Consider the following 144,179-nt stretch of genomic DNA (forward strand, 5'->3'; position numbering starts at 1 on the left):
TACCATGAGAGAGAAGGGATTAGTTTACATTACATTAGTTTACAAAATTGTGTATGAAAGTGAAAGGCATAACTCAGCTAATTCAGAGAAAGTCTATTTTCATAGTCTGAAACAGCTGGTCCTAGACTAGGGGATGGATTGGAATGCATTTGTGCCAGAAACAAGATGCTTCAGGATAGCTTGGCTGCTGTACAGATGAGGAAATACAAAATAAATATATTAATGATTACCATGAGAGAGAAGGGATTTGTTTACACCCTGATCAGATTGCTGTGAACCCTGTAAAGCGCCAAATAGCAAAATAGTTCTACAGCAGAAGGGTATTTTGAGAATCAAAAAACAGTGGTGTAAACAAGGACCCTAAAGAAAACGCTGAAGGTTGTATATGACAAGAGGGTTTTGGTAAAAGACTTAAAACACTGCCTTATGGCTTTTAAGATGCATGTGCATTGGAAACATCCATTTCCAGCCATTCTAGTCAGGTCTAGCAACTGTGGGAAAACGTATTTTATAAAAAATGTGTTTTTTCTCATGCCTAAGAATATTGTTTAGTGATACAGCTGTTGGCAGCCTTTGTACAAAGAACTTCCATGTAAATAGCTGCACATCAGGTTCATCGAAGGTCTTTCTGAAATCTTTAATGATGACCAGTTGGTTCCCCCAAATAAAGTGAACTTTGTCATATTGGATGATCCGATGATCTCTGCTTCTAACAGTGCGGAAATTGGCGACGTCTTTACAAAATATGCATACCATCATACTCCAAGTATTTTTCTCACCACACAGAATATCTTCTGCCAGGGGAAAACCAATCACACAATCACCCTAAATGCCAAAATATATGATGTTGTTCAAAAACCCCAGGGATAAACCTACAGGTTGTAATGCTGACCTGTCAGATGTACCCAGGAAACAGTAAATTTTTATGGAGAGTTTCCAGGATATAACTACCAAGCCTTATGGTAACCTATGGTGGATTTATGTGCAATCACACCAGAGGCTTCCAGACTAAGAATGGGGCTGTTTCCCCCTGACTGGCCTACAGTATATATTATGAAAAAGCCACATCCCTTTACAAAAGGAGGTGACTTAAACATCTAGTCTCCCAATTGTAACTGTGGCCACCCCAGGACAACATGTCTAAATGCGTTAAGAGAAATCTGCCCACTTTAAAACTGTTGATCAAGGCTCCCCCCCCCCTGCCAGAGACACCTCATTCTGCCAAGCCCCAGGGGGCATTCTGTCTCATGCTTCATGTGACCTAATTTCTGTCATCTCAGAAATCACGCTCAATACTTTAAAAGGCAACAGCCCTCTATTTGCCTGGCAAATATCGGTGCTGAGGAAAAAGAGGGCATTCACCAAGAGCAATAAATGGTAAAAAGAAAGAAGCACCTGGTGAAGCAGTGTTTTGCTACTAAGTTTTGCTATTCTGCTAATAACTGGTCTTTTAACTAGCCGGTAACTGAGTATGCTGAAAAAATGTACCTTGCCTAGCCATCAACTAGTTCAGCTCAAGGTACCTGCTCCAAGAGAGGAAAACATCAGAGCCTCAGCCATATATTTATTAGATGCTGAAACGCAGAGTATTCTTCAGAGGCAAGACTCATCCCAGGTTGAGAAGACTAAATATACTGCACCACTTCAAAAATACCTGGCCCATGTAAAACAGGGATGCTGAGAAAGGAAAACTCAGCTTGTTACTGCAACACCTGATGGCATCTTTCATGAGGTCCTGGACAGCCTTTCTGCCAGATTTAAGAGCAATGCGCGGCTGCAATGAAGCACAAAGGTATTTCATCCTGGGATGAAAAGGCGCTTTTGTTTACAAAAGGAAGACTGTCTCTGGTTCCAATATGCTGGACTTGGTGAAGGGGATCACCCAAATTCATTTTCTGCCTACCAAGTGCACCCCTAAAGAATGGGATTTTTTTCTGAAGGTCCTGGCTGAACTAAATGTTCCATCCACAGTCGTCAAGAGTTGTAACGTGCTGACCCTTTTAAGTTTCTGACTGGGTTTGTTGAGGTTATAGTTATTCTGCCCCAGCTGATGTAAAGTTGTAATTGTTGAAGAGAGGAACATGGTCGGCTGATTTGGTTGGGACATAAAAGATAAGGGAAGAAAGGAAATTCACACATTAGCTAGGAGGATGATCTGTCTTTAAGTTGGGACTTGCAGGTGAAAATGTGCTTCTCTTATATTATTTTAAACTTTCTGTGAATTAGTAAAATGGGAAACATTTTGTAACCCTTGTTGGCTCTTTCTTCATTTGTATGAAGGAACCAAGCACTCCCCACCCCATCCAGCCCTTCTCTCCCTTCCTTGTGAAAAGGAGCTTAAAGGCCAGTAACCCGGGAGATGGGTCTAAGACCATCACAGGAATCCTACCACCAAGGACATTTTGGATCCAGGCCCTATAACAGATGCCTTGGGGGGCCCCACCCCATCCAGGAGATCTTCTAAAAAGATCAGAGAGGATTATGGCAATTTGAAGTAGCCTCCCTCATTCATATGGCACAGGTCAGCACCTGGACATTTGAGACAGCTCAAAGACAGATGCATTGATTAGTTTGATTGGATGGAAGACCAGCCATCATTCATTTTTAACACAATTCTTGCCTGTTTTACACATACCGTTGGAGAACAGTTGGGGTATGGTGGTTAGGCTTCACTGTCTGCTAGGCTCCATTGTCAATCATTTACAGCCCAATCCTATCCCTATCTACTTAGAAGTAAGTTCCAGTATATTCAATGAGACTTACTCCCTGGAAAGTGTGTATAGGATTGCAGACTTAAATGGATTTCCACAAAGCACCACTTTGCAATCAGTACTTAACTACAAACAAGTTTTGCAGTACTGTACTTGACTACCTAGCAAATGTTACAAAATCAGAAAGGGGGAGAATAGTGCAATAAACTGGAAAATAGATGAGAAAGTTTGGCTAGGCTTGAGGGACATGATTCTAGGAAAAGGAGCATACACAACAGGGGAGGGAGAAGTGGACTGAAAGTGGGGGAAGGATATTTTAGTGCCAAGTGGGAGACAATCCAATCTTTTAGAAAAAGTAGCATACAGGTGCAGAATAAGCCAATGAGTGTATACTCAGAAGCAAGTCCCATTCTGTCCTATCTGATTTATTATTAAGTATACATGAGATCCTCAGAGTAATTTATCAAGTAGTGGCATTATAGAGATGAAGGGTGAGTTGAATTCTGAACACAGTAATCTACAGATGCTCAGAAAGATCTTGCCACCTATAGCCTGCTTTCACCCATGCTGTCTTCTGCAATTTTTCAATGGCCTCAGTCCTGCCTGCAAGCCCTTCTGATTGGAGTGCAGGTCTTCAGCTGTGCTTGCTGTAGCCAGGATAGATGCTGCCCTCAAGTCAATACATCAGTTTCACACCCACTAATGGGCAGCACTCACTGCAATAGCCATATTTTGAAAGAGACTCAATTGCATTTGACCCTGAATCCTTCAAGGCAACCTGGTATTTTTGCACTAAGCACAGCCTAGACCAGTACAGTTTGCAGACTCTCAAAGGCCAGCAACAGCCATCTTCTCTTCCCCCAATCAACTTTTAATGGGCTCAAAAGCTAATTTTGCATCTTGTTACTGGCAAGGACACAGCATGCAGGACTTGCAGGACTAGACCAGTTAATTTTTTTATGCTCAGACTGCCCTGAATTTGTTGCTACCCTCTTCTTTTCCCTTCTTGTTGCCTCTTGCAACTCCTTATCAATTATAGCTATCTATGGACAGACACTAAAGTCCTGTTAACTGGAAAGGACTGCAGCTACAGTTATATCAGAGCTTACTCCTTTTGAGACCTTCTCATGGACCCTAATGAAGAGCTATTAGCAAATTTATAGCAGTTTTGGTATAACTGCTATATACCAAAAAACCTTGGTAGTTTTGCAAAGAAGTCCTACAATTGAGTATTCCCACCTCAGTCTCTGTACCACAAGAAAAGTCCCCATAGTTCGTCTTGCTTCAAGTAAAGCTGTTGGTCTCATTCTCACTCCTGCTAATGTTCAAGACCACCAAAAGCAAGAGCCGTGCTTTGTTTGCATTCAACAAGCTCAGTTGTTACCCCTCTCTGAACTTGCTGTAAGGAATGCCTGTTAAAAGCAGTGATTTTGTCTCCTAGGCAACTAATTACCATTACCTCCCATAGCTAACTAGGATTTGGAAGAAAGCCTAGAAAGAATTATAGAAGCAACTGATAATATTTTCCTCTTCCCCTCCCCCCAAAAAGGAGTAAATTTTGCCCGAGGCAAAATAATTTACGGACAATACCCACTAAAGAATTTTCCCTGCAGAGGAAAAGCAGGTCTCAGCTTAACTTCTATTGTCCCATTCTAATATACCAAGAGGTCACTTTGTTCACTGTTCCCTTTTGAACAAGAAGCTCTGCTACTGCACTAAAACCTCTCTACTCATTTAGGACTAAAAGCAAATCAAACTTCTAGCTGCCCTAATTGCTTTTTGCTATTTAGAGAAAAGCACAAACTCCTCTGATTTCCCTTTCAAGAACTGGCTCCCCATCTGTGAAAAAAGCTACAGCTTCCCTCTGCTTTTATAGCACTTTCAGGCTCCACCCTTGTCTTTTTGACTAGCTGGGTGGACTGATGAAAGCCAGCTGATTCACCTGTCTTCAAAATCCTGGCTCTCCTCTAACCTGTAATTCTGGCAGAAATGGATCACTTTTGCTTATTGAAGAACATTTTCTCCTTCTACCCCCTGAAGGGGCCATCAGGGTAGCTCATGATTATTTTTTATGGGGAAGTTTATCCCATAGGCTCAGAAGAGCTTTACAGGTTTTATTTTTTTCAAAGTGTACTAACAAGTTTTAAAAAATAAAAATAAAACCTGTAAAGCTCTTCTGAGCCTAAGTGTACTTGGCCCCCAAGGGGCTCATGCTCTTAAAAATGGGGAAAAATGGGTTGGGGAATTAAGAAAAGTCAAATGAGCTAAGACATGACATTGTAAATATGAAAAAAAAAAATTATTCAGGCTGCAATCCTATCCACTCCTTATTGGGAATAAGTTCCATTGAACTCAATAGGACTTACTTATGAGTAGACAGGCAAAGGCTTGTGCTGCACCTACGTGAAAAAAAACTAGTTCAAAGCTCAGTCTTAGGTATGATAGAGTCTGAGACAGGAAGAAAGCAGATGCTGTGTTTAAAAGGGCAGTGTTTTGGGGCATTGTTAGTACAGTATTCTGTCAAACTTTTTCTTTAGTTCAACCTCTTTTCCTACCCTGAATGTCCTCCACCTACTCAGAACGTACAGTCCAAGCCTATGCCTGTCTACTCAGAAGTAAGTCCCATTAGAGTCAATGGGTCTTACTCCCAGGAAAGTGTAGATAGGGTTGAGCTGTCAGAAGGCCATCATCATACCCTGAAATGTAGCACTATCTAGCCAGGATGCACTGTCTACTTATTGCTATACATGTTCAGCCATGTCCAGTGCAACTGTAAAGGAAGTCCAAGCAGTAGTTGGTAGTTCTTCTGAAGCCTCTGATCCTGTATCATCCCCTGCCCCACAATGATCACAGTAGCTTTTTATGTATTCTAACTTTAGAAGTCAAGTGGAAATCTAATCTTGACAGTGGATCACAAAATGCCCACAACCCGTTAAACAGAACACTGCAATTCTGGAAGGAAATCCCACTATGTTCAATGGGGCTTTCTCCCAACCACAGTAAGCCTTAGGCTGCAATCCTTTACACACCTTCCAGGGAGCAAGCCCCACTAAATGCAGTAGGTCTTATTTCTGAGTAGACATGCACAGGATTGAGCTATTATGTCCATTGAAACTAAATGGAGCAACTTGGTCACTGCTGATTGAGAGCCCAATCCTATGCAAGTCCCACTATAGTCTATGGGGCTTACTCTCAGGAAAGTGTGGATAGGATTGCAGCCTTAGAGCCAAATTCTATCCAATTTTCCAGTGCCAGTGAAGCTGTGCTAGTGGGAGATGCACTGCATCTTGTGGTGGGGAGACAGTCACAGAGGCCTCCTCAAGATATGGGAACATTTGTTCCCTTACATCGGGGCTTCATTGTGGCTGCACCGGTGCTGGAAAGTTGGATAGGATTGGGCCCTAAAGCTCCTCACTTTTCAACTAGCCTTGGCTACATCAATCTGTAGGGTATATGCAGATTGTTCTCAGGGATGCAGCATGTGGCTGTGATCTGTAGAACAATGGTTCCCAAATTTTTAAGCACCAGGACCCTCTTTTTAAAATGGCACTCTGTCTGGACCCACGTAAGTTTACCAGACTTTTAAAAAGACCAAGAAATAAATGATATTTTATTTATTTATAAGCAATAATAACCAGAAAAAGAAAATGCTCAAACATTTTTCTCCCTATATTAACACATGCTTGCAAACTGCAGGAGTTCAGCTCGTTGAAGGGCAGTCAATAGCTATCTTGAAAACTGCAGGAGCTGAGCTCTTTGCAGGGTAATTAGCAGCGACAACATCTGATTTTTGAACAGCCTCAGTGCTTGAGGCAATTTGTTAGCCGATCTTTCCATTACCCTTTGGCGACCCACAGTTTGGGAACCACTTTTAGAAATGTACGGCCAACAAGCAAAACTATCCATCTTTTGTTATTTGGGATCAGTTCTTCCCCTGATCAGTTCTTCTCTAATCTCTACTTCTCCCTCCCTCTTTTTTAGATAATATAATAATAATAAACTTTATTTGTATCTCGCCCTTCTCCCTGAAAGGGACCCAGGGCGGCTTACAACATGTAAAAACATTTTTAAAAAGCATGATTTAACACAGATAAAAGCATATTAAAAACATATTAACAGAGACCATAAAAACAGTATTTCTGTTGACTATAGACAAGGCTGAGGTTACACTATCTATGAAAACAAGAACTGCCGAATCTATGAATCAGAACTGTGATGTGTGAGGGAGATGTGGTTTTCAAGCTGTTTCTCCAGCTTCAGGTTACCCTCCCTCCCCCTTCAGGTTATGTTCCCTCCCCCAGCATAGCTGCTGTTTTTCCTAAGCAGGGATGAGCAAACTTTGAACTTTAGGGATCCTGGACCTTTAACAATTGTGTAGGAGAGATAATTTCAGTAGGTGCAGCTTGTCATCTGTAAGACTACAAGCTGCACCCGCTGAAATTCCCTCTTCTATACTATTGTTAAAAGTCCAGGATCCCTAAAGTTGAACGTTTGCCCACCCCTGCCTAAGGGGATAGTTCCCACTGACAGCAGCTAGAACTTGCCTCCTGGGGGGAATGACAACCCTGGTATACTGAATCTGCTCTTTCCACTAGTCCCTTCTCTAACCAGACACATAACATAGTATGTAGTTTGGTCCTAAGCATTGTCTGCTCTCCCCCCACCCCTTCATGGTAGGGTTTCTCTGTCTCTAAGAGCAGCAGGATGGACCAGAATTTAACAGGTGAAGCTCTGAGAGTCTGTCCTTCAGATCCATTTCAACCTAGGCATGAGACTTACTGGTCCCACCAAGCGTTTCAAATGATCTGGGCCTGCTAAAAGTATGTAGGCCTTCATGTGTGTTGATTATGTTACTACCTGTAACCTGGCTGAATAGTTCAGAGCAGATGGTGGGCTACCTGACAGGGCTATATGTTCACTTTTCCCACTAACATGATGGTTACCAGTGGGCAGTGTGGCAAAGAGTGTGTGATCCTGGACTCTCCCCCCTTTGTGCTGACTGCAGCAGTGTTTAGCAGACTGAATGTGTGGACTTCTCACCCATCAGGGTTATGGCAGTTCCTAGCATTGCAGCCTAGCAGCAGTCAGGGCCTCTGAACAGTCTATGGTCTGCATAGTGTGTAGATCAGGCACCCCTATAGCTTCTACTCTTGGATGACTCCAAGATATCCATCCCATTGATGGCAGCTTATAAGTTCTGGTGCATGCCAGTGACATCATCGCACTTACTGGTGTTCAAGTGATTCAGATTCCATTTAAAGTAAAGTTAGCTATGAATTCATACCAGAAACTGGAGCAGGTTTCAGAGATTCCCAACCCCTGTACAGATGTTACAAACCAGTGTAGGAGAATGTGTGGAGGGCCCTGTGGAATTACCACAGTTTGGCCTTGCCCCCTGCCAATGACATGCACAAAGGGGGACTTCAGTATACATTGACCGTCTTTGAGGGGGAAAATGAATAAGTGGCCTAATCTTGTTTATCTCTGGGAGAGAGTAACCACTAATGAAGAAAGGATCAGCCACAAGAGGTTCTTTAAGTAGTTAGGTCTTGGGGTCTACCATGGTGATATTTTTCACATTGATCCTAGAGATGTTGACATGGAAGTGTGCCTTGATTTGAACAGAACACATTTCCCTTACAGAAATTCATGTTGGGTACAATGAACAAAGTTCCTGCTCCTGTGGAGAGAGCCCTCTGCACATACAGGTGTACACAATATGTTTCTTTACAGATGTTCTAAGGCAGGGCTCTCCAAACCCTAGCCTGCAGGCCAGATCTGGCGTTTGGGGATAGCCCACCCCCATGTGAGCAGCGCTTACAGTTTCGCCACTCTACTGCTGCTCCTGGCACCTGATCTTGTCACAAGGATGCTCTGGGCCGTCACATCTACCTGGACATCCTGTCACAAAGCTTGCTGGGGCTATTGGCAATAGATGTGATTGCCTACACTAGAGTGTCCTTGTGATGAGATTTGGTGTCAGGAGCAGCAGCAGCGTGGGAGAACTGTAAGCATGGTTGGGACGGGAGAGCTAATCAGCTGCACAGCGTTATAGATTGCCATCATGATTCCATTTCCTTATGTGCATTCATTTACCCCATTTGAATGTCTGTAAAAGGCTTGTGTTGTGTTGTGGTCTGTACAAGGACATATCTTCTTGTACACAAACATTTTTATAATTCCGTGCACCCCACAAGGCCATCTGGAAGGGGCCACAAGTCACTTCACAAAAGAAGATGTAAATCTAATGAGTGACTTAACTCATTTCTGCCCAACTCACAAGTGCACACATTTGATCTCTGTTGCATATACACAACGTTGGGCAGGAATGGCTTAACCGAAGTTGTTGTTTCACATACAACAAGCTGTTTCTCCACCCGCACATGCAGTTTCAAGTCATCAATCATTGTGGCTTCCAATCCCATACACACACTCTGAAAGAGACACATCTGCCTTCATTTTAGATGACAAATTCAGTGTGGGATTCAAATAGAACTCACGCCCTTGCAATGCACTTGTAGGGAGAGTGACAGACCCTCTATTTTTGGATAAATATGTTTAGGATCACAGTGGTTGTGGCTGACCTAGCCAGGCTTTCCCATTCCTAACAGATGTTCAAAGAAGGCCTTAATTCTCTGACACCCAGGATCATGTTCCCCTTGAGTCATGCATTTGCTTGGCAGTTTAAGGCAAAGTAATGTCCTTTTCAGTATGAGTTTCTCCTCCATTTAACACTTATAATAATGACCTATCTCCCAAGGGTAGCTGTATTACTGACAGTTCGTAAATTGCTGTATGCGGCAAATAAGTATTTTAATAGCATTAAACATTTCTAAGCAATTGTTTGATCTTGGAAGGCAGCATCTTGCTAGGCAGTGGCAAGGAGCATTGTGGCGCAATCCTGTGCATATCTACTCAGAAGTAAGTTCCACTGTGTCATGAAGCTACAGTCACCCAATGAAACATATGTGCACAGGTCATTTGCAGTGCCTCTCACTGGTACTTGTACCTGTCAAAAATTATATGGCCCTAATCCAGCTGTGCAAGCATGCAGGCTTGGCTCTGTATGTGCATGCAGTCTGATCAGGCATGTTGGTCACAGGACATGAGGTCTGATGGCACATGATGCGGTCACCTTGCTGTAGTGAAGCAGATCCGGGTCTGATCGGTGCCTGATGGGAGAGCGCTTTGGATCCTTGAGTTCTGTCATTGAAGAAAGGTAGGATATAAATGTAGTGTATGAGATAATGATCAACAAGCAACCATTGTGTCAATCAGCTATTCTTTAGGGTGGGGAGTAGTGGAGCAGACCAAACTCAGCAGCTTTGTGTGTTCCCCACCTTTCCATTGGGGGGGGGGGAAACACCAAAGGTGGCTCATAACAATTTCTTAAAAACAGTGTCTGAAACAAAAAAAAAAGAAACACACACAACTAAGAAGCAGGTGACATCCACAATGACCTACATCCGGAGTGAGCAAACTTTCAACTTTAAGGATCCTGGACCTTTAAAACTGTGTAGGAGAGAGAATTTCAGTAGGTACAGCTTTGTCATCTGTGAGATGACAAGCTGCACCTGCTGAAATTCCTGCCTCTATACAGCCCAATCCTATGCAGGTCTACTCTGAAGTAAGCCCCACTATCATCAATGGTGCTTACTCCCAGGTAGGCATGGAGAGGGTTGCAGCCTAAAATCCACAGCCAGGAACTGAATCAATTCATCGCACATGCAACAGGGCAAATCCCTGCCAGATTAAAAAAAGACTTCAGATGTTGTTGGAATTATATCAGAATGGCAGTCAGAGGAGCCCTAGTGGGTAGGGAGTTCCACAGGCTTGGCACAGCATATATGCTAGCATGTGTCATATCCCATCCAGGTGAGGATACGCAGAAGCTACCTCTGTGCAAATATGATGTCTTGCTGAATCAGGCCTATATTTATAACTATAAACAGAAGTGCTTGTTTCTGGTGAATAAGATAGGATTACAGCCTAAGCCTTACTGAATACAATCGGCTTACTTCTGAGTAAAATAACACAGTTTTCAACAGGGATGGCCCACGACTTGGATGACTTGGAGTCTAGTCACAAAAACATGCATTTTTCGTGATTTGTGTGGACTTGAATGATGTGTGTCAAAAATTTGGGCATTGACTTGGGACTAGCGGGTTTTACCCTCGAAATGAAAGACTTGAATAGACTTGAGTCAAGACTTGCTTTTGTGTGTGTGCTTGCCTGCTTTTTCCCCCCACAGCTTCCATGGCTTCTCACTTTTTGAAAAGACTTGGACTCAAATCAAACTCTAAAAAGCCTCTGGATGAGTTGCAATGCTGCCTGTTATGACTTGTTTGCTACTCAAGTCAAGGGGGTGGATACTTGGGACTCGACTTGAGACTCGAGGGAGTGGCTCTGGCACATCCCTGGTTTTCAAACACCTCTATCTATAAATAATAGCATAGATTAGAGACTTACGTAGCCAAACCTAGTTTGTATTTCAAACAAAGTGGAGCCAATTCCTAAGTTCACATACATTTTTTGGAGTTAATACTAATTATTACTTGAAGGATTATGTGAATCAATTTATAAACTGCTTGGCCACTGAGGGAAGGTCCTGCTCCGGATCCTGCCATAAGCTGAGCCAAGACAGGGCCTTCTCTGTGGCTGTACCCAGGCTGTAGAACTCTCTGGCCTCTGATACCTGCCTTGCCATTATCACCCTCCAGATAATTGTTTGAGAGCCCAATCCTGTGGTCCGTGGCGCAGCTCAGCGCCATGGACCATAGGCGCAAATGTGCCGTAAGGCACATTTGCGGGGCTTACCGCTGGGCTCCCGCCGGAGCTAGCCCAGCACCGCCTGGCACTGGGCTAGCAGCCCAGCGGTCGTCCAGGTTCTGCGGCTCAGCAGTCTCCTGGACCGCCAGGCTGCAGAACAAGAGGTAGGGGCATGGGGGAAGCGATCCAGGGAGGGGGGAGGCATGGCCAGGGGCATGGGGGAGGCGTTCCGGGGCCCAGGGAGAGGCGGATCCGTGGAGCTCGCCCTACTGCTCGCCCTCTGCTTGCCCTACACAAGCGCCTTTACTTTAGCCAAAAGGTTGCTGCTAAAGTGAGTAGCCCCATTGTGGGGCTGCTTCCCTTACCTGGGGGAAGGGGACGAATGTCCCCTTCTCCTGAGGAACCTCCCGCGGTAGAATGAGAGGTGCAGGATCTGGTGGGAGCCCGCCATAAAGCCACCGGACCTGGGCGATGTGGGTAGCTCAGGATTGGGCTGTCAGGCTGCAATCCTATGCACACTTTCCTGGGAGTAAGCCCCATTGATTATAATGGGATTTACTTTTGAGTAGACATGCTTAGGATTGGGCTCTAAATGAGCCTTTTTTTGTTGGGCCCATGGCTACACTTAATTGTCTGTGAAGTCACTACAATTCTGTTTGGTTTGCTGAGTTGTATGTCCAGTGTTTTTATTCTGACTTAATTATCTTGGTTTGTTTTAATTTATATTATTATTATTATTATTATTATTATTATTATTATTATTATTATTATTATTATTATTAACAGTATTTATATACCGCTTTTCAATTAAAAGTTCACAAAGCGGTTATATTGTCTTGAATAATATTAATTTTCTGTTCATCACCTCAAATGACTACAAGATTCAAAAGATGATATTGAAATCTTTAAATGTAATAGTAAATATATAAAGAAATGTAGTAAGGGCCCCCAAATCTGGCCTTTAAACAGAGACAAGTTAGGGCAAAAGCAATATTTGGTCTCTGCAATAACCTTATCAGAAGTCATTGGATTGTAGGGACATGTGACAATGACTCAGGACAGCAAAGACCTTGGATTACCTTACTTACCAAGGAAAGTGTTCATTAGCCAGATAAATTTAGATGCAAGTCAGTACGCAATTACCCACAACTTCCTGCTGAGCTGGTTTATCATCCCATTTCCATTCCACGATTTTGCTTTCATGCGGGGTGGGGGACTCTTGTCACATACCGCTTTGATAGCAGTAGGATCTGAAGTCAAATGACGTTTCATTCCATGATCTCCGGAGAGTGCTATAGATTGCCACTGTGCCCACATTTTAGCCCAGGCTCACTCACATGATCCACCATAGCATTTCCTCACACAGCACCCATATAATGTGCCATGTTGTATCCAGAATGAATGGGGCCAATCTCATTATGCACAGTGTGTTTATCCCTGCATTACTGGGCAAAGAGGCACCTTTAAAGTGATGGTTTTCTTATATTTAACAAGGGGAGAACTGACCCTATTCCTCCCACCATAGCTTTTTTCCCAGTGGATGTTTGCTGATTCCCCCCCCTCTCTCTCTCTCACACACACACACAGAGAGAGAGAGAGAGAGAGAGAATTTTTGTTTAGGATTGTGTGCCTTTTTGGGTAATGTAATAGAAATGTGCAGGATCCCTCAAGGATATAGAGTGTGGTTTCAATAGTGGCTCTTTGTTGTGGCAGGCAAGCATGCGGTTAACCCCAGGGCCTTAGATTGCAGTGAATGTGCTGCACAGCTGCAGCCACTTGGTGGCAAAAAGGCTCTCAGGGTTAAAAGCAGCACCTGCAGTACTTTTGTGGTATGGGGAATAGAAGGAGGAATGCTTGGGGCAAGCAAGCAAGGAAACTAAACATTTGGGCTAATGGAACTAATGAACTAGCTCTGTAGTTCTCAAACTTTTTAGAATGGGAACCTGCCTGAAAATGGCTCTTGACTCACCTGTTGGGTCCTGATCCACAGTTTGAGAAACACTGAACTAGCTGATGGACTACTGAACCTGTTGACTGATCAGTGGACTAATGGACAGATGGGCCATTAGTTCATTAGGGCCATTCTGGGGATTGCTGGAATAAAGAGTACTGGAGACACTGGAGACTGGTGTGTGGCTGCCATTCCCAAGGTGTTGCTGTGGTGGCTGGAGAAGGCAAGCTACCCTGGTGGTGGGGTCCTGCAGTGCAAAACTAGGGCCATTGTTGGGGAACACAGGGGAGCTAATTAGCTCAGAATGGGCACAGGTTCTCTAGGCAAAGCTTGGACAGAGCATTTGGCAAAACAGATAAAGAAACCATTCCTTTTTCATTAACTTTGCTATTTATACTGCTTTGTGAACATTCTTGTTGAAATCCAGTATGTAAACATTTGTATAATAATTCATTCCTGCAAGATGTGATCAATTCACCATTGTACAAATCAATGGTAAGGCCACACCTGGTGTATTGCGTCCAGTTTTGGTCGTCACATCTCAGAAAGGACATAGTGGAAATGGAAAAGGTGCAAAAGAGAGCGGCTAAAATGATTACTGGGCTGGGGCACTTCCCTTATGAGGAAAGAGCTCTTCAGTCGTTTGCTGGCTCTTTAGTCTCTGGAAAAAGGCAACTGAGGGGGGACATGATTGAGACATACAAAATTATGCACGGAAACGATTGAGTGGATAGAGAGATGCTCTTTTCCTTCTCACACAGCACCAGAACCAGGAGACATTCACTAAAATTGAGTGTTGGGAAAGTTAGGACAGACATAAGAAAATATTTTTTTACTTGGCGTGTAGTTGGTCTGTGGAACTCCTTGCCACAGCATGTGGTGATGGTATCTGGCCTGGATGCCTTTAAAAGGGGATTGGACAAATTTCTGGAGGAAAAATCCATTATGGGTTACAAGCCATGATGTGTATGTGCAACCTCCTGATTTTAGAAATGGGCTGTGTCAGAATGCCAGATGCAAGGGAGGGTGAATTATGAAATTCACACGTTTGGAGTAGTATGCTTCTGAAGGCCAGATATGGGAGGGGGGAGCAGGAATCAGTGGGAATGGTATCATGCTCTGAGCATCCATAGTTTGGCCACTGTTGGAACAGAAAGTTCTTGTGCCTTCATCTAATGCAGCAAAGCTATTCTTACTGCTGGTTCACCATGTATGCTTTCCATTTCATGCTCAGCCTTCTTCAGTGAGTCTTTGGGCAATGATTCTCTGAATAATTCTGTGGTTCCCAAACTGTGTGTTGTGACCTGAGTTTTGGTGGGTCGCCAAGGGTGATGGAAAGAGAATTAATTGCCTCATGCCCTAAGACTATTCAAAAATCAGATACTGTAGCTGCTAACTACCCTGCAAAGAGCTCAGCACCTGCAGTTTGCAAGATAGCTGCTAAATGCCCTGCAAGGAGCTGAGTTCCTGCAGTTTGCTAGCATGTGTTAATATAGGGAGATAGCCCGTAAAAGACACTCAAACATTTATTATTACTTGTAAGAAAATAAATATTTCTTTCTAAATGTCCTTTTTTAAAAGTCTGGCAAACCCGCCCGCAGATATTCACCTATAAGTCGATCTCATAGATGGAATTTTCTATGACCCTCGGATAAGTCGGAGATTAAACTTAGGGGGGGTATCTGACTATAATTTTTACCTGAAGCCAGATTCTGAAAAATAAGCTATGAGTAATTGTTACCGAAGAACTGTAGAGTCTCTAATTTATTAAAAATATAGTAAAAGATCCTAAGATACATTTTTATTCACTAACTTTTTTAATTCTGGTCTACACAACATTTGTGTAAACACTATCGGAGTAAGTGCACTGTAAACAACATACCAGCAGAACCATTAGTCAAATCCTTGTTTAAGGTGCCTGGTATGTTTCATGTGTCAACATGTAACATAAAATGTGTAACTGGGAGTGTGCAATTCAGTTCACAGCAGGGAGACAAGCAACAAGGACTAAGCATGAGCAAGCGCAGCTGCACAAAGTTGCAACCCTATTTACTCAGAAGTAGACCCACTGCTTTCCATGGGTGTTATTCTTAAGAAATGGTGCACTGAACTGCAGCCTGGGACTTTGTTTCAGGTGGAAATGAGGATCACATCCTGGAATTAGGGTGTGTGTGAAATGCTTTGCAAATCACTTGCCAGGAATGTTCTGAGTCAGCAGCAAAAAGAACAAAAAGGAGAATTTTTCCCTTCTCCAAACTGGAAGGGAGACAAAGGGGCTTATGGGAATTGTGAGGAATATGTGCTGCACTTCCATAGCAGCAGCCCTCATACAGATTAGAATTCCCAGAAGCTCTCCACTCACTGTATTGACTGCAAGTCGACCTAGGGCTTCCATTTTTAGGCATGAATTTTTTTGACTGTAGGTGAGTATATATGGTAGGTGTGTCCTGATAAGAGTGTCATTTTAAAAAGAGGGTCCTAGTGCTAAAATGTTTGGGAACTACATCAGTAATTTAAGAGTGGCCCAAGCCTCTGGGGGCATGGTTTGAAGTCTCATGTTGGAGCAATCTTGCTGAGGCTAAGCAGCTCCGGGTATGGTTAGTAACCAGATGGGAGACAGGCTGGGAACCCCATACACACCATTTGGAGTTCCACAGTGGAAGAATGGTAGGATAGACATATACAGGTAGGTTACCCTTTATATGGACATCCAAAATCCAGACTATTCTGAAATCCAGGCATTTTTGTCCAAAACTTGTTTTCTGTAGTGTGAACATTGGGAGATTTTGGGCTCATTCCCATTTACCTTGCAGGTACAGGTTGTAGGTTCTGTTCGCTGCTCTGTGGTGTATACCTGTACAGATATTGCTGAAAAATGTCAAGAGGGGCTAGCAGACCCCTGTATGGGTAACAATGAAAGGAGCAAGAGGAAGCATTCTCATTATATTTATGCAATTATTTCAAAATCCAGACAAATCTGAAATCCAGACACCTTCCCATCCCAGGCAATCTGAATAAGGCAGTGGTATTCAAACTGGGGCATTGCAAAGCCCCAGCCTGTGGGTCCTGGCCTCTGCCCCCTTAAGGGGCGGGGGCAGCCAGGAGACAGGGGGAAGGCAGCGGTGCGATCCGCAAGATTGCACTGCTCAGGGGGGCTGCAGGGGCTTGGGTGTACTTGCCCAAGCCTCCTGTAGCCTCCTGGGGGTGCGGGGAGCCCTGCGCAACTTCCCACTTTGCGGAGGCAGAGCAGATCTCTCCACTCTCCCTTTCCGTGACCTGGGGTGCCCTGCAGGTGATCGCGCAGGGCTCCCCGCACTCAGGGACGGCTGCTGCAGGGACTGGAGGGTGCATCCGAGTCCCTGCAGCCCCCTGAGCGATGCGATCCTGGGGATGGCGTCGCTGCCTTCCCCCTGCCTCTGCTGCCTCCCCCGCAAAGACTTACTGCGGGTTTCAAACTCCAGGAGTGTTTGAAAACCGCAGGAATAAGGGATACTCAACCTGTAATGACATAAACCAGTGTTTCTCAACCAGTAGTACGGGTACCACCAGTGGTACTTGAGGTGGTATCTGGCGGTACTCACAGGTACACCTGCCGCCTGACCAGGAACGTAGTGCAACAAACAACGGTAGGAGGCTTGGCGGGCAGAGCTCCAAAACATGCTTTTCCACTTTTGAAAAAGCACCCCCCCCCGTTCACCCTGAGCCTCTTACTCCATGTTGCATCTGGCCTCCCAACCTAGAAGTAATGGGTGATGATGTCATTGCCTATTATTTCCAGTGGTACTTCAAATAGGTGGACCATGTGAAGTGGTATAGGGGAGGACAAACCTTGAGAAACACAGACATAAACCAGTGTATCTGTCTGGCACTGCTAGTGCTATTTCAAAGATTTTGGTACTTTAGATTTTGTGCTTTCAGAGAGCAACACTGTGTTCTTGTGCAGCAATCTCCTTGTACAAAGCGGCTCAAGAGGCTGCTCCCTTGTCTCACCCCAGCACTCAGTTTGAAAATTCAACCCACCGTCATTGTGATTGATGCTGACCAGTTATTGGTATTCTTATTGTAACCATCTTTCTTGCAGGCAGGCAAATGTCAGAGCTGGTAATGTCATTGCCAATTTCATGGACACAGAGCTCGGAGACAGGAAAAAAGGATGCTAGAGAACAAATTACCAAGTGCCATGTCAAAAAGGATGCTAGAGAACAAATTACCAAGTGCCATGTCAATAATCCTATATGCCATCAGGAGAGCCTTTAAAGAAGAGAGAATGTCCATTATTACATGGAACTTTGCGAAGGCTTTGAAAAATTATTGAAGGACATGCCACTATTATTTTGTAACATTTTAATGTACAGGAAGCTTTACAGGAAATCAAGTCTAATCAAGTCTAATATGTTAAAAATAAAATATTGAAATGAATGGGGTACCACATGAAATTGGCTCACTACTTACCTAGTGGGTCCTGACCCACAGTTTGAGAAACACTGCTTTAAACCCTTTGTGAGCACAAAGTACAGGGAGGGCATTATTCTATTCCTGCTTGTGTTTGGCAAGCAGGTGCAGATTCTTGTGGTTTGTGCCTGTTATGTATGCAAGTTATGCAGGATCGAAATCCTGCATAACTGATTGGCCCAGACTTATGGCCGGCCAATTGGGTGATGGATCAAAATCCTACCATCTGATTGGCCCGCTAGTTAATGTTTCAGTTGCATCAATCATAGGGAGTCTGGGCAGAGCTAAAGGGTATAAAAGCCAGAGGTGTTTGCCTTGTGTCAGATTCATTGCCAGGTTCTGTTCTGAAGATGGAATAAACGTATTGAGCTGTTATCTCTATGCCTTCCTTTATTCGCATGGACCCACTATATAACAGTGCCTGTGATGGGTTTGAGGGAGGCACCTGAATCCACAGCTCATCCCACCACCCACCCTGATGCAAGCCACATCAGGCTGCTTCATGGCTAAGCAGGGCCATGGTTGATCAGTATTCCAATATGGCCAAATCTGTAAAGGAAATCACCATTTCCTTTTGTTCCTTTGAAACTTTGTCAGTGGCTGCCAAGTTTCAAAGGAACAAAAGGAAATGGTGATTTCCTTTACAGATTTGGCCATATTGGAATTTGAGATTTTTGCCTGAGATTTTGCTGCTATTCTTTCTGTAGTAAAAGCAATTCCTGGAAGATCAGAGGAACAAGAGGGTGACAGATAAAGAGCTTGAAGCTTGTGGGCATTGTTTATAAATAAAACTTTTAACAAAGGGGCCTTTCTTCCCCACCTTTGTTAGCAGTGACAGCCTCAGATCTCCTCCATTCACTGGTTTTACAAGGTGCCAGAGTCAGATGTGGCAGAACAAAGAGGCCACTTTAAGACCTAACAAATATGTGTCATGTTGAAATGCTGGGCTTGATTATACACAGAAAACAGAGTGGAAAATTTAGCCCCTTTGATTAACTCTAAGGAAATGAGATGCTGTCAACAAGCAGTGCTGGGTTACTCAGAAGAAAGTGCTCATCCTTTATGTCAAGAATGGCCCATAGCTGGTTAGCAGTGACTGCTATGTAGTGGTTTGGTTCAAATCCCCACTCAGCCATGGTTCTGATGGCATAGAGCAGCCATTTTCAACAACTGTGCCATGGCACACTGGTGTGCCGTGAATGGTCCACAGGTGTGCCACAGGAATTTGGGGGAAGCTCATTTATTAATAGGGCCAATGGGAGATGTGAGTCATAAGAACATAAGAACAGCCCCACTGGATCAGGCCATAGGCCCATCTAGTCCAGCTTCCTGTATCTCACAGCGGCCCACCAAATGCCCCAGGTTGCACACCAGATAACAAGAGACCTCATTGCAGGGGACCTGGTGCCCTCCCCTGCTTCTGGCATTCTGACATAACCCATTTCTAAAATCAGGAGGTTGTGCATACACATCATGGCTTGTACCCCGTAATTTTGTATGTCTCAATCATGTCTCCCCTCAGGCGTCTCTTTTCTAGGCTGAAGAGGCCCAAAGGCCCAAACGCCATAGCCTTTCCCCACTGGCAGCATGGTGTGCCTTGTCAATTGTCAAAAACCTGGTGGTGTGCCTTGACCATTTTAATGCCTTGTCAGTGTGCCATGAGATGGAAAAGACTGAAAATCACTGGCATAGACTTTCAATCCTCTACACCTTTAGGTAGGGCTGGGAAAGACTCCTTGACTTTGAATCCTGGAGAAACCACTGTAAGGCAGTGTAGACAATACCAATCTGGGTGGACCAAGGGTCTGATTCAGTACAAGGCAGCTACATAGGAATGGCATAATTTAAGTATGTGTGTGAGTGGGTGGGGTGGGAGTCTTTTTTATTGTTGCTGCTGTTCAAGAGTTTTGAATCAAGAACCCTTGCCCATCTATGGCAAGTCACCCAGAGATCTACCAGTAGATACCAAAGTACTTCCTCCATTTCCCTGCTCTAAAGAATTGTTCAGTTTGATTGCCAATTTATGGCCCAATCCTAACTAGGATTAGGTTGCCCTTTACAACAACAGAACACATTTTGAGGCCACCACTGCAGATGGTGGTGGTTCCAGAGGTCCATTGTCATTGCTGGCTACCTCTGGCAGCAAAGGTAAGCTGGTGGAGAGGGCAGGGAGTGCCTGGGGGTGGGCAGACTGGGGTGGAGAAGGGGTGGAATTAGGGGTGTGTCTGGGTGGGTAGGGATAGGCAGGAGATGAAATGGGAATGGGAGAGGCAGATCTTGTCAGCACCAGATCCTAACCCCATTCTGTCCCCTTTCTGCTCCCTTGGTCTTGTGCCAGCAATAGAGCTGGCACAGATCTAAGGAGAGCTATTGGGGCAGCGAAGGCTTTCTCCAAGGTAAGGGAACAAAAGTCCTTACCTCAAGGAGTCCTCCATGACTGCCCCTCCCCCTGTATGTGCTGTATATGCTTCATTGGCATGTGTACATTGGCAGGGAAGTATTTAGTTAGGATTGGGTCCTCAGCTTCATGTTTAGCTCTCCAATTTTTTTCATTCTCTTGCTATAGAATATATCCCCATACTAAAGATCCTTTATGTTTAAACATGAGTTGTACTTTATTTTTACCACTTTTCTCAATCTACACTTAAAAGTAAAAGCTAGTTTTAAAAGAGCAGGCCCAAGAAAAACATCCAGAATATCAAATGGACTTTTAAAAATGAACCGTCTTCTGAAAAGAATTGACCCTTTTCCAACTGCAGTGTTCAAATCTCGATACCATATTCTCCCGAGACTGAAGGATGCCAATGAATGTCCAAATCTGTACACGGAAGGGCTCCAGATAACACTAAAATGTCTGGGAAGGCAACAAAATTTATATGTGCAGCTTTTACTGTTTATTTCCCCTTGAATTTATGGGAATGGCTTCTGAAGCATTAAGTAGACTTTTATAAAATTTCACTTCTATTCAATCGATTTCTCCATTGTATAGCACACAGCAGTGTCAGCAGGGCTGCTGGAGGCATCCTCGTATGACCTTGTTAACTATGAGAAAGTCACAATTCTGGTTAGAAAACAACAACTACCAGAATAAAAGAGTGACACAGTATCTCTCCCCCAAAAAGGAGTTCCAGTAATGACTGGTTTGAGTGGGAGGGAGAGTCTATATCTTGCAAGATTATTAGTATAAAATTAGCATACAACAAATTTATTAATAACCCAATCCTATGGGCTGCAAGCACTGGCCCTGGGTGTTGTAAAAGCACCAAATATGGCATTTTTTGACACACAGAGAGTAAGCAGCACCAGCAGGAAGGTGCGTGCCGTGCTGTATAAGTGAGTGTTACACTGGAAGGCAGAGGGAAGGCATTCTGGAGGTGGGTGTCTTGCCACAGCTCCCCCCCACTGGGCCTCGTGCCCAGTTAAGGCTGATTCCTTTCCCTTGTTTCACTCAAAAGTGCAGCAAGCAGAAGTCAGAGTCAAGTCCTAGTCCGTAGATTCCAAGTCAGTCAGTCCAATCAGTTAAAGTTGCCAAACCGGAGTCCAGAGTCAATAAGCCAAGTCATAGCCAAAGGTCAGATTCCAGGTAAGCCAGTCAAATCAGTCAGAGTATCCAAGTCACAGTCCAAGGTCAGATTCCAAAGTCAATAAGCCAAGTCAGTCTCCTCTCATCCCTCCAACCTGCACTCCTCCTACAACCCACAAACCCTTCCTGCCTCAGGTGCTCCTTATATCCCTGAGGGCCCTATTGCCTTCCAGTGGCTGCAGCTGTGCAGCACACTCTGCTGGATGCCCAGGCCTTACCCTTAAAGGGGCCACTACTGACACCGCACCCTACCTCCTTGCCAGATCTACCGATATTCCAATACAGTGGGGTGGGGTGTTTTCTGACAGGGGGAGAGTGGATGGGGGTGGACTGGGTCCAGGAGGGGGTGGGGACAGTGGATCAGGCATCAAACACATGCTAACCCCTGTCCCTGCTGACCTTACACAGGGCAACCTGATTCTGCGCCAGCTAAATAGCTGGCCTCATTGGGCTGGCTGGGGCTTGACACAAAGTAAGAGAACAAATGTTCCCTCCCATCAATGTTCCCTCAGTTGAAGCCCTGGTGGCCCTGCTGCACCAGCACTGCCTATAGGATTGTACTGTGACAGATCAATCCCATGCATGTCTACTTAGATGTAAGCTCCATTATAGTCAATGGGGCTTACTCTTGAGAATGGCGCTGGCACTGATGGATCAGAAAATGTGGTCTATGGGACATTCCTTTAGATAAAGAAAAAGATGTTCTGAAACCAGCTGAGGCATCAAGCTGAGAACTCAGTTCAAAATTAAGCTTTCCATGAGACTGTTTTAAAAATTCAAATTCAAAAATTCCTTCCTATTATTAACTGTCTCCCAGCCCCATGTACTCATCATAGGGTGTCACAATAACATGTGAACGTCCTTCTCTGTTCTAGCAGCAGGAGCTGGAAAACTGACACTGTGATGTTCATGCGTTGGGCGCAGGGAGGGTGAAAGTTCTCTTCAGGGATTCTGCATTCAGCAGCATCCTCATGGAAGGCATGCAGCCCAGATGGGAAACACCCAAAGGGGCCTAGGCTGGAGTATGACCAGGAAGCATATGATCAGGTTTTGTTTAGAGACGGGACTAGAGTTTTATTGGAGCAGTAGAAGAGCTATGATGATAGGGTCTTCCCATGTCTCCAGCCTTGCCTTTTTCCTTCCTTTCAAGGTGGTTCTTGTGGCTTCAGAGCCTCCGCTGTTTAATCACTTGTCCACTTATCATTCCCACTTTTATAATGCTTTGTAAACACAAATATTCTGTAAAAAGGCAGACTGCCAAGAGGAGAGATGGTAGATGTGATCCTACTGACAGTGGTGCAATTAAACTGCCAGGAAAGAACAGCAGCATCTAAAAGACAACCTTCTCCCCCCCCCCCCAACACAGCCCTGCATTTTGATTGTTCAACAAATGGTTTCAAGCTGAACACATTTTGCACTGCACTTCCCAGGAAAGAATTACCATAACTGGCTTTGTAATATCTCATGTGATGAGACAGGAAACATTGGTGAGTGCCATTCAAATAGCCAGAGAAACTTTACATGCCCTGTAATGATTCTATCTATTTGCCTTCCTGCACGTGTTTGTGTGTAGAAAATAAGATGTTCATTACCTTGCCATGTTCACTGCAAAGAAGCACACCTGGCTGGCACATGGGAGCATTGCATGTAGCACATGGGAACATTGCATGGGCCAATCATGGGGACCAGCATGTGACACAGGGCACCTAGTGGAGTGGCCCACTCAGGTAGCCACACCCTCATGCTCTTAACTTCATTGTTGGCATCTGCAGGCATGGCTGCCCTCCTATCCCCCTGCACCTGCCAACCATATACCACACCATATCCCATACCACCCTGTAGCATTCTTCTGGCATCAGATGTGTGTTTGTTGCATAAAGAGGAGTTAAGATATGGTGTCCTACATCACACACCAATCTCCTCGTTTTGACCTCTCTGCTGGCAGAGTTGTGCTGGTACCCAGTGATGTCTGAGCCATGTTGGCACAGCATTTTTCAGCCATTTTGGCAGCGTCCATTCATGGCGCATCTGTTGGCAGGCAAGCTTCTATACCGGCAAGGCTGTCATTGCGCCAGCAAACGGAGATACGCTGGTGTGTCTCCAGGATAGGATTGGGCATCTAATGGTCCAGTAAAATAAAGAGGTTCTAACTAGCTTCTTCAAAGCAAATGACAATTTCACCTAGCAAACTTCATGGAAGGAGAGATTGCCATAGAGAGGTGCCACCACTAAGAGCCCAATCTTATCCAATTTTCCAGGGCCAGTGCAGCTATATCAATGGGGTGTGCACTGCATCCGGAGCTGGAAAGTTGGATAGGACTGGGCCCTAAGTTGGCACAGTTCCTTTGGGAGAGAGGGCCAAAATCCAAGGAGAAATGCCGGGAACATTTGGTGCTCTCCCCTATCTCTAGAACTAACCCCATCAGCGAAACATTGCAGGCCTGTTCTTAGCTGTAGATAGAATCAACATCAAATACAGCTGAAAAAGTGGCTTTGTATTTTCAGAAGAAGTATTTAGGTTCTATAATTTGTTTGGGGGGATCTGGCCATCTGCTTGCACTTCAGATAAAATGCTCACACCCTTTGAATAATGCAACTTTCTCCATTCACAAACCACCAGGAAAGAAAGAAATAGGGCTGTATTTTTAAAAGCTGTGTTGCTTTATTAAATTTAAATAATGTGAAGCAACACAGAATAGCAGGAGGAAATTATTGTGACTGCTGTTACCAAGCATTGCAGTGGAAGATGGATGACAAAACTCATTGAATTTTCTCCTTCTCTCTGATGGAGCAGCTGCAGAAAATGTATCTGCACTTTCACACTCCTGCCCTGGGGCCTTTTGATTTATATCAGGCTTAGCAAGTCCCCTTGTGAATGAACCACAAGAGGAATTACATACTTCTGTTGAACTAATTGAATTCTGAAACACCAGGTAGTGCAGTTGTGTTATTTAACTTGCTATCAGCTACTGCTTTAAAAGGTTTTGCATAGATGATATATGTTCGTTTCCTCTCTAGCAGGAAGAGGCTTACCATAGCTTCCTGTGGAGAGTGTGTTCTGCTAACATCCCAGGGCAGATGCTCTTCAGTGAAGTCCTTGCTGACCTGGGGGGGGGGGGGTGCAATTAGGAAATAAATTGAACCTTTCTTTGATATGGACACGCTCTCCTTTAGCAATGAGTCCAGTCACTTTCCTTTTTCTATTTTTATATGTTTTCAGTCTGTTGCTCACTCTGGAGACATCACACCATTTTTCATGAGCAAAGTTGTCCTGCAGGATAGCCAAAGCCAGACACGTACGGAGCATTTATAATGCCCGCTGACATTAATGAGATTGAGGGAGCTGAAGATGCATTTCAAAGGATCAGCACTGTCTGGTGCAGCACAGACAGTCTCCCCAAACAAGAAAGGTTTCACTACAGTCCAGCTTTTAATGAGCAGTGGTTCCCCCCTCCCTTTGTTTAATGGTGGCCCAGTGAATGAACTGGGAGCCATCTGATGCTGGAACACTGCTGAAGCTGCAGACGGCCCGTCTAGTCCAGCTTCCTGCATCTCATAGTGTCGCACCTGATGCCTCAGGGACCACTCAAGCAACCTGCATCCTGTTGCCATTTCCTTTCATCTGGCATTCAGAGTTAGCAGAGCACTGCTCACCCCCTTGGATCTGAGAGCACTGGGAGCCCTGCATAAGTGTTGGCTCATTCATGAGGCCAAGTGAGGCTTCAGGCAGCAGATTGGCAGGGTGCCTTTCTCTGTCTGTCCACCCACTTCTCTTCCTGCTCCCACTTTCTGGCTTGGAAAAGGAAATGGAGGCAGAGCTAAGAGGAAGTGAGTGGAAGAGAAGTGGCAAGTTAGAGCTAGGTGTGGGAGTAACAGAGGCTGGCACATCACCAGATAAGGGTGTGCCACCTCAGATGCAAGGAGGTCTTGGACTGGTCTTGAGCATTTGTAAGTAATCAGGTGCTTAGCTGAGGGGGAGCAGTAAGAAACAGAGATCTCTGACTTCATTAGCAGGAGCAGTGACATCATCAGTAGGAGAGCTCAAGTGTGGCCCTGAGACTCTAGCTCAGTGGCTGTCAGCCTTTTTCATCTCCTGGCACACTGAGAAGGTAATGAAGTTGTCAAGACACATGATCATTTTTCTTTTTTTTTTTACAATTAACTGCACCGCCGGCTGGGGGCTCCCATCCTCCCCCAAACTCCCATGGCACACTAGTATGCCATGCCACAGAGGTTGAAAATTGCTGCTCTAGCTGAAGCATCCGGCTCAGTATGAGGAACACTGAGAAATTTGCCTAGGGCCTTATGTTAATTTTTAGGTCATCATCTTTTTCAAGGATTGCCTGTGAGATAGCGTATAGCTTATTATGTTACATTAAAGAAGCTCCAACCTTATGCAAATTTACCTTAGAGTAATGCTTATTGAACACAATGAAACCGATTGCTGAGTATATATGAAGAGGCTAGCAGTTTAACGTATCTTATATTATCAGGGATATTTTTATTCCATTTTCCAATGTTCGTATAGTGTTTTTTTTTTTTTTTAACCTATTGCTATCCAAAAAGTTTGGGACAAAATGAGCCAGGTCTTTACATGAAATACTGTAAATTTCAAAATAGGAATAAGTGACAGGAGCAGTAAACACTCTAATGAAGAAAATATAAATGTTTTTGTTACAGTTGTAATAGGATATAGCTATGTGGGTGTGACTATTGAGGTTGTCATGGCAAGCTCCTGCACTGTATTTTTAAAATGAATGTTAATTTATGCCTATTTGAATGGTAGAGTTCTTCATCTTTTCCTTTAGTAAAGAAAGAATTAGGAGTGGTTCACACATGCGTGATATATCACTTTATTTATTTGAAATCTCATTACTAAATCATTGCATTCAAATGTAGAGCTCTTCCCACTGAATACTAGTATTTCTGAATTGACATTGGTGATGTATTTATTTCTATAAGGATGGTATGTATATATAGTTCTTCCCTCAAAACAACCCTGTGAGGTAGGTTAGGCTGAATGTGACTGACCAAAGGTCACCTATTTTATTTCATGGCTGAGCGGAGATTTGATCCTGGGTCTCCAGGCCTTCTTCTCAGGGCACAATCCTAACCAACTTTCCAGCACTGGCATAGCTGTGCCTGTGGGGCATGTGCTGCATCTTGCGGTTGGGGGGCAATCATGGAGGCCTCTTCAAGGTAAGGCAATGTTTGTTCCCTTACCTCGGAGCTGCATTGTCTTTATGTCAGAGCTGGAAAATGGGTTAGGATTGCGCCGTTATACACTTACCACTGCATCACACCAACTCCCTTTTAAGGTGGTTAGAAGTCCTGCCTGTGATCACTCATCTTCGGGGGCTCATTCATACGTTCAAGTCATCAGTTGACACTATAGTCAGTGACTGATGATTTTTCATATGCGCACCGTCCCTTAGAGAAATTGAGAGGGAGCGTTAGAATGCAATAGCTGGAACAGATAATTTCAAAAGCCTTCTTTTCACAGTATGCTGTGTGAAGTAGATCATACCTCCTGACTCCTGTATGACCTCTGCACTTACAGTGGACAGTGAGAATGAGGCTTTTGCATGCCCATAGACCTTTCTCTGATCACAAAAAACAACAACACAGGCATTCATTGAATGCCAACATCTTCTGCTGAATGCATGGATGCTGGGGGCAGGGCCAGCAGATGTGCAGAGGTTGGGTGGGACCAATAAGCCCACTCAGGTCTCCTTTCCATGTGTTCCATCTGTGATTTGAAGCCAGGAAGAGAGCAAAGTCAGAACCTACTGTATGTTCTGTTTTTAAACATGCTGCATGCTGCAACCTTCTTGGGAACCATTGTGACTGAAGGATAGACCACAAATGCACTAAGGAAATAAATACATACTCCATGTGGATGTTGTAACTGCTATTGGTTTGTTTAGAAGCCAAAAGGGAAGGTCTCTGAACTTGATTAGCGCTCAATGTCTAGCTTGCAGAAATGGTTTCTTTGGGGAGGTGCCAATTTCTATCTTATTTTGAGAGTGCTATATTTTGCCCGGCTTTGATCATGTGCCTTTTGACTTGTGTACAAGGACATTTGAATGTGGTAATTGGAAATAGTTGAAACAGTGTATGAACACTAAATATGTCAACACACATGTCCTAAAGGGCACCGTCTCTCCAGCATCTAAATCTTTCAAAGTCAACTCAAGTCTTGGTTTCTCCACTAGCAAGAATTCCCACAATAGGCCTTTAAAATAAATTGTGTTTTGTTCCTTAAGTGGATGGTTTAGTAGAAGCAGATTAATTTTGGTGTCACTGGAGACTAAAAACATGATTAGAATTGAAATCTGAAGCAATATATCAGCATCCTCCATTTAGGAGTCAAATGAGCACTGCACAAAGCAATTTATTGTACTTTTAACAAATCACACACAAATTGTGTGCCAGGTAGAAGAGTAAACAGCAGCAAATCAGAAATCATCCCATTTCCATTGGCTCAGCTGGGATGGACAGCCATTTGGCTCCTTGCTTCCCATAGCTGTCCCCATGTTGGACATTTCACCTCAGTTCTTGAATTGCAATAGGGCAAAGGGGTCTGATTCCTTTGGGGGCTGCTTCCTAACTAGTGTTTTTAGAAGGCCATAGGGAGGGACATAAGAACATAAGAACATAAGAACAGCCCCACTGGATCAGGCCATAGGCCCATCTAGTCCAGCTTCCTGTATCTCACAGCGGCCCACCAAATGCCCCAGGGAGCACACCAGATAACAAGAGACCTCATCCTGGTGCCCTCCCCTACATCTGGCATTCTGACTTAACCCATTCCTAAAATCAGGAGGTTGCACATACACATCATGGCTTGTACCCCATAATGGATTTTTCCTCCAGAAACTTGTCCAATCCCCTTTTAAAGGCGTCTAGGCTAGACGCCAGCACCACATCCTGTGGCAAGGAGTTCCACAGACCGACCACGCGCTGAGTAAAGAAATATTTTCTTTTGTCTGTCCTAACCCGCCCAACACTCAATTTTAGTGGATGTCCCCTGGTTCTGGTATTATGTGAGAGTGTAAAGAGCATCTCCCTATCCACTCTGTCCATCCCCTGCATAATTTTGTATGTCTCAATCATGTCCCCCCTCAAGCGTCTCTTTTCTAGGCTGAAGAGGCCCAAACGCCGTAGCCTTTCCTCATAAGGAAGGTGCCCCAGCCCCGTAATCATCTTAGTCGCTCTCTTTTGCACCTTTTCCATTTCCACTATGTCTTTTGTCCACATGAACTAGCTAAAATTGGAGGGAGTCAGAACAGTGGCATATCTAAGGGGGTGCAGGGGGTAGCAATTGCACCGAGCAACAAGCTTTAGGGGAGTAATAACCTGAACTTTACACTAGTGGCCAAAATTGTGAAAACCTTGGTATTTTTGAATAACACCATCATGTTATATACAGTTTGATGTGGAATTTAATGCAGAACGAAGTGTAACAAAATATCTCTATTCTATCAAAAGTTATAACCAAATAACCAGAAAATAAAAACACAACTGCGTTATGTAATAAAAACTGGATTTTTTAAACTCAAAACTGACCAATGAGACTGATTGTTCCAAGACCCAATTAGGTGTTGATATGATACCTCAGGGAACCAATAAGGTGTTACTATGGGGGGGGGCGTCTGGAGGGAGGCGGCAGAGCAAGTGGGTGGCAAGCTGCTGGGGGAGGAGGCAGATCTTCCCCTGTTTTCACTTTTTTTAAAGCTTAAGTGTGACATCACTTCTGTGGAATCATTTTGAGCTTGGCACTGGGCTACACAATCTTTAGCTATGCCACTGAGTCAGAGTGTGGGACTTGTGGACTTCATGAAGGCCCCCTTAACCTAGACCTCTATAATTTGAGCTTTGTTCCATCTGGCTGCATTGGAGGGAAAAGCGAGACAGTGATTCCTGTTCTGTAAGCTCAGCCAGGACCAACTGCTATTTGGTTCTTCCCCTCCCAGAAATGTCAACTGCAGTGACCATTCACTCATTTTTCAGCCTTTCATTAGATAGCTGTCTGTTAGGACACAACCTGTTTATGTCCACTCGGTCTCATCGCTTGCCTTAAAGCAAAATGTTTGAATATTTTTGTGACTGTGGCACCTTAGAAATGCACGCATGCCATAGCCCCAGGTGCAGGCTTGTCTATATACCATACCTGAATAGCATCCTAGGTGAAGGTCACCCAGTCCACACCAGTAAAAAACAATGTGGGTGCCCAGAAAACACAATTCATGTCTGAAGGCATCCTCAGACATGTGTGTCCAGTGTTTGATAACTGGCAACCATGTTTGTGTGAATGGACTCTACTGCAAATCATTGCATTGGAGTTGATATATAGAGGGTTGGTCTGTGGTCCTGACTGGCTCAAGAAAGGGCAGAAGAAAATGATGAAATTTGAGGTAGCCTTCTGTCCACATCTACCTAGTTCCATTGAGAACAGTGGCAGTTACTTCCTAACAAACATGTATAGAACTGGGCTGTGCATTTCATCAGCAGTGAGAAACTGGCTTTTGAAAGAATTGATCAGGTTTAATGTAAGTGGACCCCTGAGCTGTTTCCTGTTAAGGGAAAATGGTTTCCATGATTTAACATTGTGGCATAAACTGTGGCTGTTCATAGGTTGCCTGAATCAACTGTATGTTGACAACTTGACAGGTTCTCTTGTATCTCTTTAGAATAAGTAAATCAGCTTAGACTTTCTAATCCAGGATTGGTGATAGGTTTTTTTTATTTGGTTCTCCAAGATGGATAAGGTTTACTCTTCATCTTTGCCCTTCACAAACGCTGACAGGCCAACAAATCACAAATGGCTGAAAGAAATGTGTGTGTGATTTTTTAGTTCACTTTATTTCTTGTTCAAAATACATATGAAACAAATAGAATAAAATTATATCAAATGTTTCTTGTTTTTGTCTTTTTATATATAAAATTATCACAAACTGTACACTTGGCAGCATATCTTTGAGGTGTTATCATTACGGATTTGTTTTCTCTCGGCTGACAAGTAGATTTTATTTCACACTTTCTAGATGATACATTGTAAAAATACAGGAACATGGTATACGTTTCTTAAAGGCTAGTGCAAAAAACATTAACAATATCAGTAATAACAATTAGATAGTCTCAAGTTTCCACAAACGGCTGTTTTAGCACATATGAAAAGCCGGGGACGTGTGTTGTGTGTTTGTGGATGGGGGAGGCAAGAAACCGTTGGCTTTAGAAAATTCAGTATATCAAAGCAGAAGCCAAAGCTAATTACCAAATCACAAACTGCCTTGAAAATGTCACATAATTAACACTGAGTAAAGGGTACCAAAAAAGATCTCATTCGAGCCAACATCAAATAGCAAAGACTAGGCAGAAGGTTCAAAGAACGGTGTTCTTCAGACGCTACATTGACTTGGCCTTGTGACTTTTATGGTTTTGCAGGTAGGCTGAGTTGAGTTTTGGCTAGTTAGCCTGCAAATCTTATAATGCTTTCCTGGTAAGCCCCATTGAACGCAATGGGTTTTTTCTTCTGAGTAGGCATGCCTAGGATTGTGCTGTTCGAGCCTGATACAGGTGCTTGTATCAAAGTGAATGGCAAAACTGCCATTGAGAATCCCTTTGGCCTTGTCCCAGCCCATTATTAAAAATGGGAATTGCATGGGACAAATGCAGGAATGCCACATGATCCGGCAAATTCAAATACTATGCAAGCACATTGTCTTTTTATGGAGAAGGGAATCCCCCCCCCCCCATAAAGTAAAGGTTTGTGACTGGCGTTTCGGTACACATACGTACATTCATATGCATTTTTCCTCCCCCCCCCCCAAACTTCTGTTAGGCCAGAGAGCATACCCAGTGTTCCATAGTTATACCTACAATATGACATCATTGCATATAGGCCTTGTAACAGGCTCTAGTTTGTAACATGATAATTAACCAATTTTCAAAATTTTCTAAAAAGTGCATCACTATGACTTTTAGTCTTCAAGGCTTCTAACAACTGAGACCCTGCTCGGGGCTCCCCCTGACTTTTAATAGGGTTAACCCTTAAAACTACTTTTCTAAAAATAAGCATATATTTTCTATAATTCTCTCTGTGTACACAAACCAAAATAGTCTCTGGTGAATAAAATATAATATCCAAAGCCAGACTCTGTCCACCTCACTCCATGAGTAGTTTCCCTGAATACTCTAATGGAAATAAAGGGCAAGGGGATAACTATGCTTAAAAATGAATAGATCTGTGATACTTAATATTTAATAAAATACTGATTTGTTTAACCCATTTCTGTCCAGCCAACAGGTGTCCACATTTGATCCTTGTTGCAATGTTGGGCAGAAATGGCTTAACTGTGTAAACCATTTTGTGAACTGATCTTACCGAACATCAGTATATTAAGTATTCTTATCAATAATAATAATAAAATACTCAGCTGTACCCATTGCCCTGTGCTGAGCATGTATGGCAATCAACTTTGCTTCTGCCAGTGTCTGTAAGGATGCCCCTCTAACATGCCATACAAAAGGCAGATTGGCAGATAAATCTGGTGACCCTATACTCGACCTGACATTCTATCACTTTGTATTTCGTGTAGCCCAATCCTGAGCTGCCCAGAGTGCAGGGCTGCCGCGGTGCCAAAATGGCTACTGCAGCATCCTGAGTGCAATTGGGCAGCCCGCGGCAACTCCTCAGGAGAAGGGGACTTTTGTCCTCTTCCCCTGGGTAAGGGAAGTGGCCTCGCAATGGGGCTACTCGATTCTGCGACGGCTCTTGAGCCAGCATGGAATCAGAGTCCTGTGTTGGGCCACGTGGCCTGACATGGGACTCAGTGGTCCTGCCCTCCTCCCACCATGCCCTCCCCCACTCTTTCCCCCTCCCTCCACCTCCCCCACACCAGAACACCTCCTCCCCACCTCCGCACATCCCCACTCACCTCTTCGCCGCCTGGCAGTTCAGGTGACCGCCAGGCAGCAGACCACCAACCTCCTACCAGTGCTGGCCCAGCACGGGTTTGCACTGGGCCAGCTCCAGTGCTCAGCCAGCACTAACGGTCACAAATGTGCTTTACAGCACATTTGCAATGGTGCACGCCGGCAGTAAGCTGGCACGCCAAGCTCAGGTTTGGGCTCTAAGTGACTGCCACTGTCATGTCTGGAAAAGAGGACTTCATAGGAAGTGGGGTTGTTTGCAATCATCTGAATAGCTTCCACTGCTCCCAACAGAAAACCTTGATAACATATGCAAAATCATAGGCAAATGGCCTATAGCTACTTCTAATCTCATAGCAGTTGGAGGTGGACAAAGTATGGCAAAAATTTGGAAGAAGAAAATAGTAGAATTTATATGAAATATATATATATATATATATTTTTATGGTTTTTTAAATTGAGAAATCATTTCATTCTTCTTATTGTTATCAAAAGTAAACGTTTCCCGCCCATTTCTCATATAAATATATAGATCTCGAGCATAAGTGCTTCATGTTTTCATGTGCAAGGGGGCAAGGTCAGTGCTCACTTTAAAGACAGACGCTTTCACAATCTTTAATACAGACAAAGCCCTGTAACAAGAACTAGAGAAGGGATGGGGATGGGGTGGAGGCACAGATTTCATAACACAACACATCTGAATTCTACATCAGGCTACAGCTATCGAGTCATTTGTGCTACTATTGTAGTCAACTGAGGCAAACGCTTCTTGTGGATGGCTCACCAAGTTATCACAGAAACGGTGATGAATGCTACATGCACTGGAGATGTGAGGCACGCATCAGACCCAGCAGGTTGTTCCAGGTGTGCAACTGCCGATGCAGACACAGGGTGGAGCTGTGCTGACTATGGCAAACACAGGTTGGAGGACACTGTTTAGCGCTTCTCCACTGTAAAATGGTGAAGGGTGTATGTGTGTGTCTTGTAGGAGGGGGCAGCAACTGTTACCCTGCACATGCCTGATCTCGTCTGATCTTGGAAGCTAAGCAGGGTCAGGCCTGGTTAGTACGTGGATGGGAGACTGCCCGGGAATACTGGGTGCTGTAGGCTTATACCATAGTCTTTCGAGAATGAAGGTTGCCAACCAACCATTTGTAGGAGGGGGTGCTTAAACCCTTCTCTACTTGCCGCTTCCTTGCAAGTCTCCTGAGCCACTTTTTTCCTGGCACATGTCCCCTGGTGTGTGTGTGTGCCAGATCAGGTCAGGAAAAGCAGCTGGAGAAGGCTGAACGGTTGTTGAGGGGAGTGATAGTTATTCCCATAGACACAACTAGGGCGGAGGCTGAAGGGCATCTGCCCTGGGCATTATGCCAAGGGGAGGGTTCAAGACTGCTCCTCACACCCTGCCCTAGTTTTGGAGGAAGTGTTGCCAGCTTTGTACCCCCCCCCCCATTGCTTCTCCTTCAAAGGGGAGCCTCCATATGAAAAGGAACAGGGGTGCAAAGCTGCGGCCACAAGCACTCTCTCCTCTGAGAAGAACCCGTAAGTGATGTCACTACATCAGGTGAGGTCACTGCCCCAGGTGGTGGATTATGCCTCTGGTTTTTACCTTTCACAGCTTCTCTGCTACAAATTGTCCACTGTCACCCCACCGCTTTGTACTGGAGAGGTTTCCTATTCATTCCAATGGGGAAAGCCAAACTGACTGCACTATCTGTTGATGGTGCGGAAGAGCTCCCTGCATGGAAATGAATGGCTACCATCAACCCTGTGCATGACCGAAAGGCAGCATGGTGGTGTCAACCTGCTGAGACCATTCATTTCAATGGTGCTTACACAGTGTTTCCTGAAGCCCCACTGAATGAATGCCCCCTGCTCAGGAGTAGTGTTGGCCATTTGAAGTGCTGCTGTAAAGCACATCTGCTACAGGCACTCCCCATTCCATGCTTTCTTTAAGCTTGCAAACGTGCATACCATGCGACTACGTTGTAACACTACATTAGCCTATCAAATCAAGCAATTAGTTTTGTAACAATCAAAGAGCGCTGTCTCAGCCCTGTAGGCAACGTAACAGATTGTTACATTTGAAATAAACAAACCATAAATGCCCATTATTTGGCCCTCCTTCATGGCTGCTGGCTACCCAACACGGCAAGACAAGTAATCAATTACCGATATGCTTCTTATAAAATAAAATAAAAAATAAAGACTCTCATTTGAATTTAACACGTGAACAGTTACGGCAGATAAGAGAAAGCACAGCGGCAAAGAGCCTTTCAGACTCATCCATTTAAAAGCAATATTACAAGTTTCTACACACTGGAAATACCGGTGGCAGAATATTCATATGTTTACATTATCTTTCAAAGGTATCGTATTCTCCAAAAGCAAAACAGAGTAAGGATTCTGTGTTATGTTTAAAGCATTATTTCAATGACAATGTTTGTATGGATGTGGGCGTTCCATTATTTTACTACAGCAGCGTCCTGCTTGAAAATCAGGTGCAATTTAGCTATTGAGCAGCAAGACATTCCAAAATGCTTCCTTCAACTCATCATTCTGGCACTGTAACTCTCCTATGTATATCTCAGTTGTGTACGTGATAGACTAAGGAGAGGGGGACAGTGGCAGATCTCCTGGGGCACAGAGCCTTGTGTGCCTTTAGGACCCTGGGGAAGCTCTCTGAGGCTCCCGATGGGGTGGGAAACTGTGCTTCCAGTTTTCTGGAAGCATGTTTTAAAGCACTGGGGAAACTTTAAGAAGCTTCCTCGATGCGTCGTGGAGTCACGCGAAGCGTTCCAGTTAAGTGGGGGGAGGATTTGCTTGGGGGGGGCGACATCGCACCATCACGGACCTTTGCCCTGGGGCACGGGGCTGGGAAGGCCTGCCACTGGAGGGGGAGGAATACATCCAGCCCTCCGTGTCCCCCCTTCTCCTTAGTAGGTGACTGGTGCTATTGAAGACAATTTGATCCCATCCCTGTGTACTGGATTGAGCTTTTTGGCTCAGGAATATTACACATGACACTCATATATGCTTCCCCCTGTTGGATCACAACACACTTGTTCAGGATTAACTGACATTGGCATGCATGTATTCATAGGTGAGCAGGACCTACCTTGGCACTCTGCTGATGCAAATGGGGCCTACACGTGTGCAAATATATCAGTGTTAAAGTCCTCAGCCTTCTAAAGAAATCTAAGGCTGTAATCCTACACACACCTAGGAGTAAGGGCCACTGAATATAATGGGCTTACCTCTGAGTAGACATAGCTAGGATTGCAGTTAATTAATTAAACAATTAATGATCAATCATATCTGCATATATTTTCATATGATTAAAACAAAAGAGTTGTGAAGGAAAAATAGTAAATGTCCTTTGCTTATATTAAAAGTAACCATCATTTTTTTAAAAATCTATTGCCTAATTAATCATGTTGTTTTTTTCACTAACCACTAATGGTTAGATTTTTTTTAACATCTAACCACTTAATTGATTAAAGGGTGCAGCCCTGGTCAGTGCTGTCAACAGCTCATACAAAATACACCAGGGGCACAAATTCAAGGTTTGCTCCTGTACTTTGCTACATGTAGAACATGCACACCTGAGCCGTTTATGAACCATCCATCAGTTTATATTGTGGTAACAAGTTAGAACAAAAATCAAACAGGGAAATGACCACAACTCACAGAAATTTGAATGGAGTTACTGTAAACACAGTGGCAGGTTGGGATCCAATCAAACACAATTTTAAAAAATTAAAGCGTCAATAAAAGGGCCAATCAGATGCCCCTCCTCCAACACCTTGACTGAACAGGGCATCTAGAGAGTTTGGTTTGCGGAAGAGTTTTGACTGTTGGGGAACCACTAGTACTTGTATGGCCTTGGCAGTGGTGGCACAGAATGCAACCACACCATATGTGAGTATGGTGGTAGAGCACCTGCTCTGCATGCATAACATCCCAGGTTCAAGTTCTGGCATCCCCAGGTTGAGCTGGGAAAGTCCTCTGCTTGAAGCCCTGGAAAGCCACTGCCTGTCAGTGTAGGCCAAGGTTGATGGTTCTGGCCTGATGGTTCTGAGTGTGTTTGTGTTCGAGATTTTATACTGAGAACCAGTGTAGTCTTTTGCACAAACTACCACACACAAGTAGAGAGAAGAGTCTAAATCCCCAGTCAACCATGAAGCTTACTAGGTTGACATTGGGCCACTCACTATTTTTGAGTCCGACCTATCTCACAGCATTGTTGAGATATGGTGTGGATGGTGGGGGAAAGGAGAAACCATGCACGTTGCCCTGAGCTTGGAGGAATAACAGCAGTAAAATGAAATAAATGAACCTTACTGTCTGGGCTTGCAGTTTCTGCATAATTAAGAGCTTTCCTGCAGTCAGTGAGTAGGGTTGCATGGTGCAGCTTCTTTGAAGGATCATAGCTGACAAAGAACTTTCATTTAAAAATACGTTGAGCTGATCTCATCCAGCAAGAGGCAGGGCTGGTCTAACAAGGAGACTGACAGAGGCACTTGCCTCAGGCAACAGATTGATGGGGGGAGGCACCCACCTTCATCCACTCACTTGCCTCAGCTGCTCCTCCTTCCCATGCCCTGGATTGGAAAAGGAAGAGGGAGACAGAGTGGAACAGGAAGTGTGGAGGGGATGGTTCCTCTTTTGCTCCACCCCCTTGTCCTTTTCCAGTCTTGATCATGGGGGGGAGTAGAGGCTGGCGCATCACCAGGTAAAGGGGGCAGCATATACAGAGCAGCAGTACTCCTAATCCTCTGACCCATCCATAAAGTATATCTGAATATGACTTCTGCTGTACAAAAATGAACGTATAAATAGCCTTTGTACCAATATTTGTCCACCAGAAGTATATTCAAATGACGATGACTTTTGGAGCACCTCACAGACTGCAAAACCTGTTCTGATGCTTTGGTGTGGTGATGACTCACAATGAGGTGCTTTGGTTGCAGAAAAGCAGCATACAACTATCCAATCAAATCAAACTGTTTAAAAGAAACTAGAAAGTCCATTTGATTTGTTCGTCCATACTTTTGAAACAGTGGTAGAAAACTGAAGCGTAATCTACACAGCTTGGCTAAATGCTCAGCTTCACTGTTTCCGAGAGGCATACAATTCCCAAAGAAACATGAACTGCTGTTACTAGCATAGTTGCAATCCAATGGTGCATTTATGAATCTTTATGTGCAGGTTCACACGTGGCTTGGACGCTTATGGCAGGGTGCAGAGGTGACCCTTAGCCTTGGGCATTCTCCCCTATAGTGTAATGACAAAATTGAGGGTTTTGCGCAGAGCTCCTGTTTAAGTGGCCATCTATAGGCCCAGTTTTTCTTATAGTTTATATGCATGGAGAAGGACTGCAAGACCAATGTGCAATCCCATGCCTGCACACCCACGCAACCCCAAATGGGTAAGGTGTACACCTGGGATGTGTGTGATCTGGCCTGCAGTCCCACTAAAGTCACAGATGCAGTGCACTCACGCACAGGATGGTATCTTACATCTTGATCCAAAACTTTGTGGAGCTCTGACAGACACACAGAACTCAGTGTAATCAGGTACTGCCATCATGCTGGGGAACACTCTGGGCATGGAGCACTCTCCAGTGAATGGAGAACCACTTGCCAAGGGTGTCAAGATCTTTTGGGTACCCAAGGTGGGGTGCCAGATATTACCCCCTGCCTTGGTGGTATGAGAGCATCTGCCCGGCTTGCCCATCACCTTTCTTGATTTGGAAAGGAGGAGAGAAAACAGAGTGAACATCTAGAACATCTTCCCACTACTCTTCTCTCTTCCTCTTTCTTATCCACTCTGTCCTTGTTTCCTTTTCAAATTCAAACAAGGTGGCAGTGGAAAGGCTCATTCTGAAGACTCAGTGGTGGCAGTTGCTGCAGGGGTGGATGCTCTCATACTGCCCGCCCAGTAATCAATCATGCCTCCATGCAGCAATCAGTTTACTTGGTGAGGAAGCAGGTGTGCCTTCAGCCTCTCCATTCACCTAAAGTTAGAGATGTGGTAAGTGCTCTATGAATGCACCCTAGTTTCCTTCACTGAGTTCAGCCCTGGGCAACCCTCATGCACTTCTCTATGTGAGGCGTTGGAGTCACTACAAGCACACCCACAACTTTAGATTGCATCCCTGAACCTATTTATGCAAGTTGAAGAAGATGTGATTGCAATGTGGCTTCAATCACATTAGATCTGTGTGGAGACTGCTGCTTGGCAGCCAATCCCACGTGAGCCTATGAAGCCTGGGTTTAGCTACCTTACTTGAGTGGTGAACCTTTTGCATGACTGAAGCGCAGGTGTGCATCCTTCCTCTCCACCACACACCTAATATAACACAGGTGCATTGTGTAGTGAACATAAGAACAGCCCCACTGGATCAGGCCATAGGCCCATCTAGTCCAGCTTCCTGTATCTCACAGCGGCCCACCAAATGCTTCAGGGAGCACACCAGATAACAAGAGACCTCATCCTGGTGCCCTCCCTTGCATCTGGCATTCTGACATAGCCTGTTTCTAAAATCAGGAGGTTGCGCATACACATCATGGCTTGTACCCTGTAATGGATTTTTCTTCCCGAAACTTGTCCAATCCCCTTTTAAAGGCACCCAGGCCAGATGCCATCACCACATCCTGTGGCAAGGAGTTCCACAGACCAACCACACGCTGAGTAAAGAAATATTTTCTTTTGTCTGTTCTAACTCTCCCAACACTCAATTTTAGTGGATGTCCCCTGGTTCTGGTGTTATGTGAGAGTGTAAAGAGCATCTCCCTATCCACTCTGTCCATCCCCTGCATAATTTTGTATGTCTCAATCATGTCCCCCCTCAGGCGCCTCTTTTCTAGGCTGAAGAGGCCCAAACGCTGTAGCCTTTCCTCATAAGGAAGGTGCCCCAGCCCAGTAATCATCTTAGTCGCTCTCTTTTACACCTTTTCCATTTCCACTATGTCTTTTTTGAGATGCGGCAACCAGAACTGGACACAATACTCCAGCTGTGGCCTTACCATCAATTTGTACAACGGAATTATAATATTAGCTGTTTTGTTCTCAATACCTTTTCTAATGATCCCAAGCATAGAATTGGCCTTCTTCACTGCCGCCGCACATCGAGTTGACACTTTCATCGACCTGTCCACCACCACCCCAAGATCTCTCTGTGGTCAATATTTGCCATGGCCTAACATTTCCCTTCCTTTCCTCTTATTTGGGACCAACTAAAATGTCATAGTCAGCAAGACTTTTAGTGCATCAAAGCTCTTCCTCAGGCTGGATGTTTAGCAAAGTGGGCAAGGGGGAGAATCTTTCTTATGGCCTTTCCTTCCACTATTTTGCTTAACCTCTAGCTTGAAAACAAGTTTTGGAGCACTTGATGGCTTGCTGTTTACTTAGTTATATTTTACTTGCTCCTAATCAATGGGGTTGCTAAGGGAGTATGAGGGATGTGGGCTGTGCTGGGTGACATGCATGGGGGGTGACACCAGGACTGGCCAAAATTTTTAAAATCTTGGTGTTTTCGAATAATACCATCATGTTATATATCATTTGATGTGTACTTTTGAGCAGAATGCAATGAAACAAACTGTGTTGAAATATTTCTATTCTATCAATGTTATAGCCAAAAAACCAATGGGTGTGAGGTGATAGTGCATCACCATGCCCACTGCCCAGGACATTGCCCCATCCACTATATGGGAGGAGGTCCATCATAGGAGTGACATGCTAGACACCTGTTGACACAAACCCTAGTGAGGCCACTGGTCCCAATAAAGGTGGTTTTGGATTTTTTTTTTTCTAATGGAACCATACAGTGACCTCTGATTTTTGTCTCCTCATTCCTGAGAAGGAAGTATCGCACAAATGGGGCCATTGTGCATACATTCATGGAGTGCTCATCTCATGTGTCTCATTAGATGAGTGGAAGGGCTGAGTGCACACCGGCTTCTCCACCATGTATACTGATTGCTGTGTGGGGGCATGACTGAACAGAACCTTGGAAGCGAGTCTCACTGAGTTCAATGGGACTGACACCTAAAAAAGCATGCACAGGGCTGCAATCCTCAACTAACAAAACTGAAACATTCCTTTGGTGTTGGACAACAATAAAGAAAATGACACTTCAGATATCTTTCTAGCTACAACAACATGCACACCTTATTAACAGAAACCTGTGAAACAATAATAAATTCTATGTCCTTTGCAGAACATTAATAATGCTACATGTTTGTGAACTTTTTCAGATTTTTTGGATCATAGGTGCAAAACAGTGCAAAAATTATTAAGTTAAATCTTACAGTATTTCACTACCAAAAACGTAGCATGAAGAGCACAAAGTCCCTCTTCTAGTAGAATAGATACAAAGGGAAAATCCAGGTATTGTTAAAATCTCTGAAAGACTATGCAGATGCACGCACAGGTCTTGTAAATACAAATATTGTGACTTGGCAGTATATATATTTTTAAAAAGCATGTTCAAGAGAAATGGACTCTCAAGATCTCTGCAAGGCTAATTGACAAATATACATGTCACCCTTATAATGAAGACTTGTAGAAAGGTCTGTGAAATGATGCTTAATATTAGATCTCCAAAAGGCAATAATCCAAATGCTGATTAAAACTAGTCAGCATGGAATATTCAAGGGCTTGACAAAATGAGATACTCCCTCCTGGCAGTGAAGTATATGGACTGTGGAAGGGGGAGAGGAAAGGACCATGTTTAGATCTGATGCCCTCCCAGTTGCCAGACCAATTTCCCTGCCCTCCTGTTATTTGCTCCTCTTCTCTGAGCTAGAAACTAGGAGAAATGAGAGACCATCTCATTTTGTTTATCCTTCCTTTGCTTCATCTTTCCTTCCATGCTTCCTGAAGCAGATGAGGAAGAGGAGGTGAAGATTCTAGGCAGAGGGGTTTGTTGCTAGGCATCAATCACACTGCCCCCACTTTCCCTTCCAAAAATTGGGGGAGGGGGAAGATAAGAGAGCAAGCAACCACACACAGTAAGGCAGGAGGCCAGATTTACCTGCAGGCTACTTGATGATGGGATGGCAGGGAAGGACACTTATTGGGACATTTCTGCCTTCCACTACCCCTTCAGAGTGACCTACCCACAGGTAGTTCCTGACCATGGTACTAGGATTCAATTCTCAGGCTTTTTTTTCAAATGAATTCCAACAGGATGTGGTGCATTTCTCCTTAGGCTTGTCCATATGATAGATTTCCCTATGCAGGGAGCTGCAGGTGTTCTGTGGTTCCCCCCCAGCACCTTGTTAAAGTGATCCTCTGCCTATCCATGCACTATATTTTAGTGCATACTGCAGGGAAGCTTGATGCAAAGCCTAGACTTGAAATGAGCAGTGTTTGAAAAGAAATATGTACGTAAGTTTTTACAGAGGTGAAATAATTTAGCAAACTCCTGTGATCAGTGACTACATCAGAAAAGGTACACAGTTGCTTGGGCAAACAATTTTTGGAAAGAAAAAAAAATGGAAGTCCTCAGACCAAATTGTCTCCGTTGGTGAAGCTGTGCTGGTTGGTTTGGATGATTTTCTAAAGACCAAACTGCCCCCATGTGATAGAAGGTCTTCCCCTGGCCTTCCTCTCACTCTCAGGCCAGTTTCCTTAATTGCAGGGGGAGCATCATCTGAAACACTCATCCTAACCAGACTCAAGACCTCTACGCTTATGGTTAAGAATGGCCTCTTCCCACCACTTGGCAGAGCCAGCTCTAAATACAGATTGCTTCACACGTGACGATTTTCCGACATGATACAGATACAAAGTGAGGCATGAGAGTTTTGTTTGCCACAAGCACAAGGTACCACAAATGTTGCCTGCAAATACGGTTTAATCCTGACTTTTATGTACTTGTGCATATCTTTGAACAGTCCTTCCAAATTACATTCCCAATTACATTGGATTTATTTATCATTTCATACACCTATTACAAACGTGAGTCAGGCTTTTAGGTCTATGGGCATGCTATGTAAGGGATGGGAAGTCCTTGGGTTCAGATCCCAGGCAAGCCCCTCTTGCTGGGCTGGTGGGGGAAGAGGGGTCCATAGCTTAGAGCGCAATCCTAACCCCTTATGTCAGTGCTTTCCAGCACTGACATAAGGGCAATGCAGCTCTGAGGTAAGGGAACAAACATTGTCTTACTTTGAGGAGGCCCTCATGAGTGACACCCAACTGCAGGATGTAGCATATGTCCCATTGGCTCCGCAATACCAGTGCTGGAAAGTACTGACATAAGGGGTTAGGATTGTGCCCTTAGAGACTTTGGAAGGGAAAAGGAAAGGGAATGTAGTTCAGTGGTAGAGTGAATGCTTTTGTATGCAAACACTCACGTTCAGCTCCTGACACCAATAGGGAGGACTAGGAAAGACCCCCTCCCAAACCCTGGAGAACTGCTGCCAATCACTGCAGACAATACTGAACTAAATGGACCAATGGTCTTTCTGAGCAGAAGGCAGCTTCATATGTTTATCCGCCCCTGGTTCATTTGTATGAATGCAGTCACATGACTAATGCAAGGGCCATCACAAACAATATAGTAAAGCATGGGTCCATACATTTTGGCCAGGGTTGGTAGCTAATCATTCTTTCTAGTAGCCAGTGAGACCACCTTTTCTCACTGCTGGCTCAGCAGAGGCTAGTTATGGATGCTTTTGCATCTGCTGTCCAACAAGTGAGTTTTACAGGGAAGTAGCAATGCATTGGCTGTATTTGTGGGCTGAGATCCCTTCCCTTCTAATGCATGACACTGATGTGCAATCCGAGACCAAAAGGCAATCTTGGGACATCTTGAAAGAGGCACTCACTGCTTTCCTGCATTGCTGATGGCTTTAAAACAAAAGGTGGAGGAAGATCAGGGGTGGTTTTTTTTTGGGGGGGGGGGTGAGCACTACCTTAACTCCAGAGCCCAGGTCAACCAAGTGGGTGGATTTGGGTTCCCAGTTGAACTGGCCTCTGTGGCCAAGGTTTGCTGGGTGGGTAGACCTGGGCTCCTGTTCAGATTTGGAGCCCAGATCTACCTGCTGGATAGACCTGGGCTCTCATTCTGCCACTTCAGCTGGTAGACTTGGGCTCCCAGATGTACTTAGGCTGCCACTATCCTGATACGTGGCGTTCCTCACTGGTGTGACAGTTTGGGCAGGGATCGGGGGAGCATGCACCCATGCTCCCCCCCCCCCCCCGATCCATCCCTGAGGAAGATGCCAAAGGCTTTCCATTTCTGGTTGTAACCATCAACTTCAGTGGCATATGACCATTTAAGTTTACTCCGGTCTTTCTTATACCAGTTGGAAGGTTCCTCTTTGGGATGGGTATGTCCCTTTTTTAAGAGGGAAAAAACAGAGATGAATCTTTTGTACCTGGTCTTTTTGCCTAGCCTGGTCCTCATCAGTGGCTTTGCAGTTGCAGTTTTGCTCAGCTTGGGGGCAGACCAAGCTGGGTAGCAACAGGGAGAGAACAAAACCCCTTTGCCAATTCTAGGACTTGCATTGCTGCTGACTCCTTTGCTAAGCAGCTACTCTTAATCCTCCCCCCCTTTCAGGAAACAGAGCAAAAATAAACATCCCACTAGGAACCCATTCAAAGGCAGCAACTTTCCCAACATTCTAGGGCAGTTTTTGCAAGGGGACTGCAGAAGGAAAGATGGCAAAGCTTGGGACTGTTAGTGGACATTTGAAGCTATCTATGCAGTTCTTTGAATCCCGTCCACTGTTGGGCCTTCCCTGAAAGCAGATCCATGGTGAAAGGGGGTGAGGACTTCAAAAGAAACCTAGTGTACATCTTCAGCTGTAACATGTGAATGAAACATGTGAATGGACATTTGTAAACACCTGTGTTGTATCAGTATGCTCCTTAGGAAGCTGGGCTTGGCGACAATAACCTGTAGGGTATACACTCCGAAGCCAACAGGGGATTTTCCTCTGCATCGTATCTAAGATTGCTAGAATTTAAAGGAGTGTTGGACTAAAAGCAAGCACAGAAGGAAATGTGAAATGATGCAATTTGTGCTTTCATGAAAGGAATACTAGAGTGAGATTAAGATGTTTTCAAGACCTTATAGCAGATATTCTTCAGAGAGCTTGTTCATACCACAAAAGAAATGGCAACCGAAGGTTCCTTTTCATGACAACCATATCCAGTGTTCAAGTGAAATAGAATGGAAAACTAGGAACCAGAGATGATGGCACAATGTAGTAGAAATACAACATATTACAATGCAAAGAGATGGACACAGGTCATCAGTTGGAGCCAAACCTTCAGTCACAATAGGAATGATCAGCTCATCACACTGGACACCAGGAACCCACTCCTCCTCTAGGGGGTCAGTGGCGGTTTTGGTGAAGAACAAGATCCTTGACTGTCAAAACTGGTTGCGCGGCCTGGCAACTGGAACAAATGATCGCTTTTAATAAAAAAACAGTATTTGGTTTGAATGTTTTGTATGAAAGGAGTGCACTAAAGTCAGGGTACAGAAACAGGGGATCCCTAGGTTTTCCCCAGTGAGGTAGCTTCCCAGATGGAAGGACGGATGAGAATTTAGATAAGGAAAAAGGGTACTGAGGAAGGATTAACTCTCCCCTGCCACTACAACCCCTATCCTGCCGTGTTACACGGTGCAGCTGCTGAGCATCATTTCAAAGGTTGATAATCTGTTTGAAGGTAGTTTTGCTTCTCTAGACGGGTGACAGCATATGAAAGGCAATGTTCAGCTCCAGCAAAGTGTAGTTAGGAAGGAGAGAGCTCAGCTAGTGATACTTGGTTTGGAAATTGGGGTATTGCATGCATAGTCCTTTTTTCATATGTGAAATGTTAGAGGGGATGAGAATGTGGCCAGTACTCCCTTGGAGATTCACAGCCCAATCCTGAACCCAGTGGCACCCAGACCTGCAGTGGCGCCAAAATGGCCGCCGCAACATCCTGAATGTGTCAGGCATATGCAGAGTAAAGCAGTCCCATGTCGAGCCAAGAGGCCCAATACAAATGGTTTTAGATCTGGCGGAGCAGAGCTCCACTGGTCCCGCCCCCTGCTTCCTCCCCCTGCCACATCTTCTCCCTGCCCTTACCCGCCCTGGAATGCCTCCCTCCACACCCCGATTTACCATGCCCCGATTTACCTCTTCGCTGCCCAGTGCTTCTCACATTGCACCGGGCAGTGGCCAGCCAGCCTCTGACCAGTGCTGGCCCAGTGCGGGCTCGTGCCGAGTCTGCTGCAGCGCTGGGCTGGTGCTAACTGCCGCAAGTGTGCCTTATAGCACATTTGCAACAGTGCGTGCTGGTGGATCGGCCCCTTGGTTTCTAAATATTTCTAGGGAGGAAGGTGAACCTCAAAGAATGCCAATACATAACTGACATTGAATGTTTATCAAGGCATTTCTAAAAGGAAATGTGATTTACCATTTGGCAAATAGGAACAGTGATTTACCAGGGACAAATGGGAGAAATTGGAGATTGGGAAGAACAGTTGGAGCACATGCATTTTAATCAAAGAGGCTTTTTCAAAGATATGAGATGGGAAATGTAAAAATCAGTATTTTGAGCTTTGCTTTTGAACATACTTTCAGGAATGACTTCTAGTGACTTTCATATGGTGCTCTACACGTCTTCATTATTTAAGGCTTGCCTTACAACCACGCTGCCTTATGAAATACAGAGCTCACTGGAGTGAATATATTAAATACGAAGGGATAATGAGGACTAGCAGGCTGCAAAGACACTGTGATTTTGCTTACCTCCACTAAAGGATGCCAATGGGTTATCGGCTTGCGGGGGTAGGCCAACATTTCATTCCAGTGGTCTCTTCCAAGTCCTTCTGCATCAAGTCCGGTCCGACAAACTCCAATCACCTCATTGTGTCCTACTCTAGGATGAAAGAAAGAGAAAGGAATGTATAACCCCTGCTAATTGGGTAAGAGGCACTTTTTCAAGTGGGTGCTCCTTTTTTTTAGCAGGGGGAGAGTAACTGGCCCACCTCACCCCAGCACTGTCTGTTCTAGTGGCTGTCTGCTGGTATTCATTTGCATCTTTTTAGATTGTGAGCCCTTTTGGGACAGGGAGCCATTTAGTTATTTGATTTTTCTCTGTAAACCGCTTTGTGAACTTTTAGTTGAAAAGCGGTATATAAATACTGTTAATAATAATAATAATAATATAAAAACCAACACTTTATCGACAATGCGACAATTCTGTGTATATTCTGCACAGAAAAAGCAAAAAATGTGGGGTAAGGTAATCCAATTCTGCAACAAGAAAAGCTGAATTCCATAACCTGTATGCATTATGCCACTGAAGAATATTTGATTTATTTTTCTTATTTTGGAACATTTTTTCCACTTTTATTAGTAACAGAGAAGGACAAGGAGCTACAAACACCACTTGAAGCACCCCCCCCCAATAATTTTAGGGGCAAACTACACATAGCATTAAGCCCATGATTGGAGCTGATGTGCTTGCTTTTGATAATATAACTAGTAGCCATACATGGGGGAGGGGAGTGATCGTGACATGGAGCCTTTGATCCTTTGTTCTACCTGCTGTCTCAAACCAGATTCCCCCTATTGCTGTTTGCCCAGGGAGAGAGGGAAGCAGCCACTGGGAGGCACATGTACTGGGAGGGTACGTGTGATTCCTATTGGGACTGTGCAGAGGCAACTGTGTAAACTCTTACTGCCCTGTGTCCATGTCACTGCCCTGATCATGATCATCCCCTCTCCCCACGCATACACACAGCTGCTATCTTTATGCTCTGCAGACTGCAGACTGACAGTACACTAGTGTACTGAGGGAATAGAATTGGGCCCTATCAGGCTTTTTAAATCTACATACCAAGGCTAGACAGAAGGGCAGGTGACCCAGAGACTGGGACTGGGAAGTGCTGGGGATTTCAGTATTCTTAACATTTAAGAAGTGACTATAAGATCAGAGAAAACAGATGTCTTTTTTATTTATATAATGAATAAATACACATCTTGAAATCCCTGTGGATAAATCTGCCCTCTTATAGGACAGGGATAAATCATGCATGCAGACTGTGCATCAAAACCATGAAAAGGGCTGCAAATTAAATTAATTACAGATCTAATTACAAATTAAAATGCAATTCAGAAGTTGGACAAATGGAGGAAGGCGCTGAAGACTGGGGGTGCCGTTTGGTCTTGGGCCAGCTCTGAAGTCATCTACTGGTAAAGTTACATGTAATTACAAAATTACAGTTATCAGATAACATGTGCCAAAAATTAATGTCTAGGAAGAGCAAAATGCTACATACCGGTCATAGTCCATAACTGCAATGGAGAGGCTGACTTGGTCCACATTCTCTGGAGGGATATCAAAAATAATGGCCTCGCTATATACTGGATTGAGTGTGTTTTTCTTTGTAGTTGTTTTTCTCTTTTTCAATCGCCGACCGTCACACATCAAGGATACTTTGACGTATGGATCTGAGAAAACAGGAAGGAAGCTGGATTCAGCAGATTTTACAGCTTGCTTTTCCATGCTTTTCCTTGAGCTTTTCCGTGCTGAAGGCAGCAAACCAAATCAAAACGACATGAAACAATTTTGCAAATTCAACACAGAAAGATGAGATTCTTATCATGACAAGCCATAACAATCTGGTAGAAAATTCCACCTGCTGCTAGTATTTTTCCAAGGATTCAGGCAGGGGATTTCATAGGTATTCAAGATCTTTTTAAGCAAAGATGTGCCAACTTGAACCTGGAACGTTTTACTCACAAACCATGTGCTCTACCATTGAGCTATGAGGTCAACCCCCTGGAGATAGGAGCTTTACAGCAGCACTTCCCAGCATGAAGCCAAGCCTCACATCAGTAGCTAGCTCATTGGGGCTGCCACAACCACAGAGGTGGAGCTGGGGTAGCTATCTGCAATGGTGCCTCAAAAGTTCAAGGAATTTTTTGCTGTCTTGCCCAGTTGACCAGGGTCAGGGAGCCTACTTATTTATTTAGTAGGCTACTATTTAGCCTACTTCAGAACGCCTGAATGGGTCAAGTGTTTGTTAGCCAGGTGGTCACAATTGGCAGGTACAGTGCAGTTAGGGATGATGTCAGGGTGTCAAACTCATTTCACACAAGGAACTGAACAGCATTCATTGTATCTACTGAGGGCTGGAAGTTACGTAACTAGTGACATTAGTAGCAAGAAACTGACCAGAAGCACCTATGAATTCATTGACCTTGAAAATGACAGAAGAGAAAATCTGCAAATCTTGATAATATTTTTAAGATAGGGAGAGCCTAGTTATCATGTGGGCTGCCCTTGTAGCAGTACTGCTTCTGCCCATGCATCATACTTTGCAGCTCAGCAACTGATGGTACTGCTGGGAGATCTCAACTATCACACAATCTGATAAAGAGCATTCATGGGACACATCCAGCCTGTGGGCCTTATGTTTGACATCCCTGGATTAGGAAGCCTTTTAATTATGGGACTTCGCCTGTAAACTGCTTTGAGAACTTTTCTGTTGAAAAGTGGGATATAAATACTGTTTAACAACAACAAACAACAACAACAACAACAGCACATCCCTGGTTTAAAACTCAAAGGAAAGTATAACAGTGTAACACGCAAAGTCTTTGAGCCTCAGTCATTCTGAACGCAACATCAAGCACCTCCAAATCCTCATTGATTCCCCCATGGATTCAAAATATGAACTGGCATGTCCTTACCTGAGCAGCCAGTGATGTCCATGGCTTTCAGATTTCTGCACTTGATAACTGTGAGGGTCATCCGCCCCGCCGTTGGCAAATAGCAGAGGGAAAACATGATTTCCCCCAAATCTATGCTCTCCTGAAAAAAGCAGAACAAGAGGTCATGGTTCTTCCAGCAGATATTACTCCAAGTTCTGGAACCATTTTGAGATAGGAAATCATTGGTAGGAGGATTGCCTTGTCCTATCACTGAGGTGCTGTCATGAGGGCTCTGCCAAAATTATGAGCATGAAAGAAGCTCAGTTGGGTTTTTCCACTCATTCAAATTGCTGCCAGCTTATCCCTCCAGCTCTTGTTTCAGACACATGTTCTGCAATGTTACTACTCTTCAAAGCTCACAACACACCCTAGCAGGTGTGTTTTTCTTTTTTATTCATCACTAACAGCACACTGTCATAGAAAGCTGCTATATATAATGTCCAGCCGGCTCAGTCTTGTTTTATACTGACTGGCAGTATCTCTGGGGTTCCAGCCATAACTGGAGACATCAGGGACTGAACCTGAGACCTTCTGGATACAAACCAGGTGGTCTACCATTTAGCTATAACCTCATCCCTAAAAATTATGGACGCACCATTTAGTTCATTGATCAGTTACTTTAAGAACGCAATCGCTGGCGCAAGTGCCATAAAGCACTTTTGTGCCACCAGGAGAGGAAGGAGGCTGGTGCAAGCCCAACTCAGCCGGCACAAAAGGTAGGCCCACACCAGCCGAGCTAGGCTGTCATGGTGTTCGGGGTGTGTGTGGGGAGGGCGGGAGGGTTTTGGGGTGGGGGCGGGCAGGTGATGGGTGGACCCGTGGGTGGGTGGTGGGTGACAGGGGGTGGGGCCAAAATCTGGCACTTATGTTGGATCCTATCCCCGTTCCTGGGCAGCTTTGGACAGCTCTGGACTGCTCAGATCTGCGCCACCTCTTGAGGTGGCGCAGATCCGAATAGCCCCATTGGGGCTGTTGTGGCTTTACCCAGGGTAAGGGAAGCGATTCCCCTTGCCCCGAGCTGAGCCACTTTGGGCCCCAACCCTGCGTGCCAGCCTGCATGCTCCAGGGCACATAAGGACTGGGCTGTGTTTTAATCCATCATGTAGCCGCCCTGGGTCCCTTTAGGGAGAAGGGCGGGATATAAATAAAGTTTATTATTATTTTATTAGATTTCTGTGTGATTTAAGCAGGATTAGGAGTTTCTAGATTGGACCCTAAAACTGATCTCTATCCAGTTTTGAGTAACATGCCTAGTCTACTTTTGGTTGGTTAGCAACCTTCAGTCTCGAAAGACTATGGTATAAGCCTACAGCACCCGGTATTCCCAGGTGGTCTCCCATCCAAGTACTATCCAGGCCTGACCCTGCTTAGCTTCCAAGATCAGACAAGATCAGGCATGTGCAGGGTAACAGTTGCTGCCAGTCTACTTTTGAGAAAGTTTCAATGAAAACAATCTGCTCTAGGGAAAAAATGCTTAGCAAATTATCCTAAATTAAGGGAAGCATAAGATTAGGGTTATAATGTCAAACAGAAGACAATGTTTTGTATGTGGAAGGATATCCGAGCTGAGGTCACAATCCTCAATCCAGTTCTCCAATGGATTTATTTAATTTTAGAATCTAGTGAGTCATTACAAGTCATGAAGGGAAACACAGCATCTCCAACCCCATATTTTCCTTGAAACACTAATGTGGGGGCAGGAGATCATTTGCCGGGGATAACTGACAGCTGGGAAGGATTAGCCCTTCATCACTCACAGCTCTTTCCTGCAAATGTCCCATTAGTAATTTTAAACAATTTTTGCTCACGTAGTCTCTGAAATTGGAATTAAGGCCAGCTAGAAAGAAACTTGTCTTGGTGCAAGAAAGATTATACAGTCTTGCCAACCCATTCATGTCTACAAGTACGCTTACCTCCACATTTGCATGCTCTTTAAATGTGGGTTTGCAGTCATGTGCTTGTTGAGATATAATTATGGGGAGGGGAGAGGGGTAGAATACCCTGCAAACAATTTCAGTGCCTCAGTTTCCCTAAAACAGTGAACTTTGCCCTCCTGGGACATAAAAGTGGGTGACCCTAACACTCTGCAGACAATGTTGAAAAACACTTTCATCTCTCCACTTCACACAGAAAAAAAAAACCCAGAAGAATTGGTGGGGTCAGGTTTTTTTTAAAAAGCAAACCTCTTATACTGTTGCACAAATGAAACTCAAATAAAATATGGAAGGGGTATGACCAAAGATGGGATGGAGTTAAATGGGTTTGGTTAAATGAGAAAGGGTGAGATTGCAAGATGTTCAACAGTACTGTAAATATTGTTCCCTTCTTACTGTGCATCATTGTTGGAATTAGACCTGACTTCACTTTGCCTACAGTACACAGTCCTGTTATAGTAAAAACCCCTATGTTGTCATGTTTAGAAGATGTTCTACAAGAGATCAGATTGCTGTTAATCTCACTGCATGTTTCAAACAACCTTTCAGGACAGCTTTTGTGTGTGCTGTGTCACAGTCATATGATGTGCAAACAAAAGCTTCTTGGAGGAAAAAGATCTGTCAGCAAAACTGCTGCCCAGGTGGGAGACTGTTGTGAAATGGACAAAGAAATTCTTGCAGTGTGCATCAGAGACACTGTGAGTGCAATCCTATCTTGCGCTGGAACAGGCAGGCCAGGAGGCCTGCGTTGTATCTAGTGCGAGATAGAGGCCCCAAATGGCTCAGCCGGAGGTAAGGAGAAACTTTTCCCCTTACCCCCGGGTAAGCCACTGCAGCCCCAATGGGTCTCCTTGGACTTGTGCCATCTCCAGAGGTGGCATAAGTCCATGGAGAGCAGAGTGGCTTGCAGCTGCTCTGCGCTGCTTGGGAATGGGAGCTAGGATCCAGCATATCTGCCAAGTCCCAGCCCCACCTCCCACTCCCCACCCACCCTCCCACTCCCAGGACCACCCTTTGCCCGCCCTCTCCCCACCTCAGAATGCCTCCCTCCTGCCTCCTCCCTGCCCACCCCAGAGCCTTGCATTGGCTGAGCTTGGCCGACGCAAGGCTTCCTGTCAGAGTCAGCACAGAGGCTGGATTCAGCCTTTGTGGGCTGGTGCACGTCCCTGCGCTGGCCCAGCCGACTCTAGAGGAGGCGCAAACATGCTTTACGGCACGTTTATGACCCTCCTGGGCCGGCGCTAGGGACTTGCAAGCTAGGATTGCACCCTGTATGTATCAAGGGCATTTTCACCAATATCCAGATGATTCCTGCAAACACAACAGAATGAAGAATAAGAGAGGCGTAATGACCAGGAAGAGAAGCTGCTTCTTTGGGGTTCATCCACAGGGCTTCTTGGAAGATGATGGCGGTGTGGAAACCTCAAATGCATTCCGTTAGACAGGAAGTTCTTGGGTCCTGTTCACACTCTGTGTTTTTTTATGATTTTTAAATGCACACCCAAAGATATTAAATGTAAACATGACAAATGCATGTTTATCACTCAGGTCCTCTTGTCAGATGGCACAAAGATTTTGTGCGCAGTGTGCACAGTGATCCATGTGAGTGGTTTGTTGCTGTGTCCTGAGCAAAGTGGTCTTTGGAGCAAAACCGATGGGATATGTGAGAGTCAGGACTGAATTTCCATATGGGGTTTCCTTTAAAGCATCTGTGCAGGGCAGGGACTGAATTTGACAGGACACCAGAATAGGAGAAGTGTTTAGACCTTTTCTCCTGCACTTCATTACCTCTCCCTTGAAGAACCTGCTAGGCGTCCTTCATCCCTCCCTTGAAGAAGCTGGTGTCCTGTCCTAAGGGGGGGGGGGGAGAAAGATGCACACTGAACAGGTTCTTGCCCTTCCGCCCTCCCCCCCCCACTGGGGGGACAGATTCTATCAAGGAAACCATGCAGGGCAAAAGGGTTCCGTACACCCTCCCCAGTGCTGCTGCTCCATTCAAAATCAGTCCCTCCCTTCCAATCGTGGTTGTTTTCCAGTTAAAAAAAAGAAAGGAGGTTTGATCATGCATCTCCCAAGTGACATCTCTATCTGCCCTCAGTTTCTAAAAAGATGAAAGATGGAGGCCTGCCTATAACTTTTGGCCCAGAAGCCTTGTTTCAAGAGTCTGTGATTGCACAGCAGTGCAAGAAATGTGTTTTGCACTTGCTCAGAGGCACTACTGCTCTTTAGTTCAGTGGTTTCTGGCATGGGAAAGAAGTGCCAGGACAGAGTTCATATTAACTCAGTCTTAAATGTATCTTTCTGCACCTAAGGGTGAGGCTCAGAATCTAGAGGAATAAGCGGTTCCTCCCCTAAGTTTGTCCTGCCAGAAGGCAGGTTTAGCAGCTGCATTCACAAAGGGGAAGAATGGTCGTCAACCATTGACTTGCTTTGGGCTCCATGTAAGACAAGCACTTTCTAAGATGCTACCTATGTGAGCATTTCTCAGGGGGGTGATAGGACTGCAGCTCAGTGGTCAAGCCCATGCAGTCCTTTTGCATGATTTCGCAGACCTTTTACACGTTGGAGATCCCTGCTTCAATGCCTGGCATCTAGAGGCAGCCTCAGACCACCTCAGCCCCGTGCCTGGGGCAAAGCTCCGCAATGGCAGCCCTCAGCAGGCTATTGCTGCCCCCCTGTGCAGAAATCTGCCCCCCCCACTTACCAGAGGCTCACGGAGCCTCATGCAACCTCTGCCCACCTCAGGGAAGCCTCTGTGAGGTTCCCTGATTCTATAAACTGTGCTTCCGGTTTTCTGGAAGCACAGTTTTCGCCCCCATCGGGAGCCTCAGAGAGGCTTCTGCGGGGTCCTAGCAGCTGGCGCCTGGGGCTTTTTACCCCGTCTTGGTCTATGGCAGGTACGCAACGGTCTAGAGATAGACTCAGAAATATTCTGAACATTCTGGAGAGCCACCACCAATCACCATAGATAATATTGAGCTAGATGGATTAATAATCCGACTCAGTATAAGACAGTGTCCTCTGTGCCTTATCTCTGGAGCTGGCCTTGCAGGAAAAGGTCCATTCCTGAAAATTATTTATTTATTTATAGAATTCACACCCCGCCTTTCTACCCTGCTAAGGGCACTCAAGGTGTCTTACAAATAACATGATAAAACAATACTAAATTGTTCAAAGCTATACTGAAAGCATTACTTGCTACATGCAGAAACATTCCTATGGAATGGTTTTAGAATTCAGACTGAGTTTTTTCCCTGCTCTCTTTTGCAAAGAGGCAAGCCTATGATTCAAAATTCTAAAAAAGCAGCTCATTAACACCAAATCGCAGTAAAGCACCGTAATTGTCTTTGTGTGTCTCAGAAGGGACTTGTACTCATGTCAGAAGCCAAGAACAGCAATAATGTACCACTCAGCTTTTATTACCCATGCTCTGCCAATGGCAGGCCAAATAGCATCCATGATGCCTGCTTTTTGGGGGGGGGGGGGAGAAGTGAAATCATTAAGCAGGAAGTGATGTTATTAAGCAGACGATGACCTGAAATAAGCACTTTTTTCTCACCTACTTAGGAATTCATTAGGAACTCATTAGCTGCAAATGAGAGAAGTCATTGATCATATTTTCATGTTATGGGAGACCCCAGTTATCATGCTGGGAGAGCCCAGTTATCACAGGGTGTGCCCTTTCAGCAGTGCTGCTTCTGCCAAGGCATTACTTTGCTGCTCAGCAAAGGCACTCTGCTAAGTGACACCCCAGCAGAAGTGGCACTGCTGAAAGGGTGGCCCACATGATAATTTGACTCTCCCAGCACCTTAGCAACATCTCCCTCCCTCACCCCTCTTGGTCTGTGCCTTCCCCTGTAGTGTTTTTTGCCTTCTGAGGCCTCCTTCCATCTCTCTCTCTCTCTCCATCCCAGAGCCTTGGCAGATATCACACTGTTGAAAGGGTGGTGCTGAGAGAGCCCAATTATCACATGGGTCACCCTTTCAACATGGACTGCCCTTTCAGCAGCACTGATTCTGCCAAGGAATCACTTTGCAGCTCAGCAGTTGAGAGGTGCTCTGTGAAGTTTTCATCACAGCAGAAGAGACACTGCTGAAAGGGTGGCCTGCCTGATAATTGGGCTCTCCCAGCACTTTAGCAGCAACTCTGTTTCTCACCCCTCTTGGTCTGTACCTTCCTCTGAAGGGTTCCTTGCCTTCTGAGGCCTCCTTCTGTCCTCCCTCCCAGAGCCTTGGCAGATGTGGCACTGCTAAAAGGGTGGTGCTGAGAGAGCCCAATTATCATGTGGGCCAGATAATGAGCTCCTGTGAACCTTAGGTTTGACACCCTTGATAGTAAATTTGGGCCAGGAAGATGTTTTGCCACACCAAGTTACCCCCTTCAATAATAGCATTTGCCATTTGTATAGGTCCTTTGAGTGTTCAAAGCACTTCACCTGTATCTTCTTGACAGTTTTGACCATTAGCTTGATACTTACAACAACCCTGAAATCGGAGTGTTTCATTACTGTCATACTGCAGATGAGGGGCCTGAGACTGAGAGGGAGTGACTTGCCATAGGCTACCCAATGATTTCATGGCAGGAGTGAGATTTGAATTGATTCACAACTTAGCTTCCATCAGCTACTGGGTACCACCAGCACTTAATCCCACACCCTGCAGAAGTAGTCAAGCTCTGTAATAAAGTTTGACGTCATCTAGCAAGAAGGGCAGGTGTTACACAGTTATGGAGTGCATATGCTCGGGCAATATCTATAAACAAAAATGCCACATTGATGGTCAAACTAGATGTGATGAGACACGCCTAATTCTTTCTGTCTTGTCATTTTATTAAAATTGCAGCTGTAAGGGGCCCCAGTCTAGATCAGAACTATAACACAGAGCTTTTCTTTAAACTCTTCCCCCTGTGCCATTTTCCCAACAAAAGTCCATCCAACAAAAGTCCAGCCCAGCTGTTATTCATTCTTGGAAGAAAAAAGAAAAATAGAATGCAAATGGCAACTTCTATCCCAGAGCAAACAGATGCTTGGAGAGGGACAAATTTCATTTGGAAAGCAGCACAGGGAAGAGAGGGAACTCCCCCTACTCCATGCCATCTCCTGATCTGGACTGGGGGAACCCATGACTGGATAATTAAAAAACGGAAAAGAGATGATGTATTAGGGCCCAATCCTATCCAACTTTCCAGCACCAGTGCAACCGCAATGCAGCCCTGAGGTAAAGGAAAAAATGTTTCCGTACCTTGAGAAGGCCTTTGTGACTGTCTCCCCACCACAGGACACAGGGCACGCCCCATTGACATGGATGCACTAGCATTGGAAAATTGGATAGGATTGGACCATTACTTGACATGCCTTCCTGCCTGCACCAACCAATCCCTCGAAACCCGTAAGTTGGAGGGGGGGAGTAGCCAGGGTGGGGAGAGGGTAGATTTAGGGTGGGGGAGGGTGGAACAGGGAGGTGATGGGGTAGGGGGAGGGTAGATTAGGTCTGGAAAGACAACAGATTTGTCAGCACAATCATCTAATCTGGTCACAAAGGTTACAAAGGACTGCAGTGAAACCAATAAATTTATGCCCTGCCCAAACTCTGGTGCAAGCCCAGAAGCCCCTTGACTTCTGAGCTTGAAACTGACAACAGGTTTCAGATTGCTTGTCAGTTTCACCTCTGCCTTATAGGAACTGACTTGCAGATAGATTTCCACTGCATTAAGTAGACCTGACCATAAAGGCTGCAAAGAGCAGAGGGGGAACTGACAAACTCTAGTGAGAAGGCTTTTTGCTGTAGAGGTGAAATTGATAAGGTGTTTCAAGCTGCTTGTCAATTTCACCCCTTCAAGGAAAGGATTTGTCTGGGCTGGCTAGAGAGGTGGGGGTAAAGCAAGTCATTTTCTCTACTGCTCCCTTCAGCCTTCCTCTGAGCTTATACTAGAGACTTTGCTTCCAACCGCATCCATTTTTTTTAAAATCTGAAAAGCATTCACAAAGAAGAAGCAATTAGTAAACAGGTGAAGAAGGGACTTGTTGATGCCACAGTCCTGAGCTGGATTGCTCCCTCCTCACCTGTTTTGTCAACTGAAAAGGGATACTTCTGGTCTACTTTCTAATGTAATCTATCTGTTAATGATGGGCTTAATGTAGTTTGTTGCCAAATATGTGTCTGCTTGAGCAGAATTTCAATATCTGCACTAGAAACCAAGCCTGACTGGGATTTCCATAGCATCCCTAATCCAGATCAAAGCTTGAACCATTTTTTATGGATAGTATGTCAAAAACACCATGACCAATAGATGTGACAAAAGCAAAATTGAGTACTCATGAATTCCATCAGCCCAAACACTCTTAAAGAACCCAAATGTGAAACTGTGAAAACATGACTAACCAGAACATGCAACTTACCATGGGAATCGGCCTCCTTGCTTTAAGCCTATTTCTAGATATTGATGCTTAACTTTTCCAGTTTAGGTAATCATCTTGTATAGGATACTACATCCAGTAGTCTTTGTAAAAGTGTTCTTCCTACCATATGCTGATATGGATCTACCGTATATTGTTCAGAAAACCAGTTTGCTTCTCAAGAAAGATGTCTGTCAGCTACTGGAGTAGTGAATGGTCTTTTCAGGATAAACTCTAAGGAAATGGCATATCTCAGGGAAATAAAAGTCAGGTAATGCTACAGTACCAACCAACAACAAGGTCTAACAGAAGCCTGCTTGCAGCAGAGCAAGCAGCTCAAAGAAGCAATAAGTGAAAAGGGTGACCCATATAAGAAGTTAGGAGTGACATCACTACCACTAGCTACTAGGAACTGGGCTTGGGGATCAGGAACAGAAAGAATCAGATCATGAATTGATGCATAGTGGCAGCAAGCAGGAAGCGTACAGGTCTAAAGAATGCTACATAGTGCAATCTATCGCGTGGACAATAGTTCCAGGACCAGCTGACCTGGAACTATTTACTGCCAATGGGACTGAAAGGAACACCAACACCAAGCCATGTTCTATTGGTGCCTCTTTCAGCACCCTCCCATCCACAAATGAGAGCTTTCTCCCAGAGACCCCTGGGACATCATAGAGAAATTTGAGGATGGGGTGGGAAAGAGGAGGTGGTGATGGAGTGATTCTTTCAGCCAAGAGAAAGAACCAACCAACCACACATGAAGGGGCCCAAGGTGGCCTCAGGAACTGGAAACTGCTCCTTCTGAGTGCCCTGGGCCCTTGGAGACCGCTGAGCAATGCCAACTCCTGATGCTGCTTCTGCTGATTTGTGCTTGTAGACCTCTGATATCAGGTGGCAGTTCATCTAATATTGGTAGAAGGAGCTGAGATCTCAGCTCTTCCACATCCCACTCCTATGGTTCTGAATGCAGAAAGGATGTTTGGTTTTTCATAAACTTGAGTACATTTACTTTCATGACTAGATGCTTGTCCTGTCCAACTTTAACAAAGTCCCTCACAATATACAAGATCATGCGCAGACCTCCTGTCACCTCAGGTGGCATGACAAATGCCACCCCTTCTTGCCTGGTGATATGTTAACTTCTGTTCCTTCTGTTGCCCAGATTAGGAAAGGGGGTCTCAAATGCTCTAGCCTACCACTCCCCTTTCTTCCATTCAACCCCCTCTTCCTTTCTAAACTGAGGGAGTGAGGAGAGAAGGAAAAGTGGAGGCAAGTGGGTTGCTGCAGTGGATGTCTTCCTGAAATATGGTGCCTGAGGTGACCATCTCAGTCAGTCTCACAGATGGGCCAGCCCTGACAATATGCTCCCAAGCAGCCACAGGATGATAATGGGCTGACTTTTAAATTAGTTACTTGTCTGCAGGGAGGAAACAATGGGCAAGAACAGATACAGATGATTCTTCATACTGGGGAAGAGTCATCAGTGGATCCCATAAGGATTTATATGGGGATGGGCACTTTTTGATATGTTTATGAAAGAGCTGGGGCAGGATGGGATGGAAAAACACTCATACCCTCTATCATGCCATCCAATTACAAAGCAGTGTTTTACATGGAACTGACTGAAGAAAGAAAATGGCATCTGAGGTCGTCTTGAGTGTGCTGATGAGCTGTGTGGCTTTCCCACCAAGGACAAAACCCTCCCGAAAATTCTGTAGATGTTCCACTTACTACAACATTATTGAAACATGCAACTTACTGTAGTGGCACAGTGGATGTCTTTCCACACTGAGGCCTCTCTGGAGAGATCAGAGACTTCAAAAAAGTTATCAAGAATAACTTCCCCAATCATATCATGCCTAGAAAATCTGTCGAAATCATATACACTGAAATGTAGTTTCCTGTTACAAAGCTGATCATATGCTACGGGAAACTGAAAGGTTTCATCAAAGACAGGATTTAAAGTCTTTCTGTGCACCCGTGTCTGAAACTTCTTTTTTCTGTCTGGAAGAAGGTAGATTTTCACATAGGGGTCTGATGTACCCGTGAAGTCTTTAGCAGGTAGTTCCAAGGCTTTGACAATGGTAACCACAAGCAGTTCATTTTCATAATCGTACTTGAGGGTAAAGTTAAGTTTCCCACAGATTTTCACATCTTCTTTCTTGCCTTCTGAGTCCACAGACTTCTGTTTGTAAAGTTCCGGTTTTATCCTCCCAATGCTGGTAGTTGTCTCCCCCCTTTGTAAAACGGGATCTGTCCCCATGTTAAAATCGACGCTGGACACCTGCATTTGCCTGGGCAAATGCCTCCGGAAAGAATTGTGCCTGCATACAAAAAGGCAAAGAAATTCACTTTGATTATCTCCAGGGGAAAAATATCACTTTTCTATGGCGAAAAATGATAAGAAGAAAATCACAGCTCACATTTAACATGTTTCCATTATTGTTATTGTTCTCTTGAGAGAAGAATTACCAGCGATACTAGATAAGCCAAGAAGATAACTCAACAATTCAGCTCAAGAAGAACAGTGACAATTTGGAGAAAAAAGTCAGTGGAGAACAACAATAATTTTAAAGGGTTTACAAGGCAAATCCTGGAGGAATATACTGAGAATGGGACGACTAAAGCTAGGGAAAAGATGACCGATAAGAAATTTTTGTTGTATTTCTGAACAGGCAGCTGGATCTTGAGCTTCCTAGCGCCCAGGGCTGCAGCAGCACTCAAATGGCTACCGCTGCATCCCAAGGGGCTGGGAAACTCTGGTGGTGCTACTTAGGGTATGCTCCCTTATCCTGTGTAAACCCTAGATGGTCCTGATGGGTCTCCTCTGATCTGCACCTGCTATTGAGGTGCAGCTCTGATCTGCACCTGCTCAAGGCTGCAGCAGCACTAAAATGCCCTGCCCAGGGCTGCAGCAGCACTAAAATGGCTACTGCTGCATCCCAAGGGGCTAGGAAACTCTGGTGGTGCTACTTAGAGTATGCTTCCTTACCCTGTGTAAACCCTAGATGGCCCTGATGGGTCTCCTCTGATCTGCACCTGCTATTGAGGTGCAGCTCTGATCTGCACCTGCTCAAGGGGGTCAGGATATGGCAGCAGGGCCTGCTGCCATCTCTGCCCCCTCCCTCCCCACCATGCTTTCTTTCCGCCTTCCCCCTCCTCCCCGGAACACCCCCACTCACCTCGCCAACGCCCAGATCTCACCTGGAGCTCCAGACGGTAGTCACCCATCCTCTGCCTGGTGCTGGCTCAGCATGGGCTCTGCCAGTGCTGGCACTGGTCAGGCAGTAAGTGTTGCAGGCGTTCCTTACGGTATGTTTGTGATACTGCGCACCGGCAGTGAGCCAGCGTGCAATGTTCAGGATCGGGCCCTTAGACAGCCTGCGTGTGGGCAACTGGACAGTCAGGGAAATCCTGTTAGAGACCCCTCCCCCACAATCTTGCAGAAAAACAGGATGCGAGGATCAGTTTTCCCAAACTCTGTGCCCTCCCCTCCCAATGGCTGCGTAGGCATCACTTACTGAATGCTGATATGTGGGAAGGTGTATTTGGCAATATTCAGTTCTGGTCGGGAAGCTACAAATTATTTGCTCTTTTGTTAGTGAATCAGTGAACTTTTCCTGATCTCCAGCGTAATAAACAAAACATTAGGGGGTTGTTCCCTTAAGTAAATTGAAATTGTTTTTGAATGATTTTTTTTCAATAAAAGCAATAAGAGCACTTTCAACCTATTATACTATCCTTGCCTTGTTGGATGATGACTATGTAAATGTACCGTAAGAGTACTGGTTCCAATCCAACACAGCGTTAAGCACATCAAAGCCTATTGATTTTAATGGGCTGAAGTTCCCCAAATGCAATTTTTGATGGTGTTGACTGTGCATGCCATCCAGAACAATGCCCTGATTGCTACAGTTATTATTCTGAAAATGTTTTCCACTGAAAACAACACAAAAGTGAAGTGCACATAAGCCTAATGTGGTGTCTTGCAGGTTTTCAGTCCGAAAGGACATGACAAAGGAGAAAGGCCTTTAAAAAAAGGCAACAACAGTGGAAATGGAAGAGGAAGGATGTCTTTGGGTAGCCAGGTAGGTCTTCTTCAAGTGCTGCTTAGGTGAACTGAATAAGAGAACATAAGGCAAGTCCCCCCACTGGATCAGGCTAAAGACCTATTACGTCCAGCTTCCTATATCTTACAGCGGCCCACCAGATGCCTCAGGAAGCACACAAGACAACAAGAGACCTGCATCTTGGTGCCCTCCCTTGCATCTGAGCATAAGAAGAGCCCCACTGGATCAGACCAGAGGCCCATGAAGTCCAGCCTCCTGTATCTCACAGTGGCCCACCAGATGCCTCAGGGAGCACAAAAGACAAGAGACCTGCATTCTGGTCTGCTCCCTCGCATCTGGCATTCTGAGGCAGCCTACAATCAGAAGGTTGCACATATCCACAGCTTGTAACCTGTGATGGACTTTTCCTCCAGAAGTTTGTCCAATCCCCTTTAGAAGGCATAAAAGAAGGTAATTAAAACATCCAGTTGTAGTTTGATCTTAACGATTTCATTTTTCAATGAAAGTTACTTTCATTGTCAACCTGTCAATCTTTTGCAATGCCATACAATTTTTATTTTGTATTTGACATCAAGACCACTTTGTGGGGTCCCCTTCCCGTGATTGCACTTATTCAGTATTTTCTCACCTTTTACAAAAGACATTTCAATCAATTTGCTAATTGCTTTTGTATCACACATACAATGTGTTTCCATTTATTTGCCTGCAGGTCTTCTAGTTTTTGTGCTAAGGGGCGGCGGCGGGGGGCCTCCCTGGGTTCGCCAGTCCAAAATGCACTGTAATCAAGAGGGACCCCAACTGTGACTTCAGCTTTTTCATATCAGCAGTACAAATTGTCCATGTGGAAACCGTTGTGGTTTCCTTCATGAAAAATACTGTTTCTATTTTCACCTAGAGTATCTGCTAAATGGAAAATCTTCCAGTAGCCATCTTTGTGTTCTAAGTGTTAACTCTGAAGATATGTCAGTCATGTTTACACCTGCCATCTCCTGGTCGTACTGCATTTGCACATACTGAGTTGGTCTTATATTATAAGGGACAGCAAGATCAACTGATTGTAGAGGCAGTGCCTCTATGCATCCCTCTAAGTTAGGGATCCAGATCCAGTCATACCTGCTGCACTCTGTAGAGAACTGGCCCTGAGTAACTATCAAAGCACCACATCTCTTATAAGATGGATAAGAAGAGGTCCACCTGTTCAGTTGCATTGCTATAGTTACATTGAATGTGTTTAGTACAGTGTTCCCCAAACTGTGGGTTGGGATGTACCAATGGGTTGTGAACTGATTTTTGGTAGGTCATAAAAGTTTTTAGAATATATTAAAAAAACACAACTTTGTAAGCACCCTTGCCCAGTTTGCAGAAGAAAATCATTAGCTGGAATACTAACCTGTGGTATGAGGTAAACTTCATACCCCCAAATCAAAATGTCACATTTTCCCATTTTCTCAACTAATTGGCATGCCGTAGATTGGCATGTGTGAACCCAGTTTCAGCCTTTTGTCTGGCCTGGAAGTCCCTAAATGCACATCTTGCTCTCCAGTTCAGCCTTCTGGGTACCATGAATGATTGCAAAGGTTTGGGGGGAACAGTCCTTGAACTCAATTTGAGAGAGTCTAGCAAATGTCTACACACACATACTATAAGTAAGATTTCTAGCAGCCTCAGGAGCACATGATCCCAATTATTATTATTAAGTAATTATTATTAATAAATGATATTATTTCTTTCTAGGTCACTCCTTTTGTGTCACAATAGATTGACATTTTAAAGGGCCTCCTGTGCTAAAACATTTGGGAAACACTGATTTAGCACGTTTATATGCTGCTATCAGGACACCCGGGGTGAAACACAAGTGTATACGTGTACTCTCCACTTTGGATACTCTCCACTTTGACACAACAACCCTATAGGATTAGATAACAAGTATGGCTGCCTGACCTAATGGCTGAGCAGGACTTTGAAACCAGGTTTTCCTGGTCCAACTCTTTTAACCACTATAGTACCCCACACTGGCTCCTTGGACATGCATATACTATCAATACATTATCATAGCTACATTGTTTCTTAGTCTGGCAGTACATAAGAACATGGGTCACTGCCTGCAATATGCTGGCATGTTTATTTTTCAGTTTATTTGACAGCGGTCAGGGCCTAGTCTGCACATGTATTTTATTTCCCCTGCCCAGACTGATATAGGGCCCAATCCTATCCAACTTTCCAACCCTGGTGTAGCCATGCCAATGGGGTGTGCACTGCATCTTGTGGTGGAAGGGTAGTTGTGGAGGCCTCCACAACATAAGGGAACATGAATTTTCCCATGAGTAAGGGAACTTTTCAACATACCTGGGGGGACTGTGCAGCCTCCGGAGGGTCCTGGAGGCTTGCAGCCCCCTCCGCGAACCTCCCGTCTGCTACAGTGGTCTCTGATCTGCAGTCAGAGCCCACTTCCGGTTTGAGGTCAGAGTTCCAGAGTGTGGAGTTTCTGAAACTGGAAGTGGGCTCCAACTGCAAACTGGAGTCCACTGCGGTGGAGGGGAGGGGAGGCTCGCAGAGGGGGCTGTGGGCCTCCAGGACCCTCTAGGGAAGGTTGAAATGCACCTGGGTGCCCGCAGCTCCAAAATTGCTGCAGTGTTATTTGGACACCAATTTATAGGTCACTCCCCATAAGGGGAAAGTGACCCATTTTGGTTCCAGTGGTGAGTCACGACCCACCACTTTGAGAACCACTAGTTTAAACCATTTTCACCCAACACTGCATAGACGCAACGGGGGTTAAATATGTATACCTGTGGGTTGGGCAAAAATGGGTTACTGATCCCCCACTCTGAACATTTGGAATGGAGTCAGGCTGAAAATGAAATAAATTTTAAAAGTGGTAAGATTGTCTGCCCTGATGATATCGTTACCATCATTTGCAGCTGCTTTATTCTGAAATGGCATCTGTAGAAAAACTGGTCTTGAGAGAAAGGAAGAAAACTGTTCAAGTTGCCAAAAGCTTCTTTAAAATTTAAAACACTCATTTCAGATCATAATATGAACCCTAGATTGCATTCTTCCCCTTGCCCTCCATTGTTATTAGTTCCACATCCTCCATAGTTCTAACATTTGTGTTAGATGCTACTTACAGGTTACCCTCAGGTGGAGTAAAATATAGTGGCACTATAATCTGCTAAGCCAATGCCCTCATGACATGGTAGTCTGCGTAGGTTCTGAGTCACAGCAGTTCAGTGAGACAGCTAATTGATGTGTTAATTAGTTAAATGCTTTGTGGTTTCCATGACAACACAGGGATGCTTTTTCTGGTCTGCAGGAACAATGGGATTCATATGATTGCCACTGCGATGTACTAGAAGCTCCGTCAATTAGACTGCTTCAGTGCTGTACATTTCATGGCTCACACCTGCAGTGCTGCTTTTTTGGGGCACTTTGTCATCTTTGTCAGACATTTGTCATCTTGCCCAGAGCTTGCCTTCATTGCTGTGGTTCCTAGGGTGAAATAACATGTGCACCCCTTGCCATATCTTGCAGTACAAAAACATCCCGGCAACTGACAAAGCTGTGAAAGATGGAGACTCACATGGAGGTAGCCAATTTTTTTGGATCCAGCAATGGGTTTTCCATGAAGACTGTTGCAGAGGGTTGGGGGGGGGGGGTGGAAGAGAGAGAGAGTGCAAAACAAAACAAAACACTACCAGCTAATTCATTCAATAGCTTTAGCACAGTCCAAGTTGTGCAATGATGTTGAAGGCCAGAGATAGTGATCCCTGTCCTCCCATTTTGATTTGGATATAGATGTGTTCTTTCTAAGCACAGAATTCCAAGCCCTTCCTTGAAAACTCTGTACTAACTCCAGCCATCTCAGCAATTGGTTTCTTTCCTTCTCCTTGCAACTTCCACCCCTCCCTTTCCCCCAAATCCATCTCCCATCAGCAGTGGCTCGATGAGTGGGAAATTAAGGGAAGGGCTACTCCTCGGGCCTTCATCAACCCCAAAGCTTTACCAAGCAGAATTCACCAGCACTAAGATCTCTGGGAACTGTGATTTTCCACATTACTAATGCTATGAGCGGAAATACTAATGTTATTCCGCTCACTAATGTTTCCAGCTAATAACAGTTGTTTATGCACTGAAATAGAGGAAACCCCCTATATGGTGGTGATTTCCATTTAGCAACAGAACATCAGTGTATGTAGTACAGGAAAACTTTAATGAATTTGGGTGAAGCCTGAATTGATGGGCTGAACTGAGACTGTGCTTGCTCTTCGACCTGCTCATCGCTTCCTCATGCTTTCAATTAATAAAACCCATTATCTTGTATTTATGGAAACTGCAAGATCTTCAGGCAAGCAAGCACCTCTGAACCACTCACTGTGATTGGCTAAACCACTGAGCTGAAATAAGCAGAACAGATTTAGTTTACATCACTAAGCCTTTTGATAAATGTTCTGCATCCCCTGGAGGGCTTGTATTAGTTGGTATCATTTGTTTTTTTTAATCTTGGTTGCCAAATATTTGCTATCCATTTTGATTTTCATTCCTGACTTTTCTACTGCAAGAGAGGACAAAGAAGTTCAGCCAATTTGTCGTTAATTATGACTGCAATTTTTCTCATGTTATTGCTTTTGCACTTTACTGCAAAGGCCAAAGTTCCATTTTTGACCTTTTTTCCCCAGAAAAATAAAATGCTGCAACTAGTGACTAGAGCTGTACCATTTTTCCTCTGTCAAGGCCATGCTATAGGCTTGAAGGCAGCCGCCTCTGAATCCAAACCTAGACAGTCTCTGAGACCCACAACCTCTGCTGCTGATGTAATGGCCATAGTATCGGAGCTGTTCGCACAGCACACATTTGCCTTTCCTACTTCTCTTCCAACACAACAATCTCCTCTCCTCCCTCTTCTGCTCAACCCCCTTCTTTCTTGTCCAATCCAAGGAGTGAGCAGAGTGAGGCTCTTCTTATGTTCTTATAAGCAGAGATGTGCCAATTCACTGCGGCTCAACTCAAAACTAGCACTGCCCCTCCACCCCCTTTGACTCTACTTGTGCTCACGTCTTAATGAGCAGCTGTGGGGACTTGTCCAGAGCATTTTTGAGACTTGGTTTGACTCAAGTTCAAGTCTTTTTGGCAGAGCTGCTGGCAGGGTGTGTGTGTGTGTGTGTGTGTGTGTTCTCATTTAATGTCCCCTAATGTCCCCATCCCATCTGTAAACAAGCTCTGCTGCTCTTTGAGTGAGGACAGCAGTGCAAAAAGCTCCAATCTGTTCCTGATGAACCCCAGCTACGAACCCACCTCTGTTCATATCGGGGCTCTTAGGGTCTGTTCACACCTTCAGGATGAGTATTCTAGTGATATAAACAGCTTTATGGCTGTCACAGACATGACTGTGTCAGCAAGTGTGACCTGCCTGCTGTCATAAGCAGCGAGTAGTGGGGTCCATATGATGATGAAGAGCAGATGCCCCCCACCACCAACAGGATTGCACAGGTGTCAGGTAGGGAGCGAGTGGAATGAGGAGGCAACAGGGGCAGAGAAGAGTTCAGATTGCATTCGGAAAGGGGACAGGTTCAGCAGCAGCTGCACCCATTGAATCCTAACCCTCTTCCAGGGCCTGATCTGCCTTCACCAGTCAATGCAGACTTGTGCCAGCAGTATTGCTAGCATAGGTCCGAGTTGACCCATGGTGGCAGTAATGGTTTACACCAAGGGAGGGAAACAAATGTTCCCTTCCCCTGCAAAGGCCTCAACATGCCAAAACTCCCCCCGATATACAGCGGACACCATGTTAGAGCCACTGTATTGCCATGCAGACAGTTAGGTAGGACTGGGCTGCAAGGATGAGAAAATGTCATGGTGTTGCAGAGAGGAGAAGGGAGCCAATAACTGGTGATCATGCCTTATTAGATCTGGCTTTGGTGCAGTGGACTAAACCAGATGGCACCAGAAGCCCTTTCCGCTCATAAATATCTATGATCCTTTCACTTTTTTTGCCTGCTCATGTCAACAGGATATTCTTTTCCCTGGCATGCACTCCAGAGTGAAGCCAAGTGTGCTCTGGAGATACACAACAGTGATGCGGAAATGCTTTTTCTGGTGCCTTTATTGCTTGTTTGGGATCAGGAGACTTGAAAGATGACTCCTTTTCATAAGCGGGCCTGTTTCATAATAGCATAAAATATAAAGAGGATATAAAGTGTTCCAATTAAAATGCTCATATTCATTCCTCAGCCCGCCTCCCCGCGCATACCAATGAGACTGTATTAAGCAATGAATCCTGAAAACATCATTAGAGCTTTCTTAGCCACTTTTCTTTCCGGCTGGGATCCCTTAGCATTCAACACTTTTATTATTAAGTTGGTTAATTCAAAGAGGGCAAAAATATGTCTTTCTTACAGGCCCAGTGACACCAGCGGGCAAGGAACAGCGAGAATTTGGCTGATTTACTGTTGCAGGCTGGAGCAAGGTCCAATACTGTTTCTTTGTATTCTTAGTGCATAGGTGTAGCACTTAGCAGACTGCATATTGGCGACAGCAGACCTCCCATTAGCTGCATGGGGCAAATGCCCTGGGAATGGAACTCGCACAACTCCAGGACTGCATGGGAAACCTTAATGAGACTCCCAATGCGGTCTGAAACTATACTTCTGGTTTTCCACTTTAAGACTGCGGGGAAGCCTCAGATGGCTTGTCCTGTTGGTCCTGGAGACGCATGAGGCTCCGTATTGGTCCAGGTGAGTGTGGGGGGGGCAGTGTCATGGAGCTTTGCCCCACGGCGCCTCGAGGGGAGGTTTGCCACTGCATATTGGGACCAAATTCCAGCCAAGAGCTCAGCTTTTGAGGATTTGAGCCAGTGGAGAAACTTGGGCTCAGGCCCAGATCTGAGTTTTGGGATATACTGTGAGCTCCTAGATTCTTACTCATGTAGAGTTGGTTTAGAACAAGAAGTATCGACTGCACCAGTTCTTAATGATGGCAGAGATATGTGTTTAAATCCAAATATACTCAAATCATATATAAAAAGTGTGTATGTGTGTGTGTGGGGGGGGCGGGGGGGAAGGTGAAGTGGTGGTTGTAGGATCTGATTTGAAGAGCCAAAGCAGCAAAAGGGTGAGAAGTGCTAAACCCCTTCCCACTTGTGGCAGACTATTTTTCAATAGTACGTTTCTGTCAACCAGTTCCTATATAGCTCACATCTCCATCCTCCACTTTAGAAGTGAATGGGGCCTTTGCTGCCCATGTACTAGCTAAGTAGTTCCCAAACTTTTTAGCACCACTTTTTAAAATGACACTCTATTGGGACCCACCTACGTTTACCAGACTAAAAGAGAGAGAGAGAGAGAGAGAGAGAGAGAGAGAGAGAGAGAGAGAGATCTAGAATAAAATATTTTTATGTATTTATTTACAAATAATAATAACCAGAAAAAAGATGCTCAAACATTGCTCTCCCTATATGTATACATGCTTGCATACTGCAGGAGCTGAGCTATTTGCAGGGCAATTAGCAGCTATATTAGAAACTGCAGGAGCTGCGCTCTTTGCAGGGAAATTAGCAGCCATCTGATTTTGTAAGAGCCTCAAGGCTTGAGGCAATAAGTTACCTGATCTTTCCATCACCAGTGTTTTCATTGGAGGCTCTGCAGGACTCACCAGACATCAGGTCGTGACCCACCAATGGGTCCCAATCTACAGTTTGGGAACAACTGGGCTAAGCAGCTGGAAAACAAAATCTATGCAAACATGCCTTGATGTTGGCCAAATCATATCACATCCCATGACGTATACTGGATTCACTTATGTGGGGCAACTAATTGCATCATGGAGGGCACTGGGCCCCATTTTAGGTATCTTCATGCTTGTGCAAAGGGGCAGTATGTGTAATTGTAACAAAGCCTGTACAAATGAAATAAACGGTGAAGATCATTTGCCAAGCCGAGATACAGACCTTCACCCTTGGCATTTATGATTTTCTGTTTGGGCCATGATTCCTGACAGTTTTCATTTCCTAGTTGTCATGTTCTTTTTCTGTTCCTAAAAAAGCATTCCTTGCATGCTTTCTGGTGCAGAGGAGGATGTGTCAATTTCACTCCTTGATGTTCCTTGTACATTAAAATTAGACACTTCTGTCACTCTATTCATAAAATCGCTCCTTGATTGATGCTACAGGCAGTGCTAAGTGCCCTGGCATTGTTCTCAGCAATGTCTTTATGCAATCCAGAATCTCAGCTGGGAATGGAACTGTTGAGAGTTTCTGTTTTTTAAATATGATTTGATAACTGACAGGAGGTAAGTTTGAAGTTGATCCAGTACCATGTCTCTTCTTACCTGTTTTCTGTCTCTCAACTGTTATGGGATGAACACAACAAAAACACTATAGTCTGTTACCTGTGTTGTATTGTCACACACTTCCCACATCCCTAAGCAATGAGAAGTTCCAGGGGCAGTGTTACAAGGCTCGCAGCTCAATCCTGTGGGCCTTGTACAACACTGAATTTTCCAATCTGCTGGCATAAATGCCCTTGTGACGGCACAAATGTCATGAGTGACAGAGCTGCTGGCTTCAACATGCATGGGATCTGTATTCCTTTAGCAGTTACACAGCATGTAGCTTTACCTCCCAGCCTGAAGACACATTGAGGTTGCAATCCTATCCACACTTACCTGAGAGTATAATGAATATGCTGAATTCATGTGACTGAATATAATGTGACTTACTTCTGAGTAATCACGCATAGGAATGGGCTCTAAGGTCTGACATCACTGGGGCAGCAGGAGAATTTTTTAGATGAACACTGCCAAGTGGACAATGTCTACAATGTGCAGGTAGCCACTTGCTAAACCGGTCACCTGAATAGTTTTGCCAAGTGGTGAGGGGGATCTTAACCACTCCCTCTGCTCCTCCATATTTCCAACTAGGCTTGGAAGTTCGGTAGGATTTTCCTCAACAATTGCTAGGACACTGCAGACCATCAGCTTACCATGTGGTTATCTGCACTTGTGGTAAGTAACTACTTGGAAAATATGTTGTTGGCATCCTTCAGTCTCAGAAGACTATGGTGTCATGCTCTGAATGGTGGTTCTGAAACAGAGTGTCCTCTCCAGTGTGTGAAGCCTGGGTAAAGTAGGTATGGAGGATAGGCTGTTACCCATGCAGCAAATCCCCCCTCTCCACGTCGCTGAAATGGTCCAATGGAAAGGCAGAAGCCAATACGGTTGGTTCCAGTGGCATCACAGGAGTTGCCAGAACGTGACTGTGTTCAGCCATGAACTGCCTCAGGGACTCCAGCTCTGGATTTTGCCTTGAGGTTGACTCCTGAAGCCTTTTCCATAATTGGATGTAGCCACAAGGCAGTGGAGGTTTGGGATCAGAGTTCTCCTTCTCTCAAATGAGCTGCCTTCCCAGGCTAACGAGTCCCATCTACCTGGTGACTGTTTAGTCGCCTCTTATGACAAGTACAGCGAAACTGAGGGCCTATTCTTATCCCCCAGCCCCCAGGTGTTTTGGAAAATAGTCGCCTATGTTATTCAGCTTTTTTGCAAAATAAATGTGGCTGGGATCAGGTATAGAAGAGCTTGGTGTTTGCGTTAGCTCCTCTAGAGCTAATTTCACTTGTTTCTCCTGCCTTAATAAAGCTGTATTTGGAAATACAAAGTACAGTTTTATGCCTGGGAGTTAGAGAATGAAGACAGCCCCTTGCACATGCCCACACATTAAATATACAGAATCTACATGAGTCATATTGACTGAAATCTTCCAAGAGCAATAGGGTTATTTTTCATTGATTGGCTATATTCTGTACCCATTGGCACAGGCTGAGAATCTGAACAGGCTGTTGCTCATTCGTCTTTGTTCTTTAATTCTCTATTAATTGGACCAATCCTCTTTAACCCATTCTAATTAAAGCCTTAGTTTAAATTTCTCCTACCTTGATGAGGATGCAGGCTCTGTGATCTGCCTTTGCATCCGTGCGTGTTTGATGAGATGTTCTTTCAGCGCATTCTGGACCTCTGCTGGAATATCAGGTGAAGTGTGGCTAATTTTCATGGCTGCCTCAAGGATCTTCGCCGAGGGCTTCCCGTTTTCTTTAATCACCAGGTCCTTTTTCTCGTTCGTTTCCAAAACTTCCGTGGGAGCGCTGGAGGTACTCTGAGGAATGCTTGTGGGGTTCGAAGTCAGGGGCTTGCTCCTCCAACATGGCCAGCACAACTTCCAGAAGACAAAGAGGGAGACTAGCAGCAAAGCGAGCCCACAGAAGCTGACGACTACGGCCAGCAGGCTGACAGAGATATCTGCAAATAACAAGGAGGAAAGTGAAATTGTCAAGGCAGCTTCCAATGGCTTATTAGGTACATTAATCCCAACTATACATGGTCTAATTGGTAAAATTAATCAATGTACAGCCCAATTCTTATGCATGTTTACTCAGAAGTACTATGAATTGTAACTGTTTGACAGTGCTGGCTCCAGTTTTTGGGGGGAGGCTCTGTCTAGATGCCCCCAGGGTCCCCTCTTAAACTAGGAGGGTTTGATGGTTGCGTTCCCTGCTCGCGGGTCCTGTATAAACTGCAGATGGACAAACAGTGGTGGCTGCTCCTCTGTCTCCTTTATGACACCTGCCATCAGGTGGACTGCACAATTCTAGGCATGTCTACTCAGAGGTCGCATTGAGTTCAGTGGGACTTACTCCCAGGTAAATGGGTACAGGATTGCAGCCTGACAAACCTAATTCCTCTTCATTTTTCCCAGTCCCTGTTGGCATATTGCTCATGACCCTTAACGAAAACTATATACTGTACAATTAATCACCAATAGTTCATCATTTTCTGACATCCTGTCATTCTAATGCTCTTGATATTTTACATTTTGGGGTACATAACTTCTCCCTAATTGTGTCTTTTTATTGTTTTCTCAGCTGGAAGAAGAATTTTTTTCCTTTCTTTCTTGTTTTGGCTCAGAAATAATGAGTAATCACTTTGGGGCAGGTTGACTCCCCGCCCCCCTTCATGCACTGCTAAATGCATTTGAAAAGTACTGCTTACAATTCATTGTTCTTTTGTCAGGAATTGGTGGACCACTGCATGATGGTTTCAGCACAATGGCTCAAGCTGTGTATGGTAGGTTCCCCCCCCCCCAAGAAAAATCAGTAGGCCAATTTCAGCATATTTAGACAGTTGCTCAGAGTGCAACGGAGTAGCCAATGGAATACATCCTACGCAACCATTAGCTTTTGGAAGGCTAGGAGCTGTGTCAAGCTCTCTGTGCTGATGTCAAATCCCCTCATCTTACTTAACCCCATTACTACTTTGAACTCTTTTCCAGAAACTCTGTGGATTGGCTAGGATCCAGCAGCGCCGTGTACTCCATGCTGTCAGTTAGCAAGATGGGGCCTCCATATGAACAGTCAGTCGAACTTGGAATACCAAGGGGAAACGGCAAACAGTTTACGGCTGTTGCCTTCATCGGGTTGGCCACTGTTGGAAACAGGATGGATGCTGGACTAGGTGAGCCCTTGGTCTGATCCAGCAGGACCCTCTTGACCTTCGTACTTGATTTAAATCCAGCTACTCTGAAGGGTACTAATCAAGAAACAAAGGCTTCTCAAAATGTTGGTAAACTTCACATGTGCCACTGACTCAGGTCTGGTTTGTGTCAGTATTACACAACAGTCACAACAGTCTGTTGTAATGATGTGTGACTATTCACACCATAACGTGGATGTGGAATGGAATGAGCATCCAATTAAAAACAATCTGGGGTAGATGGAGGGCACCTGCATTTGAATACACATTTGTGTTTCCTGAACATGCTCCTATATCCTGTACCCTGAACGGAGATTATAACATCTCAGTGTAAAGATAATAGGGAATAGGGTTGGGGGAGCCAGCAAGAAGAAAGCACTGCATTAAATCATCTTGCAATTAACTTGAACCACTACCCCACCATACATTCTGGGAGTGCCAAAGCACTGGGAGCTATAAAAACTAAGATGCCATGAGGAAGATTATGTAAGCAGAAAGCAGGTATTTTGATTGATTTGGTACAATGTGTCCACTCATCATCTCCTGATGATAGTGGATAGTTGCTAAGAAACTGAGCTGTGAACTTGGATGTCCCTGTTCCAAACCTTGGCTCTGCCATTAACTCAGTAGGTGGCCTTTGTAATGGAAGATCAGAAGATCATCAGGTGGATGATGTGGTGTTGACAGCGATTCCCTGTTTTGACAGTTGTTTGACAGCTCTGGGAAGGGCAGGGCTGGCTCCACAGCTATAATCAATCAAGGCCAATGGAGACCTGGATAGACACCTGAGCTTCATTTGGCCTTGATGGGACTTTGAATGGACATGGATTGAAGGGATGGCTCACCTGAGCCTAATTTGGAGCTAACAAGGTAGCTCACAGCTGAGCTGAATTTGGACTTAACAAGGGGCTGCAGGATAAAAGGCAGCTTCAGAAGGAGCAAAGGGCTGGCCAAGCAGGACGCTGACCCAGCCGGAAGCTGGACACTGACCAAGAGGGCTACCTGACCCAGACTTACAGGAAGAGTGGACTGCCAGGACCCTGCTGGAGGAGACACACTGCTGGAGAGGAGAAACTCTACTGCAGAAGACTGGACTGTGCTTTGGAGACCAGATTGGACTTGGACTGGAGGTTTCAGACGTTACCCCTGGAGTTAAGTGGAGTTTTGGGGAGGGAAAGCCTCTGGACAAGAGGACTTGCAGGGAGTGTCTGTGTTTGTAGCAATAAATTCTTGTTATTTGCTATAGTTAAGGAGTTCTGTGTTCATTCCATTGCACACTGCAGCTGTTGTTCCTGGAAAAGGAGGATGTTTAGCCAAAAAGCAGGCATTAGAAGGGAGTTGGGATATTTGGCAGAACAGCCTTACACCACATCCTTGGTCTGACATCTGCAATGTTGGTAGAACAATACAGACCAACCTTACAGGAGTGTTGCAAGTACCAGTACAGCAAGGAAAGTGAAAAGCTTAGGACCCTCTGAAGTGCCACCCGTGTTTATTGATTATTCTTTTTATCCACCAGTATAATGATGAGACAGGTGACAGAGTGTGACATGGGGGAGGGGGGACATGAAACAGATTTGTCAAAGGGGCTTAAAGTAGAAAGGTTTTCAATATCATCTGTCAAAAACACCTAGGATTTCATAAAAGACCAACATGAGTTGATTGTTTAGCACAGTGGTTCCCAAACTGTGGCTCAGGACCTACTGGTGGGCGGCAACCTAATTTTTGGTGGATCACTTAGCACAGAGCAGAGCCTCCAATGAAAACACGGGTGATGGAAAGATCAGATCAATGATTTTCTCAAGCTCTGAGGTTATTCAAAAAATCAGATAGCCGCTAATTGCCGTGCAAATAGCTCAGCTCCTGCAACTGGCAAGCATGTGTAAATACAGGGAGATAAATGTTTGAACATCTTTTTTCTGGTTATTATTACTTATAAATAAATAAAAAAATATTTCTTCTAGAACTCCTTTTTCTTTTTTAAAGTCTCATTAACCTAGGTGGGGTCCTAATAAAGTGTTTTAAAAAGTGGGTCCCAGTGCTATAAAGTCTGGGAACCACTGGTTAAGCAGGTGTACTACAATGGACTGCAATGGACTCAAGGGATCTCCTTTGCATTGTATGAGAAAATCAAGTCTACTAACTGGACCCTTGCTAACCTCTACTAACCAGGCAAGGGGGTACCTTTTAAAATGGTGAATCTCTTATATTTAGCACAGGGAGACCAACACCAGGGAGACCCTGTTTACCCAGTCTGTATTTGACAAATCCTGTCAACTGTTACCCTGCACATGTCTGATCTCAGAAGCTAAGCAGGGTCAGGCCTGGTTAGTACTTGGATGGGAGACTGCCTGGGAATACCGGGTACTTAGGCTTACACCATAGTCTTTCAAGACTGAAGGTTGCCAACCATTTGAGGGTGTTTCTTTTTAGTTAGCCCTTTGGGATAGGGGACTATTTCTTTGTTTATGCTCTGTAAACTGCTTTGTAAGCTTCTTTTTTGGCTGAAAAGCAGTACAGGTGGGTACTCTTTATCTGTGGATTTGGGACCCATGGATTTGACTCCCCACAGGTCCCAAACTTATGGCTGAGGACCCACTGAGTCTCTGACATGTGGATTGCATCCAGGAGCCTTTCCATTTTTCAGAGAAAACTGGAAGTGCCCTTTAAACACCTTCAGGAGCCAAACACAGCATCCCCAGGTCTCAGAACACCCTCTGGAGCACTACTCTGGTCACATTCAGAGGTCTGGGTGCCCTGACTAGTGGATTTAATTATCTGTGGGTTTTGGCATCAATGGGGGTTCTGGAAATGGAACCCCTGCAGATGTCAAGGCACCCCCTATATAAATATTTGTTGTAGCAGCAGCAGCAGTAGTAGTAATAATAACTGGAGCCAGGCATAAAACTGAGGCTTGGGGAGATACACCCAGGATTAAGGAACAGAACTAATCCTGCAGTCATTTCACACAAAACCCTGCTGGATTTTCCTCCAAGCTCTCTTCATTTCATCAGACTAGTTGAAGGGTGGGTGGGGAAGAGTTTTTTTTGTTTTGTTCATTTTGCTGCTGTTGCTATTGTAAAACAACCAGGAGTTGGGAAACCCTTTTTGATCTACTGCAAACCACCCAGAGATCTAAATAGTAGAGCTAGATCTGCCTTCTTCCCCTTCCATCTGCCTCAGGCTAATTGGTGCCCAGTTGTCCTGAAAGGCCAACACCGTAAAGGCACTATGTAATCAGCAAGCCAGAAACATGCCCATGCGCTCTGCTTTTCAGGACAAGAAATGCGTGCGTGTACTTTGGTGTTCAAGACAACTCCGCCTGACTAAGCACTATAATTACTCCAGCTCTACACAGAACATATTAGTCAGGCGCTCTGAGGACACCTATTGCTGTCTCAGTGTCTTTGAATGTGTAAGTGCTTCTAAACATTGAGTTCTGCTCAGGATTTGTGTATTTTGGAATCATTATCTCATGTCAGCGAAGTGCTGAAATCTATTTAATTTTTTTTAATTAATGGGATTTGACTTTAATGCCTCAGAGCGTAAACATGGGTTGCAACGAGCATCTGACAGTTCTGTCCTGAAGCGGGATAAAATTATTGGGGTAGGGAAGACTTTGTGAAAGATACAACATTTTGCTCAAGAATCAGAAATCAATTTGTCATCAAAAACCACCCTCAGGGTCTAGCTTTGAAAACTTTCTCTCTGGACAGCATTGGATGGTGGACATGTAAACAGATGGAGGCAGATTTCGCACCAGCTAAATCGTAGTATTACCTGTGGATACAGAACTGTGCATCTTATGGGGGTGTTCCTGCTAAAATGACCCAAGTTATGAATTTCATTGCAAACGTAAGGTAAACATCAGAAACCACAAGCAACGTTCAATACCATTAAGCAATTGCTTGCACACTGGGGGACCCTCGACTATTTACTGAGATGAGAATGTTTGCAAATATCAATAATCTTGCTGAACTTTAGGATTGATTGCCATGCCCATGACTCCTTATTCAGAAATAAATGGTGTTAGTAAAAAGGGGTACTAGAAGTTTCCTGTTGCTCTACGATGGACAAACTCTGGCTCAAGAGTCACTTCTTTCTTTCTTTCTTTCTTTCTTTCTTTCTTTCTTTCTTTCTTTCTTTCTTTCTTTCTTTCTTTCTTTCTTTCTTTCTTTCACAGTTTTATACCACCCTTCCTCCAAGGAGCTCAGGATGGAGTACATGGGTCCTCCCCTACTTTGGTCCCCACAACAACCCCTTACAGCTGAGAGACAATGAATGGCCCAAGGTCACCTAGGAAGCTTCACAGCTGAGAGGGGATTTACATCTGGCTCTTCCAGGTCTAAGTCCAACTTCTGAACCACTACACCCTCCTGGACACTGCCAAGTCAAGTCAAGTGTGGTTCAAAGAGAGCACAGTGCAAGATGGAGATGCATTCCTATAAGACTATTTTCAGCCTTGAGTTTTAGAAGTAGCTTATCTCAGAATGCCAGATTCAAGCAAGTGGCAACAAGATAAGAGCATAAGAAAAACCCAGCTGGAACAGGCCAAAAGCCCATCTAGTCCAGCCTCCTGTATCTCACAGTGGCCCACCAGATGCCTCAGGGAACACACAAGCCAAGAAGAGACCTGCATCCTGGTGCCCTCCGTCGCACCTGGCACTCTGAGGTAGCCTACCTCTAAAATCAGGAGGTTGCACATACCCGTCACGGCTTGTAACCTGTGATGGACTTTCCCCCCAGAAATTTGTCCAATCCCCTTTTAAAGGCATCCAGGCCAGATGCCATCACCACATCCTGTAGCAAAAAGTTCCGCAGACTAATGACATGCTGGCTAAAGAAATACTTTCTTTCATCTCTCCTAACTCTCCCAATACTCAATTTTAGCGGATGTCCCCTGGTTCTGGTGTTATGTGAGAGGGAAAAGAACGTATTTCTATCCACTCTATCCATCCTCTGGATAATTATGTATGTCTCAAACATGACCCCCTCAGGCGCCTTTTTTCTACACTGAAAAGCCCCAAACATTGTAGCCTTTCCTCATAAGGGAGGTGCTCCAGCCCAGTAATCATTTTGGTAGCTCTCTTCTGCACCTTTTCTATCTCCACTGTGTACAGATAGTGTACAGGTAAGGGAAGTCCTTACTTAACATTGTGGAGAGGTTCTTGGAACCTCAAACTAACCAAAATGATGTATAACAAAACCACTTTTACCTGAGCTGCAAGTCAGTTTCAGCAGAGTGCTCACATTCTCCGTTCTCTGCTGATACTCAGGCAGCGCTCTGGCTAAGCCAGCCCCATGCTTTGGCCTTCCTGGTGATGCTTCTGTAGAACACTACTCTGTGTGCTGCAGGAGCACCTTTTATGACTGGTTTACAGCAGTCCCTGGCAGTGTAATGTGCATTCCACTATTGACTGGCCCCAATAGGATTAGGCCATCAGTGAAATAAATCAGAGGTGAATTTGATCAATAGACCATAAATTCCAAACCAACAGACAATGATGACCTAGGAGACCCAGGTACAGATCCCTGTGTAACCTTGAAGCTTATTTCATATGACTACCCTTGGGAGGGTCATATGACTACCCTTGGGCCATGGTAGAGATTCCTGGTAGGAATCCTGGTAGGGATTACAAGATAATGTATGTAAAACACCTATGTGTGAAAGGACTACACAAATGCAGAACGTTAGTTCTGATCCCCCCCCCCCCAGGACTTCAGCTTGATGAAAATGTTCTGGTTTTGCACCAGTTATTAGGTGTCTAGTCTCTGATCCCAAACTCTGATCCCAAACCTCCACTGCCTTGTGGCTACATCCAATTATGGAAAAGGCTTCAGGAGTCAACCTCGAGGCAAAATCCGGAGCCGGAGTCCCTGAGGCAGTTCATGGCTGAACAGTCACGTTCTGGCAACTCCTGCGATGCCGCTGGAACCAACCGCATTGGCCTCTGCCTTTCCATTGGACCACTTCAGTGACGTGGAGAGGGGGGATTTGCTGCATGGGTAACAGTCTATCCTCCATACCTACTTTACCCAGGCTTCACGCACTGGAGAGGACACTCTGTTCCAGAACCACCATTCAGAGCGTGACACCATAGTCTTCCAAGACTGAAGGATGCCAACAATAATAAGTTTGACATACTTGACAACAGGCAGGGAATCTGTAGCATCTTGCATAAAAGAGGGGAGTTGCTCTCCCATCCATCTAGTGGTACCTGCTATTGTCTTGATCACACTTTTGAGCATAAGATGTTTTGGTGGGGAGGAGATAATCTTCACCTATCCTTACAAGAACTCTGTGTGCTAGGCTGAGAGGGAGAATTCTACAGCTACAAGGGTGAAGAAGGTGGTTCTTCCACATCTGAACCCAATAGACCAAACCCTGCACCGGCTACCCTGAATATAATGGCAAAAGATGTTGCAGCAATATGTGGCATGGCTAACCAGAGATCACCTCTCGCCTCAGAGCCAGGTCAACATATATGATAGCTGAAACATTATCTTGGCTGCTGATATTTTTAGTAGACTGGATGTTGATCACATCCTATGACTGTATAAATTTCAGCATTGTTCCTCTTGATATAGTACTAGTTTGCATTTCTCGCAAACACATGCAAGAAATAGCACCTCCATGTTCAGAGGCAGTATACCTGTGAATATTAAACACTGAGGGACAAATAACAGGAAAGGAAATCCTGTTATTGTAATCCATCCATGCCTCACTTGTGTAAGTAATCCATCATGCCTCACTTGTGAGCTCCAAGGGGCATCTGGCTGGAAGCAAAATGCTGGGCTAGATGGCTCATGGTTTGATAAAACAACACCAGTCTTATATAACACTATTAAAAACCCTCCCTCCTCAAAGACAGGGACGAGGACAGAGATCCTTTCCCCATATCCATCCTTCTTCTTACAGCAGGGGTTCTTAACTTTTTATGATTTCCAACCCCCAACAGATTGTCCAATATGTTTCCATACCTCCTTCTCCAGACCTTTGAGGTCATCACCACCACCAGTCCTAATAGGTAAAAGGTGTCAGTAGCTTGGTTTTAGTTTATGGAGAGCCAGGAACAGAACACCTCAATCCATATTGATAATGGTGATAGTTAATAACAATTTTTTAAAAAATTGTTCCAAGATCAAGTCCCATAAACCCATCATTTTGTTCCCACTACCCCAAAGGGGTCTGGATAGCCGCCTGTTAAGAACCCCTGTCTTATCAGAACATTCTGTCCTTCTGCAGCAACAAGTAGTCAGAAACTCTTGCTTGCCACTTGTTGCTTTGCAAGAGGGATGCAAACCAAGTGTCCATTTCAGCTATTGTCAGGATGTCAGGACCAGAAGGCAAGGAGATCCAGGACTGCTGGTTTAGAAACAAAACCCATTCACATACATTCACATCTTTACCCGGCTGGAGCACCACATACAACACACAAAACAAAAAAAGACCATCCTCTTCATCCCTAGGCAACTGGAGTGGAATTCTCCTTTCCATTTTTTCCCTCTTGTATAGAAAGGAAAGCATTAAATGAAAAAGAAAAAGAAGAGTTCTTCTCTTTAAAAAATCACTGATGAGTCTCACTTATTAGCTAGGGATGGATGGATGGTTGGGAGGGCAAGGGAAGACCTTGGACCACTCAGGCATGCCTTGAATGCTGGAGTGCCTTTCCTGATCCCTTGCCCCAGGCGCATGCTGCTTGCTTGCCATGAAGATAGAGCACTTTCTTAACAGGAACAAACAGAGCCTGCATTTCAAGCAGGGCTCAAGACCCACCGCTTAGCCAGCCGTGCAGCCTGTGAAGCCATGAGCCAGAGTGCCCCTGAGGACATGCAGGCACCATGTTCTCTGTGACAGGGTCACCCACCACCCTCATCTGAGAGAGACCTGATGCTTACACACACACACACACACACACACACACACACACACACACACACTCCTCCCAGAGATTCAGCCAGCACAACTATCCTCATCTCCATGCCAGGGAAAGCTCAACCTGTTGCATCTCTCTCTCCCAGCCAGCTATTACCAAGCACAGCTAGAACTTTGGTCAGTGCAATAAAAAGATGCTCTCATTTTGGGGTACCAAGACTTGTGGACAGATTTGAATGAAACAGACCACTGAGCCATAGGATATCACAATTGCTGGAGGGTCAAAAAAAGGGGGGGGGTTGTGTTACAACCCCATCTTTTTTGACCCTCCAGCAAAATCTATCCCCCCCCAAACCATGTTTAGTGACTCCGAGGGAGCAACCGTGTCCTTCCCCTACCACTTTCCCACACTTTGAGTCCTCCCAGTTCACCCCAGGATCCTTGATGGCTCTCCCTCTGCCTGTCTCAGCCACCACAAACACACGGTGATGTTTCCAGGTCTGGGGTTCAAACATTGCTGGACAGGACACGTGTCTCCCGCAGAGCCCAAGAAGAGGGTCGCCTGGCTTCTTGAGAGAGAGAGAGAGAGAGAGGAGAAAAAGTTCCACTTTCCCCACCGCCCACTCAAACCTGCTGCCTCGCCTGCGATTAGCAGAGGGAGCCTCTTCCATTCCTCCGCCCCCCCCCCTTATAGTCCTCCCTCTCTTCTTGGGAAGTGAGGCAGAGCCCAGGATCAACAGGAGAAGGACTTCGGGGAGCACAACCAGACCCAGCAGAGAGAGAGAGGGGGGGGGAACTGCTACTCTACCTGTGCTGCTTATACCTTGGTTGGTGGTCTCCCGCGGGAAGATGCCCGAGCACTTCTCCAGCTCCACTTTGCCCCCCAGGCAGAGCTCGGAGATGATCTGCAGCGCCTTGTGGCACAAGCTGCCCATCCCGTCCTCCTTGTAGAAACTCATCTTCCCGGGCTGGTGTGCTTCCTCCTCCTCCTCTTCCTCTCCTCTCGCCTGCCTGGTCTAAGGCATCCTTGCTTTGCCGGGCACAGGGGGGTCTCACTCTCCACCCTCTTCTTCTTCCAGGATGGCCATCAGAGGTCCTGTCGAGAAGCGTCCACCAGACCAAGGACGAAGGGTCCTCCAGTCATCAGAGGCAAGGCGGGGAGAGGAGCGCCCCAGAGGGGAAGCGCGGCTGAAACTGACACAGGTGGCAGAAGAAGCCCAGATCCACGTCGGAAGGGAAGGATGGATAATCTGGGGGGCCCGGGGGGGGGAGAATGATGGTCTCTCGCACAGCCAACAACCACCCAAGCCAAGCCTCAGCAGCGGCAGCAACGCCTAATGGGCACCTGCGGCAAGCCCGCCCAGTGGGTGCAGGGGCGGGAGACAGGTGAGAGCTGCCCGCACGGTGCTGGGGCTCCAGTCCTGCCAAGTGAGCCCAGAAGGCTCCGCTGTCGCGGGAGGGGGGGGGGGACGGGGGAGGGAGGGAGGAGCAGCCGCGAGCAGAGGAGGGGGGTCTGGGCTGCGCGCAGCCAAGTCTCTGGTGGCCCCCCTGCGGAGGGCGAGAGCTTCTGCTCAGCCTCCAGTGGGTTGCAGCGTGGAAGGGTGCAGAGGGCAGGGGCGACCGGGGAGGAGGGCAGGGCAGGGCAGGGTGGGGGGCTCTGAGGGTCCGTTTCCTTCCAGTCTCCCTCGCAGTCGGCCTCCCCCCTCCCCCACTTTCTTATCTCGGACCCCCCAGTTGCCCCATGCAACTTAACTGATCAGGAAGGTGCCCCACATTCACACGTGACATCAACCCCCCACGAGTTGTAAGGGGGGCTGCAAAAGAAGGTTGAGACCGTTGCAGGGAGGAGAGCACGTGTAGAGCCTCCATGAACAGTGGCTGTATGGCCCTGACTATCAGGTGCAGTGGGGGTGAACTGCAGTGTAAGGCCACGACCCCTCCCCATGGAACCCTGAATGGCCCCTTACTCTCCACTCTTCCAGGTGTCAAGTTAAAACCTGTGCTTTCCCCCCTTCTTCTGTACTTTTGTGCCGCTGATTGGTGCTCAGATGCGGACGTGAGCTTTAGAGGTGACCTGTGGCATGATTGTGGTTCACCCCTTATTGTAGTATTAGCCATTGTTACAATTTTCTTCTGGTTTTGCCATGGGAATCTTTTAAAATAAACATCTGCACACTTTCCTTAAGATGAACAGTCAGAGCAAACATCTGTTTGGCTACTGTTGGAAACACAACACTGGACTCGAGGGATTTTGGTGATTAGTCAACAAGGCTTGTGGACCCACTGAATTTTTTCCTAATTGCAGAGCTGTTAAAATTGTAGGGCCTCTCTTGTCACTTTCGAATACCTGGGATTGTTCCTGGGCCACGTGAAGTCTTAAGTAGATGGTTCTCTGAACATGTGCAGAGTGATTTCCTTCACCATCATCTAATCACCAGCAGAACACTGACTGACATGATTAGGAGAAAGGTCAGGCAGTGTCACTTCCAAGCGAGTCTGGGCTCTGGCATCTTGTCTCCTTTCGAAGGAGATGTAGGTGCTGCAATGAACAGAACCAAGAGCTTTACTGGAGAAACCACATGGGTGTCTAGTCCAGCATCCTGCTTCTTACAGTGGCTACCTAGATGGCTTGAAGGCAACAGACCTTTCTTGCTCTGGCCCCCATGCACCAGGAGGTTCCATATGACACAAGACTTGATGCATCTGTCCAATCCCCATCCAAGCTAGTGAGCATCTCCATATATCATAATAATCTCATAAATGATGTGTGACTTTTTCCTGACCATCCTACATATGTATGAACATAGGAAGCTGCCTTGTACTGAGTCAGGTACTTGCTCCATTTAGTCCAGCATTGTCCACACTGGCTGGCAGCAGCTCTCAAGGGTTTCCTTCCTTCCTGCTTAACTGCAAATGCTAGGAATTCAATTGGGGAGCTTCTGCATGCAAAGCCACCAAACTACAGCTTTTCCTTGATGCCAGTCTCCTGCCAATCAGTTTCACTAAGTTAGTGTCATACTTTATTTATTGTGGTCATGGGCACAAAGAAGGTTGAAGACCCACCGCCAATCCCACCCCCCTCCTGGGACCTGATCCACCCAACCCCGCGCCACCTGCCCCGTTTCCTACATTGGGTCTTCACAACCCTGTAGCAGCCTGAGTAGGGCCAGCTTTTGGAACTGCAGGGCAAGACAGAGAGAAGTGGCTGTGCAGGATTCTATCAAGAACTCAGTTTTGATAAGGCAGCACCATTATTGGATTGGATTCAATAATTGCACAGGCTTTGAAAAGTTGTACAGGCTTGGAAAAGTTGCCACAACCCCCCAAATGAAGCTTCGCGACTCCATGGGGGTCCTGACCCACAGGTTGAAGAACCCTGCACTAGGTGACATTTGGGTGGTATTATTGTGTGAGAAGGAGCGAACCATCTATCTAGCCTAGTGATTTTCAACCTTTCCTGTCTACGGCACACTGACGAGGTACTAAAATTGTCAAGGCACACCATCAGTTTTTTGACAATTGATAAGGCACACCATGCTGTTGGTGGGGGGCTCACACCCCCCAATGGCCTTGCTAATAAATGATTCTCCTCCAAACTCCCACGGCACACCTGCAGACCATTTGCGGCACACCGGTGTGCCGCGGCACACCGGTGTGCCACCGCACAGTGGCTGAAAATGGCACAGTGGCTGAAAATGGCTGATCTAGAAAAGATGCATAATTTTAAATCCAAGGCAGCATCTTATTTTTTGTTCGTTTTTTGTTTTTCAGGGGCATTCCATTTTACTTGTTTTTCATTGGACACTTGCTTTACTGTGGCTAATCTATTTCATCCTGAAGGTTCAGGGCAAGCAGCCATCTCAATGGCAAAAATACATTTTGAGACAGAGCTGCACCTGCATTGAATGTCAGAGCCCAGTCATTGAAATTCAAACACGTCACTATACGTGCTCAGTGCACTTCTCTTCAGCACACTGACACAACACGGCATCGAAACAACTGGGTGAAAACTGGTCATTAGCCTTCTCCAGAAAATGGCAAGGAAATGATTCATAGATTCCTCTGCTAACACCTATGCAAAACGGGGTGTGGAATGGAAGTTCCAGCAGCTTTGCCTAACTGTGACCATCCTTCCGTCTGATGGGAGTTCTTGAGTGATTGTCCCACATCCCGTTGAATAAAAGACCCAAATGCTTGATGATTTTGAATGGACCTGAATGGTGTCCACTGTGGTTCATTTCATGGACCATCCCTCTGTTTTAAAATGACACAAAACAGCCCAGAATAATGCACGCGGTGAATCATAGCAGACTGCTCTAGGGGATTGGCACACCACTAGGGTCAACTGTCAGCCTCTTGTCTTTCCTGGTAATTCAGCACCCTTGCTGAAGAGGGGGGTGGTTGGGATTGAGCTGAAAGTATCCCCAGTAGCTGGGGAACAGTTGGTCATTTGGAGCACTGATTTGGCCCCACAAGAACAGCTGACATCAAAACCAGTACAAATGGCAAATCATGAAACAAGATTGAGTGGTGGCTTCTTGGCTTGGATGGTTGCTGCATTGCCTCCTGCTACCAGGGCGGTTTTGCTGATCTCTCTAAGGGGGTGAGTGGCCCAATCCCAGCTGCAGGTGATGAAGACGGTGATGCTGACTTCACCTTGCTGGCTTTTGGAGTCTTCTTGAGGCATTGCACTCCCTGGTACTAGAAATCCTAGAGCTGGCAGGAGGTTGAACATAAAAGCTTCCTTTAATGAAATGGGTCTTGTCTACTCAACTGGCAGCATCACCCCCCCCCCGCCAGTTGCTATTGGAAGGGATGGCATCTGGGGCAAGTCACCCATGGTGGATGCCACCCCTTGCTGCCTCTGTCAAGCCCCCCCCCCAACTCCATCCCATTTCACCCTCTCTTCCGTCCCATTCTACTTTCCCCATCGACCTACCTTCATTGGCAGGTGCTCCATTTTCCATTGCCATGTGCAGGGCCACTCCAGCCACTCTGATGGCGTTCCAGAAGTGTGTGGCTTCATCCACTTTCAGAAGGCTGTTTACAATGGCTGTAAAGTGTGCTCAACCTCTGGAACACTAGTTCTGGTGGCAGGGAGGGAGGTTAGGATTGCACCATTGTTCAAGGGTGATTCTTAGCCCTGCTACCTGAGGACATTTTAACTGGAGATGCCAGGGACTGAACAATGCATGTGCTCTGCTGTTGAACAAGGTTAGATTATCCATTGGCTCCCTTCCAATCCTATGAGTTTTTGAAATGTTGAATAAGTGCCTGTACTTTTCCAGCACTCATATGCAGTTACTTCAGTTTTTTGAAAAATTGCAATCTATTTGATAATTTTGATTTTCAGAATAGTTTCAAACCTGCCTTTGTAAGTTACTGAAAACATTTCGTTCAGTGCCAGAATCCAAGGGTCAAGGATGAGTGCCACCAAGCTTTTACCAATGCTTTCGAGGCCTTGTGCTGCCAGAATTTGCTTTCCAGTAGTGCAAAGCCCTTTCCAGCAGTGCTTCCCAAACTTTTAAGCATCAGGACCCACTTTTAAAAATGACAGTCTATCATGACCCACTAGGTAAAAAAAGAGATATGGAAAGAAATATTTTATTAATTAATAATAACAAATAAGTTATTAATTAACAATAATTGGGATCCTGTGCTCCCAAGGCTGCTAGAGACCCTACATATAGTATGTGTGTGTAGACATCTGCTAGACTCTCTCTAGAAATGGAGTTCAAGGAAGTTTCCATCAAACCTTTACAGTCATTCCAGGGTACCTAGAAGGCTGAACTGGAGAGTCAGATGTTCATTTAAGCCAGACAGAAGGCTGAAACTGGGCTCACACGTGATCTATGGTACATCAATTACTAGAGAAAATAGGAAAATCTGACCTAATAATTTGGGGGTATGAAGAGTATCTCATACCAGCTAACAAGTTTCTTCTGCAAACTGGGCAAGGGTGTGTGCAAAGTTTTTTAAAAATTAATTTCCAAAAACATTTTGTGACCCACCAAAAACAGCTTGCGACCCACTGGTGGATCCTGACCCACGGTTTAGGAAGCAACATGAATGCCAGGCCACTGTTGTGTGCATCCGGGCCACTGCTGCTTATGGCTAGAGGTGTGGTGTGTGCAGCAATGGCTTCCAACTCCATTGGTGCTGGTAAGTTGGTGGTGGGGAATGTGGTGGGAGTGCAGGGGGAGCTTTGGAGGGAGAGGGCTGGGGCGGTGAGGGGGAGCTGTATAGCTGGCTCAAATCCAAGGAGACTCACAGACCACCAGGAAGCTACGCAGAGATAAGCAGAAAATATTTCTGATCCTGAACACTTCCCCCACCTTAGGATGTGATGGGTGCTCCATCGGTGAATTTACATCATTGATAATGATGGAGGATAGGATAGGGTAGTCAATTTCAATTAAATATAAAACCTTTGCCCATAGGATATATATATATATATATATATATATATATATATATATATATATATATATATATATATATAGTACAGTAGTTCTGTGGGTTTTTTCCCTTTTTAAGATCATGCTCGGGGAACTCTGGAGCTGTTTGTACACCTTTGCAGAGCTGTGCGCCTTTGCAGAGATGAACAAACCACTTTACTTAAGGAGAAGTAAAGAAACAAAAAACTTCTTGAAAAATTGGAAACCAATTATTGATTTTTTGAAACAGAGAGAAGACAATGATTTGATGTATTATGGCTTTGAAGATGGGTTTTGAAGGATTAAATAGTGGTATAGACTACCATTTCTTAATGTTTGGACTTTATGTATCTAAATATAACTAGTACGAATTTTTTGGCTTCGCTCTTGCTACACCATTAGAATATTGTTTATGTATTTTTTTATGTATTTTATGTTTATTATAGTTAAATAAATAAATAAATAAATAAATAAATAAATAAATAAGGAATTCTGAACCTGTCTCCAGTATGGGTTTTACCCTGAGCCAGAAACAACCCGCACTTCCATCCTCCTCCTCTCCTTTCCTTTCAACTCCACTTAATGGTTGGCAACCTTCAGTCTCGAAAGATTATGGTATAAGCCTACAGCACCTGGTATTCCCAGGCGGTCTCCCATCCAAGTACTAACCAGGCCTGATCCTGCTTAGCTTCTGAGATCAGATGAGATCAGGCATGTGCAGGATAACAGTTGCTGCGACTCCACTTACTGATTGATTGATTGATTATTAAGGTCACAGACCAGCCCAAAATAAAATCAACACAATTATAACACAAGAAGTAAGAAGATTAATATCATAAACAGTTTAAAATCCAAATTTAAAGGGCCCTATCACCCGTACATCTCTACAACTGTATTACCTCTATTATGCTAGATTATGCTAAATATCCAAAAGGATTAACAAGCTCTATACAATAATCTGCTAATTAAATTATACTGTTACATATTGGATCATATCTCACACATATTGGATCATATCTCGCAACTATATCCAAACAATGTCCTTAGTCTGGATAAACTGATCCAAGATCTTTCACCATGGTTTTCCGAATGCTCATAGCGGCAGCAAAAAATTTTGCAACACAATACGTGACAGCCGAATTAGAATCAGAAAGCAGTTGATAAGCATGTTGTTGGCATGTGTGACCCGGGAAATGGCTCAGCAATGGAGAAATAAGAGTGGCACGAATGTCTCTGTAGAGCGTACACTGCAGCAGAAAATGCTTCGTGGTTTCAACTTGCTCCAGTCCACATGGGCAGAGCTGCTCCAAAAAGGGAATCTTTTTATAACGCCCCTCCAACACTGCTGAGGGCAGTGCACTAAAACGGGCCAGTGTGAAGGCCCTTCTATGTTTATGCACCTCCAGCTGGGTAAGATAAGGGGCTGCAACTGCAATATATCTGAGGCCTTCCTTTATAAAAAAATTCTGTGGCATTATTCAGGTCATTCTGCCTTTCTGGGTCCACTATACGCTGTTTGATGGTTTTCCTGGCCTGTTCAAAGCCCATGGATAATAAGATCAACAAGGAGAGGCCCAATATGGCTATTTTCGGATCAATTAACAAAGTCCACCTGGAATTGTGGACATCTTGCAAAATTAGTGGGGCAAGACCAACTGACTGATAATGTAGTCTAAGCCAGTATATAAGAATAGCAATCCACACCCTAGCCTAAATTTTAATCTGGCCAGTCTCCAGGCATAGCTTGACATTGGGGGTATCTCTGGGGACTCCCAAAGCTGCCCTCAGAAATTTGGATTGTATATACTCCAATGTCTTGATGTTGGGGAAAGGCCCCAGTTGTGAACCATATAATAATTGGGCTATAGCCTTTGCTTGGAATAATTTAAGAGCAGCTGGGAGATAATGACTTCCTTTCGTTCTTATGTACTGTGTGATTGTGTAAGAGCTTCTTTGGGCGTTTAGTGCTACATATTCGCCATGGGATTTTCTGGAGCCGCTTGAGTGGAAAACAACTCATAAATATTTAAAATGTAACACTTGCTCAATCTTATGTTGGTTAAACATCCATGGGCGAATCTTAGGTCTCTTACCAAAGGCCATAATCTTGGTTTTGCTGTAATTAATTTCCAGATGGTTCTCCACGCAATACGCTGTCAATTTCTGTAGTACTTTTCTAAGCCTGACTGGGGTCAGTCCACTTACTGGGCAACTGTGCTCTGGCAAGCTGCCAGGAGGGGAGAGGAAGGAAAAGGTGGTCTCTTTCCCTCCCCCCATCTCCAAAGCCTGACATGCCATAACATAGCTCAGTACACCAGTCCAGGCAAGCAGGCAACCAGTGAAGACCACACAAGATGTGCATTATATGTTCTTATATATCATGTTCTCTAAATGAATTTAGATGTCACATTCAGAGTCAACTGCAGCTTCTGAGCAATCTTTCAGGTCAGCCCCACATGATGCACATTGCTGTAGTTTAATTGGGAAGTTATTAGAGCATGTACCGCAAGGGGCCAATTTCATCCACAGAGGGGTAAACTTGCTGAAAGAATTTCTGGCAGGTTGAAGCCTGGATTCAAGAGCACTCCCACACAACAAACCTTCTTCTGGTGAGGCATAAACCTATCCAGCACAGGCGCTTTCACTAGTCCACCAGCATCAGAACTGGCTACAAGCACCTGTTTCTTGCTTCCTGGTTCAAGTTTCAAAGTATCCACTTGCTTACAGTCCATTACTGATCTCACTCTTTTATTCAGGGGCTAAACCAGGGGTGCTCAATAGGTGGATCGCGATCTACCAGTAGATCGCGAGGCAAAATGAGTAGATCGCGGAGTGCCGACCCCCCCTTCAGGTGCCTCTGGGAGGAAACACCGGGAGTAAGGCCCATTGTACTCAATGGGGCTTACTCCCAGGTAAGTGTGGCTAGGATTGCAGCCTCACAGCCTAATCCTAGGCATGTCTACTCAGGAGTAAGTCCTGTTATACTCAGTGGGGCTCAAGGTACACCAACATACATTGTACACATAAATGTTATATGTTATGATGGCGCGAACATTGTAAAAAAAACTCTGGTAGATCTCCGGGCCTTGCTGGGTTTCAAAGTAGCTCTCGAGTCAAAAAAGTGTGAGCACCCCTGGGCTAAACTATAACACCCAGATCAGATAACAAGAAGAAATAGAGCTGGGTGTCATAAACATCTTGACAAACGTTCACACCATCTCTGTCGTTGGTTTTGTAGAGTTGTTAGCCTAACTGGGAACAAGATAAATTCCTGATACATTCCATAAACAGAACTCTCAGTCTTCCCAGTACTGCCTCCCAAACAACTTCCCAGTACTGCCTTCTGAAAAGCAAGGTAAGATTGGAACCATTGTGATGCCTTGGATACCATTAATTGACCCCCAAAAATCCACAGGGTCACATTTTCTCCTTGTCTGTCAACTAATGGCCCAATCCTATCAGCCCACAGCACCTGTGCTGAGCTACTGGTGCAGGATCAAAATTGCTGGTGCAGACTCAAGCAGCCCCATTGCAGACCTGTGCCCTTACTCAGGGAAGAGGACAAATGTCCCCTTCCTTCAAGGAGACTTCTGGCAGCCTCTGCAGGGCCACTGGATGTAGCAGTAGTTCTTTTGGCACCTCTGCACCTGGTGGCACTGTGTCCCTTAGGACTGGTCTGTAAGACAATCAACTAGAGAGCCAGGATGGGGATGGTAATGTGGTGTGGGAGTTGGACTTAGCATCCTGGCTGACCTTGGGCCAGTCATTATCTCTCAGTCTCATCTACCTCACAGGGCTGTTGAGGGACAAAAGAATGAAAGGAAACCACCCTGAGCTCCTTGCAAGAAGGGTGGTATAAAAATGTGAAAAAATAAAATAAACTAAGGCAACTGAAGCCTGAGATCCAAACTGGTAAAAGGTCAGGGGGGAGCCATCTCTTCCTTAGCTACCTGCACTGCCAGGCAGGCCTGCATGCAGCCATCAAGCATAACACAGGGCTGCCTGCTCTCTCACAAACTGTCCTGATTGGTCTTAGACCTACGTAGCTGGATACATATCTAGCTGGTGTTAATCCACACATCCCCTCTCTTCAAAGCCCCTCCCTGGAGAATTGTGCTTCCCAGCTGCCAAAAATGCACTGTGGCAGGAAGCCCCACAGAAAGCCACAATCTCAGCTGTACAAAATAAGTGGGTCTCATAGTCTGAATTACAGACATGGAGAAAAGTACTGGAGAGCCCTTCCAAAATGGGTGGTGCCATCGGTTTGCACCTGCCAAGCCGTTTAGGCAGCTCCTCAGCCCAACTCTCAGGCATCCTGTGCACCCTAAAATCTGCGAATGAATTGAAATACTGTATCTGCCAGCCTTGGTCTGAAAGGCCAGTGCTGCCAAATAGCCCAAAAGAGTGCTTGGGGCAAGGCTGGACTGTGAGATGGACTCTCTGAGACTCCCAGAAATGGCATGATGTGTGATACTGGCCACACCTCTCCCAGTTGTGAGGTTTCTCCAAATGACTGAGACTCTGAAAGTAGGCGCATATAGCCCTGCCTGGTACTGGATGCTAATGACACCCAGATCCGTCCTTTCAGCTTTACTGATTCAAGGTTCCAGAGGTCGGCCAACGTCTGCTTAATGATGTCACTTTCTGCTTAACGATGTCACTTCCAGCCCTGAGCAGGCATGACGAATGCTATTTGGGCCACCCTATGAGATGAGTTTGCCACCCCTGCACTATACCATTCTGTAAACTGGGCAGGTGCTTGGCAACAAGTAGCACACTGATGCGCAGGCATTGCTGAATGGATTCTCTGAACCAGCCACATAACCATTTTGGATCTCCTGTTTTGGACCTTGGGTCACCTCATCACCACCACTTGGATACAGAGTGGCTGCATTGGTCCAGCCGTTGGAGAACAGAATGAAGCCCTTAGACTAGACACAAGGAAGAATTTCTTAACTCTGTTCAGCATTAGAACAGTCTGCCTCATAGAATTGTAGGCTCTCCCTCCATTAGAGGTTTTCAAGCAGAGCTGGGGCAGCCACCTCATCACCTGCACTGAGCAGGTCCTCTCTAACAATCTATTAGCCCAGTCCCAACCAATTTTCCAGCAATGCAGCCCAACAATGTTCCCTTACCTTAAAGAGGCCTCTGTGGTCGCTCCCCATTGCAGGATGCTGTGAGCACTCTGTTGCTGAAAAGTTAGTTAGGATTAGGCTGTAGGATCCTGTGATTTCTACCTTCCATTTTTTATTCTTGTCTTTTCTACCAGCTCCTTTGATCCTGCAAATGGCCTTTTGTTCATAATTTAAATCAATAATATTATGAGCTTATGTGTGCCCGTTTGCACCTTGGGCAATCTACATTCCCCATGCTAAATATCCAAAGCAGCTGCTATGTTGGCAGCCAGTTGGCATATTTTCATGGATTCTTGAATTGAATGTTTTAAAATGGGTCTGTCATTTAGGAGCCAAGATATTGCTCCGTGAGTCCTGACACATTAGAAAAACTCATTCCTATCCCAAGGGCAGGGCACAAACTATATAAAGGTGACCTTTATGAAAGCAAATCTAAAGTCTGACAATCGTGGGTGGGGGTGGGGGGGAGGAAGCCCAACAAATTTGATTTTTATTCTGAAAAAAGCAAACAAATACAAACAAGAAACTCGCCTTATGAACAACAAACCAATCAATCGGCTTTAAAAAATTTGGCATGTTTGCCAGTATGCAGGGCCTGCAACAACCAATTACGCAAAGGGAACGATAATAAATGAAATCAGAGACCTAGAAAATGTAAAAACCCCCGTGTTGTTTTCTCATCATACAGGTGGTAGGAGGACGGGTGGGCAAGGCTGAGAGGTAGTTGCTTCCTCTCACAGCTTGACAATGTGGTTCACAATTTTTTTCATTCTACCTGCAGATGTACCCAACTCATAGAATAGATTTTGGAGTCTTCCCAATCTCACTGTTGGGGAGTGGCTGCAGTTCTGTGGGAGATGACATGCTCTGTATGCAGACAGTCCCAGCTTCAATGCTTTTCATCTCCAGGTAGGGCTGGGAAAGAACCCTGCTTGCAACCCCCAAGAGCTGCTGGTAGCCTGGGCAAACAGTACATAGCTAGCGGGACCAATGGTCCAATTCCGTAGAAAGCAACTTCATCTGTTCCTACCGTTTGATTCAAGCGTTCCATCCCTTCAACAGCCCTCTTTCCGAGAACTTATACCAGGGGTGCCCAAACCCCAGCCCTGGGGCCACTTGCAGCCCTTGAGGCCTCTCAGTGTGGCCCTCAGGGAGCCCCCAGTCTCCAATGAGCCTCTGGCCCTCCGGAGGTTTGTTGGAGTCCACACTGGCCCGATGCAACTGCTCTCAGCGTGAGGGCGACTGTTTGACCTCTCACATGAGCTGTGGGATGAGGGCTCCCTCCACTGCTTGCTGTTCCACATCTGTGATGCAGTAGTGGCAGACAAGGAAAGGCCAGCCTTGCTTTGTGCAAGGCCTTTTATAGGCCTTGAGCTATTGCAAGACCTTCATTCATTCATATAAGTTCATCTTTAATATATTCATTTATGTAAACTTATGTAAATTTATTCAAATTTTAAATGTAAATTAATTCTTTTTTCCCCTGGCCCCCGACACAGTGTCAGAGAGACGATATGGCCGTCCTGCCAAAAACTTTGGACACCCCTGACTTATACCATCACTTCCTAGGATTTCTTTTCTCATAGAGAAGCGGACCAGGGAGTGGGAGGTGTAGGCTAAGAACTACGGCATCCTCCTTTTAAGTGGATCACTGATAGGTGATGTGGCCACTGATGCCCTTGTGTCCACTCGTAGCTGACTGACTGCTTCCTCCTCCTCTGCATGTGACTGCATGTTTACAAACATATAGCGACAGCCAGAATTATGGCGCAAGGCACTGCGAACATCACATACACAGAAGGAAAAGGGCCTTTGGTTGCCTGGACAATGTATTTTCTTGCCCTTGCATACACACACACTTCATACAGCAGGCTGGATAGCATTCATGGTGCCTGCTGAGGGGTGGAAATGACACCATTAAGCAGGACATGATGTCATTGAGCAGGTAATGGCCAGAAATAAGCACTTTGTTCTCACATAGGAACTCACTAGCTGAAAATGACAGAAAAGAAAATATGCAAATCTCAATCATATTTTCAAGATATGCGAGTGCGAATTATCACACAGGATGCCCTATCGACAGTGTTGCTTCTTCCAAGGGATCACTTTGCAGCTCAGCAGCTGAGAGGTGCTCTGTGGAGTGGCACCTCGGCAGAATTGGCACTGCTGATTACTGGGCTGTCCCAGTGCTTCAGCAGCAACTCCCTCTCCATCTCTCCCTCCCAGAGCCTCAACAGAAGCAACACTGCTGAAATGGCAGCACTAGGAGGTGGATAAAGAGCTTCCATGGGTCAGATCCAGCCAGCAGTCTTTATGTTTGACACCCATGGGCTAAACCATGCTGTACATCTGAACTGAGAGACTGCGCTTGTACAGGAATAAGGAATACACCTGATCTCCAACGTCAAGGCCATTTGTAAGTCACCAGACTACGCTCAGCAGTAGAATTCTTCTGAATACCAGTTGCAGGGGAGCAGTGGCAGGAAAGTGCCTTTCTTTCCTTATTGTTGGCTTCCCACAGGCAGCTAGTGATGGATTAGATGGGCTTGATCTCGCAGGGCTTTCATTGTATTCTTTTGTTATGTGGATTGGCCAGTTGTCTCAGTAGGGCAAGTAGAAATCTGTAGTATTGCACTGCTTGGTTAGCTTTGGGAGCCTGGTCCATTTTTGGCCTATTCTGTACTGTCAAACTATGTTGGGTGTTCTGTCATTTTGCCCGGTCAAGTTAATTTAGCTGGTCAGGTTGAAAGAATTATGCCCTGCAGTTGATAAATGAATTTTTGACTCACAGATTAAAAATACATCGCATACCGATTAAACAGAAAATGTCAATTTGGTTTTGTAAAGAGGTGGATAAGAGCAATAGTGAAAGAAGAAAAAAAAAGCAAACTTGATGTGATTATATACACAACAGTTCTGAGATTCATTTTATGTGGTGTTCTACCACTGTATACTTGTACATCAGTAAAACACCACACAGAAAGAATCCGTATGCATGATTGAATCAAATCACGTCAGGACAGTGGCGTTGCTAGGCTGAAGCACACAGGGAAGTGACACCAGTACAGGCCAAAATTTTAAAAATCTTGGTATTTTTGAAGAATACCATCATGTAATATATCCATCAATGTGTAATTTCATGCAGAATGCAATGAAACAAACCACGCTGAAATATCTCTATTCTATCAAAAGTTATAACAAAAACAAGCGGGGGCGGGGTAATCGAGCATCACCACCCCCACCACCTGGGGCATTGCCCTGCTCACTGCATAGGTCCATCATGGGGGTAATGCACTGGCCTCCCACACTGGGTGACAAACCCTAGTGATGCCACTGCATCCGGAAGATGTGTTTACAGTGTTTTCTCAAGACACATGTCTGCCTTAGTAATGTAGAAGTGGGAAAAGATGCAAATGAGGTAAGCCCCAATTCCACAATCAATTTTAGACATTTTCCAAGTTAAACAGAAATTCAGGATGAATGGACTTGCAGGGCAGAGTGAAACAGAAGAAAAATAAAGGAACAGATTCTTTGTAGAGTACTTGCCCGTATGTAAGCATGGTGCTTATGTTTGCCCAAGGCCACACTTTTTGAAACTCTTGCCCTTTGCTTAACTTGAAATCCAAGGATTTGGATGCTGGACAATGTTTGCTTTAATAATAATAATAATAATAATAATAATAATAATAATAATAATAATAATAATAATAATAATAATAATACAGGTATTTATATACCGCCTTTCTTGGTCTTTATTCAAGACTTTATTCAAGGCGGTTTACATAGGCAGGCTTTATTTAAATCCCTTATTAAATAGGGATTTTTACAATTTGAAAGAAGTTTCTTTCTTTCAAGAACCACTACATTCAGGTGTTTCATTCTGATCTAGCTTCACATTCTGGCCTCCATCCTCCCACGCTCAGAGCAGATGGAATAGCTCAGCTTCAGCTTGTCAGCTGCTTCAAGGTCGCACGGTGCCGGTGGCCTCAAACTGGCAACCTTGTGGATGTTATCTTCAGGCAGACGGAGACTCTACCCTCTAGACCAGATCTCCTGCCCTTTGCTTTGTGCTATATCTTTCTTCCATATCTTTTCCAGTGTGAGATGGTTGCCAATTAAAGAAAGCCTGCGTATAGCAGAAATATTGATGATTGCTCGTGATGGTTGCCTTCAGCGGGGACTTAAATGCTTCCATTTTGAACGTGCTTTATAAAAGGGCAATGCTGCACCATATTCTCTAAAGAACTCCTGTACTAAGCTTCTGTCCACTGCACCTGAAATAGAATTGACTAGTAATAATTGAACATAGTACTTTATTCCACGTACTAAACATGCTCTGGTGGGAGCCTGGCTACTCATTGAACATAGTTTTGTTAGCCATTTGTGACTCATAACAAAGGTGATCTATCAGCCCTAGCTTATCCTATGGGTATGCTGTTGCGGCAGCCTCTCTTCGGGTCTGTGGACCTCTGCAGCCAGTGCAAAGGCTGGAGCTGTGGCATCACAAAGGTTTGCGTCACCTGGTGCAGGAGTTTAGTGTGTCACCCTTATGATGGACCTCCTCCCATGCAATTGGCGGGGCAAAGCCCTCAGGTGGTGGGCATGGTGATGTAACATTGCCCCACACCTGCTGGTTTTCCTGGCTATAACTTTTGATAGAATAGAGATATTTCAACACAGTTTGTTTCATTGCATTCTGCATGAAATTACACACTGATTGAAACTATCATGATACCATAATAATATCATCATGATTGACATGATGGTTTTATTCAAAAATATCACAATTTCAAAAATTTTGGTAGGTGGTGGTGCCACTCCTCCTGCGTCACCCGGTGCAGCGACACCACTGGGCTGGAGGGCTATGCACCACCAACAGCAGCATGGAAACTGGCCACAGCAAGTTTCTTCCTGTAGTGGGGGTGGATCGGGATGGGACAGGGCATGACAGGGGTAGGATGGGGCACATCATGGCAGTACTGGTGTCCGCCACATCCTGATCCCCCATCCCAGGCCTGACGCACCCCTTGCTGTGCTTCAGATCTACACCAGCAGAAGGCTGAAAGTTCTGAAGATTTTCCTAGGGGATCAGGCAGTGGCCAGATAGATGAGTAAAGTTTTTCTTTACTTACCTCCCCTGGCCAGCCTGGTCCCTGCCAGCACAAAGGACACAGTTGTCAACACCTGCTGCCTTACATCCTGCACACTGGCATCAGATAGCATTTGGCTATAATAGGTGTATGGTTGCCAACGATTCAATATTTTAGAATTTATTTAATACATTTTTTTACTCCATCTCCCCCCCCCCCCCACACACACTGTGGGTATCCAAGGTGGCTTACATATAAAACCTAAATATCATCAACATAAAAACAATGCAGCAATAAAATGGGAAAAAACCAGAAGCAGAAGCACAAAATGTCATAAAAATATCAGCAACACATAAAAATATTATACAGAAGCATAAAAAATGACACAGCAGCCCAGAAAAAGAAAAAGCAGCAGCAAATAATAAAACAATAAAAGCTGGCCATCAAAGGTGGTAATAAAAGTAAGCATTAAACATTAATCCCTCCGAAAAGCAATGCAATATGAAAATCCCCACCAAGAACCTGCACTACAAAATCACCATCCAAAATAAATATGTGTTTAGCCCCTGCAGGAATGCTCCAAGGGAGTTCGTAACTCATAAGTGAGGGAGTTCCATAAATGTGGTACCACCACTGAGAAGATCCTACACCTTACTGCCGCCACCTTCCCTTCTGTTGGGGGTGGAACACAAAAGAAGGCCCACTCTGATTATCTCAGAAAGTGGGCCGGAATGTCTGGACGAAGGTGGTCCCTCAGGTAGTCTTGTCCTAAGCTGTAAATTTTATTGGTCCAACCAATGCAACTGCACTATCTCTAACCACCTTTGCTCTTCTCTTTACCTACCTGACAGCCCAATCCTATGCTTGTCTACTCAGAAGTAAGTCCCACTAGAGTCAATGGGGTTTACTCCCAGGAAAGTGTGGCTAGGATTGGGCTGTGAGTCTTCTAGGTTCTTCCCTTCACCCACCCTGGCCAACACTTCAGTTTCAGATGAGTCAATACTTACACTGAGCATTTACATGGCACTTTGAAATGCTCAGGGCACTTCACATGTATAACTTGCAATCCTCTCAGCCACTCTGAATAAAGTGCATATTATTATCCCCATATTGCAGCTAGGAAAGCTGAGGCTGAAAGAGAGTGGCTTACCAAAGGTCACCTAAAGGTGGGCCGCTGTGAGATTGGTGGGCCGCTGTGAGATACAGGAAGCTGGACTAGATGGGCCTATGGCCTGATCCAGTGGGGCTGTTCTTATGTTCTTATGTACCTAGTGACTTATATAGCAGAAGTGAGAGTTGAAGAGGACTTCCTGCTTCAGTTTTTTTTTTTAAGAAACTGTGCCATCTGAATGGCCATCAGGTGCCTCCGGGTGTTGGTTGAGAGCAGCTGGGGATCTGCATCTATCCTCATGGAGAAAGGAGTGTTCATAAGTTGGACAGGTTTATTTATTTATTGACAGACTTTTGCTCATCAGTGAGACACTCAGCCAAGCTGGAGACACCTGTTGGATGCAGAGAAGGTTTTGTATAAGAATGGTTGGGTTTAATTTTATGAAAGGGATTCTGTTGATATTTTTCTGTCACTCCTTCTTGTCTCCCGCTTCCCCCATTTACTCTAATATTGATTGCGAGTCTTTGAGCCAAGGAAGTGTTTCTCTTTTGCCTTGTACATTAGGATTACCTGCTCTGAATTCTTGAAATAAAAGAAAGATGCAAAACAAAGTCCATAAATAAGATGTGAAAACTTGTCTTTCAAGCCGTGTCGATTTGATAAAATCATTAACCTTCCTCAAGCCTTTTAGTTTCTGTGTGATAGAGATGTAGACACAGAACACTGAACGTTGTCAAGAATGGATTGAAGCTGCATTAAAAAAAAATCTGATTCATTTGCCTTGACATTTCTTCTTGATAAATGAACTGTACTTCAACATTTATGAAGCGGCGGGAGGCCATTATCCTGCTACATTGTTCTAGACCACTGACATTATTTCCTAATTATCTCTAGTACCACAAAGTCAGGCACCCTCTGTATGGTAGTGGCCAAATATAGCTAAGGTCCATTAAGCACCCACCCCTGCATTTCAGAAGGAGCTAAGACTGCTGATGTCACTCTTGCTTTTAATTCGGAATTTGAGGTTCCTCTTTTTTTCTTCCTTACTGCACAGTTTGAGAATGTATAGAGCAGCATGGTACTAGGGCAGTGGTTCTCAAACTCTCTGGGAGTCTGAGAAGCACTGGTAAGTCTTGGCGAGGGTGGGGACTGGGATGGGGGGGATGTCCAGACTGTGCCACAGCGATCGTCACACCCACTTCCGGTTAGAAGTTGGAGCTCTGGACCGCGGAGTTTCTGAAACCGGAAGTGGGCTCTGACTGCAGATCAGAGCCCACTGCAGCAGAGGAGAGGCTCAAAGTGGGGGCTGTGAGCCTGCCAGACCCTCCAGGAGGCTGCACAGTCTCTCCAGGTATGTTGAAATGTGCCTGGGTGGCAGTGGTGCCGCGATGGCTGTAGTGCTGTTGGGATACCCATTTTGAGTCACTCCCCTTAAGAGGAAAGTGACCCATTTTGGTTCCAATGGTCGGTCGCGACCCACCACTTTGAGAACCACTGCACTAGGATAATTGTGTCCTGGATGATTGTGTCCTGATCACAAGCATCCTGGTCATTAGCGTCCCTGGACACGTCTTGTATTTTTTGTGTCCCAGTCATTTGAATCCCACTATAACTGGGCAACAAACTATAATTAGGCAACAAATACCATATAACGTATTGTAAGCCTCTTATCCTAGCCCTAACCCTACCTTTGCATTTTAAAAATAATTTAAAAAAATCTAATATAGATATACAGGTGGAATCTTGCTATCCACAGGGGATCCATTCCCAGACCCCCTGTGGATATCAAAACCCATGGATAATGAAATCTGCAGTTTCACCATGTTTCAGTCATGTCTGAGAGGTCTTTAATGGGTCTAGCCGCAGTTTTGGAACCCACAGTTAGTCAAAACTGCAGGTCCTGAATCTGTGGATTAACAAGCTGGATCTGTACATATATTGGGACAGAAATGTCTGGGATGCAGAAAGAACAGATGCAATTGTCCAATACTGGGACGCATTCGACTGGGACAGTTGTCCAGGATGCAATGGTCCTGTCACTGAGCAGCACATAGCTCTCAGGCTGCAAACCTATCCATGCTTACCTGGGAATAAGCCTCATTGACTATATAGGACTTACTTCTAAGTAGACAAACCTAGGATTGTGTTTTCAGTCTATCAGATATATAAAGATGCTTAGAACTCTCTGCCTGATCTACTTATTTCTATGACACCAAAGCTATAGGGAGTTGGATGCATCAATATACTGGAAGTTAGCACACACGTTATCCAAGTGTCTGTCTTACCAATATGTGTGTACAGTTTTAATGAAAACTCAGCAGTCATTTTTTAAGAGAAAAGTGATCTCAGGATGGGGTGATTTGGCACAGAGGAGAAGTAAGGAAAATAATGGGTGAATAAGCCTTTCTCCACCCCAAATTGCTCCCTCAAGAAATTTTTCTTCCTCCAGATCAGGGGTGCCCAAACCCTGGCCTCCTGGGGGCCACTTTTGGCTCTTGGGGCCTCCCAATCTGGCCCGCAGGGAACCCTCAGTCTCCAATGAGCCTCTGGCCCTCCAGAGACTTTCTGGAGCCCATGCTGGCCCAAGGCAACTGCTCTCAGTGTAGGGCAACTAGTTAAGCTCCACTGCTTACTGTTTCACATCTGTGATGCAGCAGTGGCAGTGATGGAAAGGCCAGACTTGCTTTGTGCAAGACCTTTTATAGGCCTTGAACTATTGCAAGACCTTCATTCTTATATAAGTTCCATCTCAAATATATTCATTTATGTAAATGTTTGTAAATTTATTCAAATTTGAAATTTAAATTAATTCTTTTTTTCCCCAGTCCCTGACACAGTGTCAGAGAGATGATGTGGCCCTTCTACTGAAAAGTTTGGACACCCTTGCTCCAGATGGAGGATGGTTTGATTTAGAACAGTGTTTCTCGAACTGCGGGTCAGGACCCACTAGGTGGGTCATGAGCCAATTTCAGATGGGTCCCCATTTATTTCAATATTTTATTTTTAATATATTAGACTTGATGCTATCGTGGGATATGACTGCATTTGGGGAAATGTGACAGACCTGTACTTTTAACACGCTACTACGTATATCCTTTTAACAATGATAGTAAATGGGTCTTACTCCTGGGTAAGTGGGGGTAGGATTGCAGCCTAGGATTGTTAGAAATTTTCCTGCTTGATGATGTCACTTCCGGTCATGACATCAGTTCAGGTGGGTCCTGACAGATTCTCATTCTAAAAAGTGGGTCCCGGTGCTAAATGTGTGAGCACCACTGATTTAGAGAATTCTAGCCAAGAACACAAATCTCCCAATACAACAACAAAGTGGAGAACGTTGAGATTTTTCCTGTTCACAGTCTTGTGACCATAAGAACAGAAGAACAGCCCCACTGGATCAGGCCATAGGCCCTTCTAGTCCAGCTTCCTGTATCTCACAGCGGCCCACCAAATGTCCCAGGGAGCACACCAGTTAACAAGAGACCTCATCCTGGTGCCCTCCCTTGCATCTGGCCTTCTGACATAGCCCATTTCTAAAATCAGGAGGTTGCGCATACACATCATGGCTTGTACCCCATAATGGATTTTTCCTCCAGAAACTTGTCCAATCCCCTTTTAAAGGCGTCCAGGCCAGATGCCAGCAACACATCCTGTGGCAAGGAGTTCCACAAACCTACCACCTGCTGAGTAAAGAAATATTTTCTTTTGTCTGTTCTAACTCTCCCGACACTCAATTTTAGTGGATGTCCCCTGGTTCTGGTGTTATGTGAGAGTGTAAAGAGCATCTCTCTATCCACTCTGTCCATCCCCTGCATAATTTTGTATGTGTCAATCATGTCCCCCCTCAGGCGTCTCTTTTCTAGGCTGAAGAGGCCCAAATGCTGTAGCCTTTCTTCATAAGGAAGGCGCCCCAGCCCAGTAATCATCTTAGTTGCTCTCTTTTGCACCTTTTCCATTTCCACTATGGTTTTTTTGAGATGTGGTGACCAGAACTAGACACAATACTCCAGGTGTGGCCTTACCATCGATTTGTACAATGGCATTATAATATTAGCCATTTTGTTCTCAATACCCTTTCTAAAGATCCCAAGTATAGAATTGGCCTTCTTCACTGCCGCCACACATTGGGTCGACAATTTCATTGACCTGTCCACCACCACCCCAAGATCTCTCTCCTGATCTGTCGCAGACAGCTCAGAACCCATCAGCCTATATGTGAAGTTTTGATTTTTTGCCCCAATGTGCATGACTTTACACTTACTGACACTGAAGCGCATCTCTATATTGGAGGAGAGGGTGGAATTTCCTTCAGCAGCTGGCATGCGTTTGTACACAGATGTGCATGTAAATAGACCTTGTAAGAACGTGTTGTTGTCTGACATTCTCAAGCTGCCTGGGAAGCTCCTGGTTCATAAGAATGACTGCTTAATATGAAGGAAACAATGGAGAATCCCAGAAACACTGAGAAGTGGAGATTCTTCTGAGCATCATACAGTTCATTCTTAGAATGTGAACTCTGGTAGCTCGTAATACCTTATATATGGCATGCATTATAGCCACAAAGTTCCGCTCCGGCTCATATTTTTCTCCAAGCCAGAGAAAAAAAACTCTATCCCGATCCACTTACAGCCCAATACTAACCTGTTCTGGAAAAGGCAAGCTGACCAGGGCTCTGATGCCCACACTATCTTGGGCATAAGGCATGCAGGGCGAGGCAGCTCCAGGGCCTTGCTAAGTGTTAGCTGAACCTCTGATCCTAATCAGATGATGTAAATATACACTCAATGGAACTATAAGTAAACAATTTTTTTTTTGCAACTTTTAACAAGCCATTGCCTCTTTGTCTTTTTATTGATTAGCAGTCAGCCGGGTAAGGGAGGTTCCCTGGGTTGATACCCAAAAGGGGAGGGGGTGCACTGCTTAAGCTACTGTGCTTCCCCCCCATCACTAAAGAGGAAACTATTTTAATTTCCTCCAACAAAAATTATATTTCCCAGGGCTCCTGGCCCACATGGCTCTAACATCATTTCATGCATTGAAGATCTGAGGAGAATGAAAGAGGGAGGAGAAGATCTGGAGGAGAAGGAGGAATGAAGATCTGAGGAGAATGAAAGAGAATGAAACTTATGTTTGCTTCCCCCATTCCCCTCTACTATTTCAGTGCAGCTCCTAAAACAGTCATCAGAGTGGGGAGAGGAGGGAGGAAGAGATAGGGGAAGAAAGCCACTGGATATACTGCCACAGCAGCTGGTGCAGTATCCCAGCAGCCCTGACTGTGAGCTAATGGTGTTCAGAGACTTACCATTCTTTTCTAAGCACTCTCTACTTTTACTCATAGTTGCTGAACCTGATCTGAATCAAGTTTGGGTGAGCTCACCATCTCCATGTGCGAGATACAGTATCTGATCAATTTTATAATCTGTTTATAATTATGAATCAAAATTTGGACCACAAAATCCATTGAGAACACTAAGGTTGCAATCCTATCCACACTTACGTGGGAGGCCCTTCATGGAACTTACTTCTAAGTAGACCTGCATAGGGTTTTGAACTGAAATCTGATAACAGGGAAGGAAGAGGAGTCACATGATTGGTCCAATAGATCAGGTCCCACGGAACAATGATTAAAGGTTTTGATATTTAGTAATCAAATTGGGGTCAAATACTGAAATGAAAATTGACTTTTGACCTTCAGGGAAATTTGGTTTCAAATAATCAATTTGGAATCAATTCGTTCCAATATCACCTTGGAAATATGATAGCTGTTGCAAGGTAAATGCATTAGGATGAATGTAGCGAGGCAGCCAACTTTAATAGTAAGAGATTCATCCCCCCCCACTATAGTTTAACAAACAAAATGGAAGCACGCTGAAAATGTCCAGATATTTGAAGGTGCACCCTACAAGAATATTGTCCTATCTGCTATGGATTAGAAAAGAAGCAATAGATTTAAACAATAAAGGCATTAATCCTGAAATCTACACAGTTATCCATTTAAATGAATAAGTAAATAAATAGTTGTCCAACATAGTCTGGTACTCTTAGGTATGAAAGCATCAATCAGCTCTTGTCAGGGAAGGGCTTAAATTCAGGCTACTCTTCTGCTCTCACTGACCAAGAGCCCAATCTTATCCATTTCTCCCCCACTGATGCAGCAATGCTAAAATAGATACCAATGCATCCTGCAAGGGGGCAGTTGTGGAGATATTACCCAAAGGGATAATTCATTCCCTTACCTAGGGGTAAGCCTCTGCAGCACAGGGGGGTTTACTTGGACCTGAGCTCATTAAATTGCCTCCTTTCCAGACCTGATCTGCTGTCCTCCCACCCTGTTCCACCTTCCCCATTGTCTTACCTGCCTTGTCTTACCTGGGTGGCTGTTGATCCCCTGTCACATGTGGGAAGGCTCTGGCCTTCTTGCTGGTGCTCTAGCAGCGTGCTATTTTGTACACTGCCAGAAGCATTTTTACAGCAGCCGTGAAGCAGGTAGTGCTGGGAAAATGCTTGTTCTGCCAGTGCTGTGAGCCCATAAGATGTTGCCCCATATTGAGATTGCTGATCTGCTTTTCAGCTCTGCACTTGCAATTCTCAATTCACTGTTCAGAACCATGAATTTCCCCCCAAACATTGGATGCAGAGTTCTGTGTGTTCCTGTTTGAGCACGTGTTCTTTTCTCTAGCTCTCTCTGCAGGGTGTGTGTACAGTGCTTGCTGCCCGAGTGCTTGGAGTGGTGAGTAGCGCAGAAATGGGACCTCCTACCTGCCCCTCTGTCTGTTTGGTTCCAAATTGGAGCCATTCCGGGAGGGGGTGGTGGTGATGTGCCAATGCATTGGTGTGATGCAATGACATGGAGTGATATGATGGTGTCATCACATCACCCTTGCCTTGGGTGCTGGCAGAACCCCACAGCTGCTGTCCCAGAGTCCTGTCTGCAGGCACAGAACAAACTGACTGAAACTGAACATGTCTTGGTCTGGCCACTGCCTGAGAACTCAATGTAAAACAGAAGCTATGCCTGGGATCCTGCCCAGTAAATGGTCTGGAAGCACTTGATGCTGGTAGCAAACAGGACCTGATCCATATGTGGACCTGATCCATGTATGGACCCAATCATGTGTTGAGTTTCTAGAAAGAAGAGGCCAATGGATAGATGTATTAAACTGAGTCTGGGAAAAAATTAGGGGTCTGAAGAAAGAACTAGGTTGAGATACAACCTTGTCAGCACAATCTTATGCATGACTACTGATAAGTAAGCCCTATTGAATTCAGTGAAACTGACTCTTGAGGTAAGCGGCCTGCAGGATTGCAGCCTGTGTCTACTTCTGAAATGTTCAGATGGACTTCTTCTGCAGCAATGTTATGAGATCAAATGTTCCCTTGCACCCCACTCTACATTCTACATGACAGGCGCAGGGGAAAGGGGAGAAATAATCCAAGTAGGTCTGGTTAAAAGTTATGGGGACAGGGGGTGCAATTTGACGCAGGGATAGCATTTTTTGCAGTCACCCCCTTTCAGGCCCCACAACTATTTTCATGCAGGGACCTTGAGCTGCTGTTCAGACATGCACAGCACTGATCAATGCCTCTTCCCATGCATTACGTGAGGTGGTCACCGGAGACATGAGGTCTGGATTTTATAGGTCGTGGCATGTCTTATTGCAGGGCAAATGAGAAGAGTTTATGGTTTAATGTTATTAACTAGGAGCTATGCAGGATACATGAATAATGAGTTAGACTGCTGTTAACAGCCAGACTTTATATTTCGTGCTGTACAACAGGCTCATTTTCGAGATAATAATTACAACAAATAGCAAAGGCAGTCTTTTCATTTTCACATTAGACAGATGGAACAAAAGCACACGATTTCTCAGGATGCATTTTTCCAACTGTATGTTGATGTTATTGTTGTCTTCTCCCTAATCCGTTATCATTTCATCACACAGTACAGTTTTGTTTTACGGTCCTGACCCAGTTACTGCTTGGTCCGACTCACACTAATGTTCCATTCTTTTTGTTAGAGACATGGCTCTTTGGTTGCTTATTTTGTTTCTTTTCTATCCCGCCTTTTCTATCCCGCCTTTCTTTCATGAAGCAACTCATGATGGCTTATTCAGGTCCCCTAGTTGAGCCTCCCATCAAAGTTCACACTCATCCAACTTCAGTAAGATTGTTGCATCGCAACCAACACTCTATGAGGTTTATCTGACCACTGCAGTGTTGCCACTTAATGGCTGTCTTGGTTGATCTTAAGGACCTCTTCATGCAGAGAGGCGAGAATACTTTTCCTGGTAATTTCCCATGCACCTGCAGATGTAGAAGATGCAAGGAACCATGAGAATGGGGTCAATGCCCTGGAACAGTCTCACCCCATTTTCACCACTAAGGGAGCAGCAATAGGATGAGAAGTACCTAGTGGCCCGATCCGATCATGGGCCAGCCCAGAGCATGCAGCAGCGCTGATACAGTCTCCGCTACATGCTATGAACCAGCCAGATACCAGGCAGCCATCAAGAGGTAAGTAAAAATGTTCCTACTTACCTACTCTGCCACTTCTTTGTCCCCAATGAACCTCCTCAGATCGCCAGTTCTTTGGCTGGTGTAAATACAAGTGGGTCAAAGGGGGCATGTCGAGGCTGGGCTGGGGGCATAGGTGTCCTGGCTGCAACTGATATCTGCCCCAAGTCTGCCCTCAACACATCCCTGGTTGGTCTCGATTCCCGCCAAAATCCTCTTTTGGAAATCTCCACCAGCTTACCACTCCAGTGGGGCTTCAGAGGTTTTTCACATTCACCTAGGACCACCAGTCCATTGAACTCCTTTCCCTAGCCTTGTGCTTATAGAGCACGAGTTCCATCAGCACAAGGTCTGGATAGGATTGGGCCATGAGTGATTGACACTATCTACATAACACCAAAAAGACTATCTTCAATTTGAACTTATATGCAGCCATTGCACATTGTGATCATCAGGGGTCTACTGCATGTGTTGCCCCTCAGTGAAGGTGGTGGGTGGACATGGGCTGCTTCAGTGGTGGTGGCTGGACTTTGCAGTGCTCTGTCTTGGGTTATTCAATTGATTCCTTCTCTTCCTGCCTTCCAAAGTAAGGCAAAAATGCGATTAGCATTTCCATGGAGAACTATTTTAGTGTGACTCCAGTTTTGGGGAAAGTGTGGAATGTGTATTTTCTACGTCAATAATTAAATGCCTAAACACATGTTCTGGTTTTTGCAACAGCACAGGAAGAAGCCACAAGAACAGATGAACATACAGGTTCCAGGACATGTACTGAGGACACACGATAGAGCCAGTTTGTTGAATGTCAATAGTACAGTCCTGGTCAGCGTCTGGTTGAGTAACTAACTGAGGACTTCATGAACATCCATGATAGAGAAAGGTGAGATATTATGTAATAAATACGTACAGATATGAAGGCCTGTACTGTGTTAGATTTGGGTTGTCAGCTTCATGGAACTGCAACTCAGCTTGACGGAAAAAATATATATAAGTTCACCGGGGAAAGGAACTTAAGGATCTCTTGTAAAATATAGCAGTTGTTTGAAAATAATAAACTGCGTCAAGTGTGGCAAATATCAACAAACCACTGATTTCCTCTTTTTAATAACAATCAACCTTTTGAGCATAGACTAGAATATATTTTTTGCACTTTTGGATTCTAAATAATTAACAACTTCATCTTACATTTCAGCAGAGGGCACTCAGAACAAATTCTAGACCAAAACTACGTGCTGAAAGAAACGAAGTGTACTATACACTATCGTATTATACAGCTTCCCCCGGAAAGCCGGTTTAATGTACAGGCACTTTTCATTGATGTGTAAAACAACTGATACCAAGTGTACAACTTTCTTCCGGCATCTAGATTTCTATAAAAGGATATAGGGGCTTGCTCATCTTCCTGAGTCCTAGAAATGTGTGGCCTACACAGTATATCAGTAGCATAGCTAGAGGGGGTGCAAAGCACTAAGTTTTGCAGGGAGGTTCCCTACAGTGTGCAAGTGGCCTCTCCCCTTTGGAGCCATTCTGGGTAGGGGGAACAAAATGGAGGCATCTGGCGGAGGGGAGGGGGCGCTTGCACACCGTGGGGAGACAACACATTTCTAGGACTCCGGAAGATGAGGAAGCCTCTATAATAGAAATCTATATGCTGGAGGAAAGTTGTACAGTATAGCAGTGCTGTACTGTACTCTGTACTCTTCCCTTGTTTTTTTTTTCTTATGCTCCCTCCTCTTTCTCATTCAGGAAGGGCAAGTGCCCCAGTAGCTCACCTTCTGGAGGATTTGGTGATTGAAAGAGAAGTATCTGGGAATTTGGCGATATATCTCTTCTGAAGTTGATAGTATCAGATTTATCTCTTCTGGATCTGGGTTGGTAGAGACAAGCTGGGACATGGCAGGGACAAGTAGGCTGCCCCATATAGATATAGCATTGGGGCAGATGGCATTGAAGGTCAGTTTTGCTAGGTAAGGGGAAGAAGACAAAGGCAGTTGGTGACAATGTCCTCTTCTGAATCTTCCTTCCCTCAATCAACAGAACCATGAAGTTGAGCGCCGCTATACCTCTTCCTCAAAGTGTCCCAAGTATTGATATTTAATATCAACTGGAATTTGATACGGCATGAAGGAATAATCACACAGAGATGGCTGGAGGATGCAGGGCATCCTGGATCTGTTTTGCTCAACTGTGTAATGGAGCTCTGGAGACTTGAAGGGGAGATTCACAAATATGTTTAGGGATTTTGTTTCTCCTGCCAGATTGTTCATCAGTCACGTTCATTGTATATGTTTAGTTTGGAGCTATATGAGCAGATTGGGGATTCTGCTGTGACTCCTACCCCAACGAGTTGACTAAGGTGATCTTGAACCAGTTGTTGGCATCATCTAGACCACAGTCTCCAAACTGTGGCCTGCTGCTCTACAAAAAAGCCACCCAGGTGCTGTGCTTTCTGTTCCATGCCGCAGCTGCCTTTCTTACGCCTGACTATCCCATAGCCTCGCACTGGGCAGCCACCACCCCCTGGAAATTGGGGTGCAGAGGCATTTGGGATGACAGGCATCGAAAGTGGCTACCCAGCCCAAGGCTATGGGAAGATCAGCCATGCGGAATGGTAGCTGAGGCATGCAACGGAAAGTGCCGCACCTGGTCATCTTTTTTGTAACGCTGGATCTGGTCCATGGGTGGGAGTTTGGAATCCCTTGCTCTAGACCAGGGGTGCCCAAACCCCGGCCCTGGGGCCACATGTGGCCCTCGAGGCCTCTCAATGCAGCCCTCAGGGAGCCCCCAGTCTCCAATGAGCCTCTGGCCCTCCAGAGATTTGTTGCAGCCCGCACTGGCTGGACACAACCGCTCTCAGCGTGAAGGCAACTGTTTGACCTTTTTGCGTGAGCTGTGGGATGAGGGCTTCCTTCACTGCTTGCTGTTTCATGTCTGTGATGCAGTAGTGGCAGCAAAGGAAAGGCCAGCCTTGCTTTGTGCAAGGCCTTTTATAGGCCTTGAGCTATTGCAAGACCTTCATTCATTCATATAAGTTCATCTTTAATATATTCATTTATGTAAACTTATGTAAATTTATTCAAATTTTAAATGTAAATTAATTCTTTCTTTCCCTGGCCCCTGATGCCGTGTCAGAGAGATGATGTGGCCCTCCTGCCAAAAGCTTTGGACACCCCTGCTCTAGACTTTTTGTGCTGAGGGCCTTAGGTATAATAATAAGGGCCTGAGGAATAATAATAATTTTTCCAAGCTCCCTTAGAAAAGAGAAGCTAGGAGTTCATAAACCCCATGACAACTATGGACCTGTTCCAGCATATACGTGTGAAGCAGACTATAATCTGAACATGGTGATTTGTTTTAATTGGGATAGGATAAATCTGGATCTGGAGTGTGTGTGTGTCATACCTCTGTGTCACTGTCAGATAATTATCTGGTTAAGTTTGGAATCCCAGTGATGCCTGACTCATATAGTTTGCCTTTGGAATATTTTCAGCTGAGGCTGCAGGCAACTTTTTTGACATCTTGAATGAGAATTGACACAGGTGCTTCAGGTAGGTGCTCCTAGGTGCCCTCTTTCTTTTGGCTTGAGCTCACGCATGCCTTTGATATGGTAATGAGAGGCTTCCGGCTATGAAGTGGAGAGACACTGCCTGAAATGCCAAGAGTGAAAGAGCTAAGACAGTTATGAAACTTGGATGAGAGCTCCTGGAAACGTTGTAGACCAGTGGTTCCTAGGAAACCTTTTGGTCTCCAGAGCCCTTGACACTCATAAACAGTTTGAGGAGCCCCACTGGTGCATGCATGGAGTCTTGGAGAGCCCCAGAGTGCCAGTGCACCTGCAGAGTGTTACAGCACCAAGCAGATGGCAGCCACTTATGGTGTGCTCGTACAGCCTATGAAGGGGTCTCAGGAAGCCTCAGAGCTTGCCCACCATCACTCAATCTGCCACCCAGCCACTGCCCTGCCAATCTGCCAATCCACTGCTCAAAGTGTCATCTTCATCTGGCCTCATCTCTCTCTCTCTCCCTCTCTCTCTCTAACTTTGCAAAGGTCTTCCACACTCTTAAGTAAAGTTTCTGTAAGCAAAGTATCATATCACAATTGTCTGGATGAATTTTTCTCAATGTTACAAGTTCATTATGAAGAAGATGGGCAGCCCAATCCTACCTACGGTTCCTTGCACTGATGGAGAGGTGATGGCACGGCTTCCACTGCATCCCATGGGGGAATTTTGGCTGTTGCAGATCTCCCTGGGGTAAGAAGACATTTGTCCCCTTGCCCTGGGGTAAGTCCCAGCAGCCGCAATAGATCAACTCAGAACTGTACCAGCTATATAGCTGGTGCAAGTCCGGGTTGATCCATATTGAGAGGAGATGATAGAACGCACACCAGTGCTGCTGATCCTGCCCCCTCCTGGGCCTTATATGCCCACTTCTGCCTCCATTGTGACCATTTCCCTGTTCTGTTACACCCCTCCTTGCCTCCTCCTGCCCTTCCCCTGCGCCACACTTAGCTGCCCCGGAAGGCATCCCTGTGTATTCTTTCTGTTCTTCTTTGTGGCATTGCCTATAGATGTGCAGTCGCAAAGTGCTTTATGACACTTTTGCAACAGCTTGCGCTGGCAGAGTGCACACTCCACCGGCGCACACAGTAGATAGCATTGGGCCAAAAACCATATATGTATGTGAAGTCCTGTGAATACATAATTCTAAGGGAGCAATCCAAACCTGTGCTGGAACAGGCAAGCCAGGAGGCTTGCGCTGCATCCAACGCACGTTTGTTGGGTGCAGCGGCTCAGCCACGGGCAAGGGGAAGCTCTTCCCCTTACCCCTGGTTAAGGGCTGCACGACCCATTGGGTCTCCTCGGATCTCCAGATCTCGGGTCTCCAAGTTTGAGGAGAGTGGAGCAGCTGGAAGCCACTCCGTTCTCTCCAGGGACAGGGGTTGGTATCCGGCATAATCACCGGGTCCCAGCCCCGCCCCTGGCTCCCTGCATGCCCGCCCTTCCCCCGCCCTGAAATGCCCCCTCCCTGCCCCCACGCCTATCTTTGCTGCTTGAGTTGGCGCAAGTGCGCCGAAAAAAGCGGTGGCGCAGAAGCCGCTGTGGAGGCTTCTGCCTGCCTCCGTGCGTCAGTGCATCTAAATGCGCCGACGTGGCTCCCACCCATGGAGGTGGAAATGTGCTTTACGGCACATTTGCGACCCTCCTATGCCGGCCCAAGGAACTTTAGGCACCTTTAGGATTGGGCCCTAAGTTGCATAAATGATACATGTTCTCAAGAGAGATCCTGGTATTACATTCTATAGTTTATTTGGTATTGTGGATTCAATTCTTTTCTGATTTTATTCTTGCATTTAGTGCAAAAATACCCTCAATCCCCCCCCCCCAACATGAAGAACCTATTAAGGGTGCAGACAAAGTTGTTTGTTCTTTTTCCTAGATTAACTATTTACAACTGATTAAAAATTCAACATTTTAATGAAGTCTGTCTTCCTTTCTAAATACATAATGACTCACATATATATTCTATTTATGCAATAGATTTTTCCCCTTTGTTAGCCCCCCCCCCAACTCATTAAAACGCTCATGGAAGTAACGAGTCTGGCTCTGTTTTCAGCATAATGTTTAATATTTATACTCATGAAATACAGCCCTGATTCTTGGTCTCCTGTTTTGTCGCTCTCTTGGAATCAGTTAAATCAAGAGTAAAATGGAAATACCAGGAGATACCTGTATGTTTTCACCAGCAGATCAAGCAGCAGCTCCACGAAAGGAGCTGGTTGCATTTAGATTGGGGACCTGGTGTGTAGAGAAATAGTCAACTCCCCTCCTCCAGCACCACTGTCTTGATCGAGTTAGGGATGCCTGTAGCTGCTGTTAACTAAAAATAGACATGTTACCCTGCACATGCCAGATCTCCTCTGATCTTGGAAGCTAAGCAGGGTCAGGCCTGGTTAGTACTTGGATGGGATACCGCCTGGGAATACCAAGTGCTGTAGGCTTATACCATAGTCTTTCAAGACTGAAGGTTGCCAATCACCAGACATGCTGGGGAACCCAGTCAATAATAATAATTAGTGCTTGTTTCATACTTTTGGAGTTTGCAGAATGCTTCAGGTGAACCATCTTGATGCAATACTAGTAATTATCCTCCACTGTGGTCTCCACCTTGGTGTTTCAATCCATATCACCCCCACCCCTCTATTTGGCCTAGGAAAGAAGTCCCCATTAATGTAGCACATCAAATCAAAGTCTTTTGTTCTCAAATAGTAGCAGTCTGCACTGGAGAAGCTGGAAACTGGTCTTTCACTCAACCAGTCACCATCAATCTCTAGTTCTACTTTTCTGTCCAACCTCAGTGCTTTGATAGATGTCTCCAAACTCTCTTATAGCAAATAATTGCTTTCTTTGAATCAAGGTAGGCAATAATAGGATTCACTGCCATCATCCCTTTCCCCTTCATAATGGCCTTTAGGGGGGAAACTAATACAGTGGCTGTTCTTGTTGGGGCGACGGGGACAACCTCAAACACAATCCTTATTAGAAGATGCAAGTTTTAGTACTTTTATATTTTGGAGCAATATTCTCATGTTTTGCAATGGTAACTTCGTGCAGCAGCAGATAGAAGCCAGTGAAGTTAAGCAAGTCATGATTGTTGCTAATACAGGCGTGTGCTGCTTAACAACCTCCCACTTAATGACGGACCACATATATGATGGTGGTCAAATCACAACAAAGAGGCTCTTAATGAGGCAGCCAGGTTTCCCATAGCCTGCAGCAGAGTGTCAGTTTACACAACGGAGAGGCAGCACTCAGACTCTAGCAGCCTGCGAATCAGAGTATCTGGCAGGGAGTGTCTCTTTACACAACAAAGGCACTAGATTGGGCTGAATGTTCGCTTAACAACCTAATCACACAACAATGGAGATTAGAGAATGTATCCCTGTATCACAGATGTTACTACTTTGTTTTTTTTCCAGCCCAATCTTATTTGGGGCTTAAGGTGACGGTTCTCACAATCTGCCCCTAAAAGTACTGGACTGTGCTGGCGTCATATGCACCACCAGTGCAAATGACTGGAGGCATCATGCTTGTGACAGCAGCTTGCAGATGCTCTACTGGAGTGGGTAGGTCAATAGCAGGGATTGTTTAGGGCAGGGAGGGGTCTGGGCATGGGGTGCTACCAGGACAAGAGGAGGAGGATCTTGCCAGTAGATGCACACACTGAAATCCTATTCCCTCTTTCCCTGCCCCAAACACCCCCTTCCCACTGAGTTTCCTCTGACTTATGCCAGCTAAATAAGTGGCTTATGTCCAAGGAGATCCACTGGAAACCACATGGCCTAAAGGAAAGAAAGTTTAAAAGGTTTTTACTTACCTGCCCTGGGATTATCTGGTTGCCTCCTCCCCACAGCATGCAGCATTCACTCTGCCAGTAGCACTGCATGCTATGAACTGGCAGGGGACAGGATTGGGCCCCTTGTCTTTCCCCCCCACTCCCACAGAAAATTATCCATGATATGGTGCATAAAGGTGACACCATTTCATTTTTATTCTCTTTTGGGTCAAAAACCACAATGTTCAGGTTAAAGCACTTGTAAGGTAATTGTGGACTGCACACACGGGGCAGGGGAGGGTGTTTAGCTGCTTCTCTGAAGGAAGTGATGGGGCAATCAGATGTCAAGTGGAATGCTTGCAGCTTTGCTGATTTTCTTGCCATTCAGGGACGGGGTGTGCATGTTTCTGCTGCCCCCTCTTATTCTACAACATCCTCTTCAAAATGCAGTCTTTGCATCTTCTTCAGACAGCAGATGCATAAGACTTTTTCCATATGGTGGATGCCAGTAATGATGAGAGGAAAATGCATGCTGAAAAATAACAACTCTGATTTTGATAGGCTACATGGGCACAACACATTAATTTGATTTAATTGCTTAATTTGATTTAATTAATTTGATTTGGTTGGCAACCTTCAGTCTCGAAAGACTATGGTACAAGCCTACAGCACCTGGTATTCCCAGGCGGTCTCCCATCCAAGTACTAACCAGGCCTGACCCTGCTTAGCTTCCCAGATCATGGTATAAGCCTACAGCACCCAGTATTCCCAGGTGGTCTCTTAATTTAACACATTAATTTGATCTTGCAGCTATTCCCCCCCCAAATGTTAATAAACTTGTCTGCAAGGACATCGCAATCTTTAAAAAACAATGGCTTGAGTGATTAAAAGAAACCCAACAAAGAAGGAAGGGCAGCAAGGTGAGGAGTTACCACCTCCACCTGCTGGTGCCTTTTAAAGCTGACCTGGGTCTTCCCCCTCCCCACAGAGAAATACCAGCTGCTCTGGGAGGAGGAGGAGGAGAAGAAGAAGAAGAAGAAGCAGCAGCAGCAGCAGCAGCAGCCGCCGCCGCCGCCGCCGCCGCCGCTGCCGCCAAAGAGGCATTTCCCCTCCCTTTGCTTTTGTATGCTACTAATGCAGGGTTGGCTCATCCATGAGGCCAACTGAAGCAGTTGCCTCAGGCAGCAGATGGGGGGGGGTGTTTACCTACATGCCTCCACTGGTCCTCCTTCTCTTTCCACTCCCAAAGGAAGAGGGTGACAGAGAGGAAGAGGAAATGTGGAGGGGAAGAAAGTGCTGACCTTGACCTCTGGAGTAAGGTAAGGGAGGAAGGGGGCAGCATTTGGCATGTTGCCACAAGAGTCAGGTGGTCTTGGGCTGGCCTTGTATGTAAGCCACCTTGGGCACCTCCCCAAGGGGAGGGGAAAGGGCAGCAATAAATAGCTGAAATATAGCAATCCATCAAAATATCTTAAACATAAAATCTGTGGTTCAAACCACATGTACTTTACTCCTTCCCCATGAAACCTATGGACTTAAAAGTGCCTATTTTTAATTAGAAGAAAAAATGTTATAAATACACAACTAACAAACTAAGTAAGATTTAATTGTGTCCAGCATGTATTTGGTTGCATTCATATACATGCTAGCAGAGGGTGTTCTTTAACCCTCTTGCAGCTCACAAACAACACTGCTTATGGGCCCCTGAAATGCTTTGCGTCATAAGCATGTAGGCCACAATAGCTTAAGGAAATCTCTCCCTATTTGTGTCAGTAGAAAACAGTATTATGCTAAGTCCCCTTGTATCAAGGACATGCTAATTACTCTCTAACAAGAGTACTCTAACAATTACTCTCTAATTAATCTCTAACAAGATTTTTTGTTGGAAACAAGATGTTGGAAATGTGCCTCTCTCTTCTCTCTGCTGTCTTCCCCCACTGCCAACATCTGGATTGTATGCTCCTTGGGCCAGGGACCTGGCTTCTTGTATCTGCAAAAGTACCATGGTACAGTACCATGTTCTGTACTCTGCAAAATACCATGAAACTTGATTATTCTGTCCAAATAAATCAAATCAACCAGAAGCTTAGTACTGTTGGAGAAGGTTTCCCAGAAGGCACACATTATTTCCCAGAAGGCACACATTATTTCCACAAGGTTTCCCAGAAGGTTTCCCAGAAGGCACACATTATTTCCAATGTGTGTAATAATGGTGTAATAACGTGCGTAATATTGTGTGTAATACAATGTGTATTACATTCCCCTGGGGGCTGGGGATAAGAATAGGCCCTCAGTTTGGCTGTACTTGTCGTAAGAGGCGACTGAACAGCCACCGGGTAGATGGGACTCGTCAGCCTGGGAAGGCAGCTCATCTGAGAGAAGGAAAACTCTGATCCCAAACCTCCACTGCCTTGTGGCTACATCCAGTTATGGAAAAGGCTTCAGGAGTCAACCTCGAGGCAAAATCCGGAGCCGGAGTCCCTGAGGCAGTTCATGGCTGAACACAGTCACGTTCTGGCAACTCCTGCGACGCCGCTGGAACAAACCGTATTGGCCTCTGCCTTTCCATTGGACCATTTCAGTGACGTGGAGAGGGGGGATTTGCTGCATGGGTAACAGCCTATCCTCCATACCTACTTTACCCAGGCTTCGCGCATTGGAGAGGACACTCTGTTCCAGAACCACCATTCAGAGAGTGACACCATAGTCTTCCAAGACTGAAGGATGCCAACACACAATGTGTGTAGTAATGCCGCAGGGAAACATGGGGTGTATCCAAGGTTCAATTAACCTGGAGCAATAACAAGAACTAATAGATTTGGCCTGTGCTCCATATAACAGAGGATGTGCCCAAGAACACAGCCAAGATACTTCTGCAATGCATAAGGGTTCTGTGGCATCGGACATGCTGAGATTCTCCCAAAGACAAATCAATGTCAGAAAAATCTTGCTACATGTAAAACATTCAAAAGCCGTTGCCCTGTGGTGGGGCCTAAACCATGTAGCGATCCTTGGACTGTGGTTCATATGGAGCAAGAGAGTTACAAACCTGGTCAGGTTTCATGACCTAACTTGGCAACAACACCCAAAACTTTGCTGGCACAGCTGGCTAGAAACCTACAGCACTTGAACTCTTCATTAGCTACCTACTTATCATGTGTAGCATCCTTTCAAAGCTGTCAGGTGATCTATCGCTCTGTGACATCAGCTCAGGGCTCTGTTCAGTTGCATTCTCCTGGTGATTGAGGCATTGTCTTTAAAGATGCTGTAGTCCTTGAGTTTTTGTTTTTTTAAAATCTTATTATGCTATCTGTGTGGCACATCTGATGAGTACACACTTTGAAAGAGTACACCATTTTCCAAGGGAATAAAACTGTGAACTGCCCTCCTATTGAAGAATGTGTTTGCTTTCTTCCTTTTTCTTAAACAATGCTTTTAATAGGAAAAAAAAAAAACCTGACATAGAATCTAGCAGCAAAATTCATGTCAATTCAAGGATCAAAAAACTTTTATTTTTCACATTTTTATACCACCCTTCCCCTAGGGAGCTCAGGATGGTATACATGGTTTCCTCACCATGTATACCAACCTCACCATGTAAACCCACCAACTCACTCTGTGGGTTTATAAGTGGGGCTGAGAGAAAGTGACTGGCTCAACGTCACCCAGGAAACTTTGAGCAGGGATTTAGAACCTGGATCTTCCAGGTCTAAATCCCAAACCACCACACCATCCGGGCTGTCTTTTCATTTAGGTGAAGGGTTAAAACTTTTATATATTTACCCCAAAGCCCCAGAATTGTGACTTAAGGCACACATCTGCCCTATGCGAACTCTAGACACTTTGTTCAGCCTTATATATTGTGATAATGTTTCAAATAATTAAAAAATATATATTATATGCTGCTGTCTGGAACTTCATATAAACAGATAACAGTTGGTGGATGCCAGAAGCAGGGCCTTTTCAATGGTGGGACCACAGTTATGGGACTCCCTCCTTAGGGGGTTGTGCCAGGCTGTGCTGACTGACTGTGCTGGTTTTAATAATTGACCGTGTACTGCTAGTAGCCCCCTTCATTTATTCATCTCCCCTTGGTGTGAACCCTCATTATCATTCAGATAAACTCCAAGTCCATCTGCTTCTTAATTCATTTTACGTTGCCTTCAGAGCAGGGAATTGAATTGCTTGGCCTTATTCCACATCCTTCCCCTTCTTGTGAATGAATGTTACTTAGGCCCATATCCTAACCAACTCTCCTGCACTGACATAGCTGTGCTGATGGGGCATGTGCTGCATCCTGCAGTTGGGTGGCAGTTACAGAGACTTCTTGGAGGCAAGGGAGTGTTTGTTCCCTTATCTCGGAGCTGCATTGCCCTTATCTTAGTGCTGGAAAGTTGGTTAGGAACATATGCCAATCAATAGCTATGCCAATCAATAGCTATGATAGGAATTGAATTCACGTGCTTCAGAAGAAAGGATTGGGGCCTATGCGCTGTCTTTCTAAGCCACCATCAGAGAGCAGCCACTGGTAGTGGTGGGGAAGGTTTGACTGCAAACCATTAAGTGGGAACTGAGGTGGACAGATGTAGTAGAGACACTGCAACATTGTGTTTCTATAGAGGAGCAACTGGGGGCTGGGGATGTGAGGGAGCAGACAATGCACTTCTAGAATCCCCTGCAGAGCTGAACCAATGACATCATTGGTCACTGCAGGCTGCTACAAGCCTTTGGACAAATGCAGTGTTGGACAAGGCGCAGCATGGTTCAAGATTTCTCTCTCCTGATCTACTACTGAGTGGTTGCAGCTAGTTAGCATATAGTCTTCCCCTCTAGTGTCAGCCCAGTCATGAGGCTGACTGAGGCGGCCTCATCAAGCAGTAGACAGGAGAAAGTGGAAAACTGATGGGGGGCGGGTCCCCACCTTTTGTGTCTGCTGCCACCCCTCTGGCTCCTTACCCACCCAAGCTCAGTGGCAGTGCTGCAAAAAGAAGCAGCAGGGTGCCTCTACCGCCTTCTTGTCCACCCAGCAAGTAGCCCAGCAAGCAAGGTGGGGAATGAGGGGGAGAGCACCACTTTCACCTTACCATCAGATGGTGCGAGTGGAAGAGGATTCCACCCCCACCCCAACATGGACCACCCTATTTGTGGGGGAAGACTTTCTTCTAGGCTATAGCATTTGCTTCTGCAGACAAATGATGTACCCAGGGACAGTGGCATCACTAGGGTTTGCATCACCTGATACGGGAGGCTATCACATCACCCCCATGTTGGAGCGCCTCCCATGCAGTGGGTGGGGCAATGCCTTGGGCAGTGGGCATGGTGATGCGCCATTGCCCCATGCCGCTGGTTTTTTGGCTATAACTTTTGATAGAATAGAGATAGTTCAATGCAGTTTATTTCATCACATTCTGCATGAAATTATACACATTGAATGATGTAACATGATGGTATTATTCAAAAATACCAAGATTTAAAAAGTTTTGACCAGTAGTGGTGTCATCCCCCTGTGTGTGTGTCATTCGGTGTGGCCCATACAACCGCCCCCCCGTACCCCCTAGCAACACCACTGCCCAGGAAGAGCTGGGGGCAGAGTCACAGAGCACATTATTTCTGGGAGCAGGGCTTGCAGTGCAGTCCCATCTCACTGTAACTATCTCTACTACAATAATGTTCGAAAAGGGCTTACATGCTGGAGTAAACCCAGGAAAGTATTACACCTGTTTTTGTCCTTAAACTTTATGGGACCATCCAGTTGACTGTTGCAGGTTGTGTTAGATGGATTTTTGGTCCTTCCCAAATGGGATTTCTGCTGTGCTGAGTGTTCGAGTTTGAAGAGTAAATAGAACTTCAACTATATGACTATATTTATATGAACTCAGTCCAGGCTGTTAAAAAAAAGAAAAAAGAACATTATTTGTCTGTTCTCTAGTTGAATGGCTATGACAGAAATCCAGAACAAATACATTCTAAGTGTAGGGAATGGATTCCGCTTGGAGCTTTAATGGTTAGACTGAACTGCACATACTTAAGCATCCAGAAAAAAGACTGACAGAAAAAAAGTAGCGTTTTGTATTTTATCGTTTAGCAAAGATTAACAGCCTAATCTGTGATCAAGAATGCACACACTTAATTAACTGGATATAATGAAAACCAGGCTGTGGGGGTTTAGTGAGACCTTTCAAGGCACATCTTTCACTAGATATCTGATAGTTACAAAGAGGCCAAGGTGAATTCAAAAGGACTAATTTTTTTTTTTTTAAATTAGCAAGTTTTGTTTTCTTTCTTAGACAAAGACAGTTTTGATCCAAGCCAAGAATACGTTTGTTATGACGGATTTCTTCATTCTGAATTGTCAGTCAAGGACTTTTTCTCAAAGCTGGGGAAAATAGAATTCATAATAGGGGGCACAACAAGACTGAAATTGTCAACATGCTGATGTGCTAAGAACATATTCAGTTATAATTAATAGCATTTTCGAGAGGTTCTCTTTTTTGCTTGATTGAGAGCAAAACCTATGGAATGGACATAAAGACTGAGATCTCAAGGACTCTGTGGAACCCAATTCCGTCCAGCTTCCTATCCCCGATGCAGCCGCAATGCAGCTCTGAGATAAGGGAACACACGTGCATGTGTCTGTTTGTGTGTCCATACACACAAGCCCCATTAAACAAAATGGGACTTATTTCCGAGTAGACTTAAGAACATAAGAACATAAGAACAGCCCCACTGGATCAGGCCATAGGCCCATCTAGTCCAGCTTCCTGTATCTCACAGCGGCCCACCAAATGCCCCAGGGAGCACACCAGATAACAAGAGACCTCGTCCTGGTGCTCTCCCCTACATCTGGCATTCTGACTTAACCCATTCCTAAAATCAGGAGGTTGCGCATACACATCATGGCTTGTACCCCATAATGGATTTTTCCTCCAGAAACTCGTCCAATCCCCTTTTAAAGGCGTCTAGGCTAGACGCCAGCACCACATCCTGTGGCAAGGAGTTCCACAGACCGACCACACGCTGAGTAAAGAAATATTTTCTTTTGTCTGTCCTAACCCGCCCAACACTCAATTTTAGTGGATGTCCCCTGGTTCTGGTATTATGTGAGAGTGTAAAGAGCATCTCCCTATCTACTCTGTCCATCCCCTGCATAATTTTGTATGTCTCAATCATGTCCCCCCTCAAGCGTCTCTTTTCTAGGCTGAAGAGGCCCAAACGCCGTAGCCTTTCCTCATAAGGAAGGTGCCCCAGCCCCGTAATCAGCTTAGTCGCTCTCTTTTGCACCTTTTCCATTTCCACTATGTCTTTTTTGAGATGCGGCGACCAGAACTGGACACAATACTCCAGGTGTGGCCTTACCATCGATTTGTACAACGGCATTATAATATTAGCCGTTTTGTTCTCAATACCCTTCCTAATGATCCCAAGCATAGAATTGGCCTTCTTCACTGCCGCCGCACATTGGGTCGACACTTTCATCGACCTGTCCACCACCACCCCAAGATCTCTCTCCTGATCTGTCACAGACAGCTCAGAACCCATCAGCCTATATCTAAAGTTTTGATTTTTTGCCCCAATGTGCATGACTTTACACTTACTGACATTGAAGCGCATCTGCCATTTTGCTGCCCATTCTGCCAGTCTGGAGAGATCCTTCTGGAGCTCCTCACAATCACTTCTGGTCTTCACCACTCGGAAAAGTTTGGTGTCGTCTGCAAACTTAGCCACTTCACTGCTCAACCCTGTCTCCAGGTCATTTATGAAGAGGTTGAAAAGCACCGGTCCCAGGACAGATCCTTGGGGCACACCGCTTTTCACCTCTCTCCATTGTGAAAATTGCCCATTGACACCCACTCTCTGCTTCCTGGCCTCCAACCAGTTCTCAATCCACGAGAGGACCTGTCCTCTAATTCCCTGACTGTGGAGTTTTTTCAGTAGCCTTTGGTGAGGGACCGTGTCAAACGCCTTCTGAAAGTCCAGATATATAATGTCCACGGGTTCTCCCGCATCCACATGCCTGTTGACCTTTTCAAAGAATTCTATAAGGTTTGTGAGGCAAGACTTACCCTTACAGAAGCCATGCTGACTCTCCCTCAGCAAGGCCTGTTCATCTATGTGTTTTGAGATCCTATCTTTGATGAGGCATTCCACCATCTTACCCGGTATGGATGTTAGGCTGACCGGCCTATAGTTTCCCGGGTCCCCCCTCTTTCCCTTTTTAAAAATAGGCGTGACATTTGCTATCCTCCAATCTTCTGGCACCATGGCCGTTTTGAGGGACAAGTTGCATACCTTAGTCAAGAGATCTGCAACTTCATTCTTCAATTCCTTAATAACCCTTGGGTGTATGCCATCAGGGCCCGGTGACTTATTGATCTTTAATTTATCAATGAGGTCTGAAACATCTTCTCTTTTAACCTCTATCTGACTTAACTCCTCGGTTAGGAGGGGCCGTTCGGGCAGCGGTATCTGCCCGAGGTCTTCTGCCGTGAAGACAGATGCAAAGAACTCATTTAATTTCTCTGCCATCTCTAAGTCTCCTTTTATCTCCCCTTTCCCTCCCTCACCATCCAGAGGGCCAACCGCTTCTCTGGCGGGTTTCCTGCTTCTAACATATTTGAAGAAGCTTTTATTATTCCCCTTAATGTTGCTGGCCATGCGTTCCTCATAGTCTCGCTTGGCCTCCCCTATCACCTTCTTACATTTCTTTTGCCACAGTTTATGTTCCTTTTTATTCTCTTCATTAGGGCAAGACTTGCATAAGATTGTGGAGTTAGTGAGCAGGAAAAGGATCAAAGTGCTGACCAGAGTGGTCCTGCTGGTGGTGGATTGGAAGAAGGAAGCTCTCCTCAGTTCAGCATTCTCTCCAAGGTACCTCTCCATATGTATTCAGTGACACAGTCCTCTGCCTGCCTTCTCTAGAGTCAGTCCAATTTTGTTCAATGGGGCTTACTTCCAGGAAAGTGTTATTAGATGCAGGGTTCGGAACTCGAGTTAGGTGACTCGGACTTGAGTTGCGAAAATGTGCGTTTTTTGTTGACTTGTGGCTTGTGAGTCATGCACGTGGAAGACTCGGAAAAACATTCAAGACAGGAGCACCCTGACTCAGCACTCATCCCCATGCATGCAGGCTCGAGTCTGTCTGTGTGTGCTTGCTTACAGTTTTCATGGCATGAAGACCTCATGGAGCCATCATTCAGACTGGGCAAGCAGCAGGGAGGTTCCAGCCAGGAGGCAGGGAAGGATTGATGCTTGCTTTGGCAGAGGATGGGAGGGGGTGGGTGGGAGTGGACTCTCTTTTCCTTCGATGATCGTTTGACGAAGGAGCCAAGGTGTTCTTGCCTTATGATTGGCTGTAGAAGCCAGGGGAGGGGGAGGGGCAGGGAAGTGGGGGGGGGAGGCAGTTCATAGTGATCACGCTTTTCACCACATGGCTGCTGTGAGGCACTCCGTTGTAACTTGGGTGGAGGAAGCCACATTGAATGACTGGTTGCAGTGGGACTACTTCTGAGTAGAACTGCCAAGGATCAGGTCATCCTGGTAAGCCTTGCAGCTGCTGCACATGACCCTCCTCTGTCTTGTCACTTCTGTCCCCGCTCTCTCACATTCCCTTCCACCCTGTCCTGCCCTGTTTACAGATGGACCGGGATGCTTTTTATGGGGGGGGACGACTCGATTTGAGACCTATCAAGTCACAAAGGGGTGACTTGGCAACTTGGAAAGTGCCCCTGTTACGACTCGTTTTTGAGTTGAGTCGTGGGGGCGGAGACTCTAGACTTAAGTCACACTGTGCTGGTTTTCCCATCCCTGGTTAGATGACTGCTGAAGTTGCATAATCAATGAGCTGGCTATAGGTTTAGTGATGGGGCATGAACAAGAGTGAGGCAGGAAAGAAGACTGCCAATGGACAATAAATATCTTGCTCCAACACCATGCAGAGACAATTTAATTTCTTTTCATATTCTTGTTACATAAATAAATTGCACCTCATTGTCTGCTTTTCTGAGTGTGGGTGTGAAGGGGTGTGGGGGCAGCTGCAGGGGTGATTATCCCTTAGGGCACAATCCTATGCCTGCTTGGTCAGCCCAAATCTCAAGGATTTGGGATTTGGCCAGCAATTTGCTCCTGCATAAACCAAAAGCACATGAATCCTATTGTCAATTGCAGGATCAGGAGGTACCTGCAGGGGAAAACCCACACCCCTCTCAGCTAGTAAGTGCTGCTGGGATGCATGGAGACACAGGAAGTCTGCTGAAGGATGATTGACTGTGGGCCACCGTGCATCTAATATGTGGACATCTGTAAACACACAGGGCTCTCTCTGCATCTGATGATTTTGGCCTGTTCTTTGTTTCCTTGAAAGGAATGCTACAAATGCTTTAATTTTGTCCTCTGTCTTTTCTACTTTGAAAAGTTGCTCCAGTTTTTTGAGTCTGGTATTTGGTAATTTTTTAAAATGCCATTTATTTGGATCAGACTGTGCCTCTCCAAAATTTTGTGTACTGTGTTCATGTACAAACAAGTCTGCAGAAAGGCCTTCTGCTAGACCAGGTTGCCATAAAGCCTAGTATGAACATCACGGCCTTTCGTTCCCCTTCCGTAGAACTGCTACAGCTACAGCTGTTGCCTGCTGCGTCAAAGTTGTTGGAAAAATGTATTTAGCACTTCCCTGAAATGTAAAGGGCTATACAGTAAAGCTGTTACTTACTGAATGGCCAAAAGACAAAGAGATCTTGAAGGCAGCGTGAAAGAAACAATTATGGTAATGACATGTTTGCTTTTGCAACTCAATTAGCTTATGGGGGGAATTCAGATTAGCCAGCGATTAGCCAGCTCTTCCTGGAGGTGGGTAGGAAGGAGAAATGGCTGCTAAGTAGTTGCATGCCATAGTTTAAATGTATCAAATATATGAGCATTGATGAGCACCAGAATAATTCAATAAAAGAACAATCTGGATGGATGGAAGGGGTCAGCTCAATTCTAAAACTGGCCACATTGGAACCTTAGTTTAAAATGTTTCAAAAGACACCAGCTATTGTGGGCAGTGTCAGGACTGAGGATCCAATCCTATGCCCTCCAAGAGCCGGCACTGAGCGCCAGCGTAAAGCACATTTACAGCACTGGGAGACCAAGAAGCGCTAGTGCTGGGCCTAGTGCCAGGAGACCAACACCGGTGGAGTGCCTGTGGTAAGGTTCACTGCCAAGTGGAGGTGTGGGGTTTCTGGGAAGGTGGGGAGATGTTCAAGGGGGGGAGGAACTGGGTGCATGGAGCATGGATCCTATGCTCCATGTTGGGCTGAAAAGCCCACCACGGAGCTCCTCCAGCCTGTACCAGCAAAATAGCTAGTGCAGACTGGAGGAAATCCATTGTGGCCTTACTCAGGGGAAGGGGACATGGAGGCCTTAGTGATGTCATTTCCGGCCTTTAGCAGGTGCCCTGAATGGTCTTTGGCCCACTAGTCTTATATATGAAATAAGTTTGACATTCCTGCCTTAGAGTGAACAACCGTCCTCTGCCTAAGAACATAAGATCCCGACTGGATCAGGCCCAAACTTTGATCAGGTCCATCATTCCCTTTCCCACAGTGGTCTACCATATGCCCCTGAGAAGCCTGCATAGAAGATGATGGTATATCCCTTTCCTGCTGGAAAGGTGTTCAAAGGCATTAAATCTAATGACAGTGGACAGACCAATATGCATTAGTAGACTTGTCATTCATGAATTTGACTAATTTCTTTTTGAAATCATCTAAACTAGTTGCTAATGACACAGATTAATTATGTGCTGAGAGGTACTGTACTTCCTTTCTCCCATTCACAGTCTTCGTCCAGTCAATTTCATTGGACCAACTCTTCTTCTAGTATTGTGAGAGGAGAGAAAAACAACCACCCACTTTCTCCACACCATGCATAATTTTGCAAGTTCGAATCTTCTCCCGCCCGTCATTACTCAAATCTGGATTCCAAAACCTGACTATTTGGAACTTGATTTCTGCTGGACTTTAACAGGAACTAAATGTTCCCATAGATATGGGTTTGTCACCCAAAATGGCAGCCCTGTGCCAAGCTTTCCCCTCCCTCTCTATAACATCTAGTACAACTTACCATGCATTGGATATCAGGACATGGGGTAAGTGATACTAAGGGTGCAATCCTGCCCTTCACTTGGGCTGACACAAGTCCCTTGTGCCAGCCCAAAAGTGTCACAAAAGTGCTGTAAAGCACTTTTGTGCCACTTTCTGGGGAGATAGGCTGGCACACGGACATGTGCCACCCTCCCCATGCCAGCATAGGCCCTGGAAGAAGAATGAGTTGCTTTGGCTAAGCTTGGCCGATGCAGGGGTCTGGGTGCGGGGTGTGGGGAGGGTGGGTGGGGGGCGTTTTGGGGTGGGGAGAGAGTGGGTGGTGGGCGTTCCTGGGGGCGGGCAGGCAGGAAGTAGGAGGCGGGGCCAGGATCTGGTGGTGATGTTGGATCCTGACCCCATTCCCAGGCAACACAGCACAGCTCCTGGCTGCTCGAATCTGTGCCACGTTGTCAGGTGGCGCAGATCTGAGTAGTTCCATTGGGATAAGATCACAGTGTGACACGGGATAAGGGGAAAATACTCCCCTTGCCTTGGGCTGTGCAGCATTTGGCCCCAAACTTGTGCTGGATGCAGCTCAGGCCTGCTGGCCTGCTTGTTTCCAGCGCAGGTTATGATTGCACCCTTTATGTCATAATGTAGTAGGAGGAGGGAGCTTGATGTGAGAGTGCCATTTTCAGCCTCAGCCCCCATGAGTCTTGTAATATAGTTCTGCTGCTCTCAGTGGATCACTGGAGCAGATGCTTAAATGAATGAACATGCAAATGAGCAGTTGCCCTTTTTTCCTTCTGAGAGGGGAAGCAGCAGCAGTAGACCTGAGCTGCATTGCCATATTGCTAGCTGACCTCCCTTCTGCCTTCTCTTTCCAAAGAAACATGAACGCAGCGCAACCCAATGCCACACTTTATATTCCTCAAGTATTGTTACCGGGCAACCGTTCCATGGTGCTTTGTCGGAGCCAGTAAGTTCTTCAGCCACTAACCTTTCAAATGACTAAATCAAGATGTATGTGGACAGGTCTGAAATGACATAAATCTGGAGAGAGCAAACTGGTGCATGAGAAGACCAAGCCGTAAAAAAAAAAAAAGCTTTAAATCCAGTATTCGGAGCACCATTTCAAGAGACTCTTTTCACAGATCCGTTCTTTTTTGATGCTCAAATATCTGTCCCTGCTTGCTTACTGGTTGGCACTTCTCCTGAACGCTTTGCTGATGTTCTCTTCCATATTTCCCTGTCACTGTTGGAGATAGTGTCATCTCACCTTGTAAAAGGTAATCAGTCTCGAGGTCACTCGTAGATACTGAGTCCACATGCGCTGCCTCCGACGCATTCTCGGCATCACCTGGCAAGACAAATTTCCAAACAACACAGTCCTGGAACATGCTGGAATCCCTAGCATGTATGCACTTCTGAAACAGAGGCGCCTGCGTTGGCTCGGTCATGTTGTGAGAATTGATGATGGCTGGATACCAAAGGATCTCTTCTATGGAGAACTCGTGCAAGGAAAGCGCCCTACAGGTAGACCACAGCTGTGATACAAGGTCATCTGCAAGAGGGATCTGAAGGCCTTAGGAGTGGACCTCAACAAGTGGGAAACCCTGGCCTCTGAGCGGCCCGCTTGGAAGCAGGCTGTGCAGCATGGCCTTTCCCAGTTTGAAGAGATACTTGACCAACAGTCTGAGGCAAAGAGGCAAAGAAGGAAGGCCCATAGCCAAGGAGACAGACCAGGGACAGACTGCACTTGCTGCCAGTGTGGAAGGGATTGTCACTCCCGAATTGGCCTTTTCAGCCACACTAGATGCTGTTCCAGAACCATCTTTCAGAGCGCAATACCATAGTCTTTCGAGACTGAAGGTTGCCAACTTGTGATTCATCGCATTAAGCCTGCATGGACGATCAATGCATGGAGAGGGCTGAAGGGAGCGCACCAGCTAGTCATGTGCCACAGACACCCCCATTTTCAGATTTTGTCTCCAGGGTGCTGCAGGCAGGAAGAGCTCTCCCTGTGATTATGAACCCTGGGCAGTGTCTACCCTCTGCAGACAAATGTTGAACATGGCGATCATATCTGGTGATGTGGCCAGGGACATGTGAGCTAGCTGCCATGCTCCTGCTTTGCCCTCTCCACCTATTGGCCCTCCATGGACGAGTAATGCTTGAGGAGGCCTGTTCATTTCTCCTTGTTTGATGCATTACAGGGACTGAGAGCTTCAATGAAGTTGCTTCCCATTTCTGGTCTGAGTGCAGGCAGGAGTGCCACATATTTCAGTGCTCTCCTTCATGCTAAGTTCTTTCCACAGTTCTTCACTTTGGGAGAAAGGCTTCACACAGCACTGTCCCTGAGATGCTAATTTACTACATACTGCGGGCTTTTTATGTGGGAAAAAAATTCAAAACCTATCAAGGAATAAAACATGCAGGAGAGAAAAGTAAACGTGAAGGCTGATTTCAGCTTGAGTAACCACCCGATACCCCTTTGAATGGCGAACGTCCAATATTTCATCTCTGCAGCAGAACATTTCATTACCTGAGGTTTATGACTTTTTTGTGCAATAATGAAGGTGAACCGCACAGAGCATGCTGATTAGTTGACATCCTTGCAGCCATCAATCACTTTTATAGAGGTAAAATGGTCAGGGATTGCTGTTGAAACCATTTTCTGATATCGGTTTTAAAACTGGCCGAGGAGGAGCCCCCTCCCCACACACATTGATTGATTAATTATGTTAAAGATGAATACCCTATCTTTTGATCTAAAATGATTTGCAAAAGAGCTTCCAAAAGTGTAGGCCAGCAGTGTGTGTGCCATGGCACCCGAGGCGATGGCACCTGAGGGCAAGGTGGTGAACTCCCAGGGACGCTGCAGGATGTCCCCAGTAGCCTCTTCTTCCTGGCTTTCCTGGGTGCTGGTATCTTAGATTGTGCGAGATCTCGTGTGATCCAAGATGGCAGTGTTTGGGAGAGCCAGGAAGAGGCCACAAAAGAAGGGCACATTGACCATGGTAAGTTTGCTGCAGTAAGCCATTCAATTAAAAAAAATTGCTGCTGGGACAGCTAAAAATATGCTAAACTCCGACTCCCCTGGCTGAATGGACTCCTGGGGACAGGGGTCAGGGTGGGGGCAAAGAGTTCAGTTAACTTCCCTGAGCCATGGCCATTATCTGAATTTGGCCCAACCAGGGCTCCTTTATGAGGACTGGGAAAAAAAAACCCTTGCAGTATCCCAATCACAGAAGTCGCACAAAGTTCGTACTTTTCAATGTGTAGTTTGCCCCTAAATGAACTTGGTTGCTCAGGAATAATTTTAGACGCTTCAAAATACAGCACCTTGTAGAACTGCAGGGAAGAGTAAAGCAAATAGGGAAATAATTGGTTAAATGCTAATGAAGTAGCTGGATGTTGAGGGAATGTAGAAAAATGCAAAGTCATTATTTGATGTTTTTCTCCCTGTGAGATGAAAGAAGCAGAGATCTGACCTGACCAATAATTGAATGTAAATTGGTTCCTGTTCATTTTAGATTCAATCAGATTGACGCATATGCTATTTTTTTTTTTTGTCCTTCTTAATCTATTGGATTGCTTTAAAACTATGATCGGGAGGATCATAGGGACAAGAATACCTGCTCAAAATTCCTTCCAGAATACCATATAAAAAGTAATGCAGCATTCTTTAGCCGCCCTGGGTCCCTTTGGGGAGAAGGGTGGGATAAAAATAAAGTTTATATTCTTATGAATTTGAGATGTGTGACCCCCAATTTTGTTAAACTCATCTGTACCCTTAAATTTGCACATATGTTTTACTTCATTATCTTTTCTTCTGAGGAAACTACATTCCACATTGTAGTGGAAACTTTGGAACACTTATGTTCTACAGTGTACATGCTCCGTTTATGCATATTCCCCTCTCAGAATTGTTTAACTTAGGACACAATCTTAACTGGTAGTTAGGCTGGCCATTAAATGCCATACTTTTGCACCACCCTGGAGGCCATTAGGCTGGCACAAGGGACTTGCTGTCGCGGGCCCCAGGGTCGGTGAGTTTGCGTCTGCCGAGCTCAACTGACACAGGCGTGTAGAGGGTGGGGAGGAGGCGTATCGGGGAGGGTGGGCAGTCCCAGGGGCAGGTGGAGAGTGGGGGATATTATTTATTTATTTATTTATTTATTTATTTATTTATTTATTTATTTATTTATTACCTCTGGAAGTGATGCAGATCTGAGTAACCTCATTGGGGTTGCAGTGGCTCTCCCTAGGGTAAGGGGAAGTGATTTCTCTTGCCCCAGGCTGAGCCACTCAGCATCCAAAATTTGCACTTTCAGAAACATTGCTCTTTAGTGAGTTGACCTCCCTGCAGCCAACATTTGGCTATCACTAAACAAGGTGTCATGATTGAGTTGCCCCTTAATGCTTGATGCTGATCTCTAACATATAGAAGTAGCAGATTCAAGAATAGCCAGCAGCAGTGGTATCTCAGGCTCAATTATCTAATTCACAATCTATCTCATCTTTTTATCATAGAACATTCGCTTTCTTATAGTCCCACTGGACATGTCTAAGGTCCCAGTCCTTTGCCAGTGCAGCCGGTTGTGAATGGATCCAGAGGGGGTGGACAGAGGCAATTTTGAAGCCTCTCCTGGTGTGATTCCGTGCTGCTCTGGGCTGCCCCCTCCCAAGGAAAGGAAAGATGCAACCCAGAGCAGCATGAAACTGCACCGGGAGTGACTCCTGGTGCAATGCCACTCTGGGGTGCATCCTTCCCCTCCTTGGAAGCGTCCCAGGTGGATCTTGGCAACAAAGGTGCATGCCAGAACCTATCCCTGATTTTTTCAACCTGCCCTGCCCCCTTCTTCTCCTTGGACTTACCAAGTAAAATAGCTGGTATAGGTCCAAGGAGACTCATAGGTAATCAGGTGGTCTACCAGGAGGTAAGTAAATCACTGCCCCCAACTTAGCATGCAGCAAACATTCTGGCAGCATGGCTGCATGGGCAGAATGGGAAGATAGAAGGGGGGGGGGTTGGATTGGGCTCTTATTAACTGTAACACTAAACAACGCATAGTACTAAAAAGTCCCTTTGAACTTAGTCTGAGTAAACATGTTATGTCATGTAGGTACACTTATTTTTGGGCAAAAAGCTGAAATCCTAAAATGCTTACTAGGGAGTAAAGCCCATTGATCACAATTCTGTTGTCATTCATGCATAGGATTGCACTGCAACTCTACACTTTTTTATCCACAGGGTAGTGGGCTGGGATATTACAATCAGTGTCCCTTGTCTAAGTTGCACAGCCATGGGGTTCTAGTGGAAGCTCTAAGCAGCTTTCCTCTCTGCTCTCCAGAGTTTGGTGTAGATGATGATGTCATCACCAAGCACTCTGGAGCCACCCCTGTGTAGCCACAGTAGAGCTCCATGCACTTTGTGGTGGGAAGATTAGAGAGAATACAGCTCACAACTGACTGTGACATGTCAGGCACAGCTGAGCAGGCAAAGAAACACTCATCATGTGTATGTGTGTTCACACACCTCTGTTCACAAACAAACATCCTATGAAGATTTCACTACCCTAGTTGTGAGTTAGCACTTCTTTTAAATCCACTTCATGTTTAGTGATACATGAAACCAGTTCTGTCATCCCTAGGACAGCAGTTCTCAAACTGTTAGTCCGGGACCCACTGGTGGGTCGTGACCCAAATTGTGGTAATATGCAAAACTGACAGGGCAGATTATGCTATGTGCATCAAGGGTTAAACATGCTGCTACTGGGGAAGGGAGGGAGAACACTGCTGTCCAGTCACCATTACAGCCACACCCCTTGGCATTTATAAATCAGGCAGGAGCCTCTAGGGCAATGATTTCCAACCTTTTCTATCTCACGGCACACTGGCAAGGCACTATAGTTGTCAAGCACACCATCAGGTTTTTGACAATTGACAAGGCACACCATGCTGCCAGTGGGTGGCTCACATCCCCCATTGGCCCTATTAATAAATGACCTTCCACCAAATTTCTGTGGCACACCAGTGAACCACTAGCGGTACACCAATGGGGCATGGCACAGTGGTTGAAGATGGCTACTCTAGGGCCTCTAAAAAGTTTGAGAACTGCTAGGAGATTGTTGGTTTCCAAGCAAAAGGCCAAATGGGGTCTATTGGTCTATGTGGAGAATAACATTTTTCTTTCTCCCGAATAATACTAAATGTGGCTCTTGGGCTTTGCTGTATTTTTAAAATATGGCCTTCAAAGAATATTCACAGATTTGTGAGCTTCTCCTTTTGACAAAGTCCCTGCTTTGGTCTAGAATTCAATCAGCTTTCATTGCTTTTATTGCTTGTGAAGAAGACCTAAAGTAACCTTTTCATGCCTTGTAAAAAACATCACTATTTATGCTTACAGCTGAGCCTCAGCATTAGTCAGTGAAGCTGTGGTTTGCATTGCTGCTAAACAAAGTCCCTGATATGTGTGTGTGTGTGTGTGTGTGTGTTGGTGTGTGCCCACATATATGCTGGCTGCTGACAGGTTAGGGCAAGTTACTATCTCTCGACCTCAGTCACTCATTTGTGAAATGGGAAGAATCATAATGGTATCCTTGCCTGTATGTGAATGAAGTACAGAGGAGTGTCACATGGAGTAAATAAGAGAAACATGAACGATGGTTGTAAGGGGGTGGGTTGGTTAAAGGTTTTTACTAAAACCAACCGAATTTAGTCCTATATCACTCATAGGCAAAAGCAAATACAGTACAGACTTTGCCACTGAGTGTATGCTTAATACGCCATCCCCATCACAGCTCCCAGATGAGTATATTCTAGGATACAGCATGTCTGTCGCATTCCAAACATGCATTTGTCATGTTCATAATTTACATTACATTACAAGGATATTTGACATGTACAGCAGTGAGACCAAATGGACTTTCCAGGACTATATCAGGCTCACCTAGGAATTCCACTGGTTCTCATGACTGTAACAGGCCTTTGGGCCTCCACAGCCACATCAACTTCTGAAATTCCACAGAGAAGACCATGAATCGTGTCCATTCCTGATATGCTTCCCAAGAGCCTGGGTTTTCAGGAAAAAAAGGGCAACCCACAGAAGTTCTCAAAACAGATCTTTCTTTGACTTAAATGTCTCAATGTGTCTTGCACAGATTAGCAGTCAGAGCCTCCCCGTACCATGTGATGTTATGTGATCTGTGTTGCTCTCATTTCATACATGGATAGCTTAAGCTGTGCAAATAGTCCCCATGGATTTTAATGCATGCAACTGGAAGGCTAATATTATAAGACAGGTTTTATTCATGTCTCAAAACCTACTTCTTTCCAATTAAAATTGAAAGGCAAAAAGGCTGTACAGCAAGTCCTCACTTGGATCCATTGATAAGATCCATTGGAAACAGCAACTTGAAGTGAAATGACTTATAACAAACCCAGTTTTACCATAGGTGGGCTCAGTAACACTCTCTCAAGTGGGGGTCTTGCCGAGTGCTTTCCTATTGTGCTGCAAAGCATTGTTGCGCCCCAGCATGCCTTGCAGAAGAAGCATTCTGAGGCACGATAAGGCCAAGGAAGTGAGTCAGAGGCCTGGTGCAAACTGGAAGTAGCTTCTGGGAGCTCTGCAATGTGCGGCTGCAGAGGACCCGGAGGACAGAAGAATGAAAACCATTGACCAACTTTGAAATGAAACAATGTTGAATGAAGCAAGGTGAGGACTAAGGGTGCAATCCTAACCTGCGCTGGAACAGGCAAGCCAGGAGGCTTGCGCTGTCTCCAGCGCAGGATTGTGGCCAGAAGCAGCTCAGCCAGAGGTAAGGGGAAACTTTTCCTCTTACCTCTGGGTAAGGGCTGCTGGCCACAATGGGTCTCCTTGGACTTGCGCCACCTCTGGAGGTGGCACATGTCCGAGGAGAGCGGAGCCGCTTGAAGCTGCTCCATTCTCCCCAGGAATGGGGGTTGGGATCCAGCATGACTGCCAGATTTCAGCCCCATCTCCAGCTCCCCTGGCCCTCAGAAGGTCCTCCGGACATGATAGGAGCACAGTTCCCATCACCTCCGGAGGTTATAGGTTAGACCCACCCACAGGTTTGGAAGCTGCTGATCAATCCACAGATTCCGAATGCGCAGGTAACGCGGGCTGCCAATATATGCAACCTCTGGGTTTTAGAGTCAGCCTATCTCTGACTGCCAGATGCAAGAGAGTGGCAACAGGATATGGGTATCTTGTTGTCTTGTATGCTCCCTGAGGCATCTGGTGGGCCACTGTGAGATGGACTAGATGGGCCTTTGACCTCATTCAGCAAGGCTCTTATGTTTTTTTTTTTAATACTTACATTATATGAAGACTGGGGTAACCAGCAGGGCCACAGCACATCCTCTGTTACACACTCTTTCAGCTGCATGTGAACTCATAAAGCTACTACCAGTAGACATTGATATCCGTGTCCTCCATGTATTTGTCTAATACATACTTAAAACCGTCTAAGCTTCTGGCCATCACCCCATCTCAGGGTGTTGTATTCCGAACATTAATTATTCAGAGAAGTGCTTTCTTTTATCTCTCCTGGATTTTTCTAGTGCCAGTCAGCTTCACTGGCTGATCTCAAGTTCCAACAGTACCGTATGTGAGAAGGAGCAAATCGCATTCTCCACACCAGGCATATCTGCTTTCAAACACTTACCTGAAACACTTGAACATAGCTTTAGATGTCTTTCTTTTCACATCTTTGTTTAAACTTACAAATAGGTTCATATAGTGATAGTTAATTTAGCTCAGCCACAATTTAGTATTGCACAACTGTGCTACTTGAAATGACTGAGTTTCTTCTCTGACTCAATGGTTTGCATCCTTCACTTCTTTCTCTCTTTGTAATGTTAAGACATTTCAGTTAATGAACTTACCCAAGGACAGATTTTTTTTCTGTCTCTTTATTAATGTAACTATGGGTGCAGTCCTAACCCCTTATGTCAGTGCTTTCCAGCACTGACATAAGGGCAATGCAGTTCTGAGTTAAACATTCCCTTACTTTGAGGAGGCCTCCGTGAGTGACACCCAACTGCAGGATGCAGCACATGCCCCATTGGTACTGCTATGCCAGTGCTGGAAAGCACTGACAAAAGGGGTTAGGATTGCACTCTATGTGCTTTTCTATAGGACCAGCACTTGGCAACAGTCATTTATGTCTGTTTAACCTTGGGGGTTGATTATTGTGTTTGGATTTGACCTGTGAAGCCAAAACAATTTAGGACCTGCATGCTCCAGATCTTCTCCTTTCCAATAAGTGCATAAGACACGTCCTGTGAGATCAGACCAAAAGCCCATTGTGCAGCTTTTCTGTTTCTCTAAATCACCAATCAGATGCCAACTGAGAGGACTCTCAGGGACAACATGGGATGCAGAAGTGGGAATACCTGGAAACTAGATGAAGACACTTCCTCACCCTGTGCTCTGAATGTGTGAATGCCAGAGCTGGGGTTATACAGTGGGGTGGGCATGGATTGAATGACTACCAGTGTTATGCTGTATCCTATGCTCTGCGGGGTTGGGGTGAGGTGATTTGGAAGGTTGGAAGGTCTTTTTTTGGTGCTTGTAACATGTGTATGACCCCCTATGAGACTCCTTTGTTCTATACCTGGCCTGTGGCTGGCATAGTGTTTTTTGCGGAAAGGGTTGTATCTGCCTTGCAGTGTGGGGATAGGATTTGGCACTGCTGCTTTGTGGGTGCTCCAAGAAACTCTCCCAGAATGCTTCAGTGCTGGTGGCGTTACACTGGCAAGTGGTCTGCATCAGGTTTGCATCAGTGAGGGTTTCCGGCACATTGCATGAGCATTGGGTTTGTGTCTGTCAATGGAAGCTGTCTTCCACTGGTGCAGCTCTTGTTGTGCTGGCAGATCGAGTTTTGCACCAGAGTTTCCCATGAATAATATTGAGCTTTTAGTTTTTCAGGATGAATCCCATTCCTCTCATTACCCAGAGGAGGGATGTCAAATTCATTTCATATAGTGGGCCAAAAAGCATTCATGATGCCTGCTGAGAGCCTGGCAGTGACCATTAAGTAGAAAGTGACATCATTAAGCAGATGATGGTCAGAAATAAGCACTTTATTGTCACCTAGAAACTCATTAACTGCAAATAACAGAAGAGAAAATTTGCAAATCTTGTTTGTAATTTCAAGATGTAAAGGAACCCAATTAACATGCTTGGAAAGCCCAATTATAATGGGGGCCAGAGAATTTGCTTCCAGGGGCCACATCTGGCCCATTTGACACCCCTGACCTAGAGTGTAGCATATATTTAGCAATTAAGGAATACATATAGTGGTACAGTGGTTAAATCTGATTGTCTGAATTGGAGACCAATTAAAATTGGGTGTAGTTTTACATATTCCCAAACTGCAACAGGAGATTCCATACTTTAGTAAGACATGGAGCAAAATTAACTGTCTTTTTTATTTTTATTTTATTTTGGCAGTGAAAGAGGAAGCTACATCCTTCAGTGATTTTCAGTGTACTGGTAGTTCAGTTACTGACAGTTGCAACCAATAATTCAACTGGCCTCTTTTAAACTGGTTATCTTTGCCTGAAATTGCCAGCTGAACATAGCTAAAGGAAGATAGCTATCGAAGAATAGGTACAACTGTTTAAGAATAGGTACAGAGTAATACTGTGAATATATGAGGTGGTAACACAACATTGCGTCAATCAGCCATTCTCAAACTTTCTTTTTTGCTACAGCCACTTTGGAGCTCTTCTCAGGTTTCAGCCCCTCCCCCCAACAAACAAGGATACAACATGAACAGATAAATTATAGTTTTCAGTGGTCCCTATCAAATGAGCCAGGGCTCCCCAGCGGGCCGTATGGCTCTCATCGGGAATGACTGGTGTAAGTGTTAAGATTGTGTTCTGAGCTCTCCAATCTAAAGTGAGAATCACAGTGATAGCTAGCAGATATCTAGCATTACTGGTTGAGTTTGCACTTCCTCACATTTGTGGGTGCACTGGTCTGTTTGGTAGATGCACATATTGACAAAGTGTGTTAGATGATTTTCAGGCAGACCAACTGGGTTGTCCCACTGGTGGAATAAGTATTGTGTCTCTATTGTCTACCTTATGATAGTCATAAATATCATTCTGTCCATGTGTGGAGAAAATTTTTTTCCAACAAATTATTTTTCTAGCACAACAATTTAGTTTGCAATATTTAATTATTTTGTAATCAATGGAACAGTCATGGCTGAAGAGGTTGCTCTCTATGGGATGAAACTCTTTCCACTTTGTAGGGATGGTTCTTCACAACTCTTGTTACAATATGCGATGGGTATGTGCAACCTCCTGTACAACCTCCTGGTTTTAGAAATAGGCTACAGAAGAATGCCAGATGCACAGGAGTGGCAATAGGATACAGGTATCTTGTTGTCTTGTGTTCTCCCTGAGGCATCTGGTGGGACACTGTAAGATACAGGTAGCTGGACTAGGTCGGTCTTTGGCATGATCCAGCAGGGCTCTTATGTTCTTTTGTTCTATGTTGTTTTGTTCCACATCAGGACTCCTTCTCTGCCCATCCAAAATGCAAAAACAGTGACCCCAGTGACTTCAGAGATGAGATAATTTCCTGCCTACAGATTTTGAGGAACAATTACCAATCAGGACAGACCATAGTCAACTAGATGGACCAATCAGTGGAACGAATATATTTCTATGACTACAGCTGCTGAAAAATAGTTACCACAAACAAATTTGTTGTGTAGGTTTCAGTCATAATATCCCTATGTGTGCTAATGCACCAGCATTAACACACAACAAACTGAGCATTGGCATATCTTCTGCTTTCAATAAATATGAATCATTACGTAAAGGAGCACTTAGCTAATGGATGTTCTAATCACTTCAGTAATCAGGGAAACTCTCTTTACATAGTGTGGCTCTAAAGGCACTCATCCATATTGAATTAGTGCCAGAAATCAAAAGCAAGAACAGTGATTTGAAGGAATCAGGTTCCCTTTGTAGTTAATTTGCACCCAATTGTTCAAAAGCATTAAAGATCTATGATAGGAAATTACTCATCCCTATCAGTTAATTTGGGTGGGGAGAAATGTCAAGAACAAGTGTTCATACCTGACTTTCTAACGACCTGCTAATCTTGGATCATTAACTATGAAGTCGAAATGAAATGAGCTTTTTTTTGATCCAAGCCTTTGAATGTCACCTTGGGAAAAGCAGAAAACTGTATGTATATGGTAGGAAAAAAAATCACACATCTTTTATTTAGAGCTATACTTATACCGTATTCCTCTATATCAGTTTTTCAAGGTTTGTCCTCCGCTGTACCACTTTACATGGTCCACCTATTCAAAGTACCAATGGAAGTAACTGGTGATGACATCATCGCCAGTTACTTCCAGATTGGGAGGCCAGATGCAACATGATGAACACCAGTAAGAGGCTCAGAGCACGGACAAGCATGCTTTGGAGCGCTGCCCACTAAGCTGAGGGCCCAGTCCTATCCAGTTTCCCAGTGTCAGTGCAGCCATGCCAATGGGGCATGCACTTCATCCTGGGATGGAGAGGCAGTCACAGAGTCCTCTTCAAGGTATGGGAACATTTGCTCACTTACCTCGGGCTGCATTTTGGCTTCACTACTGCTGAAAAGTTTGATAGGATTTGGCCCTGAGTCTCCTACTGCTGTTTGTTGTGTCACATTCCTGGTCTTGCTGCTGGGTGGCAGAGGTCCAGGGGTCCTGCAAGTACTACAAGACCTCAAGTACCACTGGTGGTACCCATACCACTGGTTGAGAAACACTGCTCTTTATAAAAGATGTGTGATTTTTTTTTTGCACTTAACAATGTACGAGTGCATTTGTTGACTAGAATAATAAAAAAGGCACACTTTGCTGCAATCCTGTCCACACTTACCTGGGAGTAAGTCCCACTGACTATAATGGGACTTCCTTCTGAATAGGTATGCATAGGCTTGGGCTCTTTGATGGTTTGGCACACTTTTGCAGTGGGTTATTTTATATCTTACAAAAATGGTGCATTTGTTTTTTAAAAAATGTCTTCTGAGCTCTCCTGTTGCCAATGTCAATTTGCAAAGTCTTGTGGTATTCCCAGTATCTTGCACCATGTGATCCACATGCCACTAAGTTTGACAGAAGACACCCACCTGTTAATTATGAGGGTCCTCGAATGCATCCAAATACTCAGAGATGCTTTGTGGGTATGATGTGGCCTTGATGTGCGCTTGTAGCTCCCAAGCCCGAGAATGTTTTTCTTGCTCATTTCAAAAGGGTGCATCAGCTTTGTGCACGCAAAAGGAGGCATCTGCAGGGTGGCAGAGTCTGCATGTGTAACTTCCGCTGAAACGGCAGTACAGTAATAATGACGGCACATGAAAATCCTATGTTGCTCAAAAATAGAAAAATATGTCATTCGGCTCAAAGGTGCTGCTTTGAGCTTATATACACATGCTGCTTATATTAAGTTTTAATGCTTGTACCTTTATCAATCCTGTTGTGTCCCGTCTCGTCCCCCCCCCCCCCGGCAAGAAGGCAAGAATATCAAGCCAAGAGCTTGGAACTTTCATGCGCAAAGTGGAGCTGGTGAAAATCCAGACAGCTGTCTGAGCATTGCATGGGAAGCATCACAGTGCCAATATTTTGAGGGTACCATTTTTAGCACCATGAATACACTAAAAGCCAGGCTGGATCAGAAGCCAAGCTGGATACCTCTGGCTGTCTGAATTATTTAGCACCCAATTCCTAAAAGATTCGTGCAGTCATAACTTAAAACCCATTTTGAAAACAGCAATTTTAAGATTTTCACAAGTGGATAATGATGATTACGGATAGCAGTACCCACATATCAGTTGATTGCTGGTTGTGTTTGAATGTCATAAATTGCCTTGAAATATTTTTATGAGCAGTGATCCAAACCTATTATAAATAAAAAAAGCAAATCAATAATAATGATAATGTGTCCTAATGAAACCTTGCCTTGCCTTCCGTTTGATCTCTTTGCCTGGATCCAAAGGGCTCTGCTGTACAATTAGTTTAGTAACAATGGAGCAGTGGGCCACAGTCCCTGCTAGAGATACAGATGTGGCAAGACATCAAAATTGCAATTCTCCTAACATGGTTACAACTGTTTTGCCCATGAGCTTCCTGATGCATAGCCTTGCAGTTTCTTAGAATATTGCTCCTTATCATGCTAACTTAATTCTGAACCAAAGAGGCCACATTTCCGATGTCAGGGATGTGGTGATAGAGCAATTCAGCAAAGTTCAAACACCCTTTCTGGGACACATTCAAGGGTAAATGGAAGAAAGAAACAAAGTATTTAGAGCTGTTGAGTCATTATCAAAATCTCTGTAATTTCATGTGTGAAAATAGGGACACTGTTCTCACACTGAGAATCTCTGCTCCTCACAAAAACATTTTTCTCCCCACAAAACATTATAATGAAGTCTCTTTCCAGGTCTTATTTCCCACACTTTGTTTATATTCAAATGAGAAAGCAGGAGACTTCTGTGCAGACATTAGGCGATCCCAGGTCCAGAGGCTGGGCAATTTTGCCCAAGGGCATTTTGGCAGGTTAGCTGTCTCCTCCAGAGTATGTGTCTGCCTTTGGGGAGTTGGAGTGTTCTAGCAGGGCTTGCTGCAATTATGGATGGATGTCTGTTTTCTGATCAATAAATGTGGCACTATTTCATACCAAGTCACCTTGTCTGGTGTGTTTTATGGGGCAATACCTGGGAAATAGGTGCTGTGCAGGAGAAAAATGTTTTGCTCTAGGTTTCAAGTTGGTTTTGTTATTCAGTTCTTATAAAAGTCCTCTGGGAGAAGAATGGTATATACACTTTTATTAATAAATAAATAAATAAATAGTATGATTCAAAGCCACCTTGAGTGTGCTTAGTGGGGTAGAAAGACTATAAGAACATAAGAAGAGCCCCGCTGGGTCAGGCCAAAGGCTCATCTAGTCCAGCTTCCTGTATCTCACAGTGGCCCACCAGATGCTTCAGGGAGAACACAAGACAACAGACACAACCTGCGTCCTGGTGCCCTCCCCAGCATCTGGCAATCAGAGGCAACCTGCCTCTAAAACCAAGAGCTTGCACATACCTACTATGACTTGTAACCTGTAATTGTAAAGGCAGGTTATAAATTCTATAAATAAATAAATAAATTAAATTAATTCAGTTTTACTTAAGTTTGGTTTGGGACCAATTTGTAGTTTTTAACTTTCATTTTGGAATTTTGTTTGTTTGTTTGTTTCCTCTATCTTTTACAAAAGTTCTAGTGGTGCTGGCTGTAGCTCTCCAGCACAACCAATGTCTAGCAGGTGCCATGCAGAGTATTTACAGTGTTCCAGGGCAGCGAGGGATTAAAGAAACCATCTGCCATAGTAAATGGGACAGTACCAAGGAGATCCTACTGCTATTGAAAAACCTCCCCACCCACATTCTGAAGGAGTTTTGAACATAACAAATGCAATATCAGAAAGAAGTCCCACTTATGGGTCTGTCTGGTATTCTTGTAATGACCAAGGGGAAAAAAAACTGAATGGGTCCAATTTTGGTTCATTATTGCATTCATTACAAAATGCATTCACTTATTCAGCAAACAAATCCTTAGCTTCCCATATGGATGCAGGCAGGGATCCATACATGTTTTTTTACTGGTTGTGGTAGGACAGTGTCCAAGAACTGAGTACAGCGATCTCAGTAGCTGTTCTATGATCCTTGAAGTACAGCACAACTCTGGGAACTTGTCTTCCCCCTGCTCAGCTTCAAGTCAGGGAGAAAGTGTGGAGTTCTCCGTATCACCCTTTCCAGGGCAAAAAATAATGATTGAAAAGATCTGCCCAGAGATACAGCTACTGAAAGTGGGTGCAACACACAGGTTCAAACTACCGTTTTCTCTAAGAATGGTCATTGGGATTTAGATCAAGGCTGGCCAGGTTGGGAACAAGATCCCACACCTATCAGAGGGCCCACCTGGCCAAGCTGACTCCTGAACCTGCCAAAACCAATACCAACCTACCAAGTCAATGAAGAGACTTACACTGCTACATACACTGCTACACATGGCATCTCCATTGACAAATTAGAGCATCCATAGGAACTGTTACCCTGCACATGCCTGATCTCATCTGATCTAGGAAGCTAAGCAGGGTCAGGCCTGGTTAGTACTTGGATGGGAGACCGCCTGGGAATACCGGGTGCTGTAGGCTTATACCATAGTCTTTCGAGACTGAAGGTTGCCAACCAACCATCCTCACAGAGGGGCACTCTCCTAGATCACTGGGGAAGGTGGAAGAAGGAGGAACTGCCCCATGAGGCTCTTGGCTGGGGAGCTGAGTCAGTTCACCCCATGCTGGGTACTGTCACAGTGACCTCAGAAACCTGGTCCTGGCACTGACATAGGTGGTCCCAACTTGTTCACCAAGCACGACTTCCAAAAGGCAGATAGATAGGTCACTTGGGAATGAGTTCATCTGGAAACGCTACTCCTGTCTGCGGTTGCTTGGTAACAGCTTTATGCGCATAGGCCCACTGGAGAGGCACTGAGAGTTCTTAGTTGTGATCTATTGCTTATTACTTAATACGTATTCTCAAAGAGCTTAGGCTGGATTTTTAACTGCTTCTGGAGATGTTTGGCAGCATTTTATAAGAGCATATTCCATGGTAAAATATTGCTTACAGTGATTTGTCCAGGGGAGAAAATGGTCTTTCTCGCGCTCTGACATTTCCAGGTCTCCTTTCCCTCTAATCACAAAGTTAGTGGCTTCTGGGAAGACCAGCAGGGAAGCGAAATGATGCCACCCACAGACAAGTAGAGCTTTCCACATTCTCAGGGAATGCTGCAGAATAAATGTGCTGCTGATAAACATGACTTCATTCCAAAGAGAAGAGAAAAACAAAACAAAACTGCCCCTGTTAAGCCCTTCCATAAGAACAGAACAGTGGTGTTCCTCGCCACTATGGCATCTGGGGGCATACCTCCAGGGTTGCTTCCCCCACCTGGAGGTGCCACCCCCCCAGCCCACTGCCTCCCCTGGAGGTGTTCTGAGGGCCAGGGAGGCCAAGCACCTTCTGGAGGCCAAAAACCATCACTTACAGTTTTTGGCTGAAAACTGAAAGTGATGATTTTTCAGACCCCAAAAAGGCCTTCTGAAGGCTGAGGAAGCAGCATGAAGCCTCCCCGACTCTCAGAAGTCCTTCTAAGGCCTTCTGGAGACCGAAAATCATTACTTCTGGCCATGGCCTCCCCAGCCCTCAGAACACCTCCAGGGGGAGGCAGCAGGCATGGGGCGGTGCTGCTCCCTACCTATCTGCCGCCAAGGACCATGTGGTCACATGGACTTGCTTCCCTGGCCAGGTACGCCACTGGAACAGAACCTTAAACAGCAATGAACAGAACCTTAAACAGCTAGGTTTTGATCCCACCCTGTCTCTAAGGAGCTCAGGATGACATGTTGTTCTGTCTCCACAGCAAGGAGGTAGGTCAGGCTGGAAGAGAATGACTGGCCTAGACTCCTCTCATGGTCTAGCA

General features: G+C 45.1%; 1 protein-coding gene and 3 pseudogenes across 1 annotated transcript; 1 reads left to right on the forward strand and 3 right to left on the reverse strand.

The window, feature by feature from the left end:
* Positions 1–44,749: 44,749 nt before the first annotated feature.
* On the reverse strand, positions 44,750–81,891 carry SYT10 (synaptotagmin 10). Its single transcript, XM_066634016.1, has 7 exons — positions 81,741–81,891; positions 71,463–71,826; positions 59,229–59,793; positions 49,117–49,237; positions 47,700–47,871; positions 46,165–46,294; positions 44,750–44,821 (listed from the first exon to the last, which is right to left on the reverse strand). The coding sequence occupies exons 1-7, from the start codon at positions 81,889–81,891 to the stop codon at positions 44,750–44,752; spliced, it is 1,575 nt and encodes a 524-aa protein (XP_066490113.1).
* LOC136658250 (5S ribosomal RNA) lies at positions 50,441–50,560 on the reverse strand (annotated as a pseudogene).
* A 6,098-nt stretch (positions 81,892–87,989) lies between the features above and the next one.
* Positions 87,990–88,108, reverse strand: LOC136657789 (5S ribosomal RNA; annotated as a pseudogene).
* A 54,629-nt stretch (positions 88,109–142,737) lies between these two features.
* On the forward strand, positions 142,738–142,857 carry LOC136657738 (5S ribosomal RNA; annotated as a pseudogene).
* Positions 142,858–144,179: the final 1,322 nt, after the last annotated feature.

This window comes from Tiliqua scincoides, chromosome 7, assembly GCF_035046505.1.
Source record: "Tiliqua scincoides isolate rTilSci1 chromosome 7, rTilSci1.hap2, whole genome shotgun sequence".
NCBI lineage: Eukaryota > Metazoa > Chordata > Lepidosauria > Squamata > Scincidae > Tiliqua > Tiliqua scincoides.

What these genes read in the sequence shown, in the direction of transcription:
- SYT10 (XM_066634016.1), bottom strand. Translation starts at nt 81,891, where the DNA reads ATGAGTTTCTACAAGGAGGACGGGATGGGCAGCTTGTGCCACAAGGCG. An exon ending in CCAAGGTATAAGCAGCACAG is followed by an intron (nt 71,827 to 81,740) that starts GTAGAGTAGCAG and finishes TGTTATTTGCAG; the next exon opens with ATATCTCTGTCAGCCTGCTG. An exon ending in GAGCCTGCATCCTCATCAAG is followed by an intron (nt 59,794 to 71,462) that starts GTAGGAGAAATT and finishes TTTTGTATGCAG; the next exon opens with GCACAATTCTTTCCGGAGGC.